This window comes from Coenobita brevimanus, chromosome 97 (assembly GCF_032717465.1).
Source record: "Coenobita brevimanus isolate Jiangsu-jjx chromosome 97, ASM3271746v2, whole genome shotgun sequence".
Lineage (NCBI taxonomy): Eukaryota > Metazoa > Arthropoda > Malacostraca > Decapoda > Coenobitidae > Coenobita > Coenobita brevimanus.
The window spans coordinates 34,342,076-34,474,611 of NC_137050.1; the positions used below are offsets into that span (position 1 = coordinate 34,342,076).

The window sequence follows — 132,536 nt, forward strand, 5'->3', positions numbered from 1 at the left end:
TACAGAAATGGTTCAATACAGAATGTAAAAAATCAAAAGAAAGAAGAGATTTGTTGTGGAATAGATACAGAAGACACAATAGTGAAAGGGCGTATAATAATTACAAACAGGCAAGAAACGACTATACAAGAATAAGGAGGGAAGCCCAAAAACAGTTTGAGGAGGATATAATAAATAAAAGTAGTGATCAACCAAAGCTGTTTTACAGCTATATCAGAAGCAAAACCAAAGTAAAAGATATAATACAATCCATCACGGACGAGGGAATCACTTATACACAAGAGAAAGATATTTGTGAAGCACTAAATAAGAATTTCCAATTAGTTTTTACAGAAGAAAAAATTTTGAGAGGGAATATGTGGAACACGCATGTCCACACATACTACCAGATATACAAATAGCAGAAAAAGTAATACAGGAGGAGTTAAGTAGATTAGACAGAGGAAAAGCAAGTGGTCCTGATGAAATTTCATGTTGGGTGTTACAAGAATGTGCAAAGGAGTTAAGTAAACCATTATTTTTAATTTTCAAGAAATCCTTGAGTCAAGGGAAACTACCTGATATTTGGAAAAAAGCAAATATAGTCCCCTTATTCAAGAAAGGAAATAGACAAAATCCTCTCAACTACCGACCAGTATCACTGACCAGTGTTGTAAGCAAGGTATTAGAAAAACTTATGAGAAAAGCTTGGGTAAATCATCTAGAAGAACACAGTATGATAACAGAAAGACAGTTTGGCTTCAGAAAAGGAAAATCATGTGTTACTAATCTGTTGAGCTACTATGACAGAGTAACAAACACAATACAGGAAAGGGAAGGATGGGTGGACAGTATCTATTTAGATTTCAAGAAAGCTTTTGACACAGTACCACACCAAAGACTTTTATGGAAGCTGTACCATCAAGGAGGAATTCGAGGCAAACTGTTTTGTTGGATGCAAGACTTTCTCATAAAAAGAGAAATGAGGACAGTACTAAGAGGAAACTACTCATCATGGAAAGAAGTGACTAGTGGAGTACCACAGGGTTCAGTGCTGGCACCAATCATGTTTTTAGTTTATATAAATGATATAAACAGTAACACTGGAAATGAGAGCTATCTGAATATGTTTGCAGATGATGCAAAAATACAAAGGAGAATTACTAGCACAGACTCTTGTAGGGAGCTACAAGAAGAATTAAATAAACTTCATGAATGGAGTAGTACATGGCAAATGGAATTCAATGTGGACAAGTGTCATGTAATCAAGTTTGGTAAAAGTGGAAAAAGACCTGATTGGGAGTATAAGTTAGGAAATAAAACCCTATACACATCAGAAAGAGAGAAAGACCTAGGTGTGATTATCAATAACAGACTATCTCCGGCTGACCACATCAGCGAGAAGGTACGGAACATGTATACACTGCTTGCAAATATGAGAATAGCATTCACATACATAAATGAAGACATGCTAAGAAGGATAATAACATCATTCATTAGACCAACCCTGGAATATGCATCAATAGTCTGGAGTCCTCATCTCAAAAAGCATATAGACAAGATTGAAAAAGTTCAAAGGGCCGCTACAAGATGGATACCAAGCTTAAGGGACCTAAGCTACGAAGAAAGACAAAATAAACTGAATCTACCAACACTACAGGAGAGAAGGAAAAGAGGTGACATGATAATGCTATATAAGTGCATATCAGGAAAGGAGAAAATAGACATAAATGATTATTTAACATATGGAGAAGCATCAGCAAGAGGACACTGCAAAAAACTTCATAAGAAGAGAGGTGATAAAGACGTAAGGAAATTCAGTTTCCCAAACAAAGCAATTGATCAATGGAATGCACTACCGAATGAAATAGTGTGTGCCAAAACAATTCACAGATTTAAGGATATGTACGATAAATATGGTCTAAGACACGGGACAATACGAGCTTGACTCATTCCTGTAAAGATACAATTAGGTAAGGTAAGAACACACACACACACACACACACACAGAGTCAAGCTCTGTACCAGATTAAACTAAATGGTGTCCTATATAAAAGAGGAAGTTTTAAGTAAGACTGTTGTTCAAATAGCAAAATAAACAAAGTAGTGCAGGAATGCGCCCAGCAAACATCAACTGATTGTTTTGTCTAAGCCAGGGAATATAAGTAGAATCTGTGCTCTTAGTATCACATGATGTGATACTTGCTTAGTAAAGCAAGTTTGGAAGGAGCTAGAAAGCAGGATGATGATTTCTACCAGGAACTGGTTAATATGGAGACGTACAATAAGCTGGTAGAACGGGTAAACAGATTGGAAATGGCATTTCAGAGTGAAATGGATGAAATTAAGTAGCAGTTGCACATGCAGAAGGAGGAAATAGAAAAATTAGGAAAGGAAGTCAACAAGAAAGACACAACAATCGATGAGCTGACAGTTGATGTGGGTTCACTTAGAAGGAAAATTAGTGATGTTATGCAGCGTATTCTGTGTCCCGACTTCTTGGGTCCAGTTACGGTGCAACTCTGGGTCCTTAATTCCTGACCTGGTCAGCTCTAGCAAGGAAGGGAAAACACAAACACCACGGGTAGACAAATACACTATAGTTGCGGCGCGCGACTCTGAGGTTGTTATTACCTTACCCTGGCAACCTACCTCTCAACAGTGTGTCTAGTTGAGTGTATAATATGAGATGCATGTGATTCGTGTATTATGTTCGTGTATAATAATATTCGTGTATAATATATTCGTGCATAATAATATGATTCATGTATAATATGATATGAAATCGGACGCACCCTTGAAGGGCAGGTTGCCAGGGTACGATAATGACAACCTCAGAGTCGCACACTGCGACTATAGTATATTAATAAGGAACAATTACACACACAGCATTCTATGATCTGAGTCGAAGTTACACAATGCTTTACACTGATATTGATCTCAATCACTTGTCCATCTAGTTCAGCATCTTTGTCTCACATCTGGGCTATTTCTCTCGCCGTATCACAAGCAATATGTCACCAATATAGGTAGTACATTAACACAGACAGATGGACATATAACACAACCAAGTATACCCACAGGGACAGTTCTTAAGCCTAGGTGCTCGCGTGACATAGACGTGTCCTAGCTAATACATCACCTCCGCGTGATACGTACGGAAGTCCCTAGCTAACTTAGCTTCTATACACGTGTCACACAGGCCGAGAATATACCATAGGTCACACTGGGAGCGTGGAGGGGAGAGGGGCTTAATGAGGATAGGGAGGGTTACTCTCTGGGGAGCCAGGCCAGGGGATATAGCCTGAGATCTTGCTACGTTATGTGAATGGTGCAGGCTTGTCTGTCACTGTCCGAGAGAGAGAGAGGGGGGTCTTGACCCGGGGCTGGGGCTATACACTCTGCACGTGATTCACAGGGGCTCGATTCATCAACGGGGGGGGATACTATAGTCAGGGAGGGGGAAGAATGTGCCACGTATGGAGATAGGAACACAGGATAATGGTTTGTTGATAGTTCACTGAAGGGGGGGGGGTCCACGACACTGGGGAGGTATATGATCATGAGACTTGTCACTCACGGTTCTGACGGAGAGGAGGCCACGGCCCGTGGGGGAGAGGGCCTATGCAGGGAGCTCTAAGTGGCGGCCGGGCATGGGAGGCGGGCCGTCCAGGGAGCTGTACAGGACAGTGGGGCCCGTGGAGTTGCCACTAGTCCGGGAGTAATGGGGTGGCGTCTGGGGCAGCTTCCTTGCCGCGTCGGCCCTGCAGGAGGCAGGGCTCTCGGGACTGGGCCTGAAGAGGGCCAGAAGTCGGGCAGTGTGCCGTCGGCCCTTGGTTGTCCTCGGCGTCCAGGGGAGGGCCTGGTGGAGTCCCGGCCCGAGTGTGGGCCGGGAGGAGGAGGATGCCGAGGCAGGGCAGCTTATACCCCAGTCTGGGGTGGCCGTCAGGAGAGAACTGCGGACGCCTGCGTCGGGGGAGGCCCTTCGGTCTCGGCAAGCCCCTGGGGAGGACCACTGGTTCTGGGGACTGTGGCCTCTGCTGCAGGGGGAGGTCAACAGGGGAGAGCTGCGGCCTCTGGTCCTGGTGGAGCCCGTCAGCGTCTGGGGTGACCTGGACTGCAGGGACCGGACTCCGGGCCTTGGGGGTGTCTAATCTGGTCTGGACTAAGGAGGGAAACCTGTAGGGGAAGAAACTCCAGCCCTTCAAGGAGAGAGCTGGAAATAGTGGCACCTCGCTCTAACACCAGGGCAGTGAGGGGAGCCAGAGGTGACTCCTTTCATCAGGCAGCCCTGTCGGGCACTGCCTGTGCTCCTACATGGAACAGGGGTACAAGGGCACTCCAGGTACTCCTGTCGTAGGGCTAGGGCCTCCTGCCCTGGAGACGTCAGGAGGAAGAGGTCGGACATACATTCTTAGCTAGTGCCGCAGATCTGACGGAGCGTGCCCTCCCTTCGTCGGGTTGGGGTTACCTGTTCTGGGGACGTCAGGAGGAAGAGGTCGGACGTACTCTCTCGGCTAATGCCACAGCTCTGATGGAGCATGCCCTCCTTCCGTCTGGGAAGGTCTTGTGCCTGTAATGTTGGGAGGAAGAGGCCAGACGTACTCTCTCGGTTTTCGCCGCAGCTCCAACAGAGCGTGTCCTCCTTCAGTCTAGGCAGGGGAACAGCAACCCTAGAGGCTCCTCCTGAGTCCTCACTTAAATAAGGAGCCAATCCAGAAGACTCGGCGTCCGAGGGTGTGCCTGGGAAATTGCCACAGCAAGTCCCACTCCGATTCTGTCAAGCACTTCCTCTGTTGGAGAGTAGTGTATTTTTTCTGTACACCACTGGGTGGTCTGGCTGCACAGAAGAGGGCTGCAGTGTCGCGAGGGAGATGTGTTGTTGCTGCCTGGACACCCGCCCAGGTAAGTCAACCCCTCTGTTGTCTCCTTGTGGGGTGGGTGTCACCCCCTCACTCTCTCCTCCTGGGGTGGTGGTGTCAGGCTCATCCCGCCGCGCTAGTAATTCAAGTGAAATGGCAAGAACAGTAGTCAACCACGAGAGCATCATGGAAGAGTTCAAAAATGATACAGAGACAATACGCAAGTAAGCAGTCTGATAGGTCAGAGCAGTGATATTGAGAAGATAACACAGGTGAATGAAGCAATGCGAAGCTACAAAAATGATGTGGAAACCAAATATGCTAAAATGGTGAAAGTAAAGAAAGATTTAGATACAAGAGTTGAAGAAAAAAGCATTAAAAAGGAAGTGAAAAGAATAATCCAAAACAATCCTAAATTGGTCAGAGATTCAGCAGATATCAACAAATCTATAGCAATCACTGGTATAGAAGAGGAAGAAATAAAAAACAAGATCTCGAGAGACATAAAGGAGATGGCAAATGTAATGGGCATATTGAAGGAAGTATCAGAGGAAATCTGTAGTAAAGACATAGAGGAACACAAAAGGCTAGGGAAATATGAGCGAAATATGTCAAGGTCCCTAAAAGTAACCTTCCAGAGTGTAAACACTGTGGAAGAGATACTAAAAAATGCAAAGAAACTCATGGAAAAAGAGGAATTTAAAAATGTATGGAAAAAAAAGATGCCTAACTCTAGAGGAACTGGAATTACTAAAAAAGAAGAGGGAGAAAGCAAAAACAAAGAACGAGGGAAGATCAGAGAAGAAGAAAACATTTTTTTTACAAAGTAATTGGATTGCAGGTACGAAAGTGGTACATAACCAGGAGGGATTAAGAAGGAGGAAGGTAGTAGACCCAAGTTATGACAAGTACGTAAACAAGATGATTAAGTTGATGTACTCAAATGTAGATGGAATGGTATCTAAATTATCAGAGGTGAATGATTACATCACAGAAAATGAACCACATATTATATGCCTAACTGAAACAAAATTAACACCAAGGATATCAAACGACATCCTAAACTTAGAGGAATACAATATATGGATAAGAGATAGGGAACTTAAAAAAAAAAAAAAGGAGGAGGAATTATAATATTAACAAAGAAAAATCTAAAAGTCAAAGAAATAGAATTCGATATATCCTCACAAGTAGAACTAATTGCAGTAGAGATCAATACATCTGAAGGGGAAGTAACTGTAGCCAATTTGTACATGCCACCCACATCAAACACATGGGAAAGAGGCGAATATGAGGATCTGGCAGAGAGTACAATTCACAGTTTAAGAGCATTACTACATAGAAAGGAAGAGAACTCGTAAAGAATTATACTAACTGGAGATTTTAATACAAATTCAAATTGGAAAATTCTAGATAAAATAAGCCAAGAAAGCTGTTGGGGCCAAAAGTTCCTGGATCTCGTGCAGGAGTTTTTCCTAACGCAACATGTAAGGGAAAGCACCAGAAAAAGAGGACTCGATGCACCCTCAGTGCTAGATCTTATATTTACTAGGCAAGAAAACGATACTGACAATTTAATGTATCACCCTCTATTTGGCAAAAGCGACCAAGCAGTACTAAATTGCAACTTCAGGATTGCATATGACATAATTAACAGCAATAAAAGTTACAAAAAGAGCCTAAATTATAAAAAGGGAAACTGTCATGACCTAAAGAAGTACTTCTTAGAAACTGATTGGGAAAAGGAGTTTAGAGGACAAGATTTAAATGCTATATATAAAAAAATCCGGGAACTTTATGAAATAGGTATTCAGAAGTACATTCCACAACACAAAGAAGCAGAAAAGAAAATAAGGAAATGGTTCAATACAGAATGTAAAAAATCAAAAGAAAAAATGAGATTTGTTGGGGAACAGATACAGAAGACACAAAAGTGAGGGCATATAACAACTATAAACAGGCAAGAAACGATTATACAAGGATAAAGAGGGAAGCCCAAAAACAGTTTGAGGAGGCTTTCATAAATAAAAGTAGTGATCAACCGAAGCTATTTTACAGCTACATCAGAAGCAAAACCAAAGTAAAAGATAAAATACAATCTATTACGGATGAAGAGATCACTATACACAAGAGAAAGATATTTGTGAAGCACTAAACAAGAATTTCCAATCAGTTTTTACAGAAGAAAATAATTTTTAAGGGGTGATATGGAACAGGCATGCCCACACATATTACCAGATATACAAATTGAGATGCGTGATCTACAGCATAGTGCCCCCAGAAGCTCACCTCCACCTCCACCCAGACCCCACAGAGTAGCCGCAGCCGAACCACGGGATGCCATGCGACAATGGCATAAGTCAGCCCGGGCCGTGCACCCCTATAGCACCCAGCCGCCTCACCGTCGCCCTAGCAGGAAGACGACACAACCTTCAGGGAGTGGGACCACCAGATCAGCTCGGGTTGGAGCTGTCTGTCCAACTCCAACTAGTGCCCCTCAGGAGACGGCTGATAGCCACTCCTGCCTTCTACAGGAAGGTGCCTTCTCTTTAGGAATGGCCAATAGCCACCCGCCCCTCATAAGGGAACCGGTGTCTCACCGGCCTGAGGGTAACGAGGAGACGGCCGATAGCCGCCCGCCCCTCATAAGGGAACCGGTGTCTCACCAGCCTGAGGGTAATGAGGAGACGGCCGATAGCCGCTCCCGCCTTCGTCAGAAGGTGTCATTCCTGGAACGGCCGATAGCCGCTCCCGCCTTCGTCAGAAGGTGTCATTCCTGGAACGGCCGATAGCCGCTCCCGCCTTCGTCAGAAGGTGTCATTCCTGGAACGGCCGATAGCCGCCCAATACCTCCTCCTGCAGAGACGGCTGATAGCCGCTCCCTCCCTCACCAGACGGCCAATAGCCACTCCGAAGGTGTTGTCCCCGAGACGGCCGATAGCCGCTCCCTCCCTCGCCAGACGGCCGATAGCCGCTCCGAAGGTGTTGTCCCCAAGACGGCCGATGGCCACTCACTCCTCCGGCAGAAGGAGACGGCTGATAGCCGCCCCCGCCTTCGCCAGACGGCCGATAGCCGCTCCAAAGGTGCTGCCCTCAAGACGGCCGATAGCAGCACATTCCTCCAGCAGAAGGAGACGGCAAGAGGCTGCTCCCACCTTCGCCAGACGGCTGATAGCCGCTCCAAAGGTGTTGCCCTAGAGAAAGCCGATAGTCGCTCCCTCCTCCGGCAGAAGGAGACGGCAAGAGGCCGCTCTCGCCTTCGTCAGACGACCGATAGCCGCTCCTAAGGTGCTGCCCCCGAGACGGCTGATAGCCACTCACTCTCCCTCCTTCAGGAGATGGCCGAAAGCAGCTCCCGCCTTCGTCAGATGGCCGATAGCCGCTCCGGTGTCCAGAGGTGCGCTGAGTCCCCCACTCAGGCCATGGCCAATAGCCGGACCTTGGTGCCCTATAGTTGCGTCCTTGGGCAGCCACGGCCGATAGCCGGGCCCCACGGCCAGAGAGAGGTGCAGTTAGTGTCATCGCCCCAGCGTGAGACGAGAGCCCGGACCTCCAGCACCGAAGGACCCCAGAGAGGCCCTACAGCTTCCCCCAGCCTCTGCTCCCTATGCCTGGCCCTGGAGAAGACCCATCTGACAGACCCTAACTCAGGTCGGTGCCGCAGCCCCTCCCTGACGGCGCCACTTGACCCTGGGGGCCGCAACCCTCGGTTACTCCAGGCCCTCCCCAGGACGCCCGGGCGTGATCTCTCCACGCCCCGACGGCGGAAGACCTCCACCTCCGGCCGAGACCTGAACCAGAGATTCCTGGACCTATTTGGCCCGTCCTGAGGGCAACACTCCTGTACCTAGCCTGGAGACTACAGGCCCCTTTGCCATCTGCAGCCCTTGACGAGAGAGGACGCCCCTGCGAGTCGTCCCGTGCCCTCTCGGCACGCTCTCCCTTGGCGGTGCCCCTATTCCGGGAGAGTGTCGCCGGCGTGTCTCCCAGCCGCCCCCACTATATGAGTGAATTATGTTAAGTGTGGTGTTGCCCCAGAATTAGTTAAGTGACTTACGCTAAGTGTGACGTTGCCCCAGAATTAGTGTAACAGTGATACAGTGACTTAGTGTATGTTGAATATCGGGGCGAGTGAAATCACGGGCGGATGAATAAGGACGAGTGCAGAAACTAAGTTCTGGTGAATCGGACCCACGAGTGACGCCCCTGTAGAAAATCAGTAAGACTCCTACCCCGAGGGATTCTCTACAGTAAAATATCCAAATGTCCTTTGCTACCAGGAAACAGTGGAGAAAAAGTGTTAATAATATTCTCCCGCTTGTATTACCATAAACACAGTAAATTCCCAGTGTCTTCCACCCTCCCTTAAGGAATCTCCTCCCAGCAGTCAGTGTGTATGTAAGAACTTGGACTTGAAATAGAATCAATTGTCAAAATCCCTTTGCTATCAGAAAATACTAAGTCGAATCAATAACACTTACTCCCTCCCAATATTACTATAACTCTGTTCTGACCCTCTGAGCGTCACCCCTCGTCCCCCCCCCCCCATGTAAGACTCACTCCCGCGCTCCCACGCGCACCGCGATCCTGTATTCCCTGTACACCTGTGCACTAAAATTACAGTGTTGACATCCGTGTCTGTTAAGCCAGTATCCTGCGAGATACTAATATCCTAGTTAAGGTTTTATTATCTGTCACATACTGTGTTGTAATATCTGCTGTTTTTGTCCTGTGTCTGACTGTGGTAATATACGTGTAAAGGTTATTGCCTGGAGTTTTTGTTTCCTACCTCTCTTTATTGCACTAAGCCCCGGTCTCGAAGGAGGACCCCGCTACACGTTAGGTGTTCCAGGACCGAGGAGTAGGGCCTTTTTCACCTAGCATTACACAAATATCAGAAAAAGAAATACAGGAGGAGCTAAGTAAATTAGACAAAGGAAAAGCAAATGGTCCTGATGAAATTTTATGCTGGGTGCTACATGAATGTGCAAAGGAGCTAAGTAAACCATTACTTTTAATTTTCAAGGAATCCTTGGGACAAGGTAACCTACCTGATATTAGGAAGAAAGCAAACATTGTTCCCTTATTCTATCTATCTATCTATCTATTGCCAGACGCCTCAATCCCGTTTGGGGTGGCCACAAACAAATCGCCTCCAAGTCGCCCTGTCCCCCGCCATTTCACTGCCCTGCTCCCAACTCACACACCCCTCTCTCATATACCTTTCCACCCCATCCCTCCATCTCATCCTCGGCCTCCCCCTCCCTCTTCCCCCCTCCACCTCACTCACATACACTCTCTTCGTCAGTCTTTCACCCTCCATCCTCTCCACATGGCCAAACCACCTCAGTGTGTTCCTCATAACGCTTCCTATCACATCCACATCAACACCACAACGCTCCTTTATATCCGCATTCGTCAGCCTGTCTCTCCATGTGACTCCACAAGCTCCTCTTAAATAACTCATTTCCACTGCTCTCACTCTTGACTTGTGTCCTTCCAACAACGTCCAAGCTTCACTTCCGGACGTTAGAGTTGGTATCACAATACTGTCATGTAGTAACTTTTTCACTTCCATGCTCACTTCCCTGTTTCTTATCACTGCTTTCAAAGAACCAGCAACCTTCCCTGCTGTACCCTTTCAAGCACTTCACCCTCCAAACCTCCATCCTTACTCATCACACTACCCAAGTACTTAAACGTACTCACATTTTCCAATTCCTCACCATCCAACCTCGCTATACATTCACTGACTTCACCTCTCTCAAAGACCATCACTTTACTCTTCCCTACATTCACCTTTAGATTCCGTTTCCTACACACTCTCTCAAACTCATCCACCAAGCCTTGCAGCTCCCCTTCGTCTTCACTCAACAACACAGAATCATCTGCAAACAACAGTACAGGGAGTTTCCAAACACTTATTCAAGAAAGGATATAGACAAAATCCACTCACCTACCGACCAGTATCACTAACCAGTGTTGTAAGCAAGGTATTAGAAAAGCTGATAAGAAAAACTTGGGTAAATCATCTAGAACACAATAACAGAAAGGTAATTTGGTTTCAGAAAAGGAAAATCTTGTGTTACTAATCTGTTGAGCTACTATGAGAGAGTAACAGAAACATTACAGAAAAGAGAAGGATGGGTGGACAGTATCTATTTAGATTTTAAGAAAGCATTTGACAGAGTACCGCACCAAAGGCTTTTATGGAAACTGTACCATCAAGGAGGAATTCGAGGCAAACTGTATTGTTGGATGCAAGATTTTCTCAAAAAATGAGATATGAGAACAGTACTAAGGGGAAATTACTCATCATTGAGAGAAGTGACTAGCGGAGTTCCACAGAGCTCAATTCTGGCACCAATCATGTTTTTAGTGTATATAAATGATATGGATAGCAACACTGGAAATGAAAGCTATCTAAATATGTTTGCCGATGATGCAAAAATACAAAGGTCAATTATTAATGCAGACTTTTGTAAAGAGCTAAAAGAAGAATTAAATAAACTTCATGAATAGAGCAATACATGGCAAATGGAATTCAATGTGGACAAGTGTCATGTAATCGAGTTTGTTAAAAGTGGAAAAAGACCTGATTGGAATTATAAGTTAGGAAATAAAACCCTACACACATCAGGAAGAGAGAAGGACCAAGGTGTGACTGTTAATAATAGACTATCTCCGGCTGACCACATCAGCGAGAATGTACGGAACATGTATACACTGCTTGCAAATATGAGAATAGCATTCACATACATAAATGAAGACATGCTAAGAAGGATAACACAGTTCATCAGACCAACCCGGGAGTATGCATCAGTAGTCTGGAGTCCTCATCTCAAAAAACAAATAGATAAGATTGAAAAGGTTCAAAGGGCCGCTACAAGATGGGTACCAAGCTTATGGGATCTAAGCTACGAAGACTAGAAAAACTGAATCTGCCTACACTACAGGAGAAAAGGAAAAGAGGAGACATGATTATGATATATAAATGCATATCAAGGAAGGAGAAAATAGATATAAATGATTACATAACCTATAGGGATACATCAGCGAGAGGACACTGCAAAAGACTGCATAAAAAGGGAGGCGATAAAGACGTAAGGAAATTTAGTTTCCCAAACAGAGCAATTGATCAGTGGAATGCACTACCGAATGAAATAGTATGTGCCAAAACAATTCATAAATTTAGGGATATGTACGATAAATATGGTTTAAGACACGGGACAGTACGAGCTTGACTCATTCCTGTAAAGATACAATTAGGTAAGAACACATACACACACACTGTCAACTATAATGCAACATCCACCCTTGCCTCACGAACACAGGTGTAAATTATCTACACAGTACAGTATGTACAAAACCTAACTTTAACTCATGAGGCCCTGCTAAACAGTGATGCAACCATTCCCTGCAAAAGGAATGACAAGCAACTTAAACCACAATGCATGTGAAAGCCATAAAAAACAATCTTCAACACAGTCACAAAAAAAAATAAATAACAAAAATTGGAGGAAACACACGGACATCACATCCAATTACCTGGGGAAAAAAAAAAAAAAGGTACTATATATAAATGATCAGGGGCACAAAAAGCTCCAAAGCAGTAAGACCAGACCTGATTTCAAATCTCCACTTATAAGCCCAGGCCTCATAGTAATAAATGCTCCTACTGAAATTTTAAACTTTTCCTGGACTCTCAGCTCAATCCCCACTACAATTCCGTAAAGCCCTGTCCACACTATGGATCATGCTGCACACTCGGTTGTGCGTCACGTTGCCAAAATCGTGTTTTCATGCTGCATAGGGTCTGTGCGCTCACTTCCGGCAAATCTGACCGAGGGGCATTTCGTGATGACGAATACCATGATGCCCTCAGTAGCCATCTAGCTTCTGTTGAGAGCAGTTACTGCTTGCGGCACATCTTTTTCCTATTCTTTTTCATTTTGGCACAACATAGTGCCACAATGCTCCACATCACAGTTTCTTGAACTGCTGCTGTTTTTGAATCCATCCTCTTCCTCTTGCAGCTCAATGGTAACTGGTGCATGCTGCCCATTGTACTAGTGTGGACATCACTGGCCTCAGCAACACAAGTTAGTCAACATGACGGGCAACAGAGCACGCAATGCATGACCCATACTTTGAACGGGACTTCAGAAAGCAACCATCATCCTGATACTTAAACCAAGGAAAGCTCCCAATAAGCCTGCATCATACAGACAAATATCACTGCTTCACATACTGTTCCAAATCATGGAAAGGTTACTCTTAAATACCACCTCCACATCCCTCTGACTCCTAACATAACCTAACATGATTCCATCCAAAGCACTCAACCACCATCCCTCTCTCCTACTTAACCCAACTCATCCTAGATGGCATTAACAGAAACAATCATTAACCCTTTGGTGTTTATGGGTGCAGTGCAAATTTCATACCCTTGTTACCATTTGACGCAGGCTGCGTCTGCGCACATTTCAACCGCTCGTTACCATTCGACGCCAATTGCATCAAACGAAATGGCCCCTGTTTTTTGGATATGGAATGATTATGGGAGTGTGCAGGGAAGGAATGCAGTGCCAGGAGACATGACACTCACACAGGTGAAGAGCACTGTGAAGCGGCTGAAAAATGGGAAAGCAGCTAGGGTTGATGAGGTGTATGCAGAGATGATCATGTGTAGTGGAAAAAGCAGAGTGAAGTGCTTGTTGGAGATATGTAAGAAGGCATGGATGAGTGAAACTGTGCCAGCAGAGTGGAAAAAGGCTGTGATTGTACCCCTGTACAAAAATAAAGGTGAGCAAAGTGAGTTCAAGAATTATCGTGGCATAAGTTTATTGAGTGTGGTAGGGAAGCTATATGGAAAAATTATTATGGAGAAAGTAAGAGATATCAGAAGTCCTAGCGAATGACGAACAGGGTGGCTTTAGGAGTGGCAGAGGATGTGTGGATCAAACAACTGCAGTAAGACACATAGCAGAGAAAGCTTGTGAGATGGACTATTAGGTGTTTATGGCATGGATCTGGAAAAAGCATACGACAAAGTGGACAGAGAAGGATTGTGGAAAGTTCTGTGCATGTACAGTGTAGATGGTAAGCTGCTACGTGCCGTCAAGAGGTTTTATGATGGTAGCAAAGCATGTGTAAGGGTTAATGGACATCTAAGTAAATGGTTCACAATCAGTGTGGGTGTGCAACAAGGTTGTGTGATATTCCCATGGTTGTTCAATATATATATAGATGAGGTGATGAGAGAAAAACACGAGTAATGGAGGTGGGGGATGGCGTTTGTAATCAATGGTGATGGATGGAATATCTCAAATTTGTTGTATGCTGATGATGTAGTACTACTTGCAAATACTAGACAAGAGCTTGGTAGACTAGTGCAGAGTTTTGTGTCTGTGAGCAATGTATGTGGAATACAGATAGTGGATACGATACGAAATAATGTGATTTGTGAAAGATGTGAAGTCCGTGGACACCTGAATCTAAAAGAGTGTACTGAGATGGTAAGGTCATGTGGAGAGAATGGTGAAAGAGGTATATCTGAGCAAATTTGAAGGAGGGAGGAGGTGAGGTGGGCCAAGGAGATGGTGGAGAGATATGGTGGATGAGTGTGTGAGGAAGAGAGGTTTGGAAGTCAGTAAGGCTAGGAATCTGGCAAGAGATTGAGCTGGCTGGATGAATATTGTGAGGAGAATTGCATGATCAGGGATTTGGCACCCCTTTTTAACGTGACAGCATCCGGATTGACTCTATCGGATGTGTTTATGTGAAGCAATAGAACGTGGTGAATGTTTTGGGCATATCTGATACAGCCAGGATTCGGGGAGCTTGAATGATGAGTGAATGGAAGCGTGGCCCATGAGACTGGACAAATTTGGGCTGTCTGGACATTGCTACTCCTCACCCTGCCCTAGGGAGGAAAGGAGGTCCGGATCATGATGACGATTTTGCTTCCTTTCTGGGCAAGAACAAGGAACTACTTGCGTCCCCGTTTATTCCTCCACCTTACTCAACCCACTCTTCACCCAGCATCGCCCCAGTGCCCCAGTCAGTGTGCTACAAGCCTTGCTCAAGCGTAAGATAAATTTCCTTTCATGTTCCGCAAAATCAGCCCAAACTGATCTACAGTAATTCTTTATACACCAAAATGTAGCCAAATAAATTCCCTATAATTTTCTCTCAGTAACATTTACCATAAAAATTATACTTCATTGAGAAAAAAATTAAAAAACCTGAAAGTAAAAATATATAAATTAAAGCATAATTTACATGCAGCTGATCTTTTTCACGACACCATAGGCAAGTACATTTATTCAGGATTACGATTTAAAAAAAAAAAAAAAAAACGATTATCGAAGCATAAATAAAGGTGTGAGGATAAATTGTGTATGAACTTTCGAGTGCACGGGAATAACGCGGTGCGGGGGAAGGGAGGAAGGTCTCTCAGTGTGTGGCCTTGGGCACAGAGGCCCGCCTCCTGAGTACTCTCTCGCAGTTGGATGCAGCCTGCATCGATTGGTAACAAGAAGGATAAGAACCCTAGTGAAATGATAACAGCAGAAAGCATGATAACAGCAGAAGACATGACACCCCCAGGAGGCGACAACAGAGGGGTAGATGCAGCGTACAGGGCGTCCGTACCATATGGACACAAGTCCTGGGTAGCTGTGCACCTCTACTCCCTGGAACTGACCTGACCTGTGCACCTCAGCCCGGGTGCACTACCTTCTCGCCAGCCCCGCCTGCATCAGGATCAGAGTGGAGCTGAATCCTACGCTCCTTACTTACACCCCACAGAGACAGCCTCAAGCCAATCCATTTTAGAGATGGCCTCGAGCCGCTCCACTATTGAGATGGCCTCAAGCCGCTCCACATTCGAGACAGCCTCAAGCCGCTCCACACACGAGACGGTCTCCAGCTGCTCCACATACGAGATGGCCTACAGCCGCTCCACTAATGAGACGGCCTCAAGCCGCTCCATCACTAACGAGACAGCCTCAAGCCGCTCCACAAGGACTACCCGCAGAGTCGGTAGTGGTCCTGAGGACAAGACACCGGCGACAGCCTCCTGCCACACCCACAGACGAGAGATGGCCTCCAGCCACTTTACGCCAGCACATCGTCCTCCCACATCCTCCTGCCGTAATGCCAGTCTTCAGCCAGGGAGTCCACCACTGACAGCCTGGTGGCAGGGCCCTGTAAGTGTCCCTGGAGCTATTATCCCTGCAGCCGGCCGCTGTGGAGGACCTGCCCCTGACAGACCCCTCTCTGGAATGACACCACAGCTCCCTCCTGATGGCAAAGCACCCCGGAGCAGACCGCAGCCCCCAGGTCCCCTCTGGCGCCCTCGGCTCCCCGGGGCAAGAACCACCCTACTCCCGGCCAAGGCGACATGGACCCTCCACCAAGTGGCTCAGAAGGCATCTGGAGGAGATGTTTGGCTTTTACCCCACAAATCAGACCTCTGCCCTCGGTCCCCAGCACCCGGGGCCCTGCAGCACGCCCATAGGGGATGACATCAACCTGCCCAGACTGTAAAGTGATGCAGGTGTGTAACAATACGAGAATATACAGTGAAAGTGCCAACAGTGAAATCATTAAGTGATCGTGATCAGACAGTGACTTAAAGGCAGTGTGATAGAAGTAAGGCTCCTGTACCCGAAGTAGTGATATTAAGAGTCAACAAACTTTCCCTCCCCCCCCTTGCACTTGTGCCCACCTACATTCTCCCCCCCCTCCTTTGTTTGCTTCCTGCAACAAAGTTAAGTCAGTGCCTCCCCCCTTCAATGATCATCACAAGGTTGGACTTACAGACTCGCATGTAACCTGGAGCCAGTGTTCCTAGAGACTGACTATAAATAAATATCCTGAGGCACCTAGAATCACACTGTGAACTGTATCACCCAACACTGTACTGTGAATTGTGCCACTCTGAATCATGAACTGTGTCTGTCACGTATCCTGCGAGATACGCTCACCCCTATTCAGCAGCCCCAGAATTGATGAGTCAATAATATTGTGAGAAATCTTATTGCCCTTGTAGACCCTTAGTGAATATATATGTTAGGTGTTGCCTTGAGTTTTTATGCCTTGTTCCTCCTGAATTTGTAGTATCACCCGTCTTGAAAAGAACCCAATATTAGGCCAGGCGTTCTTAGGACGGGAAGCCGTCCTAAAAGCACTAGCATAACATTGGTGGACAGGACCTGGAGCGGTGGCGTCTTCGTCGTGGGTCCACCCCCCAGAGGCTGTCGAAGAGAAGAGGACAGCATGGGGGCCAAACCACCACAACCCCCCCCCCGGCCCCTCACGGGGCTCGAGTACCTGGGAGTGGCTTCGGTCACCCGGGCAAGTACCACATCTCCACCACAACACACACAACAACACCGTTTTTTCTACACCGAGAAATGACTCCCCGGCTGTCATTTCTCGACAACTTCTTCTAGCTGGGGACATTGAGAGCAATCCAGGACCCACCAACAAATACATATGTCCAACATGCTCAAAACCTATCACGTCGAGCCGACAGACAAAGGGTTCAGTTCAGTGCAACTCTTGCAAGAACTGGACCCATTACACCTACACAACACTTGCATCCAAAAAACATTACACAAACACCTGGACCTGCTCCTTATGCTCCTTCCCCCCACCCACCAACCCCCCTTCCAATCCTACTCCTACTTCCTTCACACCTCTACAGCCAAACCCACCGATCCTTCCCACACCATCCAGTCCCCCAACTCCTCCCATTCCAACCCATCCCAATCAACCTCAACCCATACCTCCATCACAACCTCCTCCTACCCCTTCCCCTCCACCCATACCACCTCCCCCCCGTGCTGCAGCAGCCAACACACATTGCACACACAACATAAAACATCCTTCAATTAAACATAGATGGCATAAACACCAAAATACAAGAACTCACACAATTCATCAAACAACAGAACATACACATTGCCATCTTACAAGAAACAAAACTACACAGAGCACAGAAAACACCAACATTTCATAACTTCACCACCATTCGACAAGACCAGGCCGACGGCGGTGGTGGTGGACTCATCACCCTGGTACACAAATCCATCAACTTTGCAGATACCAATGCACACACAAAGTCACTTCTCCCCTTACATGACACCACAACAGAAATACAATCAATCAAAATATGCACTGGTAACAAATCACATTTAACAATCGCTAACACATACATTCCCCCCCAATCGTCCCCCACAGTACCACACAATTACTCACCACAGATACACCACATCACTAACATACCCAACATCATCCTGGGTGGTGATTTCAACGCCAAGTCGTCGGCCTGGCATGTCAACAACCCTGACACAGGCAGAGGGCTGGTACTACAATCCCAGACAGACCATCTTTTCATACTAAACAATCTAGACCAACATATCCATATCCCACACCAAGCCCTCTTCCTCCCATCATCTCCAGACATCACCATCTGCTCCCCAAACCTCGCCCCCACTACATTATGGAGAGTGGTCAAAACCCTAGGTTCGGATCACCTCCCAATCATCATCACTACCAAAACCAGAATCACCCCAGCTGCCCACAGACACACATACACTAATTATAAGACAGCCAACTGGGAGGCCTTTGTACCTGAAACAGAACAACATTTCCAAACACTATACAGTACACCCATCACAAACATCAACACCGCTATGCACACTTTCAATACAATTATACAAAACGCAGACAAAAGACACATCCCTAGAGGCAACAGAAAGACACACAACCCGAACTTCACACCAGAAATTCAAGGCCTCATCAGACAACGGGACACACTGCGACACTCCCCAACACCCCATACACAAGACATCGTACAACAAATACAAGAACTCAACACTCAAATAAACAATAAAATATCAGAACAGCAAACACTAAACTGGAAAAATTACCTCCAAACACTTGACCACAAAACAAACATCAGCAAACTCTACAAAACACTAAGCAGCATCACACTTTCCAACAGCAACACCACACAATCACACGCTGCCATCACAACAGCAGACATCATACCCTCAAACAAGCAACAAGCAAACACTCTCATCAATCACTTTTCACAAGTCAGCCATCTAACCCCCCATCCGGAAGATCGACGTATCATCAGACGTAAGAGACAGTTCTCCACAGACCCAGACTATGCACCTTTCACTTACAACCAGATGAACATTAACAACCTCAAGCACTCACCTGCCTGTGGACCAGACAACATAAGCAACATTCACCTTAAACACCTAGGACCACAAGGCATACAAGCACTCACCAACATATCAAACTACAGCTGCTCACACACCATAATACCCAACATCTGGAAGCATGGCAATATCATCACCATCCCTAAACCCAGCAAAGACCCCACGTTACCCTCCTCACATCGCCCCATCACACTCCTCTGCACCCCCTCTAAAGTCACTGAACGACTGATACTACAACTAGTCACACCTCACATTCCCCTAGCCCAGTCACAACATGGCTTTAGGCCACTACACTCCACAAACACCCTTCTTACAGACCTTACACAGAGAGTTTTCGATGGCATAAATGCAGCTAGGCCACCACACAGAACACTCCTAGTCACACTAAACATTAGCAAAGCTTTTGATGCCATCCCCCGCCACAACCTCACAAACAAAATACTCAACACAAACATGCACAATAACACAAAAAGATGGCTGGCAAACTACTTAGCAGGCAGATGTGCACACGTAACATTTGCCGGTCAGTCTTCTAACATCAGAAACTTCACAAACGGCGTCCCCCAAGGATCTGTTTTGTCCCCTACACTCTTTAACCTATACATGCACGACGTACCCACACCCCACACACCACAGATACACATAGCTTCTTATGCAGATGATAAAACACTTACATGTACACACCAAAACGCAAACACAGCTGCACACATCATTCAGCCTTACCTCAACACACTACACGAATGGTTCACCACAAACAGGCTCAAAATAGCCCCAGCCAAATCTACAGTGACACTTCTCACAAACTGGACAGCAGAACACATGTCACATCCCACACCTCACCATAAACAACACACACACACACACACACACACACACACAAGGGACCGAGGAGACCAACACACACGGCATCGTCGGAGGAAGACGTCTTTTACCGGCTCTCCATACCAGCTCAACACGGCCAGAGGCATTACCTAAATAAGTATCTTTGAATGAGTCAAGCTCTGTACCAGGTTAGACTAAATGATTTTTCATTATTGAAAGGAAAAGAAATAATAAGTTTAAATAAGACTGGTTTAAACAACAAAGAACCACGATGCGTTGAGTCAGCTGGGTTTGTTTATACTACGGCAACACGCGGAAAGTGTAAGTGCATACTCCTCATTTAGTATTACAAAATGGATACATACTTCAGTAAAACAAATTTGGAAAAGAAAAGGGATAAAAGTAAAAAGCAAAATGATGATTTCTACCAAGAACTGGTTGAAGTGGAGACTCACAATAGACTGGTTGAACGTGTACACAAATTAGAAATGGCTTTCAAAAATGAAATTGATGAAATAAAGAAGCAAATGCACTTGCAAAAGGAAGAGATAGAAAAACTGGGAAGGGAGGCCAATAAGAAAGACACAGCCATCAGTGAACTAACAGTGGAATTGAATACGCTTAGGAAGAAAGTGAGTGAAATGGGAAGTACAGTAGTCAATCACGAGAGTGTTATGGAAGAGTTAAAAAATGACACAGAGACAATTAGACAAGCAAGCAGTCTTATGGACCAGAGCAGTGATATTGAGGAGAAGATAACACAGGTGAATGAAGCTGTGCAAAGCTACAAAAATGATGTAGAAACCACATATGCTGAAATGGTGAAAGTAAAGAAAGACTTAGAAACAAGGGTGGAGGAAAAAAACATTAAAAAGGAAGTGAAAAGAATAATCCAAAACAATCCAAAGTTAGTCAGAGATTCAGTAGAAATAAATAAATCAATAGTAATCACTGGTATAGAAGAGGAAGAAATTAAAAACAAGATCACTAGAGACAAAAAGGACATGGCAAATGTAATGAGCTTACTGAAAGAAGTATCAGAGGAAATCTGTAGTAAAGACATAGAGGAACACAAAAGGTTAGGGAAATACGAGAAAAGCAAGACAAGACGTCTAAAGGTGACTTTCCAGAGTGTAAACACTGTGGAAGAGATACTAAAAAATGCAAAGAATCTTATGGAAAAAGAGGAGTTCAAAAATGTATGGATAAAAAGATGCCTAACACAAGAGGAACTGGAATTACTGAAAGAGAAAAGGGAGGAAGCAAAAACAAAAAATGAGGGAAGATCAGAAGAGGACAAGAAGAAATTTTTTTACAAAGTAATAGGGTTGCAGGTACGAAAGTGGTACACAAACAGGATGGAAGAAAAAGGAGGAAGTTAGTAGAACCATGTCATGACAAGTATATAAACAAGATGATAAAATTGATGTACTCAAATGTGGATGGAATGGTATCTAAATTATTAGAGATGAATGATTATGTCAGAGAAAATGAACCACAAATAATATGCCTAACTGAGACAAAATTAACACCAAGGATATCCAATGACATACTAAACTTAGACGAATACAATATATGGAGAAGAGACAGAAACTTAAAAAAAGGAGGAGGAATTATAATATTAACTAAGAAAAATCTAAAAGTCAAGGAAATAAACCTAGATATACCATCACAAGTAGAACTGATTGCAGTAGAGATCGACACATCTGAAGGTAAAGTAATTGTAGCCAATTTGTATATGCCACCCAGATCAAACACATGGGAAAGAGACGAATATGAGGACCTGGCAGAGAGTACAATTCAGAGTATAAGATCCTTGCTACATAAAATGGAAGAGAAATCGTAAAGAATTATACTAACTGGGGATTTGAATACAAATATAAATTGGAATACTCTAGATATAAATAGCCAAGAAAGCTGTTGGGACCAAAAGCTCCTGGATCTCGTACAAGAGTTTTTCTTAACGCAACATGTGAGGGAAACCACTAGAAAAAGAGGACTTGATGTACCTTCAGTGCTAGATCTAATATTTACTAGGCAAGAAAATGACATTGACAGTTTAATATATCACCCTCCACTCGGCAAAAGCGATCATGCAGTACTAAATTATAACTTCAGGATAGCATATGACATAGTAAACAGCAATGACAGTTACAAAAAGAGACTAAACTATAAAAAGGGAAATTATCAAGACCTAAAGAAGTATTTCTTAGAAGTTGACTGGGAAAATGAGCTGAGAGGACAAGATTTAAATGCTGTATATAAAAATTTTTGTGAATTTTATGAAATAGGAGTCCAGAAGTACATCCCACAGCACAAAGAAGCAGATAAGAAAATACAGAAATGGTTCAATACAGAATGTAAAAAATCAAAAGAAAGAAGAGATTTGTTGTGGAATAGATACAGAAGACACAATAGTGAAAGGGCGTATAATAATTACAAACAGGCAAGAAACGACTATACAAGAATAAGGAGGGAAGCCCAAAAACAGTTTGAGGAGGATATAATAAATAAAAGTAGTGATCAACCAAAACTGTTTTACAGCTATATCAGAAGCAAAACCAAAGTAAAAGATATAATACAATCCATCACGGACGAGGGAATCACTTATACACAAGAGAAAGATATTTGTGAAGCACTAAATAAGAATTTCCAATTAGTTTTTACAGAAGAAAAAATTTTGAGAGGGAATATGTGGAACACGCATGTCCACACATACTACCAGATATACAAATAGCAGAAAAAGTAATACAGGAGGAGTTAAGTAGATTAGACAGAGGAAAAGCAAGTGGTCCTGATGAAATTTCATGTTGGGTGTTACGAGAATGTGCAAAGGAGTTAAGTAAACCATTATTTTTAATTTTCAAGAAATCCTTGAGTCAAGGGAAACTACCTGATATTTGGAAAAAAGCAAATATAGTCCCCTTATTCAAGAAAGGAAACAGACAAAATCCTCTCAACTACCGACCAGTATCACTGACCAGTGTTGTAAGCAAGGTATTAGAAAAACTTATAAGAAAAGCTTGGGTAAATCATCTAGAAGAACACAGTATGATAACAGAAAGACAGTTTGGCTTCAGAAAAGGAAAATCATGTGTTACTAATCTGTTGAGCTATTATGACAGAGTAACAAACACAATACAGGAAAGGGAAGGATGGGTGGACAGTATCTATTTAGATTTCAAGAAAGCTTTTGACACAGTACCACACCAAAGACTTTTATGGAAGCTGTACCATCAAGGAGGAATTCGAGGCAAACTGTTTTGTTGGATGCAAGACTTTCTCATAAAAAGAGAAATGAGGACAGTACTAAGAGGAAACTACTCATCATGGAAACAAGTGACTAGTGGAGTACCACAGGGTTCGGTGCTGGCACCAATCATGTTTCTAGTGTACATAAATGATATAAACAGTAACACTGGAAATGAGAGCTATCTGAATATGTTTGCAGATGATGCAAAAATACAAAGGAGAATTACTAGCACAGACTCTTGTAGGGAGCTACAAGAAGAATTAAATAAACTTCATGAATGGAGTAGTACATGGCAAATGGAATTCAATGTGGACAAGTGTCATGTAATCAAGTTTGGTAAAAGTGGAAAAAGACCTGATTGGGATTATAAGTTAGGAAATAAAACCCTATACACATCAGAAAGAGAGAAAGACCTAGGTGTGATTATCAATAACAGACTATCTCCGTCTGACCACATCAGCGAGAAGGTACGGAACATGTATACACTGTTTGCAAATATGAGAATAGCATTCACATACATAAATGAAGACATGCTAAGAAGGATAATAACATCATTCATTAGACCAACCCTGGAATATGCATCAATAGTCTGGAGTCCTCATCTCAAAAAGCATATAGACAAGATTGAAAAAGTTCAAAGGGCCGCCACAAGATGGATACCAAGCTTAAGGGACCTAAGCTACGAAGAAAGACAAAATAAACTGAATCTACCAACACTACAGGAGAGAAGGAAAAGAGGTGACATGATAATGCTATATAAGTGCATATCAGGAAAGGAGAAAATAGACATAAATGATTACTTAACATATGGAGAAGCATCAGCAAGAGGACACTGCAAAAAACTGCATAAGAAGAGAGGTGATAAAGACGTAAGGAAATTCAGTTTCCCAAACAGAGCAATTGATCAATGGAATGCACTACCGAATGAAATAGTGTGTGCCAAAACAATTCACAAATTTAAGGATATGTACGATAAATATGGTCTAAGACACGGGACAATACGAGCTTGACTCATTCCTGTAAAGATACAATTAGGTAAGAACAATTAGGTAAGAACACACACACACACACAAAATCCTTGGTGTAATATACAATACATCAATGTCATTTAAACAACACATCACAAACATTAAAAATAAAATAACACCAAGACTCAATGCTTTGAGGTCACTTGCCCATACAACATTCGGACACAACAAAGAAACCACCACCACAGTATACAAACAATAAATACGTTCAGTGATGAATTATGCAAGCCCTGCCTGGGCTTCTAACCTCATCAAAACACACTACAACACTCTACAGACCATACAGAACAAGGCCCTAAAAATAATCACAGGCTGCACAGCTACTACACCCACAGACCACCTACATCAAGAAAAAAGTCCTCAAAGTCAAGGATCACCTAGACATGAGAGGCACCCAGTTCCTTGCTGCAGCCTCCACAAACTCACAACATCCACTACAGTACATGGCGGCACATCCACCCACACTAAGGAACATCAAAACAACACCCAGCACACGATATCATACACAAATACAGTACTGTCATCTCTCCCCCCTCGCCCACCTAAGACCAGCTTCCAGAAGCGCATCCACACTCAGATCACTCGCCGCTCCATTCAGTCACTTAAAGACAATACACAGCTCCATGCACGGCCTCCTGACATCCACCCTTCTGAATCCTATCTTCCCCGTGAGGACAGGGTCCACCTGGCCAGGCTGAGATGTGGGCACCATCCAGCCCTCTTAAGTTACCAGGAGAGGCTGGATGACTCCGTCGCTGATGCCTGTCCAGGATGCAACACAGCACCCCATACTATTAAGAACATTATGGAAGACTGCATTCCACACAATCACCTACGCCAACAACACAACATACACTCTTTGAGAGCTCTGTGGGAAAGCCCGGTCTCGGCCATGGTCTTCCTAAGGGACTCGGGGCTGTTCGGCCAGACTGCCTAGGGAACAACTACTACTACTACTACTACATTGGTGGACAGCGGTGGTTCTTGACCCGGGCCAAGTTAGACAAAAGGAGGAACAAAAACAGGGAAAATACCAAAATGGAGACCAAACCACACGTTCAGCTACCCAAATTCGAGCGAGAGCAATACGATATCCAAACATATTTATCGATCATCAAGCCGCTGCTTGATATTGGGTTTGAAGATTATAGAAAATTGCTGTAACATTACCACTGCTGGGCAAGGCAGCAGCCAGCATTGTCCCTAAAGTCATCCCCGACCTATCTTGGGCAAATTTCATGACACTAGTGACAGAAGCAGTCACGCCCACTCTTGGGAATGTCGTAGCACTATCACAATTGGATAACCTAACATACGATGGGAACCTGGACGATACACTAATCCAGGCAAGGCGGCTCGTCACCGCTGCATACCCGGAAGCAAGCGCAGAGACCCGGGAGCAATGCACTTTCAATAACCTGATTAGATTCCTCCCCTACATGGTCAAAGAGCACTTCACAATTCACGACCCAACAGGGAACCTAGACAGGGACATCCGGCTGATACAAAGGCTGTTAACCTCCCGCTCCACCTCCCAACAAATTATCACGGTGAGCAGGTTCCCAACCCACAACCCAGCACCGCACGGCAAACCCCGATCCTCAGCAACCCACATTAGCCCCACGCTAGTACCTCCCCCACCCAAGGCCTATCCTCCGAGCAAATGGCCCAGTCAGGGGAAAGCCAGAACCTGATATCAACCCCTGGAAATTCTCTGCATGTAGCCACCGATGCCCGCTCCACGACATACAGGAGCAGCTCAAGGCTGCCCGGTGAAAAAGGAACATCCCGGGGCGACGCAAGGTATCCTCCCTGGGAGACGAGGACCCTGGAGATGACACCCCACCCATGGAAAACACCAACGTAGAGGAACCAGAGCCGGGGGAAGAAAATATGCCCCAACAGCTGGATTTTTAGGACCATCCCCGCACCTCCCCACAGTGGCGGGGGCCGCCTCTCGCAAGTATCGCCCCCCAGTCTATGACGAGATGAGACTGAATGGGGTAATAGTGAGGCTGCTGGTCAACACAGGAATGGCCAAATCCTGCCTCTACAGACACTTCTACTCCCATCACAAGTCTGCCTTTGGCCAGCTTTTTCCCACTTCTGCTCAACTCAGATGCGAGGGACAGCCCCCTGCCTATACATGGGGAAACACGGGCCCCACAAGTCAACACGCACCAGCACACATCCACCCAACACAAGTTTATCATCTTCAGCTCTACCTGCCACAACTATGACGGATACTTGGGGCTGGATCTCTTGCAGAAATTATGCACCACGATAGACTGCCACAAGCGGCAGCTCCAGTTTAGCGAGAGTCCAGCCCCTGCCCCCAACCCCTGAAAGCGGTATGCACCTGCCCCCTGCCCCCGACCCCCACATCCCTGCCCCCACCCCCCCTCTTGCCTTCTCTCCCCCCACCCCTGCCCCTACTCCCCCCCTTGTGTTCCCCCTGCCCCCACCCACACCACACCCCCCTCCCCCCCTGACCTCCGCCATCCCCCACCGTTCCCACTACTATCACTGCCACCATGACAATTCCCCTGCACCAAGAAGCTTGGCTCCACCTGAACAGGCCCACCGGAACATCCGTCCTCTTCTTCCCCCGACTGCCGCCAGGAACACTCTCGGCCTGTCTCCTACCCCCCATCTCCCTATCCCCACACGTTGCAGCAGTGAGAATCGCTAACATCTCCACAACCCTTCTCACACTACCAAAGGGACTCATTGTGGGAGAGATGGAGGAAGCACAGCCATGCTCCACTGCCCCCCCTCCACCCCCGCCCCCTTACCCCCATCCCTGATCACCTTTCTACCCACCAAGCTGACACTCTTCGCCACCTCATCCTGGGCTTTCAGGACCTGTTTGTGTCAGGCACCTCCAACATCAGCCACACCACCTACCTGACACACTGAAATACACACCACAGGACCACTAATCTGCCAACCATCCAGATGGAAAAACCCTAAGCAGCGGGCAGAGGAAGACCAGCAGCTCCAGGAAATGCTCAATGCCGGCGCAATCTCACCCTCCACCAGCCCTTGGTCCTCCCCCGTCATCCTCGTCCAAAAGACGGTACCATGTTCTTCTGCGTCAACTACCGCCGCCTTAACAACGTGACCATCAAAGATTCCACCCCCCTCCCCAGGATAGACGACTACCTTGCCTCCCTAGACGGAGCCTCTTGGTTTTCCACATTGGACCTCAAGTCGGGTTACTGGCAAGTCCCCGTGCAACCTGAGGACAGGCAGAAGACGGCATTTTCCACCAGCAGTGGGATGCACTACGAACTCAATGTCCTGCCCTTTGGCCTCTGCAACGCCCCTGCAACATTCTCCCAATTGCTGGAGTCCATTCTCAGCGGCCTGACCTGGAAATTTGTCTGGCATATCTGGACGACGTTATTATCTTCAGCAAGACATAGGCCGATCACCCCCATCACCTCAGAAGAGTATTCCAGAGGATCTGGCAGGCCGGCCTGAAGCTCTGGCCCTCCAAATGCGTCCTGGCAGCCTGGACCGTCTCTTTCCTGGGGAACGTGATCTCACAAGATGGGATTGCAGCCGATCCAGACAAGTTGTGCACTATTACTGACATTCCCCCAACCTGGAACGTCTGTGAAGTCTGGGCCTTCCTGGGCCTTGCTTCCTACTATCGGCGATTCGTGAAAGGCTTCGCTGATATTGCCAAGCCTCTCCACGACTTGACCCAGAAAGGGGAACCCTTCAACTGGACTACTGAATGACAGGAAACATTTCAGAAGCTGAACCGCAAGCTCACCACCGCCCCGATCGTCACCTCCCCTGACTATACCCTACCCTTCTGACTGTATACCGACATCTCCCTGATAGTCATTGGCGCCGTCCTTGCCGAAGTGCAAGAAGGGCGGGAACACATCATCGCCTGCGCCAGTCGCAACTTAAATCAGGCAGAGCGGAACTACACCACCACTAAGAGGGAGTGCCTGGGCATCATCTGGTCCTTGGAGCACTTCCGGGCCTACCTCTCGGGCACCCGCGTCACCATCATCACCGATCACCAGTCGCTCCAATGGCTTTGCCAATCAGACACTTATAACACCCAGCTCACTAGATAGAGGGAGACCCTAGAAGAGTTCGACTACGAAATCTCCTACTGCCCCGGCAAACTCCACACTAATGCTGATGCCCTCTCCTGCCTCCCCATCCATGCACTCCAGCCCGGATCGGACCTCCTGGCACAATGACATAGTAAGGACCGCCCAACATGGATGCCACCCCACCTATTCACCAAGCTACAGCACAGGGCGACCATCTCTTCACTCCATCTGGGCACATCATCCTTGCCCCTGACGCCATGAGACATCTTCAGTCCAGCAACGGGATCCACCTCACAACAAAAAGGCTTCTGCAGATATTCAACAACATTTGTTGGACCCCGATCCCCTCCCAGCTAGACAAACAGACCGCCCAATCCTGCCAAGCATGTGCCCTGGACAAAGACATCACCTGCACACCCGGCCCTTCAGGAAGCATCACTGCCCACAAACCCTGGCAGTTGCTATCTGTGAACGTGGTGGGGCCCCTGCCACCCAAGGCGGGCTATCGGTACATTATCACCTTTGTGGACACCTATTCCAGGTTCCTGTGTGTGCCCAGCCAAAGAACACCACGCCATTGCCGTAGCCAAGACCCTGGTCCACTATGTTTTTCCTTACTTTGGGATTCCACAGGCCCTGCATTCGGACAACGCCCCCAAATTCACCAGCACCATCTGGGAGGAATTAGCCAATCTATTCGGCTACCGTATATCTCACTCCTCCCCATGTTGGCCGCAGGGCAACGGAATATGTGAAAGGAGCCACCGCACCCTAATGAATCAAATCCGAGCCCGAATAGAAGAGACAAAGAATGAAGACTGGCCCGCCCACGTTAAGATCATCCAATAGGGAATGAACTCCTGCCCCAGGGAAGATGGCATTTCCCCCCACGAATGCGTCTTTGGGGATGCGCCACTCCTTCCCCTACACCAGCATCTGCAACCACCCTCTACCCCTCCAACATCTGATCCCCTCCACCATCTTAAGAGACACCTCCACTTCCTACAGAACAACCTGGACTTGCAGCCGGATGCTATGCCCTCCAACCCCTACAAGCCAGGTGACACCATGATGGTGGCAATGCTGCCTGTCCCCCACAAACTCGCCCCACGTTTCATGGGCCCCAACACAATCACCCATATTCCAAACCCCTACCATGTGATCATAGATTATCACAACATTCCCCACACATACAGAAACCACCATGTCCACCCTTTCCATGCCCCCACCCTCTCCCCCGCCGACCCCACCTGCCCTAACCCCACCTCGTCATCCTCTGCCACCCCAGACCCCCCTCCCGATTCCTACAGTTGCTACATCACCCCCTCCTCCTCCTCCCTCACCTCCTCTCCCTCCCCACCCTCCTCGATGCCACCCTCTGCCACGCCACATCACACCTCACCACTACCTTCATCAATGCCGCATCACACCTCACCTCTACCTTCACTCGCCACCTCGCCCGCCTCCCACCCACTACCTGCCCTGCACACGCCTACACCACCTTGGACCCAGACACCCTCAGCCGCCCACTCCCCGCCCCCGATCACGACCACGCACCCACCAGCACACCACCAACCCACTGACACCACTGCCATACACATCACCCCAAACTCAACTGTTACAATACAAGGCCGCACACCCACATCACCACCCATCCCCACCCTCAAAACCACCGTCACTCGCTCCAGCTGCTTTTCACGCCCTCCTGCAAGATACACCACCACCCCATCCCCCACCCATCCACCCTCCCCTCCCATCTCTCTCACCCCTAACACAACACCTATCACCTTCATGATACACAAAGCTCAGCCCTCTCTCGCTTCTATCCCCAGGGTAAACCAACGCGAACCACCCCGGCAAAAAAGCACCACCGCCTTCTCCCTCGCAAGCATTCAGCCGAGGCTCTCACCACCACCACACCATGAAGATCAGGCCCATCACCTGGGCCCCAGCCTTCGGGGCAAAACACCATGTCCACGAACCCTACCACCTACTCCGCCTCCTTCAGGCAGCCACTCAACTTTCTACCCTCTTCCTCACTTATGCCCCACACCATTACCAGGACAAGATGACTGATTGATGAACCATTCTCCTGCAACACCTGACACTGGCACACAGCACCAATACCACCCACACGTACTACCTCCAGGCATGGGGACGTGACTTTTTCCACAACGACGGTGGTGAAATGATAACACCAGAAGACATGATAACAGTGGAAGAAGACACAGCACCCCCAGGAGGCAACAACAGAGGGATAGATGCAGCATACGGGGTGTCTGTACCATATGGGCACAAGTCCTGGGTGGCCGCGCACCCCTACTCTCCAGAACCGACCCGACCCATACACCTCAGCCCGGGCGCACTACCTTCTCGCCAGCCCAGCTTGCACCAGGATCAGGGAGGAGCTAAATCCTACACTCCTTACTGCCCCAAGGAGACGGCCTCAAGCCGCTCCACTTTAAAGACGGCCTCAAGCTGCTCCACTACTGAGTTGACCTCAAGCCGCTCCACACACGAGACGGCCTCAAACTGCTCCACCCTCGAGACGGCCTCAAACTGCTCCACCCTCGAGACGGCCTCAAGCCGCTCCACACATGAGACGGCCTCCAGCTGCTCCACGTACGAGACAGCCTCAAGCCGCTCCATTAACCCCTTAAACGCGGCCGTGTACAGTCGTTCCCCCCCGAGTGGCGGGGTTGTATCGCGGTCTGAGTACCTGTAGGAAAATATTCGCCAAAAATCAGAGATTAACCCTAGAACATTATACTTGGTATGGCAGATAGTACTTACATTCAGCTTTCTCCAGAGACAGGTGTTGAGCCTTCGTGGACTACCCAAGGACTTGTGGAGACTTGCAAAGTTGGGTAACCAAATCTTCACTTTCACACCTCCAGCAACCCGGTTTCCCCTCTACCACAGCCTCATTCTGTCACAGTAAACTTTATACTACAACGTAAAGGTAGTTAGGATTCCGTATTTGTACAATAAGCACTGAAAATAAGGCTAAAATCAACGAAGCGTACGGCCGACATGCACTGTGGTGGCGGTCTTCCCGTCACTCAACAAACATTTCCATTTTCACAGCTAAAAACATGTATACTACATTATTTTCAATCATATTACTTCCCAAAAGATCACCACGGCGCGCTTTTTATTCTGCCTTACGCCCGCCACTTTATTCTCGTTCCTGTCGGCCACTTGCACTGACTGGGAAGAGCTAGAACTCGCCATAATGTCACTTTGAAAGCCTGCAGTAAACTGACGCTAAACAGGGGCAAACCGTGGGAAAAAAAGCTACTGTTACAACTGGGGAAACAAGCCTTTCCTAGTAGCATAAACTGCTTGTGAGAGGAGAGCGCAGATTTACAGTTCTGAGCGCTCAGAGTGCTGCCATGTATCACAGCCAGGCTGGCCGGGCCGTGGTGGGGGGGGGACGGGGGGAAAACGCGATATTTGGCAACAACTGAGGTCAGTAGTACAAAGGTAAAGTATGCTAGTTGTAGCTAGAGGGTGGTGGTACTGATAGACAATACCAGCTGGAGCCTGCTTGCCTGCGGTTATTCAGAATTTACTAGAATCGCAAACGTGACGATCCGCCATTATGTCCTTTTCGCCGAGCATCGCAAACGCGACGATCCACATTTAAGGGGTTAACAAGACGGCCTCAAGCTGCTCCTTTGCTAACGAGACGACCCCAAGCCACTCCACAAGGACTACCCACAGAGTCGGTAGCAGTCCTGAGGACAAGACACTGGCGATGGCCTCCTGCCGCGCCAGCAGATGAGAAACTTCTCCAGCCGCGCTACGCCAGCACATCGTCCTCTCGCGTCCTCCTGCCGTAGCACCAGTCTCCAGCCACGGAGTCCACCACTGACAGCCTGGTGGCAGGGCCCTGTAAGTGTCCCCGGGGCTATTATCCCTGCAGCCGGCCCCTGTGGAGGACCTGCCCTGATGGAACCCTCTCTGGAATGGCACCACAGCTCCCTCCTGATGGCAAAGCACACCAGAGCAGACCGCAGCCCCCAGGTCCCCGCTGGCGCCCTCGGCTCCCCGGGGCAAGAACCACCCTACTCCTGGCCAAGGCGACATGGACCCTCCACCAAGTGGCTCAGAAGGCATCTGGAGGAGATGTTTGGCTCTTACCCCACAAGCCAGACCTCTGTTCCCGGTCCCCTTCATCACGCCCACAGGGGACGACATCAACCTGCCCAGACTGTAAAGTGATGCAGGTGTGTAACAATATGAGAATATACAGTGAAAGTGCCAACAGTGAAATCATTCAGTGATTGTGATCAGACAGTGACTTAAAGGCAGTGTGACAGAAGTAAGGCTCCTGTACCCAAAGTAGTGATATTATGATTCATCAAACCTCCCCCCCCCCTTGCACTTGTGCCAACCTAGAATCTCCTCCCCCCCCCCTTTGTGTGCTCCCTGCAACAAAGTCAACTCAGTGCCCCCCCCCCCCCAGTGATCATCACAAGGTTGGACTTGTGGACTCTCATGTAACCCGGAGCTAGTGTTCCTAGAGACTGAATATAAATAAATATCCTGGGGCACCTAGAATCACACTGTGAACTGTAACACCCTATACTGTGAGCTGTACTGTGAACTGTATCACCCTACATTGTACTGTGAATTGTGCCACTCTGAATCGTGAACTGTGTCTCCCACGTATCCTGTGAGATACGCTCACCCCTATTCAGCAACCCCAGAATTGATGAGTCAATAATATTGTGATAAATCTTATTGTCCTTGCAGACCCTTAGTGAATATATGTGTAAGGTGTTGCCTTGAGTATTTATGCCTTGTTCCTCCTGTATTTGTAGTATCGCCCCAGTCTTGAAAGGAACCCAATACTAGGCCAGGCGTTCTTAGGACGGGAAGCCGCCCTAAAAACACCTAGCATAACACCCAGGATTATATGAATATGAACCTGCCGGAATGTAGGCTAAAGCTACCTTTGGCAGTGCACCATCCTCCTTCCATAAGGCAACGAACAGAGGGATGTTTGCATACGCGGACAGCAGAGCCACCTAGCTATAATGATACCACAAGAAGTAACATAGAGAGTAGACCAGCATACTCTCCCAAACATTTCCTCTGACTAACTACACCACATGCACTTTACATTTCACACAACGTATCCCACTACGTTACAGGGGTTGGCGCCAGCAAGGGCATGCGGCCAGAAAACTTTGCCCCCGCTACCTAATGGCAGACTTCTGGGGGGAGGCGTGGCGGGGGTTCCGCCGGCATAGATCGTGGGTCCAGGGCGAGATGGGGCTCGGGCCTGTGCTAGAGGGTACAGGGCATTGCGGTTCCCAGGCTGCCGCTTCCGCCCAATAGAGAGGGGCCCGAACCTGGGAGTAACGCCCCATGAGGCTGCCCTACCAGTGGGTGTATAATGGCGGGATAGTTGCAGTGCCAAGGCACACTTGGAGGGTGTCCCTGCAGCTGTCCTGGCAGGGTGCCCTGAGGCCACTACCACAGCCATTGGTAAGCTGGTGGGCTAGGGGTCCCAGATCCATTGCCTGGACCTGGGACTGTGCAGTGAGTGGGACCTGTGCTATGTCTGTCCCCCTTTATTAATACTGAAGATGACAAAACAAAAGTTTCAAAGCAAGCCTGAGGACAGTAAATCACCCATGGGGATGAGGGTGGGTTCATGGAATGTGGGAAGTTTGAGGGGAAGAGCGGGGGAAGTTGTTGAGGCATTCAGTAGGAGGTGGGTGGATGTGGCGTGTTTGCAGGAAGTCCGGTACAGGGGTGGATCAGCCAGAAAGATTGTTGGGAAGGACTGTTACTATAAGTTGTTTTGGCAGGGGGGGGGGGACAGACAGATATGGAGGTGTTGGTGTGATGGTTGCGGAGAAATGGGTGGAATATGTTATGAATGTTTTGAGAGTAAGCAATAGGATACTGGTAGTGAAAATTCTGTTGGGTAGAAAGGTAGCTGCGATTATATCGGCATATGCACCACAGGCAGGATTGGATGAAGCAGAGAAAGATAGATTTTGGGATGATTTAATACGTGTAGTGGGTGGTATGCGGGATGATGAGATAGTGATTTTGGGAGGGGACTTAAATGGTCAGGTAAGTGAAGCAGCACAAGGTTATGTGGGAGTGTATGGGGGATGTGCGTATGGTCTAAGGAATGCAGAAGGGGAAAGGATACTCGAGTTTGGGGAGGCAACGGACATGATTGTGTGCAACACATATTTTTGGAAAAGAGACAGTAGGTTAATTACGTATGAGTCGGGGGGAAATAGCAATCAGATAGATTATTTTGTGGTTAGGAGGGCTGATAGGAGGTTAGTGAGGGATGTTAAAGTTATAGGATGTGAGGAGTGTGTGCAGCAGCACAAACTATTGATTTGTGACATGGTGCTTAAAGAACAAGTGATGAAAAAGAGGACTTACGTACCTAGAAGGAAAATATGGAAGCTGAAAAACCAAGTAGTAAGGGATGCCTTCTACAGCGAGTTGAGGAGAGTGGTGGCTGAACAGGGAGCTGTAGACAGAAGCGTTAATGAACAGTACAGAGCCCTCAAGAACAATTTCTTGAGAGTTACTGACATAACATGCGGTTGGACAAGAGGACCACCAAGACATAAAGTAACTCGGTGGTGGGATGAGGGTGTAGAAGCTGCAGTTAAGGAGAAAAGAAGGCTTTTCCAGGAATGGAAGAAGGGTGGTAGCAAAGAGGAATATTTGGCTGCCAAGCGTAGGGCTAGTAGAGAGGTATACAGGGCAAAGTCTGAGTCACAGAGACAATTACTTGAAAACCTAAACCATGGGGAAAGGAAAAATATGATATTTAGGGTGGCAGGTCAAGTGAAGAGAGATAATCGGGATATTATTAGTGAGCAGTGTGTGAAGAATGATGAAGGAAGGGTAGTGGTGAACAGTGAGGATATTAAAGATGCATGGAGAGAGCATTATAACTGGTTGTTGAATGAGGAGTTTGACTGGGACAGGGAAGGTTTGGAGCCAGCAGATCCAGTGTCTGGCCCTTGGCCTTTGATTGATACTGCTACTGTGAGTGAGGCAATAGGCAGGATGAGGGTGGGGAAGACAGCAGGTGTGTCTGGGTTGACTGCCGAAATGTTGAAGGCCTCAGGCAATATAGGGGTGAGTTTAGTCACTGACCTGATAAATAGGATTATTTATGAGTGTGTTGTCCCAGAGTGTAACTGTAAATTTGTATAAAGGGAAGGGTGATGCCCTGGAAAGAGGAAATTATAGAGGTAAAAAGCTTTTAGATCAGATACTGAAGGTAATGGAAAGAGTTTTAGAAGGTATGATTAGAGAAAGAGTGAACACTGATGAGATGCAGTTTGGGTTTATGCCAGGTAGGGGGACCACTGATGCCATATTCATTGTTCGACAGCTTCAGGAAAAATATATTGGCAGGAGAAGGGATCTTTATTTTGTTTTTGTTGATTTAGAAAAGGCCTTTGACAGAGTCCCTAGAGAGGTGGTGAAGTGGGCAATGAGAAAGCTTGGCTTGGAGGAGTGGCTGGTTAGGGTGGTTATGGCTATGTATGTGGGTGCTCACACCCAGGTAAGAGTGAATGGAGATTTGAGTGATGAGTTTTCCGTGAATGTTGGTGTGCATCAGGGGTCAGTCTTGAGTCCCATGTTTATCATGGTACCTGAAGCCCTTTCACGTGACTTTAGAAACGGACTCCCGTGGGAGCTGTTGTATGCTGATGATTTGGTGTTGACTGCAGAAAACAAAAGGGAGGCGGAGGAAAGGTTTAGGAAGTGGAGAGATGGTATGGGGCACAAGGGTTTAAGGGTAAATGCATATAAAACAAAAGTGATGATATCTAGGGTTGGTGGCGGTACTGTCAAAGACGAGGGAGAGTAGCCATGTGCAGTTTGCCACAAGGGCCTGGGAAGTAATTCCATATTGTGCGGTGTGTGTGATAAATGGGTGCATAAGAGATGTAGTGGTATCAGAGGTAGACTGCGAGATAATGGTGATTTTATGTGTACGGCGTGTCGGGGTGAGCAGGTGGAGATTGTCAGACGTGAAAGGATTGAACTTGCTGGTGAATCTCTTGAGTGTGTGGAAGAGTTTTGTTATTTGGGAGACATGTTGTGTGCTGGAGGTGGGGCTGGAGCTAGCTCTGTGGCTAGGGTGAGAAGTGGTTGGATGAAGTTCAGGGAGCTCTTGCCTCTCCTGACATTGAGAGGACTCTCCCTATGTGCTAAGTGGTCTTTGTATGCAGCATGTGTTAAGAGTGTAATGCTGTATGGTAGTGAGACCTGGGCAGTGAAGGAGGAAGATATTCGCCAGCTCAGACGTACAGAAATGACAATGATTAGGTGGATGTGCAGTGCATCCCTGCGTCCAAGGCCTGGAGGGGCCAGGTTTATGATGGAAGAGTTGAGAGGTAGGATGGGATTGGAGTGTATTGGTGTTGTGATGAGGAGAGGTAGATTGAGATGGTTTGGACATGTGGAGAGGATGGGGGATGATAATTGGGTGAGGAAGGTGAGAAGTGTTAATACTGGGGGTGGAGTTATGAGGGGTAGACCGAGAAAGACATGGGACGAGGTCATTAACTGTGACCTCAGGGTTAAGGGACTGAACAGGGAGGCTGCAATGGATCGTGCAGCGTGGAGAGCCGCCATTAGGTGACCAAGGCCGACACATGCAAGCATGTTGGAGCCTTTAAAAATGAAATGAAAACAAAGAAGGCCTCCCCCCCCAAAAAAAAAAATACTGCTACAATATATCGACAATATATCTTTGTAAATAATATCCAAGACAAACAAGGAAGAAAATTATAAAAAGAATGGCTGGCCAGCTTTCACTAATGCAGAGAAAACCAGCTGCTCTGTCAAAACCACAAGTTCTAGATTCAAAATACTATCCAGTGATTTCCCACACGGCTCAAACCTTTCACCAACTCTTCCTCCTTGACCTACCAACAACAATCCCTTCAATAACAATACTGTCCTATACTGATGACTTGTCAGTAGATTCACAACACAACTCAACAACCAGCAGCCCTCTTCCATCCATACTCACAAGAAAATTGACAGACTAAACACAAAGGCTGCATCATCAATCAAATGAGCCATTTACCCTTCCCACCAAACATGAATCTCAAACTTGTAAGTTTCCCTCTTTAACTAATCACTCCCACTGGAAAGATGCCCCAACATTCATGGATTTAATATGAACACATACGACTTTTTCAGCATAAAAGTAATCGTGTAATTGCATCTCAGAAACTCCAGTCCATTTACACATTCATTTCTCACAGAACTGGAGCTAGTGATGAAAATTTTGTCATCGCCTAAACAAAGCGTTAAACAAAAATACTGTACTCATTTATGAAGGATGGAAGGAAAAATAAAAGACACGTTCAAAGCAGTTCATTTGGTCTTTAGGTGACAGGATCATTTGATTACCAACATTTTACAGTAGTACCTTCAAAGCACTTAAGGCAAAAGTAACAATTAGGAATACATTGTGCTACAACAGAAATAATTTCTCTTGTTGCAGCTTTGAACCTTTCAAAGGAAGAGGAGTGATGGATTGCTAACAACTAAAGAGATTTAGTTTTCCAGCTGTCCTCTGTAGTCTCCAGTTTCTTGAAAACTTGAATCACTGCTGCTTTATTCTCCTTTCAGAGTTGAGATGAGTTCCCCTGATGCCTGTAATTCCTTCAAAATGTCTAGGCCACCAACCAGCTCACCTTTAACATATACCTGTTATGGGATAACATATGAAACACCATTAGCTGTCTTGTGAATCCCTTTAATCTGGACGACATCTCTTTAAGGTTACTGTATTCCAGATGACATCATTCAGCTTCAGAAAGGCCTCTTGCTGCTGCTGCTGTTCTTGCAATCCCAGTCTCATCTCGCTGTGGACTACAGGAAACTAGTCATTTATCAACTGGGTGCTCTCAGAGATGTTTTGCCGTGGATTTTTTTTTTTTTTTTTTTTTTTTTTTTTTTTAAAGGTGCATGAGGCAAGTGAGTTGTGGTATGTGGGGCTGCAATGATGAGTGGGCATAATGGACTGTTTGTGAGTTGTATTTTGTACTGGTACTGATACAAGGGGGAGAAATGGTTGCATCATAGTCTGATTAGATGCACTCGTGCACCTCTAGGTAGAGTAGTTCCTGAGACGCTGATGCCTGGTGGTGGTTCATGAATGATATTATTTGGCAGAAGGATTGGGATGGCTGTGGTGGCTATGTGTTTATGCATGTGTTGTGAAGTGTACTGTTGGTGCTGAAGGAGGATGCCTTCCTGTGGTGGCACCAACATAAACAGGTAACTCTGCTGTCAGTTTATACAAACATCTCTCAAATCCCTACCTATCCCCCAGAAGCAGAATGGGGAACTGCAGAAGGGTAACTTCTGCCTGCAGTTCACCATGTTCACTTTCAGGTGAACCCAGAGCCACAACAACAACAACTAGTATTGTGTTGGGTGTAGAACACAATACTAGTAGTTGGGTGTAGAACATGGTATGTTGGGGCTGTTCGTTTTTTGCTTCTTTGCGGTGTGGGTGACATGAAGTTACTGCTGTAATTCAGCAAGCAAAGGCCAATTAACATAAGTACTGGAACCAGAGTGGAAAAACCTGACAATAATTAGTATCATATCAGAGTCTACTAATTCTTACATGGTTTTTGCTTTACAATATACACATACTGTACTAAAAAGATTTCTAACAGTAATTTTCAAAACTGAGAAAACATGTTTTAAACACCCCATTAGTTTCATATTCATTAATAGTAGAGAGAGTTACCTGTATCTGATAATAACAAAGTGAACATAATGTTCACCACAGACAATTGTGGAAGCTACTGATTGTACACATTCTACTTACCAGTCAGCAGTATCACCATTAGTGAATTTATTTATTTACTTTTTTTTAAGCAAGTAAGAAGGATCCAAAGGCAGGAAGCAAGCAAGATTGTTCCCTCCTTAAAAGAAGAAAAAAATGATCTGTTCATTTTCAGATCTTCGACACATTACATTTAAAAGACTGAAGGTCATAGGCGGAGGGAAATACTGCAAGAAAAAGCTAGTCCCATAGTTGACCTATTACATACATGAAAGGCTGGGACTGTCAGTTAACTCTTGCATTACAGGGTTGGAGAGAAAAGGCATGAAAGTTTGCTGCTATCTGGGTGTTAAGCACCAACCGTAATGGAGGGGGGATCAAGCAGAAAGTTTAGAAAGCAGTGAACACTGAAGTAGTAGTGATAGAGAGGAGATGCAAATGTGCAGTAGACAGAGGTTGAAGGGAGTCAGTAAAAGACGGAGAGTTAACACTATGATAATTCTTTGACGCCACCATGTTAAGAGCTGCATGTGGGAAGCACCCCCACACATGAGAGCTGTATTCCACACAGAGGTCAATAAAATCCCTGCATAAAGTCAACAGCTGTGCTGGGGTAAAAAAGGCACAGAGTCGGCTTAGCACATCTAATCTCTTGGAAGCAGATTTTGCAAGTGAGATACAGATTACTTCCAAACTTCTTATCCACTCTTTAGTTACTCTCTCTTACTGGTCTTTTCACCTCTCTCCTTTTCTCAACATATAGCTCACTATTCCATCTCTCCACATCAATCATTCCTCAACTTTCCATCCAGTCATTATATGCTTTCTTCTCTGTCTCACCTTGTTTCAACTCATCATTCCACTACACTGTTCCTTGCATCCTCTTACATCTCCTGTTCATCCTACATGTTACTCATACGCTACATGGATTTCTTTTGTGAATATCTTACACATGCCTTCCACCCCCTCCATCTGCTTGAAATCATACCTACCCAGTCACTCCATCATTCCACCATACTGTTCCTTGCATCCTCTTATGTCTCCTCTTCATTCAACATACTACACACATGTTGCACAGATTTCTTTTGTGAATATCTTACACATACCTTCCACCTCCTCCATCTGCTCCAAATCATATCTACCCTGTCACTCCTCTACCTCTCTCATGTATTCCGCCTTTTTTCCCCATCCTCTTGCAGCATTTCTACTCTCTTGCAGGAGTTCCCTGCTTTCTCCTGTCTGTCTCTTCTTTTGTTAACCCAACACTTTTGCATCTCTATCTTGGACAGTACTATGTAGTGATCAGGTTGTCCACTCCCCCAATCTCAATACACTCTCGTGTCCAACAGTGATCTTCTCATTCACTCATCCACACATGCATAATCTGTCACTGCCTTCCATTCCTCCAACTCACCATACATCCTCCTTATCGCTCACCATTTATACCTGTGGGTCATTTTGTGCCTAAAGAAGGTACTTTACTGGTTATTGCCAGGCCCTTTCCTACAGAAATATTCAGCAGAGCACTACCATTCCCATCCATTTCAGCATGTACACCCCACTCACCAATAACCCCATCTACCCTGATATTCCCCACTTTTCCATTCTTATCTCCAGTCAAAGCACTCTCTCATTCCTTTCAAACTTTTCTATTTACATTTCCACTTTTGCCCAAAATTCATCTTTCACTCTAGTCATTTGGTCCTTTGTTAGGACATATAAACAATCGTCCACTCTTGTATTCCAACTTTCTTACCAACATAATCCAAGATCTGACTGATCCATACTTATTTACAGTATCCTTTTATATACTGCATACAGCAACACAAACACCCTCCTTTGTCCCCTCATTCATATCTACTCTTGCGTATATACCTAATTCAGTACTCCCACTCTCACAAACTCATCTCATCACTTGGCCTCAGTCAGCCCATACCATATATGTCAACTTTTGCATCCTCAAGAATCTGAAAACTCTCTCACTTTCATTTCATCATTTACATCTACCACATTCCAGGTCATCATCCTTTTCATTTCCTCTGTCCAGTCCATAATTGTCAACTGTAGGTCCATTCAGCAGAAACTTCTTTGTTGTAGTTAGCTAATTTTACTAGGTAGGACATTGGCCATCCACCAACCTACTTTTTGTCACCTAGGGAACATGCATGCTTTGGTTACATGATTACCACTCAGCATCATAAATAACTTTCCTGGCTATATATATATATATATATATATATATATATATATATATAAAAAAAGCCATCAATCAGTTTAGTCACCTATGGGTAGCTCTACATTGGATACGTGGATGACAGACACTCCCAACCACCAAATATATACTCCTGAGGAGTAGACTGTAGCACCAGTCGAGCAGGGCAGTACTACTGAGGTGGATGGAAAGCTGATGACAGGGAGTGCTGGAGCTCCCGTTTCATCAGCCCTCATGACTAGTTCCTGACCATCCCCCTTTGCTGAACTTTTTCAGTGTCTCAGTTACACAGAGAGTAGGCCAGCATGCTCTCCAGTACAAATTTCTCTAACTATCTACACCAAACTACATGCACAGTACACACTACACTTCCTTTTCCAAAAATCAAAAATCATGGCGTCACAACACACAGCCTCGGAGTCCCCAGGGGGGGGGGGACCATAAATGCCCCCACCATCCGCCCCTCTCCCGATGACGACTCAAGGTGCCTGGAACCACTGTCTGACTCTCTTCTTCTTCATTTCTGCAACATTCGCGGCCTTTCCTCTAACTTTCGCTCTGTTGAGCACCACCTCTCCTTCTCTAAACCTCACCTTCTTTTTGTAACGGAGACTCAGCTGTCTGAGGCAACTGACAGCAAACCCTTTTCTGTATCCTCCTGCTTTCTCTATACTCATTTCAAAGCCAAAGGTGGCTGTTGTGTATATATACGCAACGACTTATCTTGCTCTCGTGTTCCTGAACTCGATTCTTCTGAATTCTCTACACTCTGGCTTCGGCTTTCCTGTCATTCTCTGACTAAATATATCTGTGCTGTTTACTTATCCCCTAATTCTACTGACTATCAAAAATTCTTCGACAATCTTACTTCTACGATGGAACACATTCTATCCATTTCTCCTTTCTCTGAAATCTCCATTATAGGAGAATTCAATGTTCACCACCACCTCTGGCTCTTCTCTCCTTTCACGGATCCACCTGGTGAACAAGCCTACATCTTTTCTATCCTTAACCCCTTAACCGCGGGGCGTCACTTTCGTGACACTTGGGAGCAAGGGATCATACCGCGGGGCGTCGCTTTTGTGATTCTGTGTTATTTTGAATTCACCCGGGCTTCCAAGTGGGGGCCTGTATCATCTATCAGTACTGCCAATGTCCAACACTAGTCAGCACTCCTAATCTCATCTGTACTCCCATCCATTGTTGACAATTTAGCCATTTCTCCCCGTTCTTGACTCCCCTCCCTACCCCCCCTCCATTACCCTATCCTCTTGCCTGCCCGGCCGTGCTACGCTAAGTAAATCTTCCCTGGAATTTTTCACTGATTTCATCCATTGAAATAAGCCCTATGTCCTATTCTTATACCAAATAATATATACAAGAAAGAAATAAGGTAAGTGAGAGTGCCATACACCTGGAATTGGCTAATTATCACCTGACAACACCTCACGTGCACTCGTTCGCTCATTTTCGCTGTTTTTTTCCCCTTGAAATATGCCGTATAATCTATTTTCGTAATAAATATACATGTAAGGAGGGAAGGGAGAAGCCTAAGTGATATTTACATTCACCTGGAACTACCTAATTTATAATGTATTGTCTAGATTTCCTGCCAATCATATCAGTGCTAGACAAAGCTGTTTCAAGATATAACATTGGTAGCTCTGATTATATATCTCCTAAGTAGGCCTCTAATCTATTTTTGTAATAAATATACATGTAAGGAGGGAAGGGAGAAGCCTAAGTGATATTTACATTCACCTGGAACTACCAAATTTATAATGTATTGTCTAGATTTCCTGCCAATCATATCAGTGCTAGACTTAGCTGTTTCAAGAAGTAATATTGGTAACTCTGAATAACCCCTAGCAGGCCTCCACGCTGGTCCTCCGTTATCAGTTCACTCTCATCTTCCGAACCGAGAGTACATATGTTTCTTCTTGCTGACTTCAAGGCCTTTTTTCACCCCCATGCAAATGGCCCTGTGACCTTTACCCCCTACTAAACCTCGTGTGGAAAGAGGTAAAGGGCTGACAATTGATAAAAGAGTGACTACGATCTTTCTATTGAGTAAAACAGTGCAAGTGGAATTGTAAATAATGTGTAAATAATGTGTAAACAGCAAGTGAAAGTAATGAATGTAAATATACGTGAACAATGGAAAATAGTTTTATAAGTTATTTCAAGTGACAGTGCACAACACAGTGTAAATAAAATAGAAATGTAAATAACGTAAATAAAATAGAGAACGTAAACAGAAATGTAAATGAGTAGTATTATAAGAATACGAGTATATACCCTAGGAGTAATGAAAGTGAAAGTTTCACTCTAGCATGTCTGAATGCTATGAGTTATGAGAGTGAAGATGAAAGTGACATTCACTCTCAATGCCAGTATACAGGACAAGAAAGTGAATGCTACGTATTTTACTGAAAGAAATTGAATCCCTACAGTGACAATAAACTAATACTACTGAAGGAAACTTATGGATAAAGACTGTAGATATATATAAGTGTTATATAGTAATAGAAATATAAAGTGTGTGGGGTTTTATGAATAATAAATGACAGACTATCAAGAGCGAACTAGTGCCAGTGCGACGATCAGATGCGCTCGTAATTTCCATTGCTTTCACAGTGTTTTTTTTTTTTGAGTATGGATCCCAAACTACTTGAAAATTGTAGAATAGTGTTTATAGTGTTTGTATCTGGCTGTGGTAATCATATTACGGGTTGTCGGGAAGTGTAAAGTGGAGACTTCGTTACCCTACTTCAGAGGTCTCCACAAGTCCTACAGTAACCGACGAAGGCTCAACAATCATTCCAGGAGAAAGCTGAAGGTATGTGCCATAAGCATATGTAATTTTATTATTCTAGGACTAATAACTGATTTTTGGCAAATATTTTTTGAGAGTCTGTCGGAGCCCAAATAACCCCGCGGCACACGCAAGTCATTGATAAACAAGCCCGCGGTGTAGGGGTTAATGACCTAGAGCAGCTTGTACAGCACCCCACCCGTATCCCTGACCGCCTTGGAGAGAGCTCCAACATACTTGACCTCTTCCTCACAACTAATCCTTCTGCTTACTCTGTTAATCTTTTCTCTCCGTTGGGCTCCACCGATCACAACCTTATTACCTTAACCTGTCCTATCACTCCGGTACGGCCTGTGGACCCTCCAGGGAAACGTCATCTGTGGCATTTTGGAGCCGCGGACTGGGAGGCCCTCAGGCAGTACTTCTTTGATTTTCCCAGGAATGATTATTGCTTCCGTGGCCGTGAGCCATCTGAGTGTGCCTTGCGCATTACGGAGGTTATTCTCTCGGGCATGGAAGCATACATTCCTTTCTCATATCCTTTGACTAATGCAAGAAAGCCTTGGTTTAATCACGCTTGTTCTAATGCTGTCCGCAACAAGGAGAGGGGCTACAAAAGGTACCGGAGCCAACCCACCCCTGAATCACATCATCTTTACGTTTCTGCCCGGAATCATGCTAAGTCTGTTCTTCGCTCTACTAAAAATAATTTCATCCATACTAAATGCTCTCAACTCTCCAACTCGAATTCTTCCCGCTCCTTCTGGCACCTTGCCAAAAATCTTTCTAACAACTTTACCTCATCATCCTTCCCTCCTCTTTTCTACTCTGATGGTTCTGTAGCTATTTCTTCTACTGATAAAGCAGATCTCTTACAGACTTTCTCCTCCAATTCCACCTTAGACGATTCCGGTGCTGTTCCTTCATCACTTCCCCCCTCTGACTTCCTCATGGCTGACATTAAAATTTCTTCAGTTGATGTATTTTCTGCCATCACTGGCCTCAGTACTAACAAGGCATATGGGCCTGATGGGGTCCCTCCTGTTGTTCTCAAGAACTGTGCTTCTGTGCTTACACCCTGCCTAGGCAAACTCTTTCGCCTTTGTCTGTCAACTTGTACCTTTTTCTTGCTGGAAGTTTGCTCTCATTCAGCCAGTCCCAAAGAAGAGTGACCACTCCCAACCCTCCAACTATCATCCAATTGCTTTAACGTCCAGTATTTCAAAAGTTTTCAAGTCAATTCTCAACAGAAAAATTTTAAGGCATCTTTCCTATCACAACCTTCTTTCCGATCGTCAGTATGGGTTCTGTCAGGGACGCTCCACTGGCGATCTTCTCACCTACCTTTCAGACTCCTGGTCATCCTCCTTTCGGGACTTTGGCGAAAGCTTTGCCATTGCACTTGACATCTCAAAGGCTTTCGATCGAGTCTGGCATAAATCTTTAATTTCCAAACTGCCCTCCTACTGTTTCTATCCTTCTATCTGTGCCTTCATCGCTAGCTTCCTTTCTGGTCGTTCTATAGCCGCTGCTGTAGACGGCTATCGTTCTTCTCCTAGATCTATCAACAGTGAGTTCCTCAGGGCTCTGTCCTATTACCAACTCTCTTCCTTTTATTCATCAATGATCTTCTAAGCTGTACATCTAACCCTATCCACTCATACGCTGATGACTCCACCCTTCACCTTTCCATTCGGTTCCCGCAACGCCCATCTCAACAGTTACTTCAGCAAACAAGGGATGTCTGACTTGGCTCGTATCTCTGACTGGGGTAAAAATAATATGGTTGTTTTTAATGCATCTAAGACTCAGTTCTTACACCTATCAACCCGACAAAATCTTCCACAGGTATACCCATTAATGTTTAATAATATTCAGCTTAATCCTGCATCATCCTTGAACATGCTTGGGGTTTCATTTACTCGGGACTTATCTTGGAAAGATCATATTACATCTCTTGTAAAATCTGCTTCCAAGAGATTGGGTGTGTTAAGCCGACTCCGCTCTTTCTTTACCCCTGCACAATTGTTGACTCTATACAGGGGTTTTATCCGCCCCTGTGTGGAGTACAACTCTCATGTGTGGGGAGGCTCCCCACATACAGCCCTTCTCAATAGGGTGGAGTCAAAGGCTTTTCGTCTCATTAACTCTCCTCCTCTTACTGACTCCCTTCAACCTCTGTCTCTTCGCCGCACTGTTGCATCTTTATCTCTTTTCTATCGCTACTTTAATGGTCACTGCTCCTCTGAACTGTCTGCTTGCATTCCTCCACCTCTACGACGGGCGTGTACCACCCGTCTGGCAGCAAACTCTCATCCCTTTTCTGTCCAACTCTCTAATGCAAGAGTTAACTGTTACTCCCAGTCTTTCATTTATGCAACACGTCAGCTCTGGAACTGTCTCCCTCTGTCTGTATTTCCTGCTGCCTATGATCTCCAGTCTTTCAAACCCAGTGTGTCCAGGCACCTCAAATGATCAGATCTTGAATTTGGCTCTCTATTGTATTTTGTTTTTCTCTTTGAGGGAACTGTTACTGCTGGCTCATGGCCTTTGGTTCCTTCTTCCTCGCATAAAAAAAAAAAAAAAAAAAAATCTTATGCCATAAAAGTAGTATGGGTACACTATACAGTATTCATGAGCCCATACTTCCCATAGTCTTTCCATGAACAGAATTAATGTGAACACTGAGACCTACAGTAATCTGTAAAAATCCTTTTCACCCAATAGCAGGAAAAACTAACTCCAAGAAACCTTTCACACTTCCTAGCAAAAAAATTTTCATGGGTTAACAGGCACTACTACATAGGTGAGGAAAAATACCAGCTTACCATACATGGAAAGGTAATCTGATAACATTCAGAGCATACAATAAGGACAAAAGTTTTATCAAAGCCAAAAACTATTTTTGTCTCTGCTTTTGCTTGGTGCCCCATTGGGAAGAAGAGTTTAAACCCTCTTGTGACTACAGCTGGCATGTTGTGAGGCTAGGGAAACCAATCTCACACCTATACAGCTGACGTCTTAATGTTCAGGACTATATTAAGTGCTTGAGAGGCATAGAAACATCTCCTGTGTTACACAATATGGGGAGAGGAAGAATACGAGAGCAGCAGCATCATTCCAAAGGGGACTATACCCCCCATCAGGCAACTTTTCTCTTAAGCCCTGCCCCCTTCCTAAAACTGTGCCTCAAGTCCATGGCCTTCCACTTTCCAGACAGTGGATGAGGGGGGGTCAGGGTTTAATACAGTTCAGTAGCCTGGCAGCATGTTTAGCACCCCTTTCTGGGCATGCTTTTTACACTTTATAAATCTTTAGGAGCAGTTTCATTTTCATAAGCACAGCGGAGTTTGAGAACCCCTATGCTTAACTTTGCAGTGGGTTGAAATGGTCCTGCAATAACAATGAAACTGTATGGCATACATCATTCAAGGAACTTGCAACAAGATATCTTTAGGTCCTTCTGAAGGTCTTAATAGAAGAAAGGTTCTGGGGAAAAAAAAAAAAAAAAAAAAAAAAAAAAAAAAAAGCAAGCCAGTTTTCCCCATTTGAAGCATTGGGATCCAAGGCCAGTCTGAACAACTCCAGAACATTTAAGCCCCTGGTAGTCTCTTAAATGATAGAAAAACCTCCAGTCACCCCTAGCATTTGAACCATACCATCTAAGTTGTAACCTGCTCTACCACAAAACCACCATGCATTTATAGTATAGAGCGATTGAGGCCAAAGTAACCATACTGATCACCCATGGTTTTTATCTTAGGTCTCACTAGCCAAACCCAGATACCTATGTAAAAACCTGTTTTTTAATTTCCTGCCATACAATATCAGGTGAATTTCTAGTAACCCTCCAAAGAGAAAAACAATAATACAAACCTGAGGGTACGTGGGCCAGTTGCTGAACGTCTTTAATCCTTGTCTCACCTCTTCATCAGTCAGGATATCAAAGGTGTCATATTCCAAGCTGAAAATATAGCAACTGCTGTATTGTAGAGACAGATAAATACCACAATTAATATGGGAAAATAATTTAGGCAAACACTGTCCTTTCGTTACAAAATACAGGTATCCTATTCGCCCACAAAATGCAAGGTATATGAGAGTACTGTATGATTACTTTGCTCTTATTTATGTTGGAGATAATTTTATTTAAATCTTCACCATGCCAATACTGTCCACCTCACAATGCCCATCTTCATACAGTGCACTGTTCTATCATCTCACTGGGGACATGAATCCAAGAAAAATGGCAGCCTAGAAGGTTCATCTAATATTTCACCTCTTTTGCTTCTCTCTTCCCTCTACTGGCAAATATTCCAAAGCTGAGAAAGGCTTTACTTCTCATCCCACATGTAATGTGCTCTGATATAATGCACCAAGGAGGAAAGGTGACACACACATTCTATGCATGAAGCATAGTGGAACAGAACCCTTGAAGCCCAAGTCCTCCCTCTCATATGCTAATGTATGTACAGTCAGGGGCAATATTTTTCCAAATATCCCACCACTTTTACTTCTTGCATGTCTCTGCTGGTTAATTTTCCTATTTCTCTACTACAGATTACTCTCTCTTACATGATGTATCTGGGATGAAAGTAACGAACAAGGAGTGTGAAGTACAGTAGATAAAATAGTATTAACAGAAAAACTTAAGTCCCTCACTGTACAAGGCTGCTTTTCACCAGAAGTTAGAGGAAGAGTACAGGGATCATCCAGGCTGGAGTCAGAGGTGAATAATAAGAGAAAAAAGTTGAACTTGATACTCAGTAAAAGATGAAACAGTAAAAGTATTAAAGGGATCCCTGGTGTAACTGGAGAAAAAAGAAAATTTTCAAACTGGTATGAAGGTGTTTTGGCATGTAAGAGTGGATTGAGCGAGACTTCAGGAAGGAAAAATATAGTTTTTGAAATTCATGGGTAAGCTGGAGAAAATATACTGTATCTTGAAAATCGCACCCTTAACCTTTACCGAGTTGCAGACCTCACATGAGGCACATCGAAGGTATGCACAGGGCATGCTGCAAACCTCATATTAGGTACAATTAACAATGGGTATAAAAGAATGATTTAGGGAAGGTAAACTACCTTACAGAGAATCAGCAGGGCAGAGGTTAATACAGACATATTAGAGCATGCAGGACTAATCTGTAAGTTATTTGGCATTAGCTCGACCAAAAAATATGGAAAGGGAGTACATGTCTCTATGGTTAGCACAATATCCTCTGATACACAGTCAGCACTACTAAGCACAGTTTCTGTAAAGCAGTATAGTCAACCCTTGCTATTCACGGGGGTTATATACCAGACCCCCCCCCCCCACAAATGGATGAAATCCGCAAATAATCCATACCTTCTGCAAAAATCACTGGTTTCGCTGTTTTAACCATTCCCATTACCTACAGACCCACTATGAGACCTGTAAATGCATTTTATGGTTCATTAATACTTCCTAAAAAGACAGTACAGGATGATATAAAAGCCTTTCTGAGGACAGTGCACTGTACTCACCCATGCGATGATGATGATGATGATGATGATGATGATGATGAGAGTTTGCCATGCAGTACATGATGGACGATAAATGATGACTATTCTGTACTGCACGGCAGGATGAGCTCTAGCTGAGCTCTGAATCATTGATGTTGAAGATGGGGCTTAGGCTCCCTAGCACCAAATGCACCCTGAGCAGCACACTAAAGACCCATTTTTCACAGGTATAATGAATGGAGTTAACAAAGCCGTAACAATGCGCAGAACACATGCAGATGCACAACCCGTGAGATGAACTGAGAGAGAATGAGCGTGACAGCATATGACTGGGTCCCCTCTTTGAACGTGCAATAGGATAAGGAGAAGGAAGATTCATAGGCAGATAATAAGGGATGCTACCCTAAGAACCAATCACAAGCAAGCTCTCATTGCGAGAAAATAGTGGGAGATTTGTGCTGTGAAATACCGAGTGCTGTAGAAAGCTGATGCCCTGTCCTGAACAGCACAAACCTAAACAGTACTGGGTACCTGCACAGTTTAACTGTTTAGGAAAGTATTCCTCACAGAAAACATGAAAAAATCACTTATGAACGACTAGGAACAGCTGATGCTGTGGGAAAAGAAGGAAATATCTTCCTGTGAATTTTTAAAATGGCAGGGGAGTGAAAGATAAAAATGGCAGATTACTAGTGGAGAAGAGAGAAAAAGTGAGCAGATGGAGAGAACACTTTAAGGAATTGTTGAACATAGAGGATGGAAGTAATGCGAGTATAAGTGGCTAGGGAATGGCTGGGAGAAGGAGGGAGGTGAGAAGACAGGAAGAAATCTGTAGGATAGAAGTTGTGGAAGCAATGAAGAAAGTTAAATTGGGGAAAGCACCAGGAATTGATGGAGTGTGTGGTGAAATGCTGAAGTATGGGGGGGAGATAGTAGTAGAATGGATGTGGAAGATGTACAGATTGGCCTGGGAGGAAGGTAGAGTCCCAGAGGATTGGAAGTCAGGTATAATTATTCCCTTGTACAAAGGAAAAGGGGAAAAAGAAGTGTGTGGTACTCATAGGGGCATTTGTCTTCTTAGTATAAAAGGAAAAGTGTATGGTACGATACTTATTGACAGAGTTAGAGAAAGAACAGAGGAATTAGTTGGAGAAGAACAGAGAGGCTTTAGGAAGGGAATAGGTTGTGTAGATCAGATATTCATTCTTAGATCTTTTGTGGAAAAGTTTCTAGAGAAGGGAAAGAAGTTGTATGTAGCTTTCATGGATTTGGAGAAAGCATATGACAGGGTGGATAGACAAGGATTGTGGAAAGTATTAACAATATATGGAGTAGATGGGAAGTTGTTGAATGCTGTGAAGAGTATGTATGATGGTGCTAAGGCTGCAGTGCGTGTGGATGGTGAACTAAGTGAATTTTTCTCTTTGAAGGTTGGGTTGAAACAGGGATGTGTCATGTCTCCATGGTTGTTCAATCTGTACATGGATAGGGTAATAAAAGAGGTACAAGGTAGGGTAGTGGATGTTGGAGTGGCCCTGGTGAGAGAGGATAGTGTTTGGAAACTCCCTGTACTGTTGTTTGCAGATGATACTGTGTTGTTGAGTGAAGATGAAGGGGAGCTGCAAGGCTTGGTGGATGAGTCTGGGAGAGTGTGTAAGAAATGGAATCTAAAGGTGAATGTATGGAAGAGTAAAGTGATGATCTTTGAGAGAGGTGAAGTCAGTGAATGTACAGCGAGGTTGGATGGTGAGGAACTGGAAAATGTGAGTATGTTTAAGTACTTGGGTAGTGTGATGAGTAAGGATGGAGGTTTGGAGGGTGAAGTGCTTGAAAGGGTACAGCAGGGAAGAAAGGTTGCTGGTTCTTTGAAAGCAGTGATAAGAAACAGGGAAGTGAAGCTTGGACGTTGTTGGAAGGACACAAGTCAAAAGTGAAAGCAGTGGAAATTAGTTATTTAAGAGGAGCCTGTGGAGTCACATGGAGAGACAGGCTGATGAATGAGGATATAAAGGAGCGTTGTGGTGTGGATGTGGATGTGATAGAAAGCGTTATGAGGAACACACTGAGGTGGTTTGGCCATGTGGAGAGGACGGAGGGTGAAAGACTGACGAAGAGAGTGTATGTGAGTGAGATGGAGGGGGGAAGAGGAAGGGGGAGGCCGAGGATGAGATGGAGGGATGGGGTGGAGAGGTATATGAGAGAGGGGTGTGTGAGTTGGGAGCAGGGCAGTGAAATGGCAGGGGACAGGGCGACGTGGAGGCGTTTTGTTTGTAGCCACCCCAAACGGGATTGAGGCGTCTGGCAATAAATAGATAGATAGAAAAATCCGCGAATATGCGAACCCACAAATAGTGGGGTTTGACAGTATAGTAAGTCTTTGTAAATTAATTTTTATGCCCTACAGTAAACTCTCACTTATCCAGTGTAATTCAGCCAACCCCCGCACTGGATCTTGCATAGTATCCCAAATCAGCTATCCATTTGGCGTTGCACTGGATAATGTGTTACTGTCCTTCTCGACCCTCTAACCTAAAAACTTTCCTACAATATTACCCTTGAGTATAAGATAAAAATTAAGCATAAAATACATTACTGATACAGTACAGTAATACAGTATAATCATAAGACAGTACATGATACAGTGTAATCATACAGTAATACAGTATATAATACTCGTATAATCATAATATAGTACACCCATATCCCGATATCTGGCAGTGTTGTGTACCAGTGGGAGCGTTCAGTCAACAAGTATGTCACATATCGAAGCAGTTTTCCCCATAAGATGCTGAAGAAAAGCCAGAGATGCATTAAAGACCCAAACCCAAACTCTCATATACCTTACTCAATCAATAAAGACTGACACAGAAACACCATGGGCAATATTATCATCCTCATAAACAATCTATCTATCTATCTATCTATTGCCAGACGCCTCAATCCCATTTGGGGTGGCCACAAACAAATCGCCTCCAAGTCGCCCTGTCCCCCGGCAATTCACTGTCCTGCTCCCAACTCACACACCCCTCTCTCATATACCTCTCCACCCCATCCCTCCATCTCATCCTCAGCCTCCCCCTCCCTCCTCCCCCCTCCACCTCATTCACATACACTCTCTTTGTCATTCTTTCACCCTCCATCCTCTCCACATGGCCAAACCACCTCAGTGTGTTCCTCATAATGCTTCCCATCACATCCACATCCACACCACAACGCTCCTTTATATCCTCATTCGTCAGCCAGTCTCTCCATGTGGCTCCACAGGCTCCTCTTAAATAACTCATTTCCACTGCTCTCACTCTTGACTTGTGTTCTTCCAACGACGTCCAAGCTTCACTTCCGTACGTTAGAGTTGGTATCACAATACTGTCATGTACCAACGACGTCCAAGCTTCACTTTCGTACGTTAGAGTTGGTATCACAATACTGTCATGTACCAACGACGTCCAAGCTTCACTTCCGTACGTTAGAGTTGGTATCACAATACTGTCATGTAGTAACTTTTTCACTTCCATGCTCACTTCCCTGTTTCTTATCACTGCTTTCAAAGAACCAGCAACCTTTCCTCCCTGCTGTACCCTTTCACGCACTTCACCCTCCAAACCTCCATCCTTACTCATCACACTACCCAAGTACTTAAACGTACTCACATTTTCCAATTCCTCACCATCCAACCTCGCTGTACATTCACTGACTTCACCTCTCTCAAAGACCATCACTTTACTCTTCCCTACATTCACCTTTAGATTCCGTTTCTTACACACTCTCTCAAACTCATCCACCAAGCCTTGCAGCTCCCCTTTGTCTTCACTCAACAACACAGTATCATCTGCAAACAACAGTACAGGGAGTTTCCAAACACTATCCTCTCTCACCAGGGCCACTCCAACATCCACTACATACTACTGCTAAAAAATGGCACATCAAACATCACATGCAGGAGGGTAGGATGGTGGGACATGCGGTGTTAAACACCATTTCAGGGCAACTAAACAGCAAGGCAGGTTGTTGGCAGTGCACCAAGCCGGGGTGGGAGAGGGTGGGGGCATGGGGAGGGAGAAATGCAGGGGTGGGGGAAGGAGACAAGTGGGGGTGGGGGAGCATCACATGCAGGAGGGCAGGGTTTCAACACTGCTTCAGGGCTACCAAACAGCCAGACAGGCTGCTGGCAGTTTGCTAATGAGGAGTGGGGGAGGGCAGGGGGATGGGGAGGGAGACAAGCAGGGATGGGGGAAGGAGACAAGCAGAGGTGGGGGAGGGAGACAAGTGGGGATGGGGGAGGGTCGGGGGACAGGGAAGGAGACACAAAAGCCAAACAGCCCTACTACTCCCCCCCCCAGGCTAACTCACTCACTCACTCACTCACCACTATCACTCACTTACCATACTCACTCACTCACTCACTCACTCCCCACTTCCACTTACTCAGTCACTCACTCACACACACACACACGCACACACACACACACACACACACACACACACACACACACACACACACACACACACACACTCAAGAGACATGCAAGGGTGGGGGGATGGAGAGGGAGACAACCAGGGGTGGGGGAAGGAAGGGAGACATGCCTGGCAGTGCTGAGTGTGGTGGAGGATAGAGGAGGGATGGACGGGGTGAAGAGAGAGGATGGAGGGAGGAAGGTAGGAATGGGAAAGGCGAGGTGTCAGACTGGACAGGCGGGGTGTCAGACTAGCAAGAAGACAGACATTCAAATTATTCAGATTGCGGACATGTTCCCCTATTTCTTGTGTTCAGTTTAGCGAAGAGCCGGTTATTGATGCGCCAGATAACGGGGTGTGGATGTACAGTAATACAGCATATAATATAATCACACTGTCCTCACTTAGTGTTGGCATCAATCTGATGGCTCTGTAGCTATTTCTTCTACTGAAAAACCATATCTCTTCACTCAGACTTTCTCCTCCAATTCCACCTTAGACGATTCCGGTGCTGTTCCTCCATCACTTCCCCCATCTGACTTCCTCATGGCTGACATTAAAATTTCTTCAGCTGATGTATTTTCTGCCATCACTGGCCTCTATACTAACAAGGCATATGGGCCTGATGGAGTCCCGCCTGTTGTCCTCAACAACCATGCTTTTGTGCTTATACCCTGCCTAGGTAAATTCTTTCACCTTTGTTTATCAACTTGTAACTTTCCTTCATGCTGGAAGTTTGCTCTCATTCAGCCAGTCCCAAACAAGATGACCATTCCCTCTAACTATCACCCAATTGCTTTAACATCCTGTATTTCAAAAGTTTGGGAATCTATTCTTAAAAAAAAAATTTTAAGCATATTTCCTATCACAACCGTCTTTCTGGTCATCAGTATGGGTTCCACCAGGGACGCTCCACTGGCGGTCTTCTCATCTACCCTTCAGGCTCCTGGTCATCCTCCTTTCGGGACTTTGGCGAAAGCTTCGCCATTGCACTTGACATCTCAAAGGCTTTCGATCGAGTCTGGTATAAATCTTTAATTTCCAAACTGCCCTCTTATGGTTTCTATCCTTCTATCTGTGCCTTCACCTACAGCTTCCTTTCTGGTCGTTCTATAGCTACTGTTGTAGATGGCCAAGGTTCTTCTCCTAGATCTATCAACAGTGGTGTTCCTCAGGGCTCTGTCCTATCACCAATTCTCTTCCTTTTATTCATCAATGACTTTCTGAGCCGTACATCTAACCCTATCCACTCATACACTGATGATTCTACCCTTCACCTTTCCATTCCATTCCCGCACGACCATCTCAGCAGTTACTTCAACAAATGAGGGATGAGGCTAAGGCACACTTAATGTCTGACGTGGCTCGTATCTCTGACTGGGGTAAAAAAAATTTTGTTGTTTTTAATGCATCAAAAACTCAGTTCTTACAACTATCAACCCGACAAAATCTTCCACAGGAGTACCCACTAATGTTTAATAATACCTAGCTCAATCCAGCATCATCCTCGAACATGCTTGGGGTTTCATTTTCTTGGGACTTATCTTGGAAAGGTCATACTACATCTCTTGTAAAATCTGCTTCCAAGAGATTAGGTGTGCTAAGCCGATTCCATACTTTCTTTACCTCTGCACAGTTGTTGACTTTATCTATCTATCTATCTATCTATTGCAAGACGCCATAATCCCGTACGGGGTGGCCATTTGACTCTGAGTTATTTGTTGTACAGGGAGGGGCACTAACCCTCCACCAACCCACTTGACACGTACAGAGCACGTATGGTTTGGTTATATGGTTACCACCCAGTGTTGTAAATGGTTTCTTGGCTTGCAGGAAACCATTTGGTTTGTCACTCAATGTAAAGCCACCTGTAACGGAAAGAAAAGCATTAAGTAGTGACAGGGACGATGGGAGAAATAGGAAGAGAGGAGGGCAGGCACAGAAAAAGAATGATAAAGGCTAAGGATGAAGTAGGCAGCACTACATCAAGTACACGGGTTTTATTCGCCTCTGTGTAGAGTACAACTCTCATGTGTGGGAAGGCTCCCCACATACATCTCTTCTCAATAGGGTGGAGTCAAAGGCTTTTTGTCTCATTAACTCTCCTCCTCTTACTAGTGCCCTTCAACCTCTGTCTCTTCGCCACACTGTTGTATCATTATCTCTTTTCTATCGCTACTACAATGGTCACAGCTTGTCTGAACTCTCTGTTTGTATCCCTCCACTCTACAATGGGCACATAGCACCTGTCTAGCAACAAACTCTCATCCTTTTTTTGTCCAACTCTCTAATGCAAGAGTTAACTGTTACTCAAAGTCCTTCATTTATGCAACAGGTCAGCTCTGGAACTGTCTCCCTCTGTCCTCTGACTGTATTTCTTACTTCGTACAATCTCCAGTCTTTCAAACACAGTGTGTCCAGGTATCTTGAAATGAACAGATCCTGAATTTGGCTCTTTTGTATTTTTTTTGTTATTTTTCTTGGAAGGAACAGTTTGTGGGCTCTTGGTCTTTGGTTCCTTCTTTCTTGCATGAAAAAAAAAAAAAGATACACACAGATACATCCTCACTATACAGTAGTCTGACCAATAGGACACAGAGCACTGAGGAGCTACAAGGTTAATCACAGCACTACAGCAATGAGCAATGCATGGGAGGCCACAGACTAAGTCACACCACTGGGGTTTAGCCACCACATGGGTCACAATAACACAGTGCTTGGATATGTCCTCATTACATGGCGTCCACAGGAGAGGCTGAGAGAGAGGCGGTAGGCTCAGTGCGCTGGGTGGGCCGCTTCCACAAAGCACTGTAATTGGCTGGCATGTAGCAGGGTCTGCCCACACACCAATTGGGTCCCGTGTCTGACCTAGAATGCTGATTGCTTCCCGTTTCTGAGCTGGATATTGCATAATTTTACCAGATATTGCTTTAACCCCTAAAAGATGGGCATCGGAATGGAGTGACATACACTCAAGGCCGGACATAATCGGTGGGTGCAATATGGTGGGGGGTTGGTGGCGAGAGGGGTGGTTCAGAGGTGGTGGGGGGGGGTTGGGAAGGAAGGGGGGATGGTGGGGTATGGGGGGTAGGGGGTGGGAGGGTAGGGGTGGGGAGTGGGGGGATGGTAAGGGACAGAGGGGTAGGGAGATGGGGTAGGGGGGTGGGGGGACAGTAGGGGGTGGGGGCAGTGGGGGTGGGGGCAGGGGGGGTGGGGATGAGGGAGCATGACCACATATGCAGACACCCATCTTTTTGGCCCTAGTACCCTCGGCCAGCATGTGCGGACATCTATCTTGCAGAGTTTAATAGAGCCATGCAAAAGGTGCCGGATATTACAACAACAGATAATTGAGAGTTTACTATATTTTGCTTGCAAGTCAACCCTAGATTCAAAAATACTGTAATAGTCTATCAAGTTCTTTTACTACCTATAAATCTGGTTTGCAAGATTTTCCCAGTTACCAGAGTTGTGGAGTAAGTGATAATATTTTCCAATACCGACTCCAGAAATTTTACAAGACTCCGATTCTGACTCCAACTCCAGAAATTTTACAAGTATGACTCCGACTCCGACACCAACTCCGACTTAAATACAGTATACACTGTACTAATAATATGGCAGATGGATGTAATGCAGATAAATGAATAATATTCATGAAATTTGATAGATGCAATTCTTAAATCTTTATTTTAATTTCTCTACTTGTAGTATTCACATAATAACAAATAAACAATTATACAGGATTGTAAAATAAACTGAATAAAATAATGAAAAGGTAGGACTGATACCATTTCAGAACCAAAAAGTTCAGAGTCGGAGTCGTGGGAATTTTACCAACTCCAACTACTGTACAACCAAAAACAGGCGACTCCACGACTCCAGCTCTAACTTGGACTCCGACTCCACAACCCAGCCAGTTACAACACCAATTGTTGCTATGGAAAAAAGTTGTGACAGTTTAGGACACATCCCTACCAAAAAATGAGAAGTGCCTGCACACAATGCATGGAAAATTAAAGCAATAACACTATAAAACCTCCCAGTCCACAGTGTCACTGTTAAGGACAATGATTTTGGGGGGTCAAAGGCCTTACTATACTGTTGTGACGGGTTCTGAAGATAAGACTGGGGTGAGGGAAATATTGGTGCAATACTGGTAAGCTTAAGCAACAGCTGATGTTAAGTACCAATCCGTCTCTCACACATTCATGAGATACAAAAAGGATTAAAAAATGTAATCTGATAAAGGGATAATACTGTATATTGAACTACATCGTACAAAAATAGCCAATCCCATGTTACCTCTTTTTGAAGCATCAGGGCCCTGAGGCTAGGTTACCATAGGGGATACTATTTAAGGGGAAGAGAATACCCTACAGTACTTTCCAGGCAGCATTTTACATGATAGACGAACATCCAGTTGCCTCTAGAAGGTCTGAACCACTGCATGTTCTAATTATTTATCCATCTTCCATATTCACCAACATCTAGATAACATAAGCCAGATGTTTAATTTGACCAAACTAAAAGAACTGCAAAATACCCTAAAAACAGGAAACTGAATGAGAGAAAAATAAGGTTTATAATTAGAGCTTTCACTCACCCTGTTTCATTCAGCATGCCAATCAGTGTCTTGGAAAATCCACATCTTGGTGCAGTTCTCTCCCCCTTCATAAACACCATGAGAGGGGCTCTGTTTATGAGACTCTTCAATCTGTAAGAAACAAGGGTGCATCAAGGTTACATGATAATGAAAACATACCATGTATCTTCAGAATCTTTCTGCCCTAACTTCCAATGTTCACATGGGGTGGGGAGATCTAAAGCAAGGATCTTTGATCTCGTTAACCCTTTGACTGCTACGATTACACTCAACATGAATAAAACTGTGGTGTTATTCTAATTAAAAATCATACATTAACCAAATCCCCCCTGTAAAGAATATACTTGAGACAGTTTTTTTGGTTGTCTCAAATGATTTCTCTCAGTTGTACTAAATCTTCTAGTGTTAGCCTGAATCAAAAACACATGCAACAACCCAAGCAAAAGGGTTCAGGACATGATCCAAACAGGAAAGAAAACCAAAGATTCAACTTCCAAGTTCTCTCTCCCCTCCTGTGCCACAAAAATGACTCAGCACCACCAGTGCTAGGAAGCGTGGCTGTTCCATTTTTAAGCTAATAGAAAGATAAGGAATTCCAACTCCTAACTCCTACCTCTTTCTTCCTGATTCCATCGTCACACAATTCTGTCAAACAATTTCTCTTGTTGGTGGTTTGCTTCCAAACACTATCTTCACCACTCAATTTTCCTGCCTTCTGACCACATCTCTGAACTGCCTCAGTGTCTTGATCTTCATCCATGCCAAAACACCAACACTTCATGCCTGCTTCTCTTTCTTCTATAGCTAAACTGTGACATACAGATAATTTTTGTTACCTAAGAGTAACTTGTTCCGGGAATATGCCACAATTACAAAATCCACCAATACGGAATAGTTAAACCTTGCTAAATAATTTTCAACCTTATCCTCCACTACATATCAGCTCTCTCTTCTTGTAACTGTTCTGTTCTGTACTGATGACTTGGCAATAGGTTCACAACACTCCAAAATTCACCATGAAGCATACTAGCTCTAATTCTATTTTCACTCACTAGACCACTTGTTTACCCAAAAATGAATGACTGTTTCACCAACAAAATCAACCCACACTCTTTTTACTAATTTCAACTACATCCATTTTTTTCCTGCATCATTATTTACCTACTTCCTTTTGTTCCATACCTACCACTTCACACATTTCTTATCCTTAATGTACTCCCTCTTTTTAATCAAATAATTTATCTAATTTATCACAACATCTTTTTCTCTTACTGCTCTTAAATATCCACATACCACCAAGCTGTACCTTTCTTAGTGTTTGTTACCCTGCAGCACACACACAGTTTCAACATTATTAACCAAACACTGCATGTACATACTCTACAGGTTATTTTAATCAAGTTGTTTCCAATTTAGTGACTAATCCACGATTTTAAGCTAATACAGGTATTCATCCGCCATTATTTCAAGCTAATACAGGTATTCATCTGCCACTGCTTTGTGTCTCAGCTTCCCCAATATCAGTCTTGCATTATGAGTACTCCTCTCACCCATTATGCATCTACTAACTTCATTCTGCATATCACAATCACCATCCTCTCAAAGGCCTTGTTTCAACAACAAATCAAAGAATCTTTCTTTATATGCACAAAGTCAATCACGTACCTTTCAACACTCTTTCCAATCTCCTGAATTACTATCAATCTATAGCCAGACGCCTTAATTCCGCAAGCGGTGGCCACAAACAAATCACCTTCATGTCACTGTGTCCCCTGTCATTTTGCTGCCCTCCTCCCAGCTCACACACCCCTCTCTCATATACCTCTCCACTCCATCCCTTCATCTCATCCTCAGTCTCCCACACCCTCACCCCCCCCTCCACCTCACTCACATACTCTCTTCCCATTAGTCTCTTGCTCTTCATCCTCTCCACGTGGCCAAACCACCTCAAGCTATTACTCCTAATGTTTTCTATCTCATCCACATCCACACCATAATGCTCCTTCACTTCCTCATTTGTCTCTCCATGTAACTCCACATACTCCTCATAACTCTTTTCCACTGCTCTCACTATTAACCTGAGTCCTTCCAACAAGGTCCAAGTTTCGCTTCCATATGTAATAGTTGGTACCACAATTCTGTCATGCAGTGACCTTTTTTCTTCCATGCTCACTTCCCAATTTCTTATCACAGCTTTCAAAGAACCACCAAATTTTCTTTCCTGCTCTATCCTTGAAAGCACTTCATCTTCTAAACTCCCACCCTTACTCATCACACTACTCAAGTATTTATCTGTACTCACATTTTCCATTTCCTCATCATCCAACCTCACTGAACACTCAGTGACTTCATATCTCTTGAAGACCACAACTTTACTCTTCCCTACATTCGCCTTTGGATTCCATTTCTTACAAGTCTCCCAAACTCATTCACGATGCCTTGCAGTTCCCCTTCATCTTCACTTAACAATACAATATCATTTGCAAACAACAGAACAGGAGGTTTCCAAATGCTGCCCTCTCTCATTAGGGCACACCAACATCCACTGTCCTACCTTGTATCTCTTTTACAACTCCATCCATATACACACTGAAGTTTAAACAACCATCAGACATGACACATTCCTGTTTCAATCCAACATTCAGACAGAAAAATTCACTCATTTCATCATCAACATACAATGCAGCCTTAGCGCCCTCATACATACTCTTCATGGTATTCAACAGCTTCCCATTTACTCCAAATACTATTTAATTTTTCCACATTCCTTGTCTACCCACTCTGCCATATGCTTTCTCCAAATCCATGAAGGCCGCATGCAGCTTCTTTCCCTTCTCTAGAAACGTTTCCACTAAAGACCTTAGGATGAATATCTGATCTACACAACCTCTTCCGTCCTAAAATCCCCCTGTTCTTCTTCAACTAATTTCTCAGCTCTCTCCCTAACTTTATCAGTATCCTACCATATACTTTTCCTAATACTCTGAGAAGATGTATGCCCCTATGATTACCACACACTTCTTTTTCCCCTTTTCTTTTGTACAGGGGAATAATTATACCTGACTTCCAATCCTCCGGGACTCTACCTTCCTCCCAGGCCAATTTGCACATCTTCCATATCCATTCTACCACTATCGCTCCTCCATGCTTCAACATCTCACCACACAGTCCATCAGTTCCTCGGGCTTTCCCCATTTTGTCTTTCTTCACTGCTTCCACTTCTTCCATCCTACTGATCTCTTCCTGCCTTCTTAACAATTCTTTACAGTGTTCTCTCCATTTGCTCATTTTTTCATTTTCCACTATTAATCTACCATTTTCATCTTTCACTCCTCTACTACAGTACCTTCTTTATCACTTTGTCTAGCTCTTTTCACCTCCTTCCAGAACATTTTCTTACATTTCTCCTGAATTACATTTTCATTTAAGCTGTAAGCATATACATAACTTGCTACTAATTTATTTTTCACAGCTCAATAAAGAACTCACCCATCTTATAAAATATCTACCATCACAACACATGTGTTTCTAAAAAACTGCCATTGTAAGTGAAAATCGCTTTAAGAGAAGGTTATTGTCCAGCAAGAATGGATACTGATACAATATTCAAAAACCATATTCAATGATGTTATTTAGTATAAGCATATGTATATTAAATGTTACAATTATGTGTATCTGTATGTCTAAAATGATTAAGTTCATATGCATATGAATAAAATAAGTGATATCCTGTATGAACCCCGCACTTCCTAACAATTTAATAATAAAACAATGAAATATTTTGCAAAAAGGATTTTTCTGTTTATTAACAGCTGAAGATTGAAGATATGTTAAAAGACACTGACAAGAAGCCTACATCTGGTAGCACTGTGCATCCTTGGTGGAATAACTGCAGCATTCACAAAGGAGCCAAACCTCATAATTCCCTACACCTTGCTGTGGTAAGGACCCTGGTCTGACACTGGAGAGGCACTGCCTATGACAAGAGGGTGCCATATCCCTACTGGGTGCATGTACTGTACTGAAATGTGCTGAAAGATGACCCCATCTGTGACTGAGGGGTCTGCTTAGCCAGATAGAAATGGGTTAAGCAACAATAACATGTTAAATGAAAGTACGTGGAATAAGTTGTTTCTGTAATATCATTTTTATTCATTCATAATTCAACCCAGTATTGCCCCATCAGGGGTGTATGGGCCCAAGGCTAGACTACTTAGTCCAGATATTTAAGATGAGAGTGGCACACTGTTTGTTTCTTTGTGGCATTATATCAGGAAAAAATCCCAACTAACCCTTGGAATAAGACCCTCAGATTATTAGTGAACTTACCTATCTTCTAATTTCTGCTTCTTTGGTAACATGGTGGCCAGCTCCCCTGATGCATCCATCTCCTTCAGTATGTCTAAACCTCCCACTAACTCACCATCTATGTACAACTGAAAATCAAAGTAAAAAAAAAAAAATTATACTTACTGTGTACTCATGTTACAGCACTGTGAACTGATTATGGAAGAATTGCACCCACATATGGAAGTTATGCATACTATGCTGAGAACAACAGTTTCAGCCCAGCTTAGATCCTCTTCAAATTACAGTAACACAATTTCCATATTTGATTATAACCCTTCCATTTTCCTTATTATTCCACAGTCAATACTGACTTTACGTATGATGTGACCCAATCAGTCAGAGGATTATGTTTTTGTTTTTGCTGTACTAATGACAGATGATTTCCTTAAAGTCAGAGTTCTCTCTGACTAAGTGGATTAGGATCTATACAGTCTTCTACAGGTCAACTCTGGAACTGTCTTCCTCTGTCTGTATTTCCTACTGTCTTATGACTTCCAGTCTTTCAAATACAGTGTGTCCAGGCATCCTAAAATGAACAGATCTTGAATTTGGCTCTCTTATCTTATTTTCTTCTCTTGGAGGGAATAATCTTGTGGGCTTAACTGGCCCCTGGTTTCTTCTTCCTTGCATTAAAAAAAAGGGGAGGGGGGGAGTGGTATAAAATAGTCCTAGCCTGTGCACTGCAGAGTCATTATCACAGTTTCCTAGTCTTTCTGGCTTTTTCAACAATAAAGCTTGACTGCAGACATACCTACTTCACTCTGACTAAAACAAGATAATTTTACTTGCCAGAGAAAAGCCCCTGAAGTTCGAGGATTAAGAAGCTAGCCTAATTAACCTTTAAACCTCAGTTGACAATACAGTTTTGTCACTCTTGCCAATGGACAAAAGCATAGTATATTACAGCTTTTCAGTTAAAATATTTACAATCACAATACATGTACTGTACTAGTGCTGTAACTGATATGACTGGCCCAACTGATATGCAATAATCCCTCAATTATCCAACATAACAGAGCCAAAGATATATCTGGACAATGGATCTGTCTGAATAATGGACTTCTCCCCTGGCCCCCCTTCATACACGAAAGCCATTGTGAAAAGCCACTACAGTACATTGTACAACACTTATTCCTGGTGTTTTACACTATCTAGTCAAGCAAACCTATAAACCACAGTAGAGCGGACCTGAAGCAGTGGTGTCCTCGTTGTGGGTCTACCCCCCAGAGGCTGTCGAAGAGAAGAGGAGGACAGCATGGGAGCCAAACCACCGCAAACCCCCCCGGCCCCTCACGGGGCTCGAGTACCTGGGAGTGGCTTCGGTCACCTGGGTAAGTACCACATCTCCCAACACAACAACACCGTTTTTTCTACACCGAGAAATGACTCCCCGGCTGTCATTTCTCGACGGCCTCTTCTAGCCGGGGACATTGAGAGCAATCCATGACCCACCAATAAATACATATGTCCAACATGCTCAAAACCTATCACGTCGAGCCGACAGACAAAGGGTTCAGTTCAGTGCAATTCCTGCAAGAACTGGACCCATTACACCTGCACAACACTTGCATCCAGAAAACCTTACACAAACACCTGGACCTGCTCCTTATGCTCCTTCCCCGCACCCACCAACCCCCCTACCAATCCTACTCCTACTTCCTTCACATTCTACAGCCAAACCCACTGATCCTTCCCACACCATCCAGTTCCCCAACTCCTCCCATTCCAACCCATCCTAATCCACCTCAACCCTTACCTCCATCACAACCTCCTCCTACCCCTTCCCCTCCACCCACACCACCTCCCCCCCCATGCTGCAGTACCCAACACACATCACACACACAACATAAACATCCTTCAGTTAAACATAGATGGCATAAACACCAAAAAACAAGAACTCACACAATTCATCAAACAACAGAACATACACACTGCCATCTTACAAGAAACAAAACTAAACAGAGCACAGAAAACACCAACATTTCATTACTTCACCACCATTCGACAAGACTGGGCCGACGGCGGTGGCGGTGGACTCATCACCCTGGTACACAAATCTATCAACTTTGCAGATACCAGTGCACACACAAAGTCACTTCTCCCCTTACATAACACCACAACAGAAATACAATCAGTTAAAATAAGCACTGGTAACAAATCACACATAACAATCGCTAACACATACATTCCCCCCCAATCGTCCCCCACAGTACCACACAATTACTCTCCACAGATACACCACATCACTAACATACCCAACATCATCCTCGGTGGTGATTTCAACGCCAAGTCATCGACCTGACATGTCAACAACCCTGACACAGACAGAGGGCTGATACTACAATCACAGACAGATCATCTTTTCATACTGAACAATCTAGACCAACATACTCATTTCCCACACTAAGCCCTCTTCCTCCCATCATCTCCAGACATCACCTTCTGCTCCCCAAACCTTGCCCCCACTACATCATTGAGAATGGTCAAAACCCTAGGTTCTGATCACCTCCCAATCATCATCACTACCAAAACCAGAATCACCCCAGCTGGCCACAAACACACACACTAATTATAAGACAGACAACTGGGAGGCCTTTGTAACTGAAACAGAACAACATTTCGAAACACTAAACAGTACACCCATCACAAACATCAACACTGCCGTGCACACTTTCAATACAATTATACAAAACACAGACAAAAGACACATCGCTAGAGGCAACAGAAAGAGAGACAACCCCAACTTCACACCAGAAATTTTGACAAACTGCGACACTCCCCAACACCCCATACACAAGACACAGTACAACAAATACAAGAACTCAACACTCAAATAAACAATAAAATATCAGAACAGCAAACACTAAACTGGAAAAATTACCTCCAAACACTTGACCACAAAACAAACACCAGCAAACTCTACAAAACACTAAACAGCATCACACTTTCCAATACATTGTACGCTGCCATCACAACAACAGACACCATACCCTCAAACAAACAACAAGCAAACACTCTGATCAATCACTTCACAAGTCGGCCATCTAAACCCCCATCCCGAAGACTGACATATCCAACGTAAGAGACAGTTCCCCACAGACCCTGACTACGCACCTTGCACTTACAACCAGACAAAGCAAATCATTAACAACCTCAAGCACTCATCTGCCTGTGGATCAGACAACATAAGCAACATTCACCTTAAACACCTTGGACCACAGGGCATACAAGCACTCACCAACGTATCAAACTACAGCTACTCACACAACATAATACCCAACATCTGGAAGCATGGCATTACCATCACTATCCCTAAACCCAACAAAGACCCAACGTTACCCTCCTCTCACCGTCCCATCACACTCCTCTGCACCCTCTCTGAAGTCACTGAACAACTGGTACTACAACTAGTCACACCTCACATTCCCCTAGCCCAGTCACAACATGGCTTTAGGCTACTACACTCCACAAACACCCTTCTTACAGACCTTACACAGAGAGTTTTCGATGGCATGAATTCAGCTAGGCCACTACACAGAACACTCCTAATCACACTAGACATTTGCAAAGCTTTTGATGCCATCCCCGCCACAACCTCACAAACAAAATACTCAATACAAACATGCACAATAACACAAAAAGATGGCTGGCAAACTACTTAGCACGCAGATGTGCAAATGTAACATGTGCCGGTCAGTCTTCTAACATCAGAAATTTCACAAACGGCATCCCCCAAGGATCTGTTTTGTCCCCTACACTCTTTAACCTATACATGCACGACATACCCACACCCCACACACCACAGATACACATAGCCTCCTATGCAGATGATATAACACTTACATGTACGCACCGAAACGCAAACACAGCTGCATACATCATTCAACCTTACCTCAACACACTACACAAATGGTTCACTACAAACAGGCTCAAAATAGCCCCAGCCAAATCTACAATGACCCATCTCACAAACTGGACAGCAGAACACAGTCACATCCCACACCTCACCATAAACAACACTCCACTACCACACACACACGCCCAAACTCCTTGGTGTACCATACAACACATCAATGTCATTTAAACAACACATCACAAACATTAAAAATAAAATAAAACCAAGACTCAATGTCTTGAGGTCACTTGTCCATACAACATTCGGACACAACAAAGAAACCACCACCACAGTATACAAACAATACTTACGTTCAGTGACGAATTATGCAAGCCCTGCCTGGGCTTCTAATCTCATCAAAACACACTACAACACTCTACAGACCATACAGAACAAGGCCCTAAAAATAATCACGAGCTGCACAGCTACTACACCCACAGACCACCTACATCAAGAAACCAAAGTCCTCAAAGTCAAGGATCACCTAGAAATGAGAGGAACCCAGTTTCTTGCTGCAGCCTCCACAAACCCACAACATCCACTATATTACATGGCAGCACATCCACCCACACTAAGGAACATCAAAACAACACCCAGCACACGATACCATACACAAATACTGTCGTCTCTCCCCCCTCGCCCACCTCAGACCAGCTTCCAGAAGCATATCCACACTCAGATCACTCGCCACTCCATTCAGTCACTTAAAGACAACACACAGCTGCATGCATGGCCTCCTGACATCCACCCTTCTGAATCTTATCTCCCTCGTGAGGACAGGGTCCACCTGGCCAGGCTGAGATGTGGGCACCATCCAACCCTCTTAAGCTACCAGAAGAGGCTGGATGACTCTGTCGCTGATGCCTATCCAGGATGCAACACAGCACCCCATACTATTAAGCACATTATGGAAGACTGCATTGCACACAATCAACTAAGCCAACAACACAACATACACTCTTTGGGAGCTCTGTGGGAAAGCCAGGTCTCGGCCATGGTCTTCCTAAGGGACTCGGGGTTGTTCAGCCAGACTGCCTAGGGAACAACTTCTACTACTACTACCACAGTAAAGCAATTACCATGGTCAAGCAGACTCATCAACCACAGACAAGCAATCACCTCTGCAGCGACATTCCCTGCAGTGATGTAAAAAACATGAAAAAAAAAAAAAAAAGTCCTGCCAGGTGAAAATGTTCACTCGGACACAAGCATTTAGTCCAGATAAAAAGGAAAAATGCATGAATAATGGTTTTGAACAGCCAGATCACAATATCTGGACAATGGACTGTTCGGATAATGGACTTCCGGATAAATGAGGGATTACCTCATCGATATTTGCATTTTTTCCAATACCAAACCGATAACAGCATTTACTGTCAATATCAGGATATCAGATATGGATGAATGAAACATTAAAATGACTTTTACTAAATATTTTGGTCATTATTTTCCCTAATTGTGTGTGAAAGAATGTTGTTACCTTGGCACTGTTTTCCAGCTTAGTACAGTAGTCATACTAAAACCCAATAAAGGTTAAAAATAAAGTAGGAATTGTGAAGGTGGATGGAGTACTTGGTGAGTGGGTTGTGCCTGAAGGGGATGAGAATGGCAGTGTTCTAGTGGATATTTATGCCGGGAGGAGGTTGGTGATAGCCAATAAGCTACACTCTTTGGACACAAAATGATCCACAGGTATACGTGGCGAGCAATGAGAAGGAAGGGTGGTGAACTGAATGAACGGAAGGCAATGATTATGTCTGTGTGGATGATATAATGAGGTGTGTAATGGATGCATGGGCATACAAAGGTTGGGAGAGTCGACTTTCTGACCACCACTTGGTGGTGGTGAAAGTCAAGGTTCAATCGAAATGGAGGAGGACGAGGAGGAGAGAAGGACAAGAGGAAGTTATCCATTCAAGGAGGGTAGAAACGCGCAAGGGGATGGAAAAAAGGCAGAATAGAAGAGAGAAGTGGAGGAGCGATTAGGTAAATATGATTTGGAAAAAATGGGGGATGTGGAAGATGTGTGCAAGATATTCACAAAAGAAATATGTGCAGCATGTGAGGTGGTGTGTAGGGGTCAAGAGAAGATGAAAGGGAGTGCAAGGAACAGCATGGTGGTATGAAGAGGCGAGACAGGCTGTGGCACAAAAGAAGAAAGCATATAGTGAGTGGATGAGAAACAGGGGCATGGAGGAAGTTGAGAGACAGAAGAAAGAGTTATATGTAGAGGGGAAGAGAGAGGTAAGAAGATTAGCAGGAGAGTTTAAGAAGACAGTGGATGAGGAATTTGGATGGAATTTGAGTGTAACATGCAGGGAATGTATGAAAATGTTCTGGAAAGAGGTAAAGAGAGTTAGACAAGGTGATAAAAAAGTAAGTCAGGGAGTGAAAGATACTGCTAGTGGAGAAGGGAGAAAAAGTGAGCAGATGGAGAGAACACTCTGAGGAATTGTTGAAAATCAAGAATGAAAGAAATGCGAGTATAAGTGGCGGGGGAATGGCTGGGAGGAGGAGGGACGTGAGAAGACAGGAAGGAATCAGTAGGATGGAAGCAGTGGAAACAAAGAAGAAAGTCAAAATGGGGAAAGCCCCAGGAACTGATGGAGTGTGTGGTGCAATGTTGAAGCATGGGAGGGAGAGACAGCAGTAGAACAGATATGGATGCTGTGCAGATTGGCCTGGGAGGAAGGCAGAGTTCCGGAGGATTGGAAGTCACATATAATTATTCCCCTGTACAAAGGAAAAAGGGAAAAAGTAGTGTTTGGTAATCATAGGGGCATTTGTATTCTTAGTGTAACAGGAAAAGTATATGGCAGGTTACTTACTGACTGAGTCAGGGGAAATAACAGAGGAATTAGTTGGAGAACAACAGGGAGGTTTTAGGAAAAGAAGAGGTTGCATAGATCAGATAATCATTCTTAGGTCTTTAGAGGAAAAGTTTTTAGAGAAGGGGAAAGAAGTTTTTATGTGACATTCAAGGATTTGGAGAAAGCATATGACAGCGTGGATAGACAAGGATTGTGCAAAGTATTAAGGATACATGAAGCAAATGAGTTGTTGAATGTCGTGAAGAGTACGTATGAGGGTGCTCTGGCTGCAGTGCATGTGGATAGTGAAGTGAGTGAATTTTTCTATCTGAACATTGGATTGAAACAGGGATGTGTCATGTCCCCATGCTTGTTTAATCTCTATGTGGATGGGGTTATAAGAGAGATACAAGGTAGGGTAGTGGATGTTGGAAAAATGGAAGATGTTCCCCCGAGCTAAACCTTATTAGATCATATAGCCCTGCTAGGTGATGGGAGGGCGCTACCCCTCCTAGCATGGCAGCTACCGGGTGTGGCTTGAACTCATGCCCCCATCCCAAGTTCAACTCTTTACCACTGAGCCACCCTGACTCCAATGGATGTTGGCGTGACCCTACTAAGAGAAGGCAGTGTTTGGAAACTCCCCATCTGTGTTGTTAAGTGAAGAAGAAGGGGAACTATAAGGCTTGGTGAAAGAGTTGGGGAAAGTGTGTAAGAAATGGAATCTACAGGTGAATGTTGGGAAAAGTAAAGTTATGGTCTTTGAGAGAAGTGAAGTCACTGAACGTACAATGAGGCTGGAAGACAAGGAAATGGAAAATGTGAGTGCATTTAAGTACCTGGGTAGTGTGATGAGTAAGGATAGAAGTTTAGAGAGTGAAGTGCTTGAAAGGGTACAACACGGAAGAAAGATTGCTGGTTCTTTGAAAGCAGTGATTAGCAACAGGGATGCGAACATGGAAGTAAAAAAAAGTCACTGCATGACAATATTGTGATACTAAATCTAATATATGGAAGTGACCTTGTTGGAAGGACACAAGTCAAGAGTGAGAGTAGTGGACATGAGCTATCTGAGAGCACCATGTGGAGTTACATGGAGAGACAGACTGACAAATAAGGAAGTGAAGGAACACTGTGGTGTGGATGTGGATGTGGTAGAAGGTGTTGGGAGAAATACAGAGGTGGTTTCGTCATATGGAGTGGATGGAGAGCAAGAGACTAACGAGGAGAGTGTATGCAAGTGAACTGGAGGGGGGGAGAGGGAGGGGGGAGGTTGAGGATGAGATGGAGGGATGAAGTGGAGAGGTATATGAGAGAGGGGGATGTGAGCTGGGAGTAAGGCAGTGAAGTGGCACTGAAGAGGGAACCATGGAGGCAATTTGTCCGTGGCCACCCTTTACTGGACTGAGGCATCTGGCAACAGATAGCTACAGTAGATAGAATAATAAGTGGGTGAGTGGGAAAGGAAAGAAGGGGAAAAAAAAAAATGAAGGCCAGAAGCAATTCGGGAGTGTGGTAAACTGTGTACTTGAGGTGTGTAAGTGTGGTGGCCATATTGGTTTATGTATGGAAAAGTGTACACACACTGTTGAAATAAGGGCGGAGTGCCTACACTCATTAGTTATTATATTCTTTATTTAGCTGTAATATTCATTCACTCTTCTCACTGTAATCTACAAATAAAGAAGTGAATTAATGCACATCTAAAATATGGAATAAGGCAGTGGTTGGGGGCAACAGAAGGACAGTAACTCTGAGACGGGGGAATGAACGACGTTCGGCAATTTCATTTTAGCTCAGCTTATACAGTGAAACAATCCTTTAGTTTATGGAAAAATGTTACTAATAGATCTTGCCAGTGCTTCAATACTACCCCATACATACGAGGTTTACCATTTGTGTGTGTGTGTGTGTGTGTGTGTGTGTGTGTGTGTGTGTGTGTGTGTGTGTGTGTGTGTGTGTGTGTGTGTGTGTGTGTGTGTGTGTGTGTGTGTGTGTGTGTGTGTGTGTGTGTGTGTGTGTGTGTGTGTGTGTGTGTGTGTTCTTACCTTACCTAATTGTTCTTACCTAATTGTATCTTTACAGGAATGAGTCAAGCTCGTACTGTCCTGTGTCTTAAACCATATTTATCGTACATATCCTTAAATTTGTGAATTGTTTTGGCACACACTATTTCATTTGGTAGTGCATTCCATTGATCAATTGCTCTGTTTGGGAAACTGAATTTCCTTACGTCTTTATCACCTCTCTTCTTATGCAGTTTTTTGCAGTGTCCTCTTGCTGATGCTTCTCCATATGTTAAGTAATCATTTATGTCTATTTTCTCCTTTCCTGATATGCATTTATATAGCATTATCATGTCACCTCTTTTCCTTCTCTCCTGTAGTGTTGGTAGATTCAGTTTATTTAGTCTTTCTTCGTAGCTCAGGTCCCTTAAGCTTGGTATCCATCTTGTAGCGGCCCTTTGAACTTTTTCAATCTTGTCTATGTGCTTGTTGAGATGAGGACTCCAGACTACTGATGCATATTCCAGGGTTGGTCTAATGAATGTTATTATCCTTCTTAGCATGTCTTCATTTATGTATGTGAATGCTATTCTCATATTTGCAAGCAGTGTATACATGTTCCGTACCTTCTCACTGATGTGGTCAGCCGGAGATAGTCTGTTATTGATAATCACACCTAGGTCTTTCTCTCTTTCTGATGTATATAGGGTTTTATTTCCTAACTTATAATCCCAATCAGGTCTTTTTCCACTTTTACCAAACTTGATTACATGACACTTGTCCACATTGAATTCCATTTGCCATGTACTACTCCATTCATGAAGTTTATTTAATTCTTCTTGTAGCTCCCTACAAGAGTCTGTGTTAGTAATTCTCTTTTGTATTTTTGCATCATCTGCAAACATATTCAGATAGCTTTCATTTCCAGTGTTACTGTTTATATCATTTATATACACTAAAAACATGATTGGTGCCAGCACTGAACCCTGTGGTACTCCACTAGTCACTTCTTTCCATGATGAGTAGTTTCCTCTTAGTATTGTCCTCATTTCTCTTTTTATGAGAAAGTTTTGCATCCAACAAAACAGTTTGCCTCAAATTCCTCCTTGATGGTACAGTTTCCATAAAAGTCTTTGGTGTGGTACTGTGTCAAAAGCTTTCTTGAAATCTAAATAGATACTGTCCACCCATCGTTCCCTTTCCTGTATTGTGTTTGTTACTCTGTCATAGTAGCTCAACAGATTAGTAACACATGATTTTCCTTTTCTGAACCCAAACTGTCTTTCTGTTATCATACTGTGTTCTTCTAGATGATTTACCCAAGCTTTTCTTATAAGTTTTTCTAATACCTTGCTTACAACACTGGTCAGTGATACTGGTCGGTAGTTGAGAGGATTTTGTCTATTTCCTTTCTTGAATAAGGGGACAATATTTGCTTTTTTCCAAATATCAGGTAGTTTACCTTGACTCAAGGATTTCTTGAAAATTAAAAATAATGGTTTACATAACTCCTTTGCACATTCTCGTAATACCCAACATGAAATTTCATCAGGACCACTTGCTTTTCCTCTGTCTAATCTACTTAACTCCTCCTGTATTACTTTTTCTGCTATTTGTATATCTGGTAGTATGTGTGGACATGCGTGTTCCACATAGTCCCTCTCAAAATTTTTTTCTTCTGTAAAAACTAATTGGAAATTCTTATTTAGTACTTCACAAATATCTTTCTCTTGTGTATAAGTGATTCCCTCGTCCGTAATGGATTGTATTATATCTTTTACTTTAGTTTTGCTTCTGATATAGCTGTAAAACAGCTTTGGTTGATCACTACTTTTATTTATTATATCCTCCTCAAACTGTTTTTGGGCTTCCCTCCTTATTCTTGTATAGTAGTTTCTTGCCTGTTTGTAATTATTGTACGTCCTTTCACTATTGTGTCTTCTGTATCTATTCCGCAACAAATCTCTTCTTTCTTTTGATTTTTTACATTCTGTATTGAACCATTTCTGTATTTTCTTATCTGCTTCTTTGTGCTGTGGGATGTACTTCTGGACTCCTATTTCATAAAATTCGCAAAATTTTTTATATACAGCATTTAAATCTTGTCCTCTCAGCTCATTTTCCCAATCAACTTCTAAGAAATACTTCTTTAGGTCTTGATAATTTCCCTTTTTATAGTTTAGGCTCTTTTTGTAACTATCATTGCTGTTTACTATGTCATATGCTATCCTGAAGTTATAGTTTAGTACTGCATGATCGCTTTTGCTGAGTGGAGGGTGATATATTAAACTGTCAATATCATTTTCTTGCCTAGTAAATATTAGATCTAGCACTGAAGGAACATCAAGTCCTCTTTTTCTGGTGGTTTCCCTCACATGTTGCGTTAAGAAAAACTCTTGTACGAGATCCAGGAGCTTTTGGTCCCAACAGCTTTCTTGGCTATTTATATCTAGAGTATTCCAATTTATATTTGTATTGAAGTCCCCAGTTAGTATAATTCTTTCCGATTTCTCTTCCATTTTATGTAGCAATGATCTTACACTCTGAATTGTACTCTCTGCCAGGTCCTCATATTTGTCTCTTTCCCATGTGTTTGATCTGGGTGGCATGTACAAACTGGCTACAATTACTTTACCTTCAGATGTGTCGATCTCTACTGCAATCAGTTCTACTTGTGATGGTATATCTAGTTCTATTTCCTTGACTTTTAGATTTTTCTTAGTTAATATTATAATTCCTCCTCCTTTTTTTAAATATCTGTCTCTTCTCCATATATTGTATTCCTCTAAGTTTAGTATGTCATTTGATATCCTTGGTATTAATTTTGTCTCAGTTAGGCATATTATTTGTGGTTCATTTTCTCTGACATAATCATTCATCTCTAGTAATTTAGATACCATTCCATCCACATTTGAGTACATCAACTTTATCATCTTGTTTATATACTTGTCATGACATGGTTCTACTACCTTCCTCCTTTTTCTTCCATCCTGTTTGTGTACCACTTTCATACCTGCAATCCTATTACTTTGTAAAAAAATTTCTTCTTGTCCTCTTCTGATCTTCCCTCATTTTTTGTTTTTGCTTCCTCCCTTTTCTCTTTCAGTAATTCCAGTTCCTCTTGTGTTAGGCATCTTTTTATCCATACATTTTTGAACTCCTCTTTTTCCTTAAGATTCTTTGCATTTTTTAGTATCTCTTCCACAGTGTTTACACTCTGGAAAGTCACCTTTAGAGGTCTTGTCTTGCTTTTCTCGTATTTCCCTAACCTTTTGTGTTCCTCTATGTCTTTACTACAGATTTCCTCTGATACGTCTTTCAGTAAGCTCATTACATTTGCCATCTCCTTTTTGTCTCTTGTGATCTTGTTTTTAACTTCATCCTCTTCTATACCAGCGATTACTATTGATTTGTTTATCTCTACTGAATCTCTGACTAACTTTGGATTGTTTTGGATTATTCTTTTCACCTCCTTTTTAATTCTTTTTTCCTCCACACTTGTTTCTAAGTCTTTCTTTACTTTCACCATTTCTGCATAAGTGGTTTCTACATCATTTTTGTAGCTTTTCACAGCTTCATTTACTTGTGTTATCTTCTCCTCAATATCACTGCTCTGGTCAATAAGACTGCTAACTTGCCTAATTGTCTCAGTGTCATTTTTGAACTCTTCCATAACACTCTCGTGATTGACTACTGTACTTGCCATTTCACTAATTTTCTTCCTAAGTGTACTCAATTCCACGGTTAGTTCACTGATGGTTGTGTCTTTCTTATTGGCCTCCCTTCCTAGTTTTTCTGTTTCTTCCTTTTGCAAGTGCATCTGCTTCTTTATTTCATCAATTTCATTTTTGAAAGCCATTTCTAGTTTGTTTAAACGTTCAACCAGTCTACTGTGGGTCTCTACTTGAACCAGTTCTTGGTAGAAATCATCATTTTGCTTTTTACCTTTATCCCTTTTCTTTTCCAAATTTGTTTTACTGAAGTATGTATCCATTTTGCAATACTTAAAGTGCAAAGCATATACTTACAATCTCCGTCTTGTTGTAAACAAACCTCAGAGATGACTCAGCGTATTCTTTCGTCTTGGTTCTATTTCCTGTTTTTACAAGTCTTGTTGAAACTTATTATTTTTTTCCTTTTTATAATGAACAATCATTTAGTCTAACCTGGTACTGAGCTTGACTCATACAAAGATACTATTTAGGTAATGCCACTGGCCGTGATGATTTGGTACGGAGCGCCGGTGTCACACGTCCACCTAGATTGAATCCCTCTGTGTGTGTGTGTGTGTGTGTGTGTGTGTGTGTGTGTGTGTGTGTGTGTTTTCTTACCTAATTGTTCTTACCTAATTGAATCTTTACAGGAATAAGTCAAGCTCGTACTGTCCCATGTCTTAAACCATATTTATCGTACATATCCTTAATTTGTGAATTGTTTTGGCACACACTATTTTATTCGGTAGTGCATTCCACTGATCAATTACTCTATTTGGGAAACTAAATTTCCTTATGTCTTTATCACCTCTCTTTTTATGCAGTTTTTTGCAGTATCCTCTCGCTGATGCTTCCCCATAGGTTACGCAATAATTTATGCCTATTTTCTCCTTCCCTGATATGCATTTATATAGCATTATCATGTCACCTCTTTTCCTTCTCTCCTGTAGTGTTGGGAGATTCAGTTTATTTTGTCTTTCTTCGTAGCTTAGATCCCTTAAGTTTGGTACCCATCTTGTAGCGGCCCTTTGAACTTTTTCAATCTTCTCTATGTGCTTTTTTAGATGAGGACTCCAGACTACTGATGCATACTACAGGGTTGGTCTGATGAATGATGTTATCTTTCTTAGCATGTCTTCATTTATGTATGTGAATGCTATTCTCATATTTGCAAGCAGTGTATACATGTTCCGTACCTTCTCACTGATGTGGTCAGCTGGAGATAGTCTGTTATTGATAATCACACCTAGGTCCTTCTCTCTATCTGATGTGTGTAGGGTTTTATTTCCTAATGTATAATCCCAATCAAGTCTTTTTCCACTTTTACCAAACTTGATTACATGACACTTGTCCACATTGAATTCCATTTGCCATGTATTACTCCATTCATGAAGCTTATTTAGTTCTTCTTGTAGCTCTTTACAAGAGTCTGTGTTAGTAATTCTCCTTTGTATTTTTGCATCATCTGCAAACATATTTAAATAGCTTTCATTTCCAGTGTTACTGTCTATTTCATTTATATACACTAAAAACATGATTGGTGCCAGCACTGAACCCTGTGGTACTCCACTAGTCACTTCTCTCCATGATGAGTAATTTCCCCTAGTACTGTTCTCATTTCTCTTCCTATGAGAAAATCTTGCATTCAACAATACAGTTTGCCTCGAAGGCCTCCTTGATGGTACAGTTTCCATAAAAGTCTTTGGTGTGGTACTGTGTCAAATGCTTTCTTGAAAACTATATAGATACTGTCCACCCATCCTTCTCTTTCCTGTAATGTGTCTGTTACTCTGTCATAGTAGCTCAACAGATTAGTAACACATGATTTTCCTCTTCTGAAACCAAACTGTCTTTCTGTCATCATATTGTGTTCTAGATGATTTACCCATGCTTTTCTTATAAGCTTTTCTAATACCTTGCTTACAACACTGGTTAGTGATACTGGTCGGTAGCTGAGTGGATTTTGTCTATTCCCTTTCTTGAATAAGGGAACAATGTTTGCTTTCTTCCAAATATCAGGTAGTTTACCTTGACTCAAGGATTTCTTGAAAATTAAAAATAATGGTTTACTTAACTCCTTTGCACATTCACATAGTACCCAACATGAAATTTTATCAGGACCATTTGCTTTTCCTTTGTCTAATTTACTTAGCTCCTCCTGTATTACTTTTTCTGATGTTTGTATATCTGGTAGTATGTGTGGGCATGCATGTTCCACATAATCCCTCTCAAAATTTTTTTCCTCTGTAAAAACTGATTGGAATTTCTTGTTTAGTGCTTCACAAATATCCTTCTCTTGTGTATAGGTGATTCCCTTGTCCGTAATTGATTGTATTTTATCTTTTACTTTGGTTTTGCTTCTGACGTAGCTGTAAAATAATTTCGGTTGATCACTATTTTTATTTAAGATATCCTCCTCAAACTGTTTTTGGGCTTCCCTCCTTATTCTTGAATAATCGTTTCTTGCCTGTTTGTAATTATTATATGCCCTTTCACTATTGTGTCTTCTGTATCTCTTCCACAACAAATCTCTTTTTTCTTTTGATTTTTTACATTCTGCATTGAACCATTTCTTTATTATCTTTTCTGCTTCTTTGTGCTTTGGGATGTACTTCTGGACTCCTATTTCATAAAGTTCACAGAATTTTTTATATATAGCATTTAAATCTTGTCATCTAAGCTCCTTTCCCCAATCAATTTCTAAGAAGTACTTCTTTAGATCATGATAGTTTCCCTTTTTATAGTTTAAGCTCTTTTTGTAACTTTCATTGCTGTTAACTATGTCACATGCTATCCTGAGGTTGCAATTTAGTACTGCATGGTCGCTTTTGCCGAATGGAGGGTGGTATATTAAATTATCAATATCGTTTTCTTGCCTAGTAAATATGATATCTTGCACTGAGGGTACATCAAGTCCTCTTTTTCTGGTGCTTTCCCTTACATGTTGCGTTAGAAAAACTCTTGCATGAGATCCAGGAGCTTTTGGTCCCAACAGCTTTCTTGGCTTATTATATCTAGAGTATTCCAATTTATATTTGTATTAAATCTCCAGTTAGTATAATTCTTTCCGATTTCTCTTCCATTTTATGTAGTAATGATCTTAAACTCTGAATTGTATTCTCTGCCAGGTCCTCATACTCGTCTCTTTCCCATGTGTTTGACTTGGGTGGCATGTACATATTGGCTACAATTACTTTCCCTTCAGTTGTATTGATCTCTACTGCAATCAGTTCTACCTGTGAGGGTATATCTAGTTCTATTTCTTTGACTTTTAGATTTTTCTTAGTTAATATTAAAATTCCTCCTCCTTTTTTTAAGTTCCTATCTGTTCTCCATATATTATATTCCTCTAAGTTTAGGATGTCATTTGATAGCCTTGGTGTTAATTTTGTTTCAGTTAGGCATATTATATGTGGTTCATTTTCTCTGACATAATCATTCATCTCTAATAATTTAGATACCATTCCATCCAAATTTGAGTACATCAACTTAATTGTCTTGTTTATATACTTGTCATGAGTTGGTTCTACTACCTTCCTCCTTTTTATTCCCTCCTGTTTATGTACCACTTTCGTACCTGCAATCCTATTACTTCGTAAAAATATGTATTCTCCTCCTCCTCTGATCTTCCCTCATTTTTTGTTTATGCTTCCTCCCTCTTCTCTTTCAGTAATTTCAGTTCCTCTTATGTTAGGCATCTTTTTATCCACACATTTTTGAACTCCTCTTTTTCCATAAGATTCTTTGCATTTTTTAGTATCTCCTCCACAGTGTTTACACTCTGGAAGGTTACCTTTAAGGGTCTTGACTTGCTTCTCTCGTATTTCCCTAGCCTTTTGTGTTCCTCTATGTCTTTACTACAGATTTCCTTTGATACTTCTTTCAATATGCTCATTACATTTGCCGTCTCCTTTTTGTCTCTTGAGATCTTGTTTTTTACTTCTTCCTCTTCTATACCAGTGATTACTATAAATTTGTTGATATCTCCTGAATCTCTGACTAACTTAAGATTGTTTTGGATTATTCTTTTCACTTCCTTTTTAATGCTTTTTTCTTCCACCCTTGTTTCTAAGTCTTTCTTTACTTTCACCATTTCAGCAAAAGTGGTTTTCACATCATTTTCGTAGCTTTGCACAGCTTCATTCACCTGTGTTATATTCTCCTCAATATCACTGCTCTGGTCTATCAGACTGCTTACTTGCCTAATTGTCTCTGTATCATTTTTGAACTCTTCCATAATACTCTCGTGGTTGACTACTGTACTTGCCATTTCACTAATTTTTCTCCTAAGTGAGCCCAGTTCTACTGTCAGCTCACCTATGGTTATGTCTTTCTTGTTAACTTCCTTTCCTAATTTTTCTATTTCTTTCTTTTGCAAGTGCATCTGTTTCTTAATTTCATCAATCTCATTTTGAAAAGCCGTCTCTAGCCCGTGTACTCGTTCAACCAGTGTATTGTGAGTCTCCATTTCAACCAGTTCTTGGTAGAAATAATCGTCCTGCTTTCTACCTTTATCCCTTTTCTTTTCCAAATTTGCTTTACTAAAGTATGTGGTCATGTTGCAGTACGAAAAGCACATATGGTACTTACATTCCCTGGGGCAGTTGTAGACAAAACAAACAATCAGCTGATTGTGAGTATTCTTACTCTAATTTGTTTTCTTTTCTGTTTGAACAAGTCTTGCTTTAAAACTTCTTCTTCTTTTCTTTTTTTTTAATATTAGAACACCATTTAGTCTAACCTGGTACAGAGCTTGACTCATATAAAGATACTAATTTAGGTAATGCCACTGGCCAAGTTGGCCGTTTATGGAGCGATGGCAGCGAGCGTCTGGTCTCCTCGGTCCCTTGTGTGTGTGTGTGTGTGTGTGTGTGTGTGTGTGTGTGTGTGTGTGTGTGTGTGTGTGTGTATCATAAAGCCTGTAAGATGGAATTATGAATTTCAAAGAATCTGAATACGCAAAAAAGCGTGCATCCTTTTTCACAGGAAGCCCTGCAGACAATTTTGTGCTGTCCTGTTCCTCAATTGTGTCCATCCCATGTATTAGTGGAAACATGGTTAAGGTTATGATAAGTATCAGTGGTAGGTCAGGGCGCTCACCATCCACTCACCCGATGTAGTGCTACTCTTGGGTGTCTGCCCTTTCCTCTCCTCCATTCTTCCTTTCATCCATCCTCTTCTGTCTTTCTTTCCTCGTCCTTCTGCCTACGGGTGACTTTACACTCCCCCTTCCATTTTTTTTTCCTTCATTCTTTCCTCTTCCTTCTGCCTGTGGGTGACTCGACACTAAGTGACAAGCCAAATGGTTTCTTGTACACCAGGAAACCATTTACTATGCTGGGTGGTAACCATATAACCAGATTTTGGCACCTGGCGAATTAGTGGATAATTACAGCGCTCCAATTGGACTGATCTGGTGAGGGTTTATATCCAAGGGATGGTTGGGGTTTACTGCTCAGGTAATGCCACTCAGGGATGAGTGAGGCCAGTCACTCTCATCTTAAATGTCAGGATCAACTTGCCTTGCCCCAGGCTCCTACACTCCTCATGAGGCAATGTCAGACTGGATGATGAATGAATGAATGAATGAATCACAAATAAAATGAAAACATCACGGTAATGAAAGGGCTACAGCTCTACAAAAACTGCAACATAGCACACAAAAAATGGTAACAAATTGCCTTCACTAATGCTACCCAAGAGGGGCACAGCTGTTTCAGACATCTAGCACTTTAATAATACACTACCTGTGGATATGTAGGCCAGTTGGAGTATGTTTTGAGACCTTGCCTTACTTCCTCATCAGTCAGAATGTCAAAGGTGGAATAATCAGCCTCCAGTTTGTTTAGTAACTCCACAGTAGTCCGGCTGAACCCTGACAATGACAACAATAGAACAGGTAAACAGATAACACCAAGATATGGAAGATATACTGCAGAAATAGAGAGAAAAGCCCTTTGTTTCAGATACTATACTGCTTGGTATCCTGGTAAAACAATGCGGATCTGTGACACTAAACTCCAGTATGTTTCTAACAAAGTGTAACTCAGTTTGTTAACTAGACACTGACTGACAACAGAAGAAGCTGTTACATAAGGAACAATCTGTTTTTACCCCTGAGATAATACCAATGGACCTGAGGAATATGAGGCAAAATTATATAAAAACTACTCACCATAATAGGTTTATGGTGGAGCGAATAAAACTAGCAAAAAAATGCAGAAAGGTGATTTGGTTACACTATCAAATGTTTATAAAGAGCCTCAGGATACTTCTAAAACTTTTAACCCCTTAAACGTGGATCGTCTCATTTGCGACACTCGGCCAAAAGGACATAAAGGCGGATCGTCGCGTTTGCGATTCTAGTAAATTTTGAATAACCGCGGGCAAGCAGGCTCCAGCTGGTATTGTCTATCAGTACCACCACCCTCTAGCTACAACTAGCATACTTTACCTTTGTACTACTGACCTCAGTTGTTGCCAAATATCGTGTTTTCCCCCCGTCCCCCCCCCACCACGGCCTGGCCAGCCTGGCTGTGATACATGGCAGCACTCTGAGCGCTCAGAACTGTAAATCTGCGCTCTCCTCTCACAAGCAGTTTATGCTACTAGGAAAGGCTTGTTTCCCCAGTTGTAACACTAGCTTTTTTTTCTCACGGTTTGCCCCTGTTTAGCGTCAGTTTACTGCAGGCTTTCAAAGTGAGATTATGGCGAGTTCTAGCTCTTCCCAGTCAGTGCAAGCGGCCAACAGGAACGAGAATAAAGTGGCGGGCGTAAGGCAGAATAAAAAGCGCGCCGTGGTGATCTTTTGGGAAATAATATAATTGAAAATAATGTAGTATACATGTTTTTAGCTGTGAAACTGGAAATGTTTGTTGAGTGACGGGAAGACCGCCGCCACAGTGCATGTCGGCCGTACGCTCTGTTGATTTTAGCCTTATTTTCAGTGCTTATTGTACAAATACGGATTCCTAACTACCTTTATGTTGTAGTATAAAGTTTACTGTGACAGAATGAGGCTGTGGTAGAGGGGAAACCGGGTTGCTGGAGGTGTGAAAGTGAAGATTTGGTTACCCAACTTTGCAAGTCTCCACAAGTCCTTGGGTAGTCCACGAAGGCTCAACACCTGTCTCTGGAGAAAGCTGAATGTAAGTACTATCTGCCATACCAAGTATAATGTTCTAGGGTTAATCTCTGATTTTTGGCGAATATTTTCCTACAGGTACTCAGACCGCGATACAACCCCGCCACTCGGGGGGGATCGACTGTACACGGCCGCGTTTAAGGGGCTAAAGGAGAGTTAAGCTACAGATATAACCATCCTACTGCCAAGCATTGTGATGCCATGATCTCCACTAGCTATCTAAAATGTGAATTCTGGGCAACAAGGGAGGATGTGGGGAGGTACAGAGGTTTATACCCTACAGTATAATTACCAGTGGAGGTAAACAGGCTGCTGGCTGTACAATAACCTCTGTTTTGTACAGTACATGAGGAACTATGATAAAGCTGCAAATGAGACCTTCTGTACTATTTTACCTCCCCCCTATGTGGTGCACGATATCACTGTGCATGATAAAATGAGAAATGAAACTTAGTCTACATGACCCTGAGACTGTTCTTTAGTATCCCAGTGGCTATCTATACAAGCATGAAATGTAAGTGCTATCTGGTTTTCTCAGTCAATCATGTCTGCAACACGTTAACTCTAGAACAGACTTCCTCCTCCTGTTTGTCCCCCTAAGTACAAAATCCAGCCTTTCAAACATATATATATCCAAGCATACCAAAGTGAAGAGACCATGGTTTTGGCTCTCTCTTCCTTGAATTTCTTTGGAAGGAATAACTTTCTGGAGATATACTGCACATAATTTCTCAATGAAGAGTGAAAGAAGGGTGATTCGTGAGGAAGTTTAGTCACATGTTGCTCCTCCAATCACAACCTTATCACCTTAACCTGTCCTATCGCTCCGGTATGGCCTGTGGACCCTCCAAAGAAACATCGTCTGTGGAACTTTCAAGCTGTGAATTGGGAGGCCCTCATGCAGTACTTCTTTGATTTTCCCTGGAATGATTATTGCTTCCATGGCCATCTGAGTGTGCCTTGCACATTACGGAGGTTATTCTCTCGGGCATGGAAGCATATATTCCTTTCTCATATCCTCTGTCTTGCAGAGGTTATTCTCTCGGCCATGGAAGCATATATTCCTTTCTCATGTCCTCTGTCTAACGCAAGAAATCCTTGGTTTAATTACATTTGTTCTAATGCTGTCCGCAACAAGGAGAGGGCCTATAAAAGGTAACAGAGCCAACCCACCCCTGAATCACATCATATTTATGTTTCTGCCCGGAATCTTACTAAGTCTGTTTTTCCATCCATCCATCCATCCATCATCTAATCCTACATTGCCCCATGAGAAGCGTAGGAGCCCAGGGCTAGGAAAGTTGGTCCTGGCATTTAAGATGGGAGTGACCAGCCTCACTCATCCCTAAGTGGCATTACATGAGCAATAAACCCCAACCACCCCTTTAGATATTCACCTTCACCGGCTCAATCCGACTTGTTCTTCACTCTGCTAAAAATAATTTCATCCATACTAAATGCTCACAACTCTCCAACTCAAATTTTTCCCGCTCCTTCTGGCACCTTGCCAAAAACCTTTCTAACAAATTTACCTCATCAACCTTTCCTCCTCTTGTCTACTCTGATGGTTCTGTAGTTATTTCTTCTACTGATACAGCAGATCTCTTCACTCTGACTTTCTCCTCCAATTCCACCTTAGACGATTCCAGTGCTGTTCCTCTATCACTTCCCCCCTCTGACTTCCTCATGGCTGACATTAAAATTACTTCATCTATCTATCTATCTATTGCCAGACGCCTCAATCCCGTTTGGGGTGGCCACAAACAAACCGCCTTCATGTCGCCCTGTCCCCCGCCATTTCACTGCCCTGTTCCCAACTCACACCCCTCTCTCTCATATACCTCTCCACCCCATCCCTCCATCTCATCCTCAGCCCCCCCTCCCTCTTCCCCCCTCCACCTCACTCACATACACTCTCTTCGTCAGCCTCTCACCCTCCATCCTCTCCACATGGCCAAACCACCTCAGTGTGTTCCTCCTAACGCTTCCTATCACATCCACATCCACACCACTACACTCCTTTACATCCTCATTTGTCAGCCTGTTTCTCCATGTGACTCCACAGGCTCCTCTTAAATAACTCATTTCCACTGCTCTCACTCTTGACTTGTGTCCTTCCAACAACGTCCAAGCTTCACTTCCATACGTTAGAGTTGGTATCACAATACTGTCATGTAGTAACTTTTTCACTTCCATGCTCACTTCCCTGCTTCTTATCACTGCTTTCAAAGAACGAGCAACCTTGCTTCCCTGCTGTACCCTTTCAAGCACTTCACCCTCCAAACCTCCATCCTTACTCATCACACTACCCAAGTACTTAAATGCACTCACATTTTCCAATTCCTCACCATCCAACCTGACTGTACATTCACTGACTTCACCTCTCTCAAAGACCATCACTTTACTCTTCCGTACATTCACCTTTAGATTCCATTTCTTACACACTCTCCCAAACTCATCCACCAAGCCTTGCAGCTCCCCTTCGTCTTCACTCAACAACACAGTATCATCTGCAAACAACAGTACAGGGAGTTTCCAAACACTATCCTCTCTCACCAGAGCCACTCCAACATCCACTACCCTACCTTGTACCTCTTTTATTACCCCATCCATGTACAGATTGAACAACTATGGAGACATGACACATCCCTGTTTCAACTCAACCTTCTAAGAGAAAAATTCACTTAGTTTACCATCCAAACGCACTGCAGCCTTAGCACCATCATACATACTCTTCACAGCATTCAGCAACTTCCTATCTACTCCATATATTCTTAATACTTTCCACAATCCTTGTCTATTTCTTCAGCTGATGTATTTTCTGCCATCACAGGCCTCAATACTAACAAGGCATATGGGCCTGATGGAGTCCCTCCTATTGTTCTCAAGAACAGTGCTTCTGTGCTTACACCCTGCCTAGGCAAACTCTTTCGCCTTTGTCTATCAACTTGTACCTTTCCTTTTTGCTGGAAGTTTGTTCTCATTCTGCCAGTCCCAAAGAAGGGTGACCATTCCCAACCCTCTAACTATCGTCCAATTGTTTTAACATCCTGTATCTCAAAAGTTTTTGAGTCAATTCTTAATAGAAAAATTTTAAAGCATCTTTCCTATCACAAACTTCTTTCTGATCGTTAGTATGGGTTCCATCAGGGACACTCCACTGGCGATCTTCTCACCTACCTTTCAGACTCTTGGTCATCCTCCTTTCGGGACTTTGACAAAAGCTTTGCCATAGCACTTGACATCTCAAAGGCTTTTGATCAAGTCTGGCATAAATCTTTACTTTCCAAACTGTCCTCTTACGGTTTCTGTCCTTCTATCTGTGTCTTCATCTATAGCTTCCTTTCTGGTCGTTCTATAGCTGCTCTTGTAGACGGCCATCGTTCTTCTCCTAGATCTATCAATAGAGGTGTTCCTCAGGGCTCTGTCCTATTACCAACTCTCTTCCTTTTATTCCTCAATGACCTTCTAAGCTGTACATCTAACCCTATCCACTTATACGCTTATGACTCCACCCTTCACCTTTCCATTCGGTTCCCGCAACGTCCATCTCAGCAGTTACTTCAACAAACAAAGGATGAGGCTATGGCACACCTAATGTCTGACTTGGCTCATATCTCTGACTGGGGTAAAAATAATCTGGTTGTTTTTAATGCATCAAAAACTCAGTTCTTACACTTATCAACCCGATAAAATCTTCCACGGGTGTACCCACTAATGTTTAATAATATTCAGCTTAATCCTGCATCATCCTTGAACATACTTGGGGTTTCATTCACTCAGGACTTATCTTGGAAAGATCATATTACATCTCTTGTAAAATCTGCTTCAAATTTATTAGGTGCGCTAAGCCGACTCCATTCCTTCTTTACCCCTGCACAATTGCTGACTCTAAACATTGGTTTTATCTGCCCCTGTGTGGAGTACAACTCTCATGTGTGGGGAGGCTTCCCCCATGCAACTCTTCTCAACAGGGTGGAGTCAAAGGCTTTTCGTCTCATTAACTCTCCTCCTCTTACTGGCTCCCTTCAACCTCTGTCTCTTCGCTGCACTGTTGCATCTTTATCTCTTTCCTATCACTACTTCAACAGTCACTGCTCCTCTGAACTGTCTGCTTGCATTCCTCCACCTCTACGACGGGCACGAAGCACCCGTCTTGCAGCAAACTCTCATCCCTTTTCTGTCCAACTCTCTAATGCAAGAGTTAACTGTTACTCCCAGTCCTTCATTTATGCAACAGGTCAACTCTGGAACTGTCTCTCTCTGTCTGTATTTCCTGCTAGCTATGATCTCCAGTCTTTCAAACGCAGTGTGTCCAGGCATCTCGAAATGATTGGATCTTGAATTTGGTTCTCTCTTGTATTTTGTTTTTCTCTTGGAAGGAACAGTTATTGTGGGCTCATGGCCTTTGGTTCTTTCTTCCTAGCATTAAAAAAAAAAAAAAAAAAAAGTGCGGCGAGCATGGAGAGTGAAAGACTAACTAGGAGAGTGTATGTGAGGAAGGCAGAGAGGGGGGGAGAGGGAGGGGACACCAAGGATAAGATGGAGGGATGAGGCAGAGGTATATGAGAGGAGGGTTTCAGTTGCGGAGAGGGCAGCGAAATGGCGGTGGACAAGGCAGCATGGTGACAATTTGTCTGTGGCCACCCCTTACAGGATTATTGCGTCTGGATATAGATAGACAGACAGGAGAATACTCTCTACTTACCACATCTCGGGGCATCTGGTGACCCTTTCATGAAGAGCATACACTTGGACGAGTTGATGAGCTGTTTGAGGCGGGTGTTGAGATCAGTGGTGGTTGCAGCAACAGGAGCAGTGGAGACTAGTGAGGTCTTGGCTGCCTGAAACCAATATAAAAATAATAAGTGTCAATTTCATTTTAGCACCTTCGAGGTGTAGGGGTCAGAGGACAGGCTGCCATAATCCAGTGCTACCATAATGACCGGTTTGCTTTTACTGATGGCATTCCCCTGTCATTATGTGAGACATACATAACACATCTAGGCACCTACAACAATCACCACACAAATATTACCAAACCCTCTAAAACAATATCCCACCTCCAGATATTCCAACACTAGCATTGAAAAAACACGTGCCGTACATGCTCACATACTCACTTCACACAAAGGGAAATGCAACATCTTGATCACAATACCACACTACAAGGCCTCCTCCTAACATCTACCCATCGAAGATGTCCTTAACCCCTCCATGCCAGGCTGTTTATACCGCCGTCGCCCTCTCAGTACGGGCAATTTTCCCAAAGTTACTTGTTTTCAAACCTTAATATCTTGGGAAGTATAGCAGTTAGGGACAGGTTTTTAAAACCACATTACTTATCAACTCTTCTTCTTGCAAATAAAATCATCCCCAGGTCTGTAGCTGATCACGTTGATGAGTAAGAACGTGAATATACGTAATTTTTGGCCACAAGGCAGGCTGTATTTGTGCGTGTGCACGTGAACCGACTTTCACTTTGCTCTCAACATGATAACTTCTCCGTTACTAGATAAACTAGACACAGTTGCATCCAAGACTTGCTCTATGGTACTATCACTTAGCCCTTTCCTAGTATCCTTGGAAAGAGGCCTGGCTGACATGGATGAGGCAAGGGTCCACGTAAGGCAGGAACGGAATCGGACAAGAGACATGGAAAACATCATCCTGCACCTGGCAGAATCACAAAGACAACTGGAGTATACCTGCCTCGGGTGCCGGGAGGCTATCCCCACCCTTTGGTGATGAGATCAAGTGGAGGCCATTTCAAACTGTGGCACAGAAACACTTGCAGTTATGACCGTCCCCTGATGCCCCTGATCCACCAATTTTGCGTCGGATACAACCGTCACCAGCACTTAGGGGTTGAATAGATATCATCAAGTTCACCTACCCAGGCTTAGATCAGGACATCACCCAGCCCCTCTCAACTACCAGCTTAGATTTGGGTTAGGGTGGAATCACAGATGGCACATGCCCGGCTTGTAGATTAAGTCCACACATTATAACACATAACGGAGCACTGCACAGCACACACTACACTAAGATGTAGGCACAACGCTAATGGTGTACGGAACCTAAAGAACAATTCTATAGGGACAGTTGCTTACCTGTGGTTGATGGGTCTGCGTGGTAACACAGGCCTGGGTTGAACAACAACAACTAAAGGCATTACATACTCAAAAAACCTCCAGTCACTTCCTGGGGATTAGATCTACCCAAGTCATCGCTCTGACTGAGTCATTTTAATTACTAGACTGTTAAAGTCCTTTTACCTTGACCTGGCCCAGAGTTTTCTTTCTTCTTTTTTTTTTTCTTATGCAGTTCAGTGACAGAAAAAGACAGTAGATCTGATCTACAGTCTTTCCATTGCACCTCTTAATGGCTAGCATTACATTCTAGCGTCTAAGCAGTCAATGTGGAGGGATGGCAATGTTTGGCTGAATAATGATAAAAAGTTTTTAGGCATCCCATAAAACTGTTACACTGTAAGTGACTCTAAGTGACCTTAGGGCAACACTGGATTAGCTGATGAATGAAAATTAATGAATGACTCTAAATGACACCAACCACGAGGGGTGGCCAACATGGATGAGACATATCAGCTCTTAACATCTTTAGATGATGTCTTTTTATTTCACTGTTGCTGCTACCAGACAAGTATTTACAGCTTATCGAAGCACCTCAGCAGTGAAGGGTTTAATGAATGCTACACCGAACCCCTCCAGTTTGAAAAGATTCTCCTGAGCTGAACAGTCTAGGAATAGCACAAATGAAATACAAAAGACATCACTGTTATGAAGGGATTAAAGATCCAACTATACAGAATGGCACAAGCTTTAACCTACCTCCATGATATCAGGCCTCTGACTTATCAAGGATTAACTGTACACATACAGTAATTTGTCACCTTTCTATCTATCAATTTATTGCCAGACGCCTTAATCCCTTATACGGGGTGGCCACAAACAAATCGCCTCCACGTAACCCTGTCCCACGCCAATTTCACTGCCCTGCTCCCAATTCACCCCCTCCCCTCTCTCATATACCTCTCCACTCCATCCCTCCATCTCATTCATGGCCTTCCCCTCCCTCTCTCCCCTTCCACCTCACTCACATACACTCTCTTCGTCAGTCTCTCTCTCTCCATCCACTCCACATGGCCAAACCACCTCAATGTGTTTCTCCTAATGCTTCCTATCACATCCACATTCACACCACAACATTCCTTCACATCCTCATTTGTCAGCCTGTCCTTCCATGTGACGCCACAGGCTCCTCTCAAATAACTCATTTCCACTGCTCTCACTCCTGACTTATGTCCTTCCAACAACGTGCAAGCTTCACTTACATATGTTGGAGTTGGTATCAAAATACTGTCATGTAATAACTTTTTCACTTCCATGCTCACTTCCCTGTTTCTTATCACTGCCTTCAAGGAACCAGCAACCTTTCTTCCTTGTACTCTTTCAAGCACTTCATCCTCCAAACTTCCATCCTTACTCATCACATAACCCAAGTACTTAAACGCACTCACATTTTCCATTTCCTCACCATCCAACCTCACTGTACATTCACTGACTTCACCTCTCTCGAAGACCATAACTATACTCTTCCCTACATTCACCTTTAGATTCCATTTCTTACACACTCTCCCAAACTCATCCCCCAAGCCTTGCAGCTCCCTTTCGTATTCACTTAACAACACAGTATCATCTGCAAACAACGGTACAGAGAGTTTTCAAAGCTTTCCACCTTTCATTCAGTCTTTATCCTTATCGCTTTACCAATTCTACAGTTTATTCTCCTGTCTTCCATTAAGCTCTCACTCTCATTCAAAGATAACAGCCACTTCCATAACACCCCCTTTGAGGTGTTGAGACAGCTCAAGTCCAGGCTACAACTGTGCAGTACTTTTTTAAGGGCAAACAACCACCTGACTTCCTTTAACAGCACTGGATGATCAAAAACCTTCAGTCTCCTCTTGGGGATGGAACTTGTGCAGTGGCAATGCTATCACCAGACCATAACATGCCTTCAATCACAACTGCATTATTGTCATCATCATCATTATTTTTCCTCATTACCATGAACCACATGATATAATCTGTTGTTTGTTCTTACCATGTCTTATGGTTTTATTTAGCTTATAAGAGTACCCTAACATTGTACTGACGGGGTTAGTGAAGGCTATATCTCTCCTCCCCAGTTCAAAATGTCCCCTCTAAGCTAATACAAATGTATGGTGATGGTAAAAAATAAGAAGCACATTATCAGCTTGAAGGGATTAAAATGCACAGCCAACACCATTAACTAAACATTAATAATTTTCACAGTACACTAAGTCCTCACAGTATGTTGTCTTTTTTCATGTCCCATTTTTCCAAATAAATCCACATTAAATTGCAAAAAGACTAGCTACCTATGAAGCAGATGTACTGTACATACTCTCATATCTGAAATGCCTGGACCCAAAAGCTTTGTAAAAATGCATACAGTAAAAGTCCTCTCATTCAGCATCTTCAGGACCAAGCAGGTGCCAAAAGAACAGAAACTGCCGAATGACCGGGAAAACCTGCCAGAAATTTTCTAGCAATCATGGTCGGTCACCCCAATGCAATCACAGTGTCTACCAAGTATTATTGGTCAACCCTAAGCACTAAATAATTAATACGCAACTTATATCTAATGTATTTAATGATACAATACAAATGATCTTACCTTAACCTAGGTGAATTTACATATGTACACCGTAAAATAGCACGACATAGTTTCCAAACTTTCAAAAGGTCCCATTCACAAAGCCAGACACTCATGAGTCATGACGGCGATGGCGCATGCAGTGTTGGCAAGTGGAAATCTTCAAAAAAGCTAAGCTCAACTTTAAAACGTGCTAAGCTAAAGGTGAATTGTTCAAATTTTCGCACTAAATTGGACTTCAAAACGTGCTAGAAATTGAAGAAAATCTAATATTTATTGGCGCTAAATTATTACGAAGCACTAAATTATTATGACAAGCACTAGATCTAGTGCCACAAGTGCCAAATTGGCAACTATGGGTGCACGGGTACCAGTGGTGAGCCAACGACCTGGTCGCGGGTTCCAATCGGCTCAGCATATGTGCCGGCAGAGCAGCGAACTTTCATAATGGGACTATTTATGAAAACCACTGAAAGACTGGGAATACCGTAAGACCAGATTCCGAATGAGAGGACTTTTCCTGTATTTTGGAAAGTGGAATCATGACAGATATGAAAAAATCATGCACTGTAATAAACAGTCTAGAGTACTTTGAACAGTAAATACACTGAACTACTTTGCATTATAATTTATCATATGCTCTCATACATGTCTACAAAAGTACTTTGTCTTCAAATATGCACTGAATGTGTGATATCAACACCTTTCTACATGAAGATATATCATGGTTAGAGGAGGTTTCTGGAAATCAGATGCTCAGATTTAGGAGTTTATACAGTATGGTACCAAATTCCCCTAATTTACAGTACTGGTTGTACGAAAAATACAGTATCTTGATATTGGAAAATATCCCTGACAACTTATGAGGCTGGACAGTAGTATTAAACATGAGAGTACCAAGGCGTAGACTTGTGCTTCAACGTTTTGATTGTCATTTGTGAAACCTATGATGAGAGTATGGATGTACTTAGATATCTATCTGGATGCTGAATGTGATCTGTAATACTGCACACAGGCTAGTTACATTCAATGCTCACAACTGTTCCAAAAATGACTCAGATATTGAGGGTTAGCATGCACCATCACTCTGTTTTAATAATATGACAGACTGTACCGTATCTCTTATCTCAGCCAAAAAGCGCCTCAGTAGGAAGCCTACCTGTGTCTTGACTTTAGCAGTGAGATCAGCAGCACTGGCACCATCAATCCTCTCAATAACCTGGCCACTGCGTATCAAAACAAATGTGGGTACTGCAGAAACATTGTACTTAAGGCTAACCTCGGACAGATCTTCAGCTGCAACAATTCCAAAGGTTACGTCCTGGTGAAAAGAAATACACATCTTCATTAATGATAACTATTTATTAATATGGGTCATTCTGGTGTGCCAAGGGAAAACAATGAATATAAACTGAAGGACATGTGGTATGAAAGAAAGTAATGCAAGAGCAATTTGTATGCAAACACAAAAAATCAAAGATAAATGACACAGACTCAAGAAGGAAGACTGATAAAACCTGACTGACTAGACTGCCATTGTAACTGTGGACAAAACAATGTTTAATGGTGTTAGTGATGCAAGGGTGAAGGAATGACAGCAAGGGCTGTATGATCATAAGATTGTAGTACCAGGTATGCGATACAGTATGATATTGAAAGATGGATTAGAGAAAATGGTGAGACAAGTGTTCAGAGTGAAAGAAGAGGTGGAAAAGTGAGAAAACACAGCTGACACAAAGTTAAAAAAAAAAAAAAAAAAATGTGCTGTTGCAAGGGTTTTTAATATGTACAGGAAAAGGAATACCATACATGGATTCAGTGGTACAGCATGGAAAGAATTATGAAGGAAATTAAGAAGATGTCATTTCAGTAAATTCAAGAAAGGAAATTCATGAGGAAGGTGCTTAACTTGAGTATATATTCAGCAGCTGTATCCCAACAGAACTGTTCTAGGGATTATATATCTTCAATTTTGGCCACTTTATACTTATAAAGGCCCCAACATGCTTGCATGCGCCGGCCTTGGTCATTTAATGGCAGTGCTCCACGCTGCTCCATCTCTGGCAACATTCCAATTCAATTCTTTATCCCTGAGGTCAATGCTATGACCCTGTCCTAGGTCTTTTTCAGTCTGTCTCTTATAACCCTACCCCTGACATTCACACTTCTCCCTTTCCACACCCAATTGTCATTTTCCATCCTCTCAACATGCCCAAACCATCTCAATCTACTCCTCCTCAGCATGACACCAATACATTCCAGTCCCATCCTTCCTCTCAACTCTTCAATCACAATCCAAACCCCCCAGGCCTCGCACTGAGGGACGCATTACACATCCATCTAATCGCTGTCATTTCTGTACATCTGAGGCTACAAATATCTTCCTCCTTTACTGCCCAGGTCTCACTACTATACGGCATTACACTCTTAACACATACCTCATTCAAAGATCCCTCAGCATGGAGAGAAAGCCCTCTCAATGTCAGGAAATGCAACAGCTCCCCTAACTTCCTTCAACTACCTTACCCTAACCACAGCCCCACCTCCTGCACATAACATGGCACCCAAATAAAATTCCTCCACACACTCGAGACTCTCCTACCAATCCTCTGATGATCTCTACATGCTCCCTCCAATACACCACAAAAATTTGGTTTTATGCCAGGTATCCCCAAAGGGCTAAGGCGTTCCCCCTGGGTAGAGGACTTTTGGATTGGAGTGTGTGGCATTTTATGACCGGATGCCTTCCTGATGTCTACCAATGACCCTCGGGTGGATTCAATCCTCTGACCCTTCCATCAAAGTGAAGCACTCTAACCCACTGAGCCACGGCACATTATTTTGCAGTCTACCTCTATACCACTACATCTATACAACCACGATTCGCAACAATGCACATGGTGGAGATACTTCCCACACCCATGTAGCAAACTGCACATGGCCACACCCCCTCTGCCCTGACAGTACCGTAACCAGCCCTACATATCATCACTATTGTTTTAACCGCATTTACTCTCACACCCTTGCGCTCCACTCCATCTCTCCATTTCCTAAATCTTTCTTCCACCTCTCTTTCATTCTCTGAAATCAACACCAAGTCACCAGCATACAACATCTCTCATGAGGGTCCATTTCAGAAGTCACATGAGACAGCTTCAAGCACCATGACAAACAATAAGGGGGCTGAAGACTGAACCTTAATGCATGGTAACATACACTGAAAACTCTCATCACTCAAATCTCCATTTACTCTCACCACCTGGGTGGAAGCACCTCCATATATAGCCATAACTACTAAATCCAGCTACTCGTAGATCCCATGCTTTCTCATTGTCCACTTCATCACCTCCCTAGGCACTCTGTCAAAGGCCTTCTTCAAATAAATAAAAACAAAGTATAGTAGATCAGGAAATAAGCTCACTGTCCATGGTGGACTAGTCACCAGCTTAATCTGAAAAAATGCAAGGCACAAACTAAATTGATGATCCTTTATGGCTGAACAATGAGCAGTTTATTTGTGCTGAGAAAATGTTGTTCCTCAATGACTGCCAGGTGATTTGCCACCAGAAGCTTCCATCTAGTGGAATAACGTTAGCCTAGGTATGTGAAGATGAGCTGACAGGAAAGGGGGGGGGGGGGAGTCCATCACCTCCAAATAAACAGCCCAATACTGTAGCACTACCCAGTGAACTCCAATGGCTGGGAAAATTACACTAAAACTGCACTCTGTGTTACCTTCCATCACAGGTCTCTCCTGAACTAAAAAAAAAAATTTCTGGCATCAATTAATTTTACATAATGTGCTCCGAATGAAGACTTTAAAAAGAACTTCTACCTCTCACATTTTGCATGCAAATAACTAAGCTACACAATGTACTTTCAAATAACTAAGCTACATTGTTTTCGTTTTCGTTTTTAAAGGCTCCAACATGCTTGCATGTGTCGGCCTTGGTCACCTAATGTCAGCTCTCCACGCTGCACGATCCATTGCAGCCTCCCTGTTCAGTCCCTTAACCCTAAGGTCACACTTAATGACCTCGTCCCATGTCTTTCTCAGTCTACCCCTCATAACCCCACCCCCAATATTAACACTTCTCACCTTCCTCACCCAATTATCATACCCCATTCTCTCCACATGTCCAAACCACCTCAATCTACCTCTCCTCATCACAACACCAATACACTCCAGTCCCATCCTACCTCTCAACTCTTCCATTGTAAACCCAGCCCCTCCAGGCCTTGGACGCAGGGACGCACTGCACATCCACCTAATCATTGTCATTTTTGTACGTCTGAGCCGGCGAATATCTTCCTCCTTCACTGCCCAGGTCTCACTGCCATACAGCATTACACTCCTAACACATGCTGCATACAAAGACCCCTTAGCACGTAGGGAGAGCCCTCTCAATGTCAGGAGAGGCAAGAGCTCCCTGAACTTCTTCCAACCACTTCTCACCCTAGCCACAGAGCTAGCTCCAGCCCCACCTCCAGCACACAACATGTCTCCCAAATAACAAAACTCTTCCACACACTCAAGAGAATCACCAGCAAGTTCAATCCTTTCACGTCTGACAATCTCCACCTGCTCACCCCGACACGCCATACACATAAAATCAGCATTATCTCGCAGTCTACCTCTGATACCACTACATCTCTTATGAACCCATTTATCACACACACCGCACAAGATGGAATTACTTCCCACGCCCTTGTGGCAAACTGCACATGGCCACTCTCCCTCGTCTTTGACAGTACCGCCACCAACCCTAGATATCATCACTTTTGTTTTATCTGCATTTACCCTTAAACCCTTTTGCCCCATACCATCTCTCCACGTCCTAAACCCTTCCTCCGCCTCCCTTTCATTCTCTGCAATCAACAGCAAATCATCAGCATACAACAACTCCCACGGGAGTCCGTTTCTAAAGTCACGTGAAAGGGCTTCAAGTACCATGATAAACAACATGGGACTCAAGACTGACCCCTGATGCACACCAACATTCACGGAAAACTCATCACTCAAATCTCCATTCACTCTCACCTGGGTGTGAGCACCCACATACATGGCCATAACCACCCTAACCAGCCACTCCTCCAAGCCAAACTTTCTCATTGCCCACTTCACCACCTCTCTAGGGACTCTGTCAAAGGCCTTTTCCAAATCAACAAAAACAAAATAAAGATCCCTTCTCCTACCAATATATTTTTCCTCAAGCTGTCGAACAATGAATATGGCATCAGTGGTCCCCCTACCTGGCATGAACCCACACTGCATCTCATCAATATTCACTACATGGTGTACAATATTTCCTTATCATACAGTACTTCATTCTTTCCTCTTCCTTCTGCCTCTGGGTGACTCGACACAGTGACAAACCAAATGGTTTCCTGTACACCAGGAAACCATTTACTACACTAGGTGGTAACCATATAAGCAAATTTTAGCGCCTGGTGGTTTAGTGGGTAATTATTGTGCTCCAATTGGATTGAGCTGGTGAAGGTTTATATCCAAGAGGTGGTTGGGGTTTATTGCTCACATAATGCCACTCAGGGATGAGTGAGGTTGGTCACTCTCATCTTAAATGTCAGGACCAACTGCCTAACCCCGGGCTCCTACGCTCCTCATGGGGCAACGTAGGATTGGGTGATGGATGGATGGATGAACTATTGTATACTGAACTGGGAAATTATCCATAGTTTATACTGTACTTTTAATTCTGGTTGCTTGCTGAGTTCAGTGATAACATCATTCATCTGACTGCACTGTGCAGCCCACTCTGCCATGAAATGCACCACGAAGAGTCCATTAGTTCTGAAAAAAGGAAAAAAAAAAAGTATTTACTCAATCCTAACATTAAAATGATTACACCCACAGGTATAAGATTTTTTTTTTAATAAACTTAATGCTCATTACAATGCTGCTGATACTTTTCCTGACAAAGCTTGGTTTCCCTATGAACAACACAGTTTATGACATACAGTACTGTACAATACTACTCAGTGGGTCTTGGTGGCTCTGGGTTTTATTTATTATTATTATTTTTCTAATATGTATCTAACTCTGGGAAAAAGCTTCACAGCCCATTCCCAAGGCTAAGTTGTCCTCCTACATACCATACACCTTTGCATGTCACCATTTTGGCACTAACACCCACCAACCATACTGAATACATCCTGGGGCTGTCTCATACAGAGCTGGTGTACAGTGCAGCCTTGTTATACGACACCTCGTTATGTGATAAATCGCTACAATGATAATTAAAAAGTTATACCATCTCGGTACAATGTTAAAAAATTAACTGCGATTTCGCTACAATGACATTTTCGCCAGCCACCTCCGAGAATCTCGTGCAGATGCAGTGATGCACACATGCCAAAATGGTTGCCCAGTGTTTACACTGGCAATGATCATTGTCTTTCATTCTATTTTGTGCATGAAAGGCCACTGAAACATCACTGTTATTGCCAAATAACAGTGCAGTGTGCAATATTGTGTGAAATGATACGGTACTTTACTGCGCATGAAAAACTCAAATTTGTGACCTGAAAATCATGACAACCTTACATATCCATCATCCCCTTTCTAGGCCTCTACACAGCTGACTGAGCACAGATTCCCGCCCAGTATTTACACTGGCTGTGATCGTTGCCTTTCGTTTTGTTTTGTGCATGAAAGGCCAATGGAACACCACTGTTATCGTCAAACAAGAGGGCAAGTGTTTAAGAAACAGTGCAGTTTCAGATATTTACCTGTTCCGTGCCATGTCAATATATATATAGACAAACTGATAGTGTCAAAACTGCCGAGTCCGTATATATTCAGACTAGACTAACTCATACTACCCTAAATTGATGAGTCCATATATATACGGACAAGGTTTTATACACATTTGCGTGAAACTGTTTGAGTGTGCCCTTAATGTGTGACAGAAAATGGGATGACAGACACCCCTCCTCCCCTCCCATGCCTTAAAAAAAAAAAAAAAAAAAAAAAAAAAAGGGGGAAAGTGAAAATACGTAAAATTAACACAGAAACACAACTTCCCATCATCACAGTTTCGACTATGACTGCATTACATACACCAGGTTGCGTTTTCATAATACAAATACTCCATGCATCCACCTACTCTACACCAAAATGGACTATCTATCCACATCAGCCGCTGACGGTATCTGAAAGTAGAAATCTGACGCAAATCTGGGTCATGCCACGCTGTCAAAGATACTGTGCTTACTCCGACTTCCAGTCGAAGTCTGAGAACTTCCAAGTGATGAACTAACAGATTGTGATGCATAAATAGTGTATATAATTAAAGTAATATACTGTAAGTAAACAGAAGTAAATAATGAAATCAAGTAATGTATGGAATATAACATAAGAAATGTGTGATTTACTGTAATTAATGTGACTGAGTGCAACAAGAATGTTTATAGTGCCTTATGTGGGTGTTTATAGTGCCTTATACCAATATGATATAAAAAAAACAGTGAATGTGAAAATATGTAAAATTAGCACAGAACTCCAACTTCCTGTCATCATAGTTTCAATTGTGGCCACATTACATAAACCAGATTGTGCTTTCATACTACAAGCACTACATGCATCCACCTACTCCACACCAAATTGGACTATCTATTCACATCAGCTGCTGGCGGAATCTGAAAGCAGCCATCTGATGCAAATCTGGGCATGCTGAACAAAAACACCTGTTTTCAGGTGGAAAACAGCCAAGGTGAGCACTTTTACTATCATTAGGCTTATTCTGACCACTTTTCAGGTCTATTTATGGAAAAAAAAGAAAAGAAAGAAAGCTGAAAATGGCCATCACTGTAGGTAACTTTGCTGCCTACACCCTCAGCAATCTCGGCACAAAAACCGACAACAGCACCAGCACTGAACGGGTTAAGTGAAGTGATACCATATCTTTTTGTCTGGAGTGGTCGTTCAGACCTCCCAACCTGGGGGCAGATGGAGAGGGGTACCCTTGGTGACGACTTGCATCTGCCCAGAACAAACTTCTGGTGCATGGCAGAGTTTTTTTTTTTTAGGTAATTTTAGGCTTCACTGTCAAGGTCACCCCCTCAAACCCCACTGAACCCATATTATATCAACCTCGTTATGCAATAATTCGTTGTGCAGTAGGTCTTCACTTGACACAACCCTACTGCATAATGAGGCGGCACTGTGCTGGTATTTGCAGGGGTATTTTTGACAAGCTGGTGGGTCTTCTGGTAAATCTGTAAAGTCCACTTTTAATGAAATTCAAAACCAACGGCCATACCACGTTGAGTACACCGCTGGGTGACTGCCTGGGAACACCAGATGCTGTTGGCATCCCTACGTGTCAAGTGGGGTTGGTGGAGGATTAGTGCCCCTCCCTGTAAAACAATTAACTCTAAGCCCTTGGCCACCCCGTTTGGGATACATGGCGTCTGGCAATGAATGAAAAAAAAAAAACTTTAACTGTTCCCTGCCTTGGCTAGGATTTGAACTTGGAGCCATTATGACAGCAGGCCACCTCTCTACCAATTCAGCCACAGCCTTGGCAGTGGTCAAATCAGTTAGGCCTGTTAGGGTTGGATTGGGTGGCTTTTTGTTCTTCAGGTCAGGTTTAGCTATATGATAATTTCTTCTTTCTGGTAAATTTATAGAAGTAACCAACGTTTTCTTTTATTATTATTTTTATGTTTTCCAATGCAAAATACTGTGTTTTAATTAGTTCTGACCTTCATTTTGGGAGGAAAATCCCTCTTTTGGAATTTTGAGTATAATTTCCAAAAGGGGGTTTATCCCCCAAAATCAAGATGAAAATTAATTAAAAACACACTATTTTGCATTAAACTAACCCAAACTAACTTAACCAAACCTAACCTAACCAAACCTAACCTAACCAAACCTAACCTAGGCCTAACCTAGGGCCTGACATAAACCAAGTGCACGCGCCTGCACCAGCCAATATGGCGTGACATTCATCCACCACTAAGCGATAGCCTAACCTAAGCCACTATATGACTACCCCTACAAAATTTGCTCCCCCAACTCAAACTAGGCTTAAAAGGTATGTCTTAGAACAGTTCAGGTGTATTGTAGTTACAAATCATAATAGATAGATAGATAAATAGATAGATAGACAGCCCTATGCGAGCCTGGGAAAAGGAAATGAGCTTGCAAATTACACAGAGGAAAGCTGACGACAGTGGCCAGTAAGGAGATGATGCAGTTAGTTGTCAGCAGTCCAACCGTGAACAAAGCCCTAGTGACCATACACACACATACACACATACTCACACACAGGCTTCTTAAACTTTCCATCCACAAGGAACACACGTGATACGTCTCCTGTTTCACCAGAATTTATGAAAGAGAGCTCAGAAGGAGACAAGCCATACAAGAGGCAGGTCGCAGGGAGAAGGGCTTGGCAACTTTGAGAGCGAGACAGAGAGATAGCTAGCGGGACTGGACTCTATACTTCGCTCTGTGTGAGAGACTTGTTAATATTTCCAAGACAAATAAAAATAGTCCCATACTATTCTTTACCTCTCCTGTCACTACATGACAAATGGGAAAGAAGATTATCTACTACAAGCTACTCCAAGATATAAAAACCGCTCGTCCACAAGTCTAATATATATATAACTCAACCACAAAGGAACCACAAAGTATTTTATGACATTTGGTAGCAGCGAATCTACGGACATCGTCTCCGAATCAAAAGCAAATTTCTACAAAAGCAGGCGAGACTCTACAAGATTAGCTTCAGTTCTACAGTGATTCCTACAAAATACAGCCTACAATGCAAATAGCCTACAAGTCTACAAAACAACTCTATAATCTTCACGTAACTTCAAGCAGCAACAAGAAGTATATAAAACAAAGCAAGTAAAGAAGAGGAAAGACCAAAGCAACAAGCACACAAGCCCTCACCACTCTCTCCCGCTATCGCTGACGCAGAGGTCAAGACACGCAGCAAAACACCAAGTCCATATTTACAACTCATCTTACTCACCTGTCTTCACTCAAGTTACTCATCGCTACTCATTCACTCACCACAGCTACCAGTGTGGGAAGCCGACGTCACCATGTGCTGAGATGACATCACAACGCGAGTCTGCCATGCCAAGCAATGTGTGACTGACACCAGGCACTTCTCACCCACTACTCATTACTCATTAGTCACATAGCTCCTACTCATACTCATTTATTTTCACAGTTAAGTTGGAAATTCGACGTTCTATGCTGAGGTTTGCCTGGGACAGCCGTTAACCACCACAAGCACCAGGCCATGGAATTTCCTGAGTAATATCGTCCATCAACACACCACTAGAATTATCAAGAGATCTTCAATCAAACCTGTATTTTTCTTCCGAGATCGACTTTTGTATCGACACACCTCTACGATCTGTATCAAGTGGGTAAAATTATACTTACTCATATCTTCTCAGTGCTAAAATTAGCTATATTCAACTTATTTACTCATCTATTTTGCTAGGACATAAATAAACAAGAGGCGTATTTCATAACACCATATCTTAATGACAGGAATATTTTCGCCACCCCCCACGTTAATACCAGATAAACTTGTACACCATCAACGCATTGGACACTCACAGTTTTTTTATTTCCCTCATAACACATCAGTTTACACAGTCTGTCCACATATACCACCATCTCATACATCAGCATCAGGATTATACATAGCACCAGACTACTGTGCGGTATTTACACCAGCCATGTCTACTTTATCCACCATCAATCACTACGCCATTCTCAATCATACACACAAACATTTCCACCCACTGCCTGATATGGACTTAAACATGAGCACAAGTATTAAGCTGACTTCACCTAAGTTTGAAACTATGCAGCTGATCAATGAAACAATGAAGCCCTGGGAAGATTTGAGTTTGAGTATGTTCAACCCATATTATGTGTATAGCCCAGCACCTACTGTCTTTATAATCGTCTGCATTGTAGTTGCAGTACTGCTGTTCGCAATGCACAGAATGCATGCAAGAATTGCTAATGTGGAGTCATTATTTAGTGGGGGGAGAGTTAACATCAAAGTTAACCACCCTGAATGAAGTATATATATTTTGTATATAGTATTAATTATATAAAAAAAAAAAAAAAAAATACAAAGAAGAATGACCCATATATGGCAGACCAGTACCATTATCTTTAAATGAAATATTAATAACTCTTACCATAATCTTAATTTTAAACTATTTTTTATTCTTGCATGTATGCATTTCACTATAATAACCCAAGTACATATTGTATTACAGTTAAATAATTTACTTTAATGCATTTATTCAAATATGTATACAACTTGTTTAAAATGTAATATTACTGAATAATCACTATTTACTATAAATATTATATGTATACAATATTCATACAATTATGTTACTTTTACAATATTATGTATTTCACTTAATTAGCTTATAAGTTCATTATAATGTATATATAATGTGTATTAATATGTTAGGACTATTAACTGTCGATGGTACGCCATTTTCACGTGACCAAGCAATGTATTGTAGTTACAAATCATAATAGATAGATAGATAAATAGATAGATAGACAGCCCTATGCGAGCCTGGGAAAAGGAAATGAGCTTGCAAATTACACTGAGGAAAGCTGACAACAGTGGCCAGTAAGGAGATGATGCAGTTAGTTGTCAGCAGTCCAACCGTGAACAAAGCCCTAGTGACCATACACACACATACACACATACTCACACACAGGCTTCTTAAACTTTCCATCCACAAGGAACACACGTGATACGTCTCCTGTTTCACCAGAATTTATGAAAGAGAGCTCAGAAGGAGACAAGCCATACAAGAGGCAGGAGAGAGACAGAGAGAGCGAGACAGAGAGATAGCTAGCAGGACTGAACTCTATACTCTGCTCTGTGTGAGAGACTTGATAATATTTCCAAGACAAATAAAAATAGTCCCATACTATTCTTTACCTCTCCTGTCACTACATGACAAATGGGAAAGAAGATTATCTAGTACAAGCTACTCCAAGATATAAAAACCGCTCGTCCACAAGTCTAATATATAGAAAACTCCACTACAAGTAAATACAAAGTCTTTTATGACACAGGGAGGTAATATAATGAAAATTGGTAACGTTGGTTACTTCTAAAAATATACCTTCTTTCTTAAAAGTGCTTTATAAACTGCATAGTTTAAACCCTTGTCCACGTTTGGAGGCTAGTAAGACTGTTAGCTTGTATAGGAAAACTGGGCTATAATGAACAAACACTAATAAACACTGGATGAATTAAACAACCTATGGAGGAGCACACAAGAGTTTGGTGTGCCTTAACCCACTGGAGCCCAGTGTCCGGAATACTGGATAGAACTGGGATTTTTCAAGTCTTTATAAAGTAGGGAACCCCCGGGTAGGGACCTATGAGCTTCGCGACTGTGAGCCGATGAGTGAAGGGCGGTACACGTAGTACCCACACAGTGCCATGCCTCGCCCAGCACCCCTGGGATCCAATGGGTTAATGGCTGGCAAACCTATCAGTCTCTTTAACCCATTGGAGCCCAGTGTCCGGAATACTGGACAGAACTGGGATTTTTCAAGTCTTTATAAAGTAGGGAACCCCCGGGTAGGGACCTATGAGCTTCGCAACTGTGAGCCGATGGGCGGAGGGCGGTACGCGTAGTACCCACCCAGTGCCATGCCTCGCCCAGCACCCCTGGGATCCAATGGGTTAAATCAACTTGACAGTCAACAGTCTGTCTGGCTGACAGGAAAAGTACAATGGTGTGACATGTTTCTAGAATGAAAAATATGCAATAAAAATCATCAATTTGCCTGGTCACATGAACAACTATGCAGTATTTATTTTTTTAAAATCACATCTACATTTTCTGAGCAATTAAGGCACTCCAGTCGGATTGAGCCTGTGCAGGTTTATATCCATGGGGTGATTGGGGTTTATTCCTCACATAATGCCAATCAGGGATGTGTTAGGCTGGTCAGTCTCATCTTAAATGTCAGGACCAACTTGCCTGGCCTCAGGCTCCTATGCTCCTCTTGGGGCAACACATGATTAGATAATGATGATGACATTATCTGAGTAGTTTATGTAGATTAATTTAATTATAACAGTGATTTCTATCACAATTAACTTCTCATAGGCTTAGCCCAGCCTAAATTATTTTAATCTAACCAAAACTGACCTAATTTGATGGGACAACCTACTTTTCCTAAACTAGTGCCCCTACAATAGGCTTGTACTTCCCAATTTGGTAAATTTTGAACTCCACCCAACTAATGAAAAAAAATTAATATACTCACCACTTATATAGAGGCATCTGTCTTCTTAGTGTAACAGGAAGAGTATATGGTATGATACTGAGAGAGTTAGGGAAATAACAGAAGAATTAGTTGGAGAAGAACAGGGAGTTTTTAGGAAGAGATGAGGTTGTGTACATCAGATATTCATTCTTAGATCTTTAGTGGAAAAGTTTCTAGAGAAGGGAAAGAAGATGTAAGCAGCCTTCATGGATTTGGAGAAAGCATATGACAGGGTGGATAGACAAGGACTGTGGAAAGTATTAAGAATATATGGAGTAGATGGGAAGTTGTTGAATGCCATGAAGGGTATGTATGAGGGTGCTGAGGCTGCAGTGCATATGGGTAGTGAATTGAGTAAATTTTTCTATTTGAAGTTGGATTGAAACAGGGATGTGTCATGTCTCCATGGTTGTTCAATCTGTATATGGATGGGGTTATAAGAGATACAAGGCAAGACAGTGGATGTTGGGATGCTGGAGTGGTCCTTATGAGAGAGCCCAGTGTTTGGAAACTCCCTGTACTGTTGTTTGCAGATGATACTGTGTTGTTAAGTGAAGACGAAGGGGAGCTGCAAGGCTTGGTGGATGAGTCTGGGAGAATGTGTAAGAAATGGAAACTAATGGTGAATGTAGGGAAGAGTAAGTTACGATCTTCGAAAGAAGTGAAGGCAGGGAATGCACAGTGAGGTTAGATGAGGAGGAAATGGAAAATGTGAGTGCATTTGTGTACTTGGGTACTGTGATGAGTGAGGATAGAAGTTTGGAGTGTGAAGTGCTTGAAAGGGTACAACAAGGAAGAAAGGTTGCTGGTTCCTTGAAAGCAGTGATAGGAAACAGGGAAGTGAGCATGGAACTGAAAAAGTTACTACATGACGGCATTGTAATACCAACTCCAACATATGAATGTGAAGCTTGGGCCTTGTTGGAGGGACAGAAGTCAAGAATGAGAGCAGTGGAAATGAGTTATCTGAGAGGAGCATGTGGAATCACATGGACAGACTGACTGACAAATGAGGAAGCGAAGGAGTGTTGTGGTGTGGATGTGATGTGATAGGAACCGTTAGGAGAAGCACACCGAGGTGGTTTGGCCATGTGGAGAGGATGGAGAGTGAGAGACTGACAAGAAGAGTGTATGTGAGTGAGGTGGAGGGGGGGAGGGGGAGGCCAAGGATGAGATGGAGGGATGGAGTGGGGAGGTATATGAGAGAGGGGTGTGTGTGCTGGGAGCAGGGCAGTGAAATGGTGAGGGACACGGCGACATGGAGGCGGTTTGTTTATGGCCACCCCTTAGGGGATTAAGGTGTCTGGCAGTAGACAAATAGATAGATAGTTCTAAGCTACCAGTAACCAACCTGGTGGTGGCTTTAACCCTCAAACGTCAGGCAATACTGAACAAAGTTGTCACCTCACTACAGGCAATTTTTCGGAAACCGTAGAAACTTGCTTGTTTTCACACCTTAATATCATGGAAACTATAGCTCTTAGGGAAACAAATTAATGATCAATTTACTCACCAACTCTTCCTCTTGCAAATGAAAGTATCCCCAGGTCTCTAGGTCATTGCGTTGATGAGTAATGACATGGGGAAGAGAACCAATTTTCGCCACGGGAACGGCGTGAGAGTAGGACGTGTTCGTGTGTCTGCCTCTGGCGCCAACTATGGTTTTGCTCTCAGCATGATAACTTACTCCACTACTAGATAAATTAGACACTGTTGCATCCAAGGCATGCCTTGTGGCACTATCACTGAGCCCTTTTCAAGTATCCTTGGAAAGAGGATTGGCAGGGGTGGATGATGCGATTGGCTACAGGCGAAGCAGATGGAATCAGACAAAGAGGAACCTGAAGAAAGCACTGTACACCTAGCAAAGGGAAGGAACAGACTGACCCTCGCCTGTGTGGTATAGAGGGACTCCCTCCCTACTCTTTGGTGGCAAGATGAAATGACGGCCAGTTCAAACGATGGCGGGAAGACATTAGCGTGTATAGCCGCTACCTGACAGCTCCATAGCAGCCCGATTGTGACGTGTATACATGTTACCAGGTGGATTAGGGTTAAATTTGCCATTAATAAGATGAAAAATAGCATCACAATGGTAGCCTCCTCCAAATAGCAGTGGAAGCCTAAATGGAGGCACTGAGTCATGAATGGGGGGCTTTAGTCCCCTCAATGATTATAGCCTACCTAAGAGGGTGCAAACTAAAATATGCCTTAACTAACTAGCGCAAAAACAGCATTGTGCATTGAGTGCACTCATTGGTCATGGCACATTCGGTAATCATCACACGACCATGGAAGTTTGATCATAAAGCAAATCTGTATGTATATACATCACACAGGAAAGATCCATTAAAACATGATATAGGTTAGCAAAAATACTGTAACATTTGACAATTCAATTACAACACTTCATATTCCATAAAGTCTAAGATACACATAGTTATGAAATACAATACAAGAGCCCCATATTTATGAATATTTTTAAAAACAAACATTTTTTAACCCATTCGCTGCGTCAGTGTTTGTTTACATGTACACTTCGTGTGCAGCAGTTTTCAAATATTTAGAAAAAAAATATTAGAAAAAAAATAACATTGTTAAAAGATAGAGAAAAAAATCCCGAGTTCAATGGTATATAACACAATATAGCAAACAAAAAAATTACTTCTGATATAGATCCGTGAAGTAATAAATATTCCCTGTGCGGTGGTGCCAGGCGGACGATGTGTTATGGTTGCACTGTGTTGTCAGTGTAAACCTTGCGATCAGATAAGGTGTAAATCAGCATCTGAACCATCATTGTCATCATCTAACAACGTATCACTATCATTACTACACTCGCCCAGAGATTTCATTCAACATTTGCTTGGGTACTGCTAGCGGCGGCATGGAGAAGATTTCATATCTTTACCTTCGGCATATTCTAGATAACTGAGCTGAGCTCTGCACCTTGTAAAAATGCATAATCTATGTTTGTATGGCAATATTCTATAGGGTCCCATGAATTGCTAGCTGATTTATTTCATGCTATTTCTGATGGCGGAATTTTTGAAAGCAGGAAATCATATATGATACAGACGCAGTGAGAGCCATTTGGACTCAAGATATCATATATGATACAGCTGCAGTCAATGGGTTAAAAGTCCACTACAAAGGCAGATCTGTAAAAAATAAAAAACGATTCTATCAACACTTCATTCCAACAGGGAATCTGGAAATGCTTCATCACTGTCAATATATTTTAATATCCTGTACAGTAAGCACTCAATTATCCATGGTCGCAGTATCCGGTACTTTTGGCTCGACTCTATTAATGCAATATCCAGGGACGAAAAGGGAAGTAACTGGCAGTTCCATGCAATATCCGACTGCATGGCGTATCAATCGGCTCATATGCAGTAGGCAACCAGAGCTGTAGCTATTACTGTATTGTATTTTGTGTTTAGTTAGTTTTAACCTTTTACTCATGATGAAGTTTTTAGGACAGAGGGGTCATGATGGATACTAACACAATATCTGGCTTGATGCTGAAAGTTAAGCTGATGGGGGGGATACTAAGCAATATCCAGCGTTTTGCTTTATTCAGCATAGGGGTTGACTGAATGAAGCCGGATAACTAAAAGTTCACTGGATTCATTTTAAATTAATTAGTTGGAGAAGAACAGAGGTTTTTAGGAAGGGAAGAGGTTGCGTAGATCAGATATTCATTCTTTGCTTTTAGTGGAAAAGTTACTAGAGAAGGGAAAGGAGTTGCATGCACCCTTCAAGGACTTGGAGAAAGCATATGATGGTATGGATGGATAGAAAAGGATTGTGGAAAGTATTAAGAATATACGGAGTAGATGGGAAGTTGTTGAATGCTGTGAAGAGTATGTATGAGGATGCTGGGGCTGCAGTGCATGTGGACAGTGAACTGAATGAATTTTTCTGTTTGAAGGTTGGATTGAAACAAGCATGTGTCATGTCTCCATGCTTTTCAATCTGTACATGGATGGGGTTATAAAAGAGATACAAGGTAGGGTGGACGTTGGAGTGGCCCTAATGAGAGAGGGCAGTGTTTGGAAACTACCTGTACTGTTATTTGCAGCTTATACTGTGTTGTTAAGTGAAGACAAAGGGGGAGCTGCAAGGCTTGGTGGATGAGTTCGGGAGAGTGTGTAAGAAACGGAATCTAAAGGTGAACGTAGGGAAGAGTAAAGTTATGGTCTTCGAGAGAAGTGAAGTCACTGAATGTACAGTGAGGTTGGATGAGGAGGAAATGGAAAATGTAAGTACGTTTAAGTACTTGGGTAGTGTGATTAGTAAGGATGGAAGTTTGGAGGGTGAAGTGCTTGAAAGGGTACAACAAGGAAGAAAGGTTGCTGGTTCCTCGAAAGCAGTGACAAGAAATAGGGAGTGAGCATGGAAGTGAAAAAGTTATTACATAACAGTACTGTGATACCAACTCTAAAGTACAGAAGTGAAGCTTGAACCTTGTTGAAGAGACAGAAGTCAAGAGTGAGAGCAGTGGAAATGAGTTATCTGAGAGGAGCCTGTGGAGTCACATGGAGAGACAGACTGACAAATGAGGATGTGAAGGAGAGTTGTGGTGTGAATGTGGATGTCATAGGAAGCGTTAGGAGAAACACATAGAGGTGGTTTGGCCACATGGAGAGGATGGAGAATGAGAGACTGATGAGGCGAGTGTATGTGAGTGTGGTAAAGGGGGAGAGAGGGAGGGGGAGGCCAAGGATGAGATGGAGGGATGGAGTGGAGAGGTATATGAGAAAGGTGTGTGTGTGCTGGGAGCAGGGCAGTGAAATGGCGGGGGACAGGGCAACATGGAGGCGATTTGTTTGTGGCCACCCCATATAGGATTACGGAGTCTTGCAATAGATAGATAGACTATTCTGCAGCAGAAATGCTTCTTTTACATTCATTTACCCTACTCATAATGGCCCATTCCCACAGGTCCCCATTAACAACAGGGGGTGGTGGAAAGGGGAAGCAAAGGGAAACAAGGCATTTCTGATAATCATTCATCACATCATTATCATCTGGATCTCCTTTCCCACCCTAGGGCAGGGTAAATTATATCAAATACATAACATTTTAAAAATGAGAGGGAGGTTTTAGGAAGGGAAGAGGTTGTGTTGGTCGGATATTCATTTTAACCCCTTCTTTACCGACCCCTCCCCAAATGTAAACATTACGTTTACCCCCCATACCGACCTGATAGCTCCCCCTCCCGTAGTGTGAGGGGTAGTGTATATTTTTTGCCACGTCGAAACTATTCACTCTTTTTTATTTGTTTGTATACTGATGATCACATAAACCCAGCATGATGTTGGTAATAAAAAAATGTTATTAAATAAATCATTATGGTATATAAGTTTACATATCTTATGCTAAAGTACTGTTACCCAGGTAACTACTGTACAAACTGGCTTGAAAAAAATGTCCTGCACAGATGGATGGCTTATTTATTTACCTTGAAAGCTAAGCATGAAGTATGTGGACACACGTGATGGTGATGGTGACCTTGGCCCACTTGTTGCCGAGAGTGCAGCGTCACTAAGCTTGCTACTGTTTTCCTCCTCCTTCCTCACTCACATCAACTTCGCTATCATTTTCAGGATCACAGTCATCTACTGACACATCAGACACTGCTGCATCATCATCTGATACATCTAAATAAGTATCCTCTTGAGGAATAAACTCGTCACTATTGGAATTTGCCAGAGATGCCATGAGAAAAATATCCTGTACACACTCTCTCGTGGTCAAGTGTGTGGTAACTGACTCCCTCAGGCAGGCCAAGGGGTGTAAATTTAGCGGTATGTCAGCAGAAAATATAGTACGATATCTGTAGTAGAAATTATAAATAAAATAATGATTGGTCTAAAAGAGGTTACATCATAGATGAGTGAGCAAGCCATTGGTGCCACCGCAACTCAGTCATGACATATCTTATGATGTCAGAATTCGTCAGAACGTCGTCACAGTCTTTGTCGTCAAAACACAGAGCTGTTGCTAACACAAGGTCCTCAGAAATAGCCTTACCGGGCTACCCTGAGGCCCATAAGCTGCCATTCATTAGAGGGTGTACCAGCACACCACGGTAGCGGTTCCGGTGTCTCACAGGTGTTTGCTGGCAATGTACGGGGGTACATCAAAACACATTTTCGGTAAAGAAGGGGTTAAGGTGTTTAGTAGCAAAGATACTAGAGAAGGGAAAGAAGTTGCATGCAGACTTCATGGATTTGGAGAAAGCTTATGACAGAGTGGATAGACAAGGAATGTGGAAAAATATTAAGAAAGTATGGAGTAAATGGGAAGCTACTGAATGCTGTGATGAGTATGAATGACGGTGCTAGGGATGCAGTGCATGTGAAAGGTGAACTGAATGAATTTTTCTATCTGAATGTTGGACTGAAACAGGGATGTCATGTCTCCATGGTTGTTCACTCCATATATGGATGGAGTTATAAAGGAGATACAAGTTAAGCAGCAGATGCTGCAGCTGCCTGAATGAGAAAGGGCAGTGCTTAGAAACTTCCTGTACTGTTGTTTGCAGATGATATTGTATTTCTGAGTGAAGACGAAGGGTAATTGCAAGGCTTGCTGAATGAGTTTTGGAGGGTGTATCAGAACCAGAATCTAAAGATGAATATAGGGAAGAGTAAAGTTATGGTTTTCGAGAGAAATAAAGTCTCCGAATGTAGAGTCCAGTGAGGTTGGATGATGAGAAAATGGAAAATGTGAGTGTATTTAGGTACTTGGGTAGCGTGATGAGTAAGGATGGAAGTTTCAAGGATAAAGTACTTGAAAAGATACAATATGGAAGAAAGGTTACTGGTTCTCTGAAAGCAGCAATACAAAATAGGGACATGAGCATGGAAGTAAAAAAGTCACTGCAATGCATGATAGTATTATGACAGCTATCAACTCTAACACAGGGAAGCGAAGCTTGGACCTTGTTGGAAGGACACAAGCCAAGAATGAGAGCAGTGGAAATGAGTTGCAGTATTTAAGAGGATTATGTTGAGTTACAGGGAGAAACAGACTAACAAATGAGGAAGTGAGGGAGTGTTGTGGTGTGGATATGACAGAAAGCGTTCGGAGGAATACATTGAGGAATGGAAAAGTTTCTAGAGAAGGGAAAGAAGTTGTATGCGGCTTTCATGGATTTGGAGAAAGCATATGACAGGGTGGATAGACAAGGATTGTGGAAAGTGTTAAGAATATATGGAGTAGATGGGAAGTTGTTGAATGCTGTGAAGAGTATGTACGATGGTGCGAAGGCTGCAGTGCGTGTGGATGGTGAACTAAGTGAATTTTTCTCTTTGAAAGTTGGGTTGAAACAGGGATGTGTCATGTCTCCATGGTTGTTCAATCTGTACATGGATGGGGTAATAAAAGAGGTACAAGGTAGGGTAGTGGATGTTGGAGTGGCCCTGGTGAGAGAGGATAGTGTTTGGAAACTCCCTGTACTGTTGTTTGCAGATGATACTGTGTTGTTGAGTGAAGACGAAGGGGAGCTGCAAGGCTTGGTGGATGAGTTTGAGAGAGTGTGTAAGAAACGGAATCTAAAGGTGAATGTAGGGAAGAGTAAAGTGATGGTATTTGAGAGAGGTGAAGTCAGTGAATGTACAGCGAGGTTGGATGGTGAGGAATTGGAAAATGTGAGTACGTTTAAGTACTTGGGTAGTGTGATGAGTAAGGATGGAGGTTTGGAGGGTGAAGTGCTTGAAAGGGTACAACAAGGAAGAAAGGTTGCTGGTTCTTTGAAAGCAGTGATAAGAAACAGGGAAGTGAGCATGGAAGTGAAAAAGTTACTACATGACAGTATTGTGATACCAACTCTAACGTATGGAAGTGAAGCTTGGACGTTGTTGGAAGGACACAAGTCAAGAGTGAGAGCAGTGGAAATGAGTTATTTAAGAGGAGCCTGTGGAGTCACATGGAGAGACAGGCTGACGAATGAGGATATAAAGGAGCGTTGTGGTGTTGATGTGGATGTGATAGGAAGCGTTATGAGGAACACACTGAGGTGGTTTGGCCATGTGGAGAGAATGGAGGGTGAAAGACTGACAAAGAGAGTGTATGTGAGTGAGGTGGAGGGGGGAAGAGGGAGGGGGAGGCCGAGAATGAGATGGAGGGATGGGGTGGAGAGGTATATGAGGGGGGTGTGAGTTGGGAGCAGGGCAGTGAAATGGTGGGGGACAGGGCGACTTGGAGGCGATTTGTTTGTGGCCACCCCAAACAGGATTGAGGCGTCTGGCAATAGATACATAGCTAGATAGGTTTGGCCATGTGGTGAGGATGGAGTGAGGGACTAACTCTGAGTGTATGTGTTATGTGGAGGGGGGAGACTAAAGATGAGTTGGCAGGATGGAGTGGAGATGTATAGCCTATGAGAGAGAGGTGTGTGGGCTGGGGGAAGGCCAGCATGACAGCAGGGGACAGGGTGGACATGAAGGGAATTTGTGACCATCCCTTACGGGATTCAGGCGTCTGGCTATAGATAGACTGATAGATAAATAAAACAAACCTTGTTTTTTCTACAACATTCATGTTTGCCTTAAAAATTTAACATCGGGCTTGAATATGTAAACGTGTCCCATTTCCCTGGATATGCATTTGACAGTTCTCCCGCCCTTACGTGGCACAGAGGGTGACTTAATGATGAATTACATCAACCTGTTTCATTCATTTCTAGAAAGATCTTTCACGTCTACCGGTAAACTTAAGCGGTTTACATTACAACCAAAACATTAAAATTATACCCAAAAGAACTTTATTGTCAAAATGTTCTATACACTGACCCTTACTTTTCAAGATCTTTAAATTCCTGCTCCGAAGCAATCTTCTTGACAGACATCTCGTCACTGTATCACTTCTTCCCCAACCCAAGCCGAACACAGCAGCACGGGACAATGGCCATTCAGCTGGTAGGGTGCGTGTGTATAAATGTTTACAAACGTGCTGGGGCTTACAGTTGTTACGGTTTAAGCTAACTATAAAGTGAATAAGTGCTATCATATGTTAAGCTATTAATAGGTGAATAACATACTGCGTATATATAATATTCATATTCCCTCTTATATTTTTGTCCACTAATCGAAAGTCAGTGTGACATCACGTTACCATGACGACCGCCATGCTGGTTCAAAGCATTGATGTCATCCACAGAGTTATACATATAGAGTGCGCCACCCTGGTTTGAAAGTGACGCAACCGGAAGTGGCTCAGCGGCCATATTGGGATGCCCAGTCTCACGCTCAATTCAAAACAGGTAAGATGTTCTCGTTTCTCTGTGATCAGGAAATAAAATAGAATGGAAATATATTCAAGCACTGCATCAACTTCAAGAAGAGGAGGGCCTTCATTTAGGAAATAAACTCAGGGATATCCATCTTTCATGGCACACTCAAAAGATGAAAGTAAAACTTGCTGCGCAAACACTGAGTTCTAGTGTAGCAGATGCATTAATCTTCTGTCGGGATTCATTACATCTCCCACAGTTTAAGGATTGTCAGGGTACAGTTAAATTTCTGCAAATGGCTGATAAACTTTTTGATGTACTGAACTCGAGAAACAAATTTGCTAGAGGAATGAAAGCAGCACTTCAACCTGAGACAGAAGTAGTTTCAATGTCATTCTTAGATCAAGCATTTGCTTATCTAATGACTATCACTAATTCTGATGACATCCTCATGTACAAAACTTCTAGAAAGACACCTTTCATTGTTTTTTTGGCTGCCATTAAGAGTGCTCAGGCACTTTATAAACAGTTTGTAGGTGTAAATAAGCCACTCCAGTACTTTCTAACTTATAAGCTGTCACAGGATAACTTAGAACTCTTTTTCTGTGCAATTCGAGCATCTGGTGGCTTTCGAAATAACCCTTCTGCGTTAAACCTCATGGCAGCATACAAGAGACTCCTTCTGAGGCATGAAATAAAAACGTCAAACGGGAATGTCTCTGCACAAGACCTCACTGAAGTGCTCACATCTGCAACATCTAGCAGTGTCATGAAGAAAACTTTAGAGGATAAAACTGAAGATATTATGATGGCAAGAAGATATGATATCATTCCTCGCAGTCCTGCCCAAGAAGATCATGATTATGTAGACTGTCCAAACTTTACAGATGTGTCAGATTATAAGGAAGCTGCAGTAGGTTACATTGCCGGATATGCAGTTAAAATGGTAAAGAGAAATATTTCATGTCCAGACTGCTTGTCTGCACTTACAGCAACAGAAATTAAAAACAATGATAAAAGTTGTGCATTGATACTGGTTAAGGACAAAGGCGGCTTGATAAAGCCCTCTATGAGTGCTGTGTCTGTCTGCAGATCAACAGAGAAAATATTTCAGAAAATGTTGAAAAGTCATGACAAAGAGCTACGTAACATTCCCAGAATTTCCTCTCTAGTTGCATATTCTGTATTGAAAGAGACTGGTAGCACTGCATTTAAAACACATGATTCCCATATGTTTGAATGTTCACTTGATAATCACATTTTTTCTCTTATTAAAGCAGTGGTGCTTGCATATTGCAAGATACGTTTGCATCATCTTGCAAAAGCAACCACTGCTAAAGTAAGAGGCTGTTATGTTAGGAAAACACTAAGTTAGTATTATTTAAGAACCAGTAAGTGAGGGCACTCACCATCCACTCAATTAATGTAATGCTATTAATAAATTGGTATATGTTCGCTTCTAATCGTTGATTTTTGTGTATCCAAAGTAAAATGGTGCGTAGAGACAAGGTAAGGGGACCGGGAATAACTTTTCTTCTCACTTCATTCAGAGCGCAAGAGTAATGGAGAAAAGGCTTAAAATAGCTAAAGTAATTATATTGATAACTGCTCTATCTATTTACATAGGATATAATGCAAAAAAACACTCGGGAAAGGTTAGTATTTGTGAATTATGATGAGCTGTACGGGAAGGTCGGGACTCGGTAGAGTGGGCATCCTAAGATGGCCGCCGCGCCGGGCCCGCTGGCTTCACTTATCGCCCATACCACAACACAGGGACGCGCGCTCTATATGTATAACTCTGTGATGTCATCTCTTGTGTCTTCTGGGAGGAAGACAGTCAGAACTTAAGTGCGAAAATCACAATGAATGTATTCATAATTCAGCCGTCTCTTACTCTAGTAGTGTAAACGAGGTCAAGTTAAGGCTAGCATCAAAGAAAGTCTACAAAACTAAGGTGTCTAGAATGTGTCAGTTTTGGCTGCAAACGTTTTCTTTCGTTATTATAACATTAGTTTATCATTGCTGGCAGAAAGAAGGTTTATGCAGTTTTTGTTCTGACTGTATTATCAGATTGGTGGTGGTCAGAATCAAAGTCCAAATGAAATGAAGAAATAGAAGGGAAGGACAGGAAGTAGTATATGCAAGGAGAGTGGAAAGGCTACAAGATGATGGAAAAAAAGCAGAATGTAAGAGGTGAAATACCCGTGCGGCGGGGTAAACAGTACACCACCACTCCACCAGGAGATGACAGGGAGGCTGGCTTACCAACGATATATTGACGATTCGTGGGCTTACCTGACACACCATCCAGGCAAGAGCGACATATCTCCCCCGTGACCCGACGCCCCTCTTCCCCGCAGCCAGACCACCCGGCAGTGTACAGGAAAAGTACACTACACTCCAGCGGGTGGAACACTCGCCAGAATCGGGGTGGCAAGATCCCAAGCAAACCCTCGGATGCCAAGTCCGCTGGATCGGCCTCCTATTTAACAGAGGACTCAGGAGGAGCCTCAAGGGTTACTATTCCCCAAGGGAGCAGCAGCACAGTAGCACCCGTCGGGTATACTGTGGGTGGAGAGGCTATTGGTCATCCATCCTCTGCCAACCACCTTCGGGAGCCGGCAAGTCAGAACGTCCACAAGACGATCTTCGCTAGCACTCCCAAGGAGGAAGGCGGGCCCTGGGGTACACTCTGTCAGAGGTACCACACGGGACAGAACACCAGTTGTCCCCCAGTGCTGCCCCAACCCCGACGAAAGGAGGACAGGCTCCGCCAGAGCTGTGGCTCCCCAGGCCCCGTCGTCCCGACATCACCAGGACAGGAGTCCCAGGCCCTATGGTGCAAGTGCACTCTCCATTGGAGCTGTGGCTTTAGCCAGGAGAGCCCATCGGGTGCATTCTCCCAGCCACCAGAGTCTGTGGTGTCAGGAGGAGTCTCACCAAACTCCTCGTACACCCCTGTCCCCCATAGGAGCACAGGCAGTGCCCGACGGAGCTGCCTGATGGAGGGAATGTCCCCTGGACCTCCCCTGCACACCCCGGGCCGGAGTTTCAGCAGGGCCTCCCGGGCCTGCCAAGTAGGAGAGCCGGCCCTCAGCCGCCCTCTCTCTGCAAGTCCCCAAGCTCCTACAGAGGGAAACGCCTCTTGCTCTGCCCACCCCTCCTGTAGCAGAGCGAGGTACCCCTCTCCCGGCCTCTCTCCTCGAGAGGGTGGGATCTGCTCCCTTATAGGAACCCCATCAGAGACCAGACCAGGCGTGATGTCCCTGAGGCCAGGTGTCCTGTCCTTGCAGCCCCGTTCTCCCCAGGTGCTGATGGACTCTGCTAGGACAAGAAGCCACAGTCCAGTCCTGATGGCCTCCTCCCGCAGATGAGACCACAGCCCTCAGAGTCAGCAGGCCTCCCCCGATGCCTGCTGCAGTAGCCAGACCTTCCCCAGAGCAGGTGGCCATAGTTCCTCCCTGACAGCCACCCCTGTCGGACGAGACGGCAGCTCAGCCAGGCCGCCGCCCTCCCCATAGCCGACCCTAGCCCCGGGCCACCCCAGGTCCGCCCCCAGGACCCCGACGACAACTAACGGCCAGTGCCGAGCAACGCACCTCCTGGCCCTCTTCAGCCCCAGCCTGGAGAGCCCTGCCTCCTGCCGGGCCATCGCAGCTAGGGAGCCGCCCACCACGCCACCCACCAACTCCTCCAGGGCTTGTGGCGACCCCACGGACCACCCATCCCTGTACTATACCCAGGATGACCCAACCCCTATGCCTGGCCGCCACCTGAGGCTCCCGGCGTAGGCCCCTGCAGCCACCCATGATCCGTACCCTCCACTCCGCCAGTACTGTGAGTACAAAACCCTAAGATTGAGTTCCCCCCCAGTATTTGTGAGCCTACCCCAGTGGACTGGCCCCTGCCCCCTCCCCCGGGTGGACCCAGTGCTGCCTCCCCCCCTGGTGTGCTATTGTGAACTCTAGTACTCATAACCATACACGTGGAGTGTGTGGCGGCCCCCCCCACGGGTCGGCCTCAGATGTGAAACCCCCCAGTGTTACACGCGGAACGTTTACTCCAGTGCAATCCCCCCCGGTGTCGCTCCTCCCCCCCCCATTGCCCCAAATCCCCAGTCCCGAGTAATTCATCTTGCCACAGACCTGATATTACCTTCCCCCCCCCGTGGATAGAACCTAGTTACTATATCCTCTCACCCTATGTAACACTCATATAGTATAAGGTTAGCTAGGATATCATCCATATCGTGCAGATGTATATAACTAACTAGGAATCCGTCTATGTCACGCGACCACCTATATCCAAGAACTTGAGTATATACTGCCGTCTATGCTACGCATCTGACATATTGAGATATACTGCCCTGTACTGTCTGTGTATGTGAAGCACGATGTATCTGGTGTATCTGTGAAACTTACCTGTGACACTGTGTGGGGATTACTCTATATCAGGGAAGGTATAATATCGTGTAAAGGTAAAACTTGCTAAACTAGGTGGAAAGGAATTGTTGTAAAAGCTATTTTGAGTCATTGTATATTTCTCAGTTTTGTTCATAGAATGTGTGTGTAATTGTCCATTGATAATATGTAAGTGTGCCTTTTACAGCAGTGGTGTTCGGACTTTCCTTCCTTGCCTGTACTGACCCGGTTGGCAACAAAGAACCCAGGACTGCACCGTATCTGTGACCGAGAAGTCAGAACTCAGAATACGCTACATAACAAGAGGGAAGTGGAGGAGCGATTGGGTAAATATGGATTGCAGCAGATGGGGGACGTGGAAGGTGTGTGCAAGATATTCACAGAAGAAATTTGTGCAGCATGTGAGATGGTGTGTGGGGTGAAGAGAGGACGAAAGGGGGTGCAAGGAACAGCAAAATGCCAGGAATAAGAGCGACTGAGGGCAACACGACACCCCCAGGAGGAGCCTACAGAGGGATGAACAAAGCATAACCCGATCCCAGGTGACAAGGACATAAGTCCGCCCAGGCCGCACGCCCCTATGACCCGGAACTCGCCCGTTGCCGCCATAGCAGGAAAAGGAGACTACCTTGTGGGTGAGCTGACCCTCGACAGGATTCGGGTGGAGCTATTACTCTAGCTCCAGGCAGCATCCCAGCGACGGTCAGTAGCCACACCTTTCTTGAGACAGCCTGCAGCCACTCACCCCTTCTCTAGGAGACGGCCAGTAGCCACTCCCGCCTTCATATTGATGGCCGGTAGCCGCTCCAAAGGTGCCCTTGAGATGGCCAGTAGCCACTCACCCCTCCCTTAGGAGAAACCCAGTAGCCACTCCTGCCTTCGTCTTGAGACAGCCAGTAGCCACTCCGAAGATGCCCTTGAGACGGCCAGTAGCCGCTCACCCCTCCTTCAGGAGACGGCCGGTAGCCGCTCCCGCCTTCATCAGGAGACGGCCAGTAGCCGCTCTGAAGGTGCCCCTGAGACGGCCAGTAGCCGCTCTGAAGGTGCCCCTGAGACGGCCAGTAGCCGCTCTGAAGGTGCCCCTGAGACGGCCAGTAACCGCTCACCCTTCCTTCAGGAGATTGCCGGTAGCCGCTCCCCCTTCGTCTTGAGATGGGCGATAGCCACTCCCACCTTCCCCTTGAGATGGCCAGTAGCCGCTCCCACCTTGGTTTTGAGATGGCTGGTAGCCACTCAGAAGGTGCCCTTGAGACAGCCAGTAGCCGCTCACCCCTCCTTCAGGAGATGGCCAGTAGCCGCTCCCCCACACAGGCTACGGCCAGTAGCCAGGCCCTACGGCAGGAGGCGGCCAGCAGCTGCTCCTCCATCAGGTGCTGCCACACCCCCATGACGAGATATCCTCCAGGAGGAGGGGCCCAGTCCCGAGGACCTATGGAGAGGCCCTGTGCTATCCCCAGGGTTGTACTCTGCCCAGCCGGCTCCAGAGGGACCTTACCTGACAGACTCCAATGATGACAGATGCCCAGCTCACTCCTGATGGCATTCCCGATGGCAGGAGGCCACAGTCACCGGGTCCCCAAGGCGAGACTTCTCCCCACCCCGATGCAGACGACCCTCGTCCTCCGTCAGGCCCCTAAGTGCACGTTTCAGGAAGCTGTTCGGCCCCAGACCTGAGGGCCGAACTCCAACTCCCAGCCCTGACAGTGCAGGGCCCTTCACTGCCCCTGGCCCTGGACGAGAGAGGACGCCCTTACGAGTGATTCCATGGCCACTGGATACAGAGGCCACAGGCGGGACTCAGCCCCCATCAGGAGTCGGGCTGTGAGTCCTCCCGCTGCCCCACTAACCACGCCGCCGCACCACCGACAGTGAGTGACAGTGAATAGCGCAATGACAGTGTAATAGTGACTAGAGTATCGGGCAGGTAATATCCAAGAGAATGTGTGATAATTAAGATCCGGGCGAACAGTGACACAGTGAGAGTAAGAAGAGAGATCTAATAGGAGTGCAGTGATTTCGGTAAATATCAGACTCGGCCTATATAATATAATTCCTCTGCACTACAAGACCAGTGTAATACTTGCCCAACCTAAGTACAGTTTCTATTTCCCTCCAAGTGACAGTGAACTATTCCCCTGCCCGAATTACTAAGAACACTATTTATTGTGCCATTCACCTGTTATCCTGAACTAGTGACTAAATAGTTTCCTGCGCGATACTACGATACTAGTACATGACTTGTAATTACCCAGATTCCTGTTGTTGTGACATCTAGCCTACCTGTTCCACAAATAGAATTAGTCAATACACGTGTAAGGTTGTCGCCTTGAGTTATTGTGTCCTTGTCTAAGCTCCGGTCTAGAAAGAGAACCCAGCTGCATACTAGGCGTTCAGGGGACGGGAAGCTGAACCTTAAACACCTAGCATAACAAATAGCATGGTGGAATGAAGAGGTGAGAGAGGCTGTGGCACAGAAGAAAGCATATAGTGAGTGGATGAGAAAGAGGGGCGTGGAAGAAGATGAGAAATGGAAGAGAGAGTTATATCCAGAGAGGAAGAGAAAGGTGAAAAGATTAGTAAGAGAGAGTAAGAAGAGAGTGGATGCGGAATTTGGAAGGAATTTGAGTGTAAAGTGAAGGGAATGTAAGAAAATGTTCTGGAAAGAGGTAAAGAATGTTAGACAGGGTGCCACAGAAGTTAGTTGGGAAGTGAAAAATAAAAATGGTAGATTACTAGTGAAGGGAGAAAGAGTGAGCAGATGGACAGAACACTTTAAGGAATTGTTGAACTCAGAAAATGAAGTAACGCGAGTATAAGTGGCTGGGGAATGGCTGGGAGAAGGAGGGATGTGAGAAGAGAGGAAGAAATCAATAGGATGGAAGTTGTGGAAGCAATGAAGAAAGTTAAAATGGGGAAAGCCCCAGGAATTCATGGAGTGTGCGGTGAAATGCTGAAGCATGGGGGAGAGAGAGTGATTGAATGGATGTACAGATTGGCCTGGGAGGAGGGTAGAGTCCTAAAAGGAATGGGGGAAAAAGAAGTGTGTGGTAATCATAGGAGCATTTGTCTTCTTAGTGTAATAGGAAAAGTATATGGTAGGATATTTATTGACAAAGTTAGGGAAATAACAGAAGAAAATTAGTTGGAAAAGAACAGGGTTCATTCTTAGATCTTTGGTGGAAAAGTTTCTAGATAAGGGAAAGAAGCTGTATGCGGCCTTCATGGATTTGGAGAGAGAAAGCATATGACTGGGTGGCTAGACAGAGACTGTGGAAAGTATTAGTATATGGAGTAGATTGGAAGTTGTTGAAGGCCATGAAGAGTATGTATGAGGGTGCTAAAGCTGCAATGTGTGTGGATAGTGAACTGAGTGAATTGTTCTATTTGAAGGTTGGATTGAAGCAAGGATGTGTCATGTCTCCATGGTTGTTCAATCTGTATATGGATAGGGTTATAAAAGAGATACAAGGTAAGGCAGTTGATATTGGAGCGGCCCTAGTGAGAGAGGGCAGTGTTTGTAAATGTCCGCCGTGCCTGCCGCAGGACCTCCCACCACACCACCCCCCACACCACCACCGAGCTGCCACCCCACCACCACCCCAGGAGGACACACCGGTGAGGTTAGTGACCCCGGGCAAGAGGGTCATCAGGGCATCACGGCCCTGGGTCCCTATTCCCCGCAAGTGCCCCAACCCCAGGTGATCAGGGGAAGTGAACTACTGTGCGGGCGGAGCAGTGATCGACAGAATAGAGGTGGGACTGAAATAAAATCAGTCCCAGGTAACACCGTATTGACGGCTTTGTTACACCCTCTAGGGCAGGAGGCCCAAGGCTACGGCCTAACAAAAAGTAAAAAGAGAATGACGAACCTAGGCTACGGCCTAATAGAGTGTGTAAAGGGGAAGGCGACCCCAGGCTCCGGCCTTAACACACCAGGGAGAGAGAGTTGCCTTAGTGCATCCCTCTCCTGCTGTTCTTCGGCTACGGCCAGAATACAGATCAGGGTAAAGAGCCCCTGCTACCGTACGTATAGCACTTCCCTATTATGGAAGCGACACCTCGTGGACGATCCCCAGCCGCAGCATGCGGGCGAACCAGTTCGCCCGGTAGTTGTCTTTCGTACGGGTAGACACTCGGCTCCGGCCGGGGCACGTACCAGGGTAGAGAATTCCCTGAAGGTAGGTTCAGTCCGTATTGGAGAGAGTGTGGCCTCTGTGCCCCTCCCTCCGGCTTGTCTCCTACTACGGGAGCAACACCACGCCGGCGGTCCCGAGCCATGGCGAAAGGGTGACCCCGATCACCCTATAGGTATACCCTGTACGCCGGTCAAGTTCACGGCTACAGCCAAAGTGTGTAATAGGGGAAAGAGACCCCCGGCTCCGGCCTCCAGACACACCCGAGAGACCACGGGCAACGTGAGCCCTCCTCCAGCCTCTTTCCCTTCGGGGAGCCCTTCGTCGCCATCCGGGAATATAGCCCCGGAGGAGACACTAGAGTGATGGCAAGGCCCGATATCGGACTTACCGCCCACACCCGGGAGTTCCTTGTTCCTGCCGGAGCCCCGTAGGAGACGCTGCCAAAGTCCAGTCCTGACGGTGCCTCTCCCTCTTGGTACCCGCAGTCCCAGGATGCCCAGGCTCGACTCCACAACCCACGACGAAGGTGATCCAAGCTCCCTCACTCCCCGGAGTCGGAAGAAACAGGCCCGATTACTCCGGCTGCTCGGCCCCAGTCCTGAGGGCCACCTATCAGGTCGAGGCCCCCAGACCAAAGGGCCTCCCTGCACCCCACCGGCGCGGCCCTAAGACGAGGGCCGCCTCTCAGGTCGAGACCCCCAGACGGGAGAGCCTCCCTGTACCCTAAAGTGTAACTAACAGTGACTACCCAAGAAAATATAGTAAACAGTGGCCCACCAGAACTTAGTGTACCAGGGCAGAAAGTGAACTTTGTGAATTATCTTAGTCCCTCCCCATATTAAGGAACCAGGGAGTTTTCTGTGAGTCTCGAGGTAGGAGCGTGGGCGAGTCAAAAGCTAAGGGTACGTGTCTCCGTGACAAGGTGACAGTGTCGAGTGTCGCTATCCGCACCCTACCTCTTTTATAGTAATATCCCTAAACCAGACTCCCAACCTTGTTTATTCTTAAAGTGAACAACCCCATTTATATACTACCTCCAAGTGACATAAGAACCCTATTAAAGAACACTCGCAATCTCCCTGTGTGATTATTGTAGTGCATATGATTATTCTGTGAAGCCAAGTGTTAACTCTGTATCTCTATGTCTCTGTATCTTAAATATCATTCTATGTGTACTGTTACGAGTAGGATCTAGGTAATAGATGTGTTACGGTATACTGCCTGGTTTTTATGTCCTGTTCCTTTGTTACTGCTTTACTTCCGGTCTAGAAAGAGGACCCCGCTTCAGTAGCTAGTGTTTTTACGACGAGAAGTCGCCTTAAAAACACAGCATTACAGTTTGGAAACTCCCTGCACTGTTGTTTGCAGATGATACTGTGGTGTTAAGTGAAGATAAAGAGGAGCTGCGAGGCATGGTGGATGAGTTTGGGAGCGTGTGTAAGAAACGGAATCTAAAGATGAGTAAAGGAAGAATAAAGTTATGGTCTTCGAGATAAGTGAAGTCAGTGAATGTCCAGTGAGGTTGGATGAAGAGGAAATGGAAAATGAGAGTGCGTTTAAGTACTTGGGTAGTGTGATGAGTAAGGATGGAAGTTCAGAGGGTGAAGTGTTTGAAAGAGTACAACAAGAAAGAAAGGTTTCTGGTTCCTTGAAAGCACTGATAAGAAACAGGGAAGTGAGCACGGAAGTGAAAATGTTACTACATAACAGTATTGTGATACTAACTCTAACGTATGGAAGTGAAGCTTGGACCTTGTTGGAGGGACAGAAGTCGAGAGTGAGAGCAGTGGAAATGAGTTATTTGAGAGGAGCATGTGGAGTAACATGGAGAGACAGATTGACAATTGAGGATGTGAAGGAGCGTTGTGGTGTGGATGTGGATGTGATAGGAAGCGTTAGGAGAAACACACTGAGGTGGTTTGGCCAAGTGGAGAGGATGGAAAGTGAGAGACTGACGAAGAGAGTGTATGTGAGTGAGGTGGAGGGGGGAGAGAGAGGGGGAGGCCAAGGATGAGATGGAGGGATGGAATGGAGAGATATATGGGAGAGGGGGGGGGGAGTGAACTGGGAGCAGGACAATGAAATGGCAGGGGACAGGGCAACAAGGAGGCGATTTGTTTGTGGCCACTCCTTACGGGATTAAGGCGCCTGGCAATAGACAGATGGAGTAGACCAGATGGTAAGTACTGTACTTTGGTTCTGTGACAGCACACTACAATATAAATTTGAAAGAATACCCTGAGGTAAACAATAACGCATATCAATCTAGCAGTTACTATAGTAGCAATTACCAATTGCTTAATTTGCTTTTATTTTTTGCCACTACAGTACGTTCACTGGGTCATTGCTGTATATACACTGTTCCCAGTAGCCAATTTAAGATCATTTACTATTACTTCAGGTTCAGTAGTTTCTCCTGGGTTTTGTTTGCAGGTAAAGCTACAGTAAGGTCAGGTCAGAATTTGATTTAGTTAGGTCTAGTGGCAGTCTGTGTTAGTTAGGTCTAGTGGTAGTCTGTGTTAGGTTTAGTGGCAGTTTGTGTTAGGTCTAGTGGCAGTCTGTTAGTTAGTGAAATGCGTGGTTTTGACCGCATCGATTCTCCGGAATATTCCGGAGAATACCGCAGTCTCCCCGACGTCAAGGCGGACCAGGAGCAGTGGAGTCTGCCCTCAAGAATGCCGACACCCCCACTCGGACCCCCCGGGGTAGCCGGCGCCAGCCACCACCACTCCGGGCAACAGCGGCGTACGTCGGCCCGGGCCGTGCGCCCTGGTGACACTCAACCACCAAGCCGCCGCCACCGTAGGCAAAAGACACTACCTTCGAGTGGCGGAATCACCGAGTTAGCTAGGGGTGGAGTCAGAAACTGTACTCCAGACAGCGCCCCTAAGGTAGAGACGATCTATGGTCGCTCTAATAGTGACAAGGTAGAGACGATCAACGGTCGCTCCCTTCAAAACCAGGTAGAGACGATCAATGGTCGCTCCCACAAAAAAAAAGATAGAGACGATCTATGGTCGCTCACATAAAAATCAGGAAGAGACGATCAATGGTCGCTCCCTGAAAGCTCCGGTAGAGACGATCAATGGTCGCTCCCTGAAAGCTCCGGTAGAGACGATCAACGGTCGCTCCCTCAGCACACTGGTAGAGACGATCAATGGTCGCTCCCATAAAAAAAAGATAGAGACGATCTATGGTCGCTCACATAAAAATCAGGAAGAGACGATCAATGGTCGCTCCCTGAAAGCTCAGGTAGAGACGATCAACGGTCGCTCCCTCAGCACACCGGTAGAGACGATCAATGGTCGCTCCCATAAAAAAAAGATAGAGACGATCTATGGTCGCTCACATAAAAATCAGGAAGAGACGATCAATGGTCGCTCCCTGAAAGCTCAGGTAGAGACGATCCACGGTCGCTCCCTCAGCACCCCGGTGGAGACGATCGATGGTCGCTCCCAGGGTATAGTGAGGAGGAAAGACCTCCCTGTCTCCCCCGGCCTCTGTTCCCTGCGCGAGGCCCTTGAGAAGACCCACCTGTCGGGCCCCCGTGACAGCCGCTGCCGCAGTCCTTCCCTGCCGGCGCCCCTGCCCATAGGAGACCGCAGTCCGTCGCCTCTTCCGGCCCGCCCCAGGACACCCGGGCGAGACCTCACCACGCCCCCGCGACGCCGGGACCTGACCCAGAGGTTCCTAGCCCTCTTCGGCCCCAGTCCGGAGCCCAGTCCGGAAACCCCCGGACGTGAGAGGACGCCCTAGTGAGTCGCCCCGTGCCCTCCCGGCTCGCCCTACCTTGACGACGCCCTCAGTCCGACCGGATCATCACTGAGGTAACCGTGTTTCTCTCCACGAGAGATAGGCTACGAGTGATCCTGTAATTGTGAAGTAGGTTAAGTGTGACTCCTTTTCTCTTAGAATAAGACTAGTGCAGTGATTTCATGTAATTTCCATTGGGGTAACCCAGGACATAATGCTACATTAACGGGCGAGAATATGGGTAGAGACCTCAAGTGAAGATACGTGCGAGTGCCATCCCGAGTTTACTAAGGACTTCTCTCTAGAGCCCAAAGAAAGAATAACACATTATTGGAGTGCTATTGGCTAAGCTCTGAGTAATATAGTGGAATAGAATTTACGAGGGTTCCGACTTTGTTACGCGTTGGGAAGTGCAAGTCTATATAACCTACCGGGGAGATGTGTAATATATAAGTTGTGCCGACAGAAATCTAGTGTCACCAAAACAACGAGGACAGCGAGTAATAACTATATTCCCCTGTTCCGTACGCTATCCCTAAAAACTCTCTCCACTCCTCACCCCCGCTCTTAAAGTCCAAGTAAGAACCAGAGTTAATTGTCAAAGAATTCTTGCCAACAGAAAACACCTAAACTCCCTTGTTAATATCGGGCCTCATTAAATATTACCATAACTTCCCCCTCGCCGTTCTAAGTCACTCTCCGTGTCTCCCTACCTCTCCCCCCTTCCTGGTAGATCACAAACCCCCCCCCCCTCTCCCCTCACGCGCTCCGCGCGCACGGGTATTTACTGTACTCTTAGTACTAAGATTTGTTGTATTGTCATTAATATCTAGGAAGCTAGTATCCTGCGAGATACACAATATTTTAGATAAGGTTTTGTATTGCTCTATATTGTGATGTAATGTCTACTGAAATGTCTTGTGTCTAACTGAAATAATACACGTGTATGGTGTTGCGGAAAGTTTTTATGTCCTGCCTCTCTTCATTGCACTAGCTCCGGTTTCGAAAGAGGACCCCGCTCAGTGTTGAGTTGATTTGGGACGAGAAGTCGAGCCAAATTCTACTCAGCATTACAGTTAGGTCTAATGGCAGTCTGTGTTAGGTTTAGTGGCAGTTTGTGTGAATTAGGTCTAGTGACAGTCAGTGTTGGGTCAAAATTTGATATGGTTAGGTTAGCACCAGCGGTAGTCTAGATTAGTCACATAGGTTGATTTAGTTTGGTTAGGTTAGGTTAAGTGATAGACTAATAGTATGATAAATGATTGCTTCAGTCAGTGTCATCATTATAAATAGTACAGCATTGTATTTTAGAAGGCAAAAAACTCTTCCATACCGTTTTACCAAGAGTTTTGCTTTGCTCCCGAGACATGCTGGTATTTTCTTTACTTCAAGATCTTACTCGTTCAAGCATCAACTTGCCCTTTTTGTATGTTTTCTGTGCCTTGAAATTCATCTTTTATCATTTTTATTTCATTGACACTATTGTTTACTGTGGAATGGAAGCACTGTTTTAAAGACCTTTTCAGGTATTATGTCGAATTAAGAAAAAAAAAAAAATCTGCTAGACTGAAATCCCTGCATAAACTTCATTGCAGCCAGCAATTATAAATATTACCATGAACTAGCGAAAAGGTAGGTATTACGAAAGAGGTTGCAGTCAAACCTGACACATTCCAGACACCCTAGCTTTGTAGACTTCTTGGATGCTAGCCGTAACGCTGCCTAATATTATATACCACTAGAGTAAGAGCAGGTTGATACATGAATGCATTAACAGTGGTTTTCCCACTTAAATATAGATTCCCTTCCTTTCAGAAGAAATGGGGAAATGAATTCCCCGAACTAGACCTTGATAGATCATATAACACCGCTGGGTGACGGGAGAGCGCTAACTCTCCCAGCAGGGCAGTACCCGGACAGGGCGCGAACTCTCGACCTTTTTGTCTCGAGTCAGGCGCTCTACCACTGAGCCACCTGCCCCCTCCATTCAGAAGAAAAAAAAACAAGCGACAATACTGTAAAAGCCCCTCGTCGGATGTTAGTGTTGAACCAGCAAAGCAGTTGTCATGATAACGTGACGTCATTAGTGTGGACAGAATCTACAAAAAGTGAAACAAGACAGAAAAGCTGTCTTCATAGTATCAGGTTAAATTGGTCACAACACTGAAGCCAAAGTCAGTATCAGAAATTAATATTCGAGAAGGCAGGGTGGGAGTATAAGGATTTTGTGATGTCATAGGTACTAATTACATACACCCGGTGCTTCCCGAAAGTTGTCTGACCATAGATAACTCTTGTTCCGGAGGTGGGAGTGGACTCTCCTTTATGCTGTCCAAACCCAAAAATATTAATTCGATTGAATATGAGTCAAGGAACGAAGGAAATTCAGAACAAGAGGTGTACTGAAAGGAAAGCCTAACCATGGATCAATCAGACCAACGGGGATAACTAGCCATACAGACGTTCAGTATACATTATTGAAATGACGACAACAGAAGGCATCATGACACCCCCAGGAGGCAACACAGGAGGGGTAGGCAGGGAGCACGCGACATCCGTGCGATACGGATGTAAGTCCCATAGAGCCGCACGCCCCTATTCCCCGGAATGCACCCAGCATGAACACCTCAGTCCGGGTGCATTACCCTTTTACTGACCCAGCCTGCATCAGGATCGAGGTGGAGCTAGAAACCTAGCTCCAAGCAGCACCCCAGTGACAGCCGGTAGCCACACACTTAAGGCAATTGCCTGTAGCCATGCCCCTGCAATGGCCAGTTGCCGTGCACCAGTGACGGCCGGTAACCGCACCCTTAAAGCAACAGCCTGTAGCTGTGCCCCTGCAATGGCCAGCTGCTGTGCACCAGTGACAGCCGGTAGCCACACCGTTAAAGCAACGGCCTGTAGCCGTGCAACAGCGATGGCCAGTAGCCACGCCCTAAAGACACAGCCTGTAGCCACTCCTAGTGCTGCTCACCCTCCCTGCAGAACCCGTGATGGCCGGTTGCCACACATGGGGATAGAACGGTACGCCCTCTCTCCTTCTGCAGTTGCCTCGTGGGGCATGACACTGGTGATGGCCAGCAGCCGCACCAGTAGACAAGGGACGGCCGGTAGCCACCCTTCGCCTACACGTCACCCCTCATACGGGACTTCGGCGACGGCCAGCAGTCTCGCCCGCAGACAGGTGATAGCCGGCAGCTGCACTTCGTCTGCAGTCCCGTCGGGGAGTTGGGCCCCGGTGACGGCCAGTTGCCACACCAATGGGAAAGGGACAGCCTGTAGCTGCCCTCCTCCTGTTGCCCAAGGGACCTTGGCGATGGCTGGTAGCCCTGCCAGGGAGAGGCGCCTCAAAAGCCCCTCACTCCCTTCGACTTCACTACCTGAGGGAGACCCCTGTTTGAGCCACCCCTCCAGTGGCAGAGCAAGTGCCACCCTCGGCTCCCCCGACCGAGGCAGCCTCCAGGAGGAGCACCTTTCCATCCAGAACTGGTGGAGAGGACCTATCTTGACCCCGAGGTTACACACCATCCAGCCGGCACCAGGGGGAGACCCACGCTGGTTGGACTCCTGCCACACACAACGCCGCAGCCCCACCCTGACAGCGAAGCAGCGGGAGTGAGACCACAGCCAACGGGTCCTCCACACCGCCCCAGCACACCAGGGAGTGACCTCTCCAGTCCGGAGGAGGAGCGACACCCTTCCCACACTGGGTGCCTGCAGGAGCGCCTTCAAAGAATCTTCAGCCCCAGCACGGAGGGCCAGACCCCCGTACCAAGCTCCTCCAGTGCGGGGTCCATCAACATGCCTGACAACAGCCCATCTCGGAGGACGACGCCACCACGGATAGTCCCGTGGCCCCTCAACGAGAGTACATCCAAAGGGGCGCAGCCAACACTGGGCCGCCATCTGAGCCTCCCCCCCCCCCGGTTGGCCCGCTCCCCTGCCCCATATCCCCATAGTGACTGTGATCTGTCTGCCTGCGAGTGAAAATGAAAATGACTGCACGAGTGTCAAGCACACAGACGGTGAAAGTGACTGCACGAGTATAAAGTACAGTGACAATGTTAAAGCAGCCGAACTATAGTGAAAAGTGAGAAGGGGCACAACCAGTGTATAACGCGGGACAGTTATAGAAATATTACAAGTGCGAAGGGCCCCTCGCACTTGCTCCTGCGGAGGGCTCTCGCGTTTATGTGCTGTTCTAGTGTAATGGTCACTTGGATTTTTTGCAGCTAACCAATTGATCGTGTCATTTGCAGCTTTGGTAATGGAACCCAAAGTGTCCGAACACAAGTCCGAAATACTTTAGTTGTGCCTGTTGGCAAAAAATTCTATGGAGATTGTATGCCGGGCGCCAGCAGCGGCGTTTTTTATTTTTTTTATTTCTTTTTATTTTTATGCCAAAATGTGATCGCTCATTAAATATAGCAAAAGTTTTTCAACCGTGATGGGACCAAGTTTTTTTTTTCACATCAGCGAATTATTTGCGATTTCTGTGCCAATTTTGGTGCGATTTGAATGTGTAGTTTCGGCTGCCCAAAACACACACACACACACACACACACACACACACACACACACGACTACTGCTATAGTATATTAGACAGAACAAGCAGCCCTAGAACAAAGTGTAGTCACATCTCCCTTAAGTGCAGTGTCTGCCTGTCTGTCGGTTTCCTGCGAGATACCTGTAACTTATAAACACCTGTCCATTCCAGTTTCTTGCCTTTGGACAAAGTCTAGCTTCCTGTATCCAGAATTTGGTAATATACGTGTAAGGTTGTTGTCCTGTGTTTTTATGTCCTGTTCCTCTCATAATATGTCTAAGCTCCGGTCTAGAAAGGGAACCCAGCTATACCTTAGGCGTTATTAGGACGAGAAGCCGACCTAAAAATGCCTAGCATAACAATTATAAATGTATGTTACTTCATTTCATTAATAAATGTACAATTGGGCAGTTCACAGAACTCTGTGGGAGCAAAAGGAAAGAACAAACGTCAAACATGTTCCACAAAAAGCAAATCAAGTCTCCTCGAGTAATGACAATGAATAAATAAATAAATAATCGGCAGTATTGCACGGTTACAATATCATAAGGACACAGGACAGTGCAGTCAGGTGAATGCTGGATGAGGCCTGGAGAACATGAACTAGCGTATTCAGGCAATGCGTTGATTAGATCTATCATTACTTAACTGGAGATTCACATTTATAAACTTTAGGATTCATACCCGCAAGCCTCTCCACTCGGCGAAGTGGGCCACACCAACTATACAGTACAAGCATTTTCGCTCCATCCACTGTTGTCGTCATGTGGCCCTTGATCTGATGTGGCCGTCGCTTATATTTGACTGTGGCAACCCTTCCTGGGAAGTCTCTTCTCCCCATCCTTCTCCTTCCATCTCTCTTCCCTTCCATCACCCTTCTCTCTATCCCTGGATTCATCACCTTCCTCTCCATCCCATTCCACCACCACCCTCCTTTCTCTCCCCCTCCACCACCTTCCTCTCTTCCCTTCTACCACTCTCCTCTTTCCATCCACCATCCTCCTTTCTCCCCCTCCACCACCCTTCTATTCCACCATCGTTGTCTCTCCTCCATCATCCATCTCTCCCTACACCAGTACCCTCCTCTCGCACACCATCCCCAATCGCTATTTCCCTCTCTCCACCATCCTCCCCTCCCTGCATCTCTCACATCGCCCTGTCAACACACTGACTTGTTCAATCTCCTCACTTTCCATCTCTCCCTCTTCCCTATACCTCTATTCCCATCATTCATTAACCCTTACAATACGGTATCGTACATGTATATTTTTGCTGCTACCAGATCATTCAATTATTCAGCTTAGGGCATGCTTTTCATACGGTGGTGTTAACTATAGTCTCCATGTACAACCAGGGTTATTTTAATCGCCTGGTACCATCAAAAGTATAAAATAAACTGTGTTAGGGATGAAGGAGTATCTTATCATCGCCTGTGTTATCGCCACTATCACAACCACCATATGGATAGTTCTTGCCCATCTCCTGTCTGGCTATCATCACCATCATCCTCATTGTCATCATAATCTTCATCCACTAGCCCCGCAATATTCTATCATCATTATCACTCTCCCTTCTTCTTCATCATTTTGGTTACTAACATCCTCATCCTCATCATAATCTTCACCCAGACTCCCCGTCACCAGTCTTACTATCATATACTGTATACCAGCATCAATCTCCTTTCCCCATCACAATCTTGACAAGTATCATTACCACCACCACCACCATCATCATCATCATCGTTTGCCATCATCACCACCAATTACCAACATCGCCATTACTACTGTCCTCAACACACACACACACACACACACACAC

The 132,536-nt window shown here is 44.3% G+C and overlaps 2 protein-coding genes across 5 annotated transcripts; one reads left to right on the top strand and one right to left on the bottom strand.

The window, feature by feature from the left end:
* The first annotated feature begins 28,436 nt into the window (after positions 1–28,436).
* LOC145413651 (igE-binding protein-like) lies at positions 28,437–29,118 on the top strand. Its single transcript, XM_080283308.1, has 2 exons — positions 28,437–28,599; positions 28,811–29,118. The coding sequence occupies exons 1-2, from the start codon at positions 28,437–28,439 to the stop codon at positions 29,116–29,118; spliced, it is 471 nt and encodes a 156-aa protein (XP_080139434.1).
* An 8,540-nt stretch (positions 29,119–37,658) lies between these two features.
* Positions 37,659–113,547, bottom strand: Grx3 (Glutaredoxin 3). 4 transcript variants are annotated; one of them, XM_080283493.1, is made up of 9 exons: positions 113,425–113,547; positions 97,000–97,102; positions 92,450–92,611; positions 87,296–87,431; positions 81,191–81,318; positions 62,999–63,105; positions 58,670–58,780; positions 47,998–48,085; positions 37,659–38,001 (listed from the first exon to the last, which is right to left on the bottom strand). In XM_080283493.1, the coding sequence occupies exons 1-9, from the start codon at positions 113,472–113,474 to the stop codon at positions 37,909–37,911; spliced, it is 978 nt and encodes a 325-aa protein (XP_080139619.1). In that variant the 5' UTR covers positions 113,475–113,547; the 3' UTR covers positions 37,659–37,908. The 4 variants fall into 4 exon arrangements, with proteins under 4 accessions (XP_080139619.1, XP_080139620.1, XP_080139621.1 ...); XM_080283494.1 differs by having other exon boundaries at positions 113,419–113,508; XM_080283495.1 differs by lacking the exon at positions 113,425–113,547 and adding an exon at positions 110,082–110,159.
* Between the last annotated feature and the right edge of the window lie 18,989 nt (positions 113,548–132,536).

What these genes read in the sequence shown, in the direction of transcription:
- Grx3 (XM_080283493.1), bottom strand. Translation starts at nt 113,474, where the DNA reads ATGTCTGTCAAGAAGATTGCTTCGGAGCAGGAATTTAAAGATCTTGAA. An exon ending in CTGCTAAAGTCAAGACACAG is followed by an intron (nt 87,432 to 92,449) that starts GTAGGCTTCCTA and finishes TATTGGTTTCAG; the next exon opens with GCAGCCAAGACCTCACTAGT. An exon ending in GGCATGCTGAATGAAACAGG is followed by an intron (nt 48,086 to 58,669) that starts GTGAGTGAAAGC and finishes CTATATTTTCAG; the next exon opens with CTTGGAATATGACACCTTTG.
- LOC145413651 (XM_080283308.1), top strand. Translation starts at nt 28,437, where the DNA reads ATGGATGCCACCCCACCTATTCACCAAGCTACAGCACAGGGCGACCAT. An exon ending in GCAGATATTCAACAACATTT is followed by an intron (nt 28,600 to 28,810) that starts GTTGGACCCCGA and finishes CACCTATTCCAG; the next exon opens with GTTCCTGTGTGTGCCCAGCC.